The following is a 135058-nucleotide window of genomic DNA, read 5'->3' as shown; positions in this document are numbered from 1 at the left end:
GAGCAGGGAGCCTGACGCGGGGCTCGATCCAGGACTCTGAGGTTTTGACCTGAGCCGAAGGCAGACGCTTAACCCACTGAGCCACCCAGGAGCCCCTGCAGTAAATTCTCTGGGCCACAAAAGTCACAAATTTTTAACTAAACTGAAAATGTACATTCAGTTAAAAATTAAATACCAAACTTGTGTGTCTCAAGATAATTGATGATGATAAGGTGCACAAAATACATCTGGCATTGACTCTCCATGAAGAGTGTCACAGCGAAATCACCAACCACTTGGAAACCAGAAGATACAAACCCGCTTGCTGTAGAAGCATCAGCACCTATGTAATCCTAGGTGGGATTTAAAGAAGAATGTCCCACACTGAGAGATAAATCACTACTCCTCATACACACTGCACGTGCAAAAACACTGGCTGAGATGTGCCAGCGACTCTGAAGTTCAAGGGTAGGAATCTGAACTTCATTTATGATTTTCATGGACCGAGAGTCAAAGCACATCCTCCTGTGTCACACTGAACTTGGAAGGAAGTATAAATAAGATATGCCCTGTGCTGAACAAAAGCTGCTGGAATCTGGAAGACTCTTCTCCTAGCCAAGGACTGCCTTTGAGGTTCACTCCAAAGACTGAACGACCACTGGGAAGAGCTGGTCTCATCATTTTGAGTATGTAAAGCACTGCAATTCCAGTCCATGAGCACTAATGTAATTTGTAAAAACGTTACACCCGCAATCGGCATGGAACTCAAAACTTAACAAGGTCTCTTTTCTACTAGATGTATTGTTGGCTATTGCTCTCAGCCATTAGCTGGAAGAGATACAAGCGAGAAGGCTTTGGAGGTATACAGAGAACCAGGTGATTTAATTATTTCTCCCTTTTCTCTTTCCTTGGTAGTTAATTAGCAAACATTCCTTTCTCTACCTTATCTCTTTGTTGAAGTCATATCAGCAAATATCTGGTCCAATCTGTGCAAAACTATCTAATGCATCATGCTGAAGAGTTTATCAGCTTGCTTCCCTTTCCTTTCACCCAAGAATGATTAGCAATGAGAGATTTCAAACATACAGAAAAATAGGTCAATAAAATCACCTAGCTTTAACAGATGTGAACACTCCACTGTACATGCTTAATGTAATATTTTTAATAAAGCTGTTCAGTCATCACTGCCTATTTACAAGAATATTTGGCCTTTTGCTACAATGTGTCGTACGAACACAGCCTTGTGTGAAAGTCTGACATACTTCTCCGAAGTGCTTGCCTAGCTGTCAGCCCCATGGTCTTTGCTGTTCCAATATGGCCCCCTCCGCAGGGCAGGGATGAGACCAGATGGTGTAGTCGTTGCAGCATGGCTTTGGGGCCATGCAGATCTGATTTCCAATCCCGGCAACCAGCTCAGTGGTGGGCAGATGTCCTAGTTTCTCATTTATAAGATGGGAATAATACTACCTACCTTATAGAGATGTTGTGAAGTGATGTTAGTAAAGCACTGGAAGGGTACCTAGCAGAGGGTAAGTGGCTGTTACCAGCTTGTATATCTGAAATGGGGGTGCTGAGCAACCCCATTAATCTTGGGTCCATCTCTAAATGAGGCTGTATTTACCAGGAACCAGCCAACCACTATCTAGATAATTAACAATTTCTTATTTGTGGACTAATGGACACCAGTTTTCCACATGAGCCTGGATTTAGCCAGTAAAATGGTGGTCTTTTTTTTTTTTTTTTTTTAGCAGCTGGAGGTGACTTTGCCCCATGCGTCTGATCTCAAAAACATAATGGAATTTTATAGAGTTTTATAGCACTCACCTTTATATAAAGTCAAAATTAGTCCATGAAATAAGGGAGCAGTTGGTTATAACCATGAAGCAAGCCCCCTTGTGACCATGGGCATTATTTGTTATTTCTGTCAGCATCTTCCCTTCCTGTCCTTAGGTGTATCTATTATTTATCATAAAAGCAACTTGCCTTTAAAAGACCACATTGTTTAACATAATGGTTCTCAACCATGGCTGAGCCTCAAAATCATCAGTGTTATTTTTTTTAAACCTGCCCTATCTATCTATCTATCTATCTATCTATCTATCTATCTATCTATCATCTATCTATCTATCTATCTATCTATCTATCATCTATCATCTATCTATCTATCTATCTATCTATCTATCTATCTATCATCTATCTATCTATCTATCTATCTATCATCTATCTATCATCTATCTATCTATCTATCTATCTATCTATCTATCTATCATCTATCTATCTATCTATCTATCTATCTATCATCATCTATCTATCCATTCCAAGGCCCCCACCCAAGATATTGGGAGTCTCTGGGAATGAAATCTTCATCTCCTGGATGAAGTGAAAGGGATTAGTGTTCCACCCAGGTCAGGCTGTTACAGACCCAGGGTTGAGAATCACACTGGGTTAACAGCTTGAAGTGGTACCTATCTAAAGGGTAGTTGAAGATTTTGGAATTGATCAGGAAATCTTTTTTTTTTTTTTAATAATTTTGCAAGTAAGATGCTGCTATTCCAAGCCTTCTGTTGCAAATTACGTTTTCCAGAGGAACAAAGCATACACATCGTCCATCCAAGCACAATGTAAATCAAAACACATGTCCACAGCTGGAGCAAAAGTCTTAAGACTGTCTAACTGGATTCCATTGGAATGAGTCTGCGTGACACCATGTCAAAGTAATTGTGCACAATTCCCCTAAAGCAAGCTACACGAAGGATAGCCAAAACACAAAGAACAATTGGATTTAGCCCAATTTTCTAAAAAAAAAAAAAAAGTATAATGCACACACTTTTTTGCAAAGAAAAGCATACGAAATGTCAGAAAGCGACATAAGACTACATCGTTTTCCAGACTTATATTGACCACTGCTTCCAATGCTCGCCTTCCCTCCCCCCTTTTCTTTATTCCAAATAGCTGTCTGCTCTCTCAGGTAATTGGGCAGAGAAGTGCATCTGAAGATGGAGGCCATTAAGAAATCATACTTCCCTTTATTTATTAGTTTCCATGGCAAGAACAAAATAAAAGACAATTGTGTTTCAAAGCAACAACAGTAAAAGAAGCAACATCTCTCTCAGGCAGACAAACCTCAGAGGGAAAGTAAAAGTCACACTGCCCTCCATGCCTTTCCCCAAACCAAGGGGCATGACTGGTAATGGCATTGGCCGCAGGTAGACACTAAGTCCAGACACTGAAAAGCTACTCCTGGAAGGTATTAACTTCTGTATTTTCCTTGGGGATTCTGTTGCTAAGCTTCTCTTTCATTTGACTCCCAGAAATCAGACAGTGAAACCTCGGGGGCTTTCCAGGCCATCTAATTCAAAGTAATCAGGAACCTGAGTAGGGTCAGGATGCTGGACGACTTCTTTGAACAAACAGGGATCTAGAATGTGGGCTACTGAGATATTTCAGCAACTCCATCCCTCAAGAAAGAGTCAGCAGGTAAAATGCCCCAGATGGTTGGGTTTTGTAGTGCTCGAGGCAGGCAACTCCAAAGCTAGATCCCTCTCCCTCTGAGCAACCAAGGCCACCACACTCAATAACAGAGTGGTCTACTCCTGAGCTCCAGCCTCATCCTTATGGGTTTCCTCTGTCTCGAATTCAAGTGCCCGGCCCAAGGCAACTGCGGCAGTTTGGTTTCCTTTTCAAATAAAGGCTCCGGTATCAAATCATTGGTTTCCTCAACCACCCAACACAAAGACAGTATTCTCCTTGATTCGCCTCCACGGCCCTGTGTTAGAAGAGTGGGAAATTAGGCACAAGTAGAATGGTGAGAGCAGTAGTTTCTAGCCCCCTCCCCCCTCCTTTTTTTAAAGGGAGGAAATTCCCTCAGTGGATAATCCACTTAGAGCAAAAATGGTTTCTCAGCGTTGGGCTTGCCCCTACATTCATTCATGTTGGTACTTTTTATTTAAGTTTTTATAGTAGGTAGGTTCCCCTCTGTCTAAAAACCCAAGGGAAAAAACCCAATTCTTTAATTTACTCACATCCTGCTACGCTTTCTCAGGCTACTCATTTCCTTACCCAGCCTCATCTTCAGCTGCAAGGAAGCTGGAGTTGGAGGAAAGGGGGAGGCAGGTCAACTGGAGGTTGTCCTGACCTCAGAGAGAGAGGACCCTGGTCATCAACACTGGGGCTGCCCTAGGCTATTTCAAAATGTCAGCAGGCTCAATTCTAGAAGAAGACACCATTTGCTTCCCAACAGGTTGGGACTCAATGGGGCATAAAGAATAAATTAAGTAAATTAACTGACAAAATTTGGCAATTGCCAGTTCCTGGCAATTCCTGGAAATTGAGAGAGAAAGACTAAGAGGTACCCTCAACCTTCAGGGCCATGAGGAGACTATCTTGATGCAGTAAAAATAAAGGACTGATGTGCTCTGCAGATTTGGAGAGGTCCTCCTCTCTGGTCCTGGGGGTGCCCTGTGCTCCTGGCTCTAGGGGACCATCCAACCCTCAAAATCGACAGCTCCTCACAAAAGCAGCGTTGCCCTTGTCCCACTTACCACTTGGGCCTGTGGACTGCTTTAATTCTAGGGGTGATTTTAAATCCTTCTCTTCCTGCCATGGCTGCTGTCCACTGGGCCCCATCTCGATCTTTATATCCAGATTTGATTATCCGGAAATGAACTATGAGCATTGTCAAGGAGCCACAGATGGGGGAAGGAGGAAGAGGTAGTAAAGAGGGGCCAGAATGCCTCCTTTGGTTGACAAGGACAGTCATGATCTTGGGGTGGGCTGGGGGGATTTTGTGTAGACAATATGTGAGACAGGACCATATGAAAGTGCCCATGTCACTGGCTGGCTGGTGAAGCCAACTTCACTATGGTCCGGCCACACTATATGCACATGAACCACACAGGTCTTTTTTAGCCCTTGCTGGCAAATCCACTTCTAGTTCCTCCCAGGCAGCCTCCCTTGGCTGTTACTTAGCCATCAGTTACCTCCGAAGCAAATTTCCATGGCCCTTGAAGTATGGGAGCTCCGGCCACTTGTGATTTGTCATGTTGCCCCCTGAAATCTTCATGTCTCCTCCTGAGCTCACGACGCTTGGATTCTGGCATTATATTCTTCAACTATCAAGTCCTCCACATTGCGGCCATTCAGGTTTCATCAGGCAAGACTAGTTCATTTAGGAAATGGCCAATTTACTCCATGGAATTCTGTTCCTTTCATTTCCCCAGGACCTGTGGACAGCTAGCTCTCAGTCTTTCCCTAATTGCCATTTGACTTGGGGGAAAGACCTGTCTTTTCTCTGGATTTTAGTTTTCTCCTCTACAAATGAGAAGCTGGCTAGACAATATCAGTCATATTTCTTTCAGCTGTATGCTCTATGCTTCATAACTGCGAGGCTGAAGATTGGAGAATTCGTGCACTCCCAAAGGGGGTAAAGATAATAGTGCCTAACACACACTTTCCATGTATCAAGTCATTTCATTCTCTCTAGAAGCCTATGAGTAAGTATTATAATGATGACTCCTATTTGTTGGGTGAGGAATAAGGCATAAAGAGGTTGAGAAGCTTAACCTGTGTCATGAAGTAGCAGTGCAATGGGGTACAAACTCAGGTAGTCTGGCTCTCAGCTATGTTCTAGAAACTATGACAGATAAGGGTGATAGGCAGATCTGAGGACCGAGCTTCCTTGATGTGCGTGTGCTTAGGTGAGAATTAAGTTTACCCGCCAGTCAGTAGCAGTTACAAGGAGCCAAGACCAGAGCTAGCCAGCACCCTCTCCACCACTGGCTGGATTCTCCTGCATTATTTAGGGCACATGTTACCATAGACACACACAAGCACTTCGTGGCAGTGGTGTAAATTATGCGGATTCTGGCCGTAAAAGCCTAGAATCACGAAGATCAAATGACCAGCCTGGGATCTCTTTGCCCCCTACTGATCTGTCAGTATATTGGTGCCGTTTGGGTTAGAAAATATTCAGATGATCCTGGATGAGGGAACACAAGAGACCAGGCAAAGAGAGCCACTCCCAAGACTAGTTTAGGGAAAGAAGCTGTGTCTCCAGGGGTCTTGGAACACAGCCACTCTGAGGTTCTGACTGCCCTATCCTGATGTCCCAGCTGCCCTCCTCAAAAGCAAAGTGCCTTTCACTGAGGCCAGCCCTAGCCCAGGGAGATCTTTATGCAGGAAAGACAACATGCTCATTCATTTTCAAAATAGGTTCATTAAGAACCCCAAACTCAACAAGACTCTATCCACCAGGAAAGTTCTTGCCAGTTCACTACAGAAAGGTAATAATGAAAATTTATAAGGCTATCTCGATTCTAAACTCCTTGCCAGTAGGGCCCAAGGTCTTGAATTGGGCCTCTTTTCAACGCTTATTTAAACATTACTGAGTGTTGAGTGTTGTTTAGTTCTGTGCCCTTCGGGTCTTTTCCATCTTTAATCCTCCTGGAGCAGGGTGGGGCTGGGCTGGGAACTAGTATAAGTCAGGTTGCAGTCATCCTTGTGTAATCTGGCATATCCACAGGTAACACCGCCTTTGGGGGGAAACCAACACAACCATGCTGTTCAATACAGCTTTAGGCTGCTCGTGGTCACTCACAGGTCTACGGCCAACTGGGAAAGAGTTCTATACATTGACACTTTCTTCGACCTCATCTACCAAACGGCTATGTGGCATACATGCTATCATACGGAGTGAAACACCTTTCTTTCCCTGGAGCTAAAAGCTCTCTATTATAAGAAGCTATGGATTCTTTGCTGCCATGTCACTGAGTTACCCACTGTACTTTGTAACCCAGAATTATGAATCATCCTTCCTAACTTTTCAGCTAACAAAACATGTTCCTTTAGATACAATCTCTTCTTTATTTAGATTTATTTGTTCTGAATCCTGATGCATTCTTAGGGCATTATTTCTTACTGAAGGCAGCTCTCCCTGTTTGTTTAATGATAATTTTTATTTCAAGCTCTTCATGAGTGGTAGGCTTGTCCTTTCTCAAGGCTTTATATTCCTAGGACTAGCTGAGTCAGTTGTCAGATTTCTGGCATTCATCAAGTACAGGCAAAGTGGCCATATTTCCTTGCCTCTCTTTCATGGGCACTGAACATGCTAAAATTCTGAATTCCTTAGGAATACAACTTGGAGACAATGTCTTTTCTTCCCCCCATCTTATTCATTAGTTTTAATTTCTAAGTAATGCAATGATCATTTATTCATTCCAACACTAGTTGAAGAATCACCATGTGTCAGGCACTTTGCTGGGGATACAGAGATAGTCTGCTCTCAGGAAGCTCACAATACGGTGAACAAGATCAGGTCATGATTAGAAAAGCAGTATGTGCTCCAAGGTCTGCAAGACATTTGTAAGTGTGCAGATCCTAGAAAAATCCATCCAAAAGCCAAGATGCTGCTTGCCCTGAACTTTAAAGGACAAGTAGCAGCTCTTTTGGAAGAGTCCAAAGAACGGGTAGATTGATGTGGATGCACGAGAGGGACGTAATTAAGGGAGTGGCTGGAGAGTCGTGGCCAGATCACCAAGGGCTTTGTCCCTTGGGCTAAGAAATTTGAACTTTATCTTAAAAGGGAGGAACCACCAAAGCGGAGAGACAGCAGAAGTATAATATAGAACGCTATCATGTATGAAAGAATGAGAGGTCTTCTAAGTTCACAAAAGTTAGTAAGATTCTGTGTCCCCATGTGCTTCATCTGACACTGCTTTTTGGCCCCCAGATGGCATACGGAGCATGTGGAGACTAGTCCGGGCTCAGCGCCAGTTCATGGTGCCAGCCTGCCTCTCCAGGACATTTACCTTCTTCCCACTCTGAGCGAGCCGTGCGTGTTCTGTACTCGGCCCTGGACAGTGATCATGTGGGAAGCATGACCTCTTCGCAGGTCACGAAATATGGAATCCCGATGGCGGAGGGCAGTGTAAATGGCACTTGGGGACAGGAAGAGAATGGGTGTGCAGGTGCAGAGACAGTCAGCAAGCCCCACGTGTGACACCTCAGATACAAGGAGGCAGGGGAAGAGGTGGGGAAACGTGGGGAAAGGGACCAGAAGATCCTTTGGTTCTCTTCCAGGAGAGCGCTGCTGCACGGAATATAAACCCTTTTCCAAGGGGGAGAAGCTGAGGTACAAAGAGAGAGTCAACTGTCTCAGCGCAAGGGAGAAGCAGGAGCAAATGAACAAAACGAGTCACGTGGGTTTGCTTTGCTTCTTTTTCCAATCTCTGTTCTCCAGGCCCCAAGCAGTCTGCCTGTCACATCAAGTTAAACATTCTCCCTTGGAAATCATGCAGTCGCAGAGCTTAAGGAAGCTTGCAAATGGAAATGTCATTACTTAAAATAAAATAATAAAACAAAATTAAAAAAAGGCTCAAGTCCTGACCTAATCACCTTCTACTCTACTGTTGCCCCATCTGTAGCACAGCCCGCGCGAATGCACTCCGGGCTCATCAGAGGCCTTGGAAACTGCGCAGGGGAACAATTTGATGCCTAATGATCCCTGAAAAAGTCTTTTCATGTTTTTTTCTGGACACGTTCTATGTTTTCCTTGAGAAATTCTGGGTACAGCTAATTAATATACAAATCAGAGATGTGACTAGTGTGCGGCACGTAGTTTAACCTGGTTTCATGAATGCGGGCTCCCTGCTCCACTGCAAGCCGTGGTTTCTTCCTCTCACATATACGTTTCATGATGGATTTCTTAGGAATTTCAAAGAAAAGTTTAAAACTTTCACTCGAGCTGAGGTTCCTCAATTTTCATTTGTAAGTTCATTGGCCAGGATGTGTTACAGGGACAAAAGCGATTTCAAAATTGCTGGCTCAGTGACTCTCAGCCTAGCCAAGAAGAAAAAGTCTTTCGTGTTGTTACTGTCCTCAAACATAACCCTTTCTGCTCAGATGTAACCCCTAGTTCCTCTCATTTGGGCCACATTTCCTATTTCACAGCTATAAAAAGACAGGTTCTGCGTACTGTACGATGAAGGTAAGGCTCCTATGTGCAATGCAATAGGTGTACTTCTACCAAATATACATGAACAAGGATTTTGTGAGCTCCATTTAAAACTATGGGAAGGGTATTTTCTAGGGAACTTTCTGTGGATCTTCTCAAAAAACAAAAAGCCCGATGGAAAAATATCCATCTCTACTTCATGTGAATTTCAGGTTTTCATGGACTAATTTCAAAAACTGATGGAGGCCACCATTCTTTTTCCTTTATTGAGTGAACTCCACACCAACACAAGAGCCAATCATGCTTGGCTGTTAGTTAGGCTTTTCTAAACAGAGATGTTTGCACTGTGGAATACTGAAACAGAAAACTTCCCCATGAGTCAGTAGCCAACCCCAGCAAAAGACTTCATGGTTCCAACTAACCAGCCCACAACCTTTCGTATCCAGTTCTGCTTTTTCAGTGGTCTCTACAGTCGAATTTCTAGTTAGGAACTGAAAAACTGGTTTGGTTTCGACTTCCGTAGGATAGGTAGTGGTGCTAGCCATGATACCTTGGGAGTTCCAGGATCTCAAACCCATGAACGCTTCCCCACCTGAAGCCCCCACTCTAACTTGTGCCCCATGGGGTTCCAAAGGTACACCATATATGAGCAGAGAAGGCCAGGCAAGAAAGACATCTCGTTTGTGGGACTCCTGCCTCGAACCCTGGGGAGCTGGCTTGGAGTATAAGCAGTCTTGCCAAAGGAATAGTTCCTAATTCTCCTTAAGCACCTTAATCACCTGGGGAGGTCTGGGTTTTGTAGTTTCAAGTCTTACCCTAGACTGATCTCCAGGGGTAGGGCCCTGGGTTCTGTATTTTAAAAGGCATATTGGCGTATGTCTCCCCCCCCCACCCCCCGCCCCATCACATGCATTAAGGAAACGTGGGTCAGAGTTGGAGGGTGGAAAGCCAGGGGTATGCGAAAGCCGCCTTGTACCAGCTTGGGAGAGCTGAGTGGTAAAAGCAGCAGACTGTTTCAAGAGTTTTGCAAGCCCTTATTAAAAGTTAAATTATATAAGCTTACTATTAAATAATTATCAAAACCAAAAATAATACCCGCAGCGCATCACCTTCTACTCATTTACTGTTATCTATGTTCTTGAGGTTTTCGCACTATTGTATCTATACTAACGGTGGGAAATGCTCCATAATGGTGCACGGCTGCGTGCCTCTTCCCAGCTCTGCGTTCAAGGACATCACACTTGTAGTTTGCGCTCACAGCATTTATATAATAGGCAAAAGCTAGAAATCAGGGCTTGCTTTACTGTTGGTTACCTCCAGGCTTAAGAAAGTGACAGGAAAATGTAAAAAAATACAGATTAAACTTAAAAATATGTCACATGTAGGGGGTGTCTGGGTGGCACAATCGGTTAAGTGACTGACTCTTGGTTTTGGCTCAGGTCGTGATCTCAGAGTTGTGAAATCGAGCCCCTGTCCCCACTCCATGCTCAGCGGGGAGTCTGCTTCAGATTCTCTCTCCCCCTCTCTATGCACCTCCCACTAGTGCACTCTCTCTCTCTTTCGAAAATAAATAAATCTTAGAAAACAAAGGTCACATCTATAGCTGGTATATTTTGAATAGCACAAAAATTTGAGGAAATGTTCTTTCAGTATCTGAAAATGGTCCGATTTCAGTAAAGAACTGACTCTCTTCATTGACAAACAAGTGAAATTCCAACATATGTCTTTGTTGTTCTAACTTTCATCTTAGTCTTTTAAGTAAAGGAAACTATCAACCAACATTCATGCTGGGAATCATACTTATTCATCAACTGCAACCATAGTTTGGCTACAGATAAAAGAGTTCCATAAAATCAATGAACACATTCTGTGAGAATCAAAGAGCTATATAAAATTTACAATGAAGAGGAATGGGTGTTCTATTATTATTTGTGAATTGTATATTTTATGGCACTGTATTATTAAGGTATTTATACATTATTGCATTTAATAGCATTATATATTCTATTCAGTGTGCTAATTGTATATTTACTTATTTGTATCTCAGTAAAATTTTTAACAGACCTACATTTGATTATATGTAAATACACATTTTCCCTCAGAGAGCCAGTTGTTAAACATTTCCCAGCACACCACTGCCTAAGCCAAGAACAAGAACAGGTTGAACAGCTTCCTTGGCTTCTATCCTGTAGGTCCACACCCTTATCTCAGCCGTTCAGTTTACCTCTCTCTCCTGTCAAGGAAAACACCAAGAATTGTACAAGAACACAAATCAGAAGGAAAAGAGATTCTCCTGAAGACTCAAAGCAGCTAACTTAATCTGCTTAATCCAACCCTTCCTAAGGAGGCTGCCTTCCAAGGAGGGGCAGCTTTGGGCTGACCTAACCACACCTGCCACGCAGGAAAAAAGCAGCAAGAAACCTCACAGATGGCAGTTTTGGCACCATAGCCTGATAAATATCCTTCCCCTTGAAGCCACGTCACATGGCTCCTCGGGAGCAGAGGCAGGGGACTATGAAGGCGTCCAAGGAGGAAACAAGAGGAATTTGGATCTTCCTGGCAACTGTGGTCCATGTTTGGGGTACATAACCAAAGGATCAGTGAGGATTTCCACTTTTCACCAACCGGAGTACAGGTGCTCCCACGGTTTCTTCCATTTTATTGTCATTGCTTGTGATTTAAAAATGTGTTTCTAAACGTGGAATAAAACCCAGTTACCAAACCAAGATGTACAGAAATTTTAAAAATTCTGTTACTTGGGGGCACCCGGGTGGCTCAGTCAGTTGAACAGCTGACTCTTATTTCAGCTCGGGTCGTGACCTTAGGGTCATGGGATCGAGCCCCATGACTGGCTCCAAGTCAGATTCTGTGTTGGGCGTGGAGTCTGCTTGAGATTCTCTCTCTCCCTCTGCCCCTCCCCCTACCTTCATACACTCTCAAAAAATAAAAATAAAATAAAAAATTCTGTTACTTGGTAGTTTTGTTGTTTGGTAACTTTTAGGCCAATGTCAATAGCCAACACTAGCCACTAAGGAGTTTCCTTTCATGTTGGAAAAATAGATTGCAATGAAATTTTCAAGTTTTCTTTAAACTAGAATTTAAATTAAAACTTGAAATTAAAAAAAAAATGTTTTCTTAAAAAAAAAAAAAGGCCTGTCCTCTCTCTAATCAAATCAGATGACTGACAGTCCATGTTAATCCTGGTCCTTGTCTAAGTGTCTACTTAATTCCATTAATATTTTTCCATTTGTTAATCCTACCCCCATAACCTCACCTTCTTCTTAATGGTCTTTCTCTTAAAAAGCAAAAGCAGCAAAGCCCACCAAATATCTGTGTTATTATCTGAGTACCATGAGCTAGACACCTTGGCTGAAGAGCCGTCCTCCATTTAAAGAGTATAATTTTTCATTTATTAAAAAAACACAATTGCAGATAAGGAGTCTTCACGTAAGTTGCTTTTTTAAAAAATTTAAATTCAATTAGCCAACATATAGCACATCTTTAGTCTCAGATGCAGTGTTCAACAACTTATCAGTTGCTTCTGAATGTCTTATATACGGTATTGCAGATGTAAATACACAAGAGAGACCTCTCCGACCTCCAAATAGGAGAGGACTCTGCTACCAGATAGGTGTCCATCCACCGGAAAGGGAGACTGGCCTCAGAACTCATCCTCTAGCCAGCATAACGTTATGGATGAGTCTTGACAAATGTCAACATTTTTACTTCGTCAGTATGTTCTTGAAACCTAGGCACAGAACTGCTCCAGCAAGATTCCCCCGGCCCTTAAAAAAAGGAATGTGTTTGGTGAAGGTCAGACCACACATTCGGGGATTGGGAGGAGGTAAGATGTGAGAAATCCAATCAGTCAGGAATCCTACAAGATGTGAGCCTCGTGTTCCGTATTTTGAACTAATAGCCTTGCAGGTGATCACAGGAATGAGGGCTGCTGTGGTAATACTTCGAACAAAAACATATCCAAGACACTTGCAAGGCAATTGGGGGAAAACTCAAGACATTTCTACTTACCTGGTATCTGGTATCTTATCTATTATCTGCATAGAAAGAACACATACTTTCAAGTACAAAGACATTTATTATAGGTTTTTTTTTTTAAATGATAAGTTCTTTTTCTGTAACTTGTTATCTCAGAGAAAAATTAAAGAACTCTGGTCATCACTCAAAGACTTGCCCTGTAAATAAGAACATGGAGGTGTCTTCCTGTTTGACTAATTACTAACCCACCCCTGCATGAATCAGAGGATTAAAGGAACACGTCACTCATTAATATAAAAATCTAGAGGCCACTAACCGTCAGATTACTGTGGCTTTAGCCAGACTTGTGTATGATGTTCTGTAGGAGACGCTACTGAGTTCGATAAGCTGTTTTCACTATATCAACACAGAGGCATTTCCTCAACTCGTGTCTTTGTCATGTGCTCAGCTCCAGAATTTCCTAACAGATTGAGGTTTTAAAAAGAGGATTCTTTTGCAAAGCTCTGGGGCCAGACTGCCCGCCTTGCCTCCTGCCCTCACTTCTTGCTAGCTGTCTGCTCACAGACATGTTACCTAATGTGTCTTCTGTGAAGTACTAATAGGACTGATTGCTATCTCGGGCAGTTGTGAGGAATTAATGAGTTAATAATACTTTACAAAACATTTGGAAGAATGCGTGGAACACGTTAAGTTAGCTATTCCAATCATATTATATTTTCACAGTCAGCATATGTGTAGTTGGAAGAAGAGAAAAAAGGCCAGCATCTACTTAATGAGAACTAAGTAAATAACTAGAAAAATCATATTAAAATATCTGCCTGGAAAATGAAAGTCCTGTACAGGATTTCCAAGTAAAAGAATACTTTGGGCTTTATTAATATATTTTTATTTCTTTTATCAGTTTGTCCATTTTTAAAACATTTTAGGAAGCTATTCTTTCTAATATTTCCGCAAGTCATGAGGATTCCTTCAGGAAATGAGGAGATACACGTACCAAAGCCTGTCTTATCCCCCAATGAATACTGAGTTTCCACTTTGCCCAATTCATAGGCTCATACAGTTTCAGCATAAAGGAAAAATGGCTTCTGAAAAATGGCCAAATTGAAATTTTTAAAGGGAGGGTTTGAGTCTGCTTTCAGGAACAGATACATCTATAAAACTTAACATATATTTTCATTCTTCTGAAGTTATATCAAAGCATTAAAAGTATAAGAGAATACCTGGAAACTTAGTTCTGATTAGCATTTAAATTAACAGGTTGAGATAAAATACATTCTTACTAATTTACCAGTAATTAATAGATGATTTAGGGTCAAAATGAAATGCCCACAGATTGCATAATGTATTAAGTAATGAAATCAAGTTAACTGGGAGGTGGGAGAGAGGAGGCTGCATGGTGCTAGTGGGCGAATGAAATTGGCCTCAGAACCTACTAATTTGATACTTAGCATTAAAGGTACTGAATGGTAAAAATTAAACTTGATTTTCACTTGCTCCTATCGTTTTGCTCAGTTAGCTGGAGAGCCCAAAGACGATCATGATTCTCTGAAAATAAATTTAACAGATGGTCCCTTGAGATGTGAAACAAGTGAGCCTGAAGATACCTAAAGAAGTATCTGTCCTGGCCAATGACTTACCCCATTATCAGAGGGCATTTGCACATACATATTCAAAAAAGCAGAGGCTGGAGAAGAGGTAAGGGAATGGAGGTAATATTAAAATATATTTCAATTAGACAGGGCATGAGCACTTATTCCTAAACTAACCTAACTTTCTTTAGGCATGATGACCTTGGCAAGAACATTTTCTTGCAGGTAAAGTGGTGTAAAACTTTCTCTGCCCACAAACCGCCCACAGAGTAGCTTTGCTTCCAACTAAGTTTCTAAGCTCTGTCGGAATTAAAGTTACTAGAAGGATATGTGCAGGTACTGGGTCAAGGTCATACAAAATGGACTGCTGATACTTGTTAGGTGTATAAAAGGTGCTAAATATTTGGCTACTGAAATGACAAAAGTCAGAGACAAAAGGGAGGTGGGTTAAAACCAGTAAAAACCTGCTTCAAACGGTCCCTCCTCTAGGAAGTCTACCTCTCAACCCAGGCCTGATGCATATACTTGGAATAGAGAAGTGACTGAGTTGCCTATCGTTTATCTGGAGTTTAAGCTGCTTGAGGGTAAGGGCCATTAGCTGTAAATCCTCAGTGCTGAGGCACAGGAGACGCTCACGGCTACTGAATGAATATTGAATTTCACATTTTACTTCTGTCTCACACTTTAATAACTGTCTTACCTGGGAACAGGGGAATTAATTGAAACAAAGTGACGATATTTTCACTATTACCTCTCATTTAGATAGATTTTCTATCCACAAAGCAGGTCTCATATAGACTGCTATGACTGTCTTAGCTGTCCTATTACTTGGTGTAATTTCAAATAATGACCTCGCACTTTATTTCCCAGCCTTCCTGGTTTGGCTTATTGTGCCAGGTATTAATACATTGTCTCTCAGCTTCAAATTCCCCCTTCAATGCCTGCTCTGACAATAAAGGGAATTCTTTTAAGCATTTCTCCTTTTACAGCAAGAATGATGTTAGGCTTTCTCAGAAGACGCATGAAGGAACAAGCAGGTGTCTTTGCAGCTGCCGTATGTCCAGAATGGCCCGCTCACTATTTAGATCCCGTGTGCTCCAGGCCTCCCACCCACTGTGGCACTCTGACCCCCTCAGTGTACCAGCCCAGTGGCTCCGGCTCACCTGTGCCCTGAGGGCCGCTTCCTATTTCCCTAGCGAATGTGGACAGATCTGGCCTCAACAACCCAACGGCCTCTGCCAGTGAACTGCAACCAGTGGTCCCTGACTGATAAGGTCGATACATGAGATCGGACCTTGACCGAGATGGTGTCCACACACAAGTCTGGAGCCTCCAAAGGGAAAATGGGGTAACTACTTTTGCTTCTGAACTTGGACCAGATTCTAAGGTATTTATTAAAAGTGAAATGTTCTATATATCATGTTTTTATCCCCAGAGGAACTAAGCCCCTACTTTCTTAAGTTTATATTTTTCTAAGCCTTCCATTCTGAGGGAGAAGTTACAATACTTAAGTTCAGCATTTCAGGTTAATAGGAGTTGTGCATATAAAAACGAAAATCCCTCAGCACTTTCTGCACACAATTACCAGAAAGACCCCAGGAGAACTACAATGGAAAAACTGTATGGATTTCAGGGCACTCATGTAGTAAACCCATCCGTGTTAGGACGGAGCAGTGGGACCCACAGTTACTCCAAGTGGAAAGTGCTGTGTGTTAATATGCAACTATCCCAGCCACAGTACTACAACCCGCAAAGCTCTCAATGCACTGCGGCGAGCTTGAATTTGGGTGCTGCACGGCCCTGGGTTCAAATCCCAGTTATGGTACCTGAGCTGTGTGCCTCTGGCCAAATGACATCATCTCTGAGTTTGCTGCACTGCCCTGCCTCGCAAGGATGGATGTTCAAGGCGCATATATCCACCTTAGAGAATCGAGAAGATACTAAATAAGATCAGCAACTACCATGGTTAATTTTCCCTCCTGTTTCCTCATTTTCTAGGTAAGAATACTGAGGCACAGAAATGAAATTTTTACCAAGAGCACAGTAATTTATAGATAAAGCTGAAAGCAAGCTAAAATGTCCTTAATTGAAGTGTGCAAACTCGGGCAACAAAGTATTTACTAAACATCTGCAGTTCCGTTGAGGACAGTAACTTATTAAGTGCTATCTTATACTTTCCTGACAAATGCCGTTCTTTACACCAGACAGACTATGGATGAGCCACCGAAAAGAAGTATAGAATAAGTGCAATTTATGTGATTAAACATTTAACAACTCACATTTATAGAATACTCTATGCTTTATAAAGTGCTATGACTAATACTTCACCTGATCACAATGGCCTTCTCTTTAAAAGACTGATTTTAAGGGAAGCCTGGGTGGCTCAGTCAGTTAAGTGTCTGCCCTCGGCTCAGGTCATGATCTCAGGGATCCTGGGATCGAATCCCGCATCAGGCTCCCTGCTCAGCGGGGAGCCTGCTTCTTCCTCTGCCTGCTGCTCCCCCTGCCTGTGCTCTCTCTCTCTCTCTGACAAATAAATAAATAAAATCTTAAAAAAATTAAATTAAATTAAAAAAAGACCGATTTTTACTGATAAAAATTCTTTAGTAATAATTTCATAAATCAAGAAATTTCAGAAAAAATGAATTATTTTATGTGTGAATAAAGGCAAATCATGACTAATTCATGATTTTGTGAATACTTTCTCAACTTTTAATAAAAGTCCAGGTTTCCTTTAGTTGTATATGTCATATGTAGTGGAGGGTAAGTTAGAGGTTTAAAAGTATCCACTTTCCTAGGAAGAAAAGGCTGCTCAAACTTGTTGGAAAAATTCAGATGAGTGATAAAATGTGAAAGTAAGCTTTACATACAATCAAAGAAATAAAAGACTGCTACTAACAGAAGCTAATCATCATTTTTCAAAACACATCTCTATGCCTTATAATTTCATTCAATATTACAAGTCTAGACAAACCACACCTTTCCTCCAACACTGCGCCTGTCCCCATCTGCTGAAACCAATGGAAGCACTAGAAAATACAATGTAAAAAAAGTCCACAAAACTATTTAAAATTATTTTATTGGAAGACTGCTGCTTTTTCCATTTATAAAAAGTATAAATGGAGATATACTATTAGCCGTACATAACTAACCTCTTGGAGACTGGTGACACGGGCCATGGGGGACTGTGTTCTGGCCCGGGAAATTACATCATTCTTGCCACATCATACATGCCCGCCCCGTATATTCATTATACACCACAGCAAACTGACATGTACAATATTCTTCATTTTCTCCCTTCTTTAAAGTCCCCTGACCTAGTGCAGAATCTAGTCAACTCATGCTCTCATTAATGCAAAAGCTTCCAGATGGTTCCTGCTGCTTGCTGTCCTCACCCTGTTTTGACCTGCTTTGCACATTGTGACCAGACTAACCTTACAGCAATTCTGCACTGTTACTTCCTTCTTCAAAACTCAACAGAAGTCTCCCATTAATCAGGTCATATTTAAATTAATGGTTAATTCTTACCTGCAACATACTTGGTTCTTTTACTTCTTCATGTCACCGGAGACAAAGTCCATCGTGAGGCAGTGTGCAATGAGGACACATTTCCCTTGAACATGAAGATTTAAATGCCATTTTAATTTTTCTCTAACTATAATCCATTAACTCACAGCACCACCTATCTTTCAATTAAAAGGTTAGAAAACTAGCTTTACTTTTAACACAATGCTCAAAGATCTGGCCTACACAATTTAGTGTGAAATTAAGTCCAAAATGTAAAAAAGAAAAAAAAAAAAACAGTTCCATTTGATACCATATGTAAGGTACTTACTTGTTCCAGTCTGTATAAATCTTTTATACGGACTGGAATGTTTCAAACAAAAGAGTTGGGCGAGCAGTATACTGATGCCACAAAATAGTGAACAAACTCGACCAGTAAATATCAACTAGAAATTGTAATTGGAGAAGTAGGGCCATTTGATTTATAAATTCTAATTTTCACTGATATTTATTTTCATGCCTAAGTGTTAACTGAAATGTGTGTCACCTTTTCCTTAGAAGTCTTCCCGATATTTTACTCCTTTTCCCTGTTTAAATGAGAAAAAAGATGACCAAATATAAAACTTAATTTTTATATTCTCTGTGTGATAACTATCAGTACTACAAATAAATATCTATTTTATATATACACAATAAGATATATATATATTTATAAATAAATAAAAATAAATAAATAAAATGGGGGAGGGAGACTGCCCGTGCAGCGCACAGTTTGTTTTCTATGGTAACCCAAACCAAGTTTACCATACTTCTTTCTCCAATCAGTGATATGGCAATTTCCTTACATAATCAGTATAAATATTCGAGAAAATGCTTTAGTCAGAATGAAAGAGCATTTGTACCAAAAGCTGAGAGGTCAACCCATGAAAAATCAAAATGTCTTAAACGTACACGGCGTTTCTCCTATGCAGCTCACAACTCAATAGGGCAGGCTGCCGTGGGGCTCAGCGCCCATCCCACCAGTAGGGAAACAGATGTACTCCCGTCGATGCAAATGGTCCACGGAAAACAGAACTCCAAGCCAAGGCTTATTTACGGCTATCTTGTGCTCTGTTCCTCAGATATAAAAATTAGGAAAAAATACTGGGATGCCTGAGTGGCTCAGTTGGTTAAGTGTCTGATTCTTGATTCCAGCTCGGGTCATGATCTCAGGGTCGTGAGATCGAGCCCCACATCAGGTTCTGTGCTCAGCTCGGAGTCTGTTTGAGATTCTCTCTCTCCCTCTCCCTCCGCCCCGCCTTCCTGCTCATGCTCTCTAAATAAATAGATAAAATCTTTTTAAAAAATTAGGAATAGGAATAAACACAATTTCAGTTAAAACTGAAAACAATGTAACTTATAAAAGTTATTTTGAAAATAGCATTTGGTTATAATTTTCAGTGTAACTGTTACTATAACAAACGTTTTGAAGACTACTTTGGAAAAACACCTTGTTGAAATTGAGTAATTGGGTTAAGCACATTCTTAACAACTGATATGCTGGGGCTCTAATTGTTTTAGAAGCTCTTTGGTTCGGGCCTAAGTAGTGTGCTGTCATACCATACACCTTGTACCACATGGGTTTTTTTTCTGGTGATTTCTGGCAGCAGACACAAACACAGGCCTTCATGGGACTGGTTAATTAAATTACTACCTAACAGTTTATGTGCCAACTATAGCAAAGTTGTTAAAAAAGAGAAATAAGCTCTTCTAACTTTTACAATAATTAGTGAAAATGTCATACTATTGATGGAATAAAAAGGAGAGTTCTTGCCTACTTCATAAGCTTTCCCTTCCTCTCTCTTTCAAAGTTTTACATTCCATATCCTCTATTTCCCTAATGTCATGTCAAGTTTAAATTCTTTCTTTCCTCCTGTAGAACTCCTTACAAGCTGTTCCAAGCAAATCACTAACCTGCTTCAATGTTTCGCTAAACTTCTGTGTCCAAACATTTAAAATACAGTAGAAATTTTTACATGTTCTCACATTTTATTGCACAATACAAACCTGATTAAAATGCACTAAAAACCCCCAACATTTTGTGTTTAAAGTAACACTAATTTAAAATGTTTGGTAGGAAATAGCATAATTTATTTTAACATATTCTAAGTTAATATGAAGGTGAACAGTTTCAGAAAATTTAGATATTTTAATTATAGTTCATTACTGAAACACATATTTTTGGTTTCTCTCTCTTATTTTTGACTTTTTAGTTCTTCCTCTTTAGAAGTTCACAGTGTCAGAGAAGTGAAAAATAAGACGGCTAGAAACCACTCTAAGACCTATGGCTTTATATACATAAAAAAGTCAATAATGTTGCCGTAACCCCCAATACAATGTGATCCTTATTTACTTACTATTATCCAGAACAAACTGTACATATTAAATTGTTCAAGTATATCTAGAGCAGTGCTTATAAAAAGTGAGGCCCCTCTGCTTAAATCGATGGGCTTCTCTTTGAAAATCACTTCTAACGTCAACATAATCAGTTCTAACAATTTTTCAATTTTACAGTTTATCATACATTCTCAAATAGTCTAAAATGCTCAAATGAGCCAAACATTTCATTTAACTCCACTTTAGAACAGCACCAGAGGTTAAAAATAGATCTAACCAAATGTTCTCTTTTATTAGTGACAGTTTGTTATTTATTTCTACACCATTAAACCCAAACTGAAAATGAAGACAACTCGGGCCAAACTCTTCACCTTGAATAAATAACAACTCACCCCCTTCACGTTCTGTCCCTAATTGTTTTCCTCTAGTGTAGGTTCTGGTAACAGCTATACAATAAACTAAGCCAAAGACCAACTCCTTATCTTGGAGGACTAGGCCAGTCGGATAGGGTTCTCCAGGTTTGCTTTAAAATTTTCAAGAAACCTGGTAGCCAATTCATCGTCCACCACTCGGCTGTCACTGGACATCGTGACGGTTATAAGCTGGTGTGGCTGTAGCCTTGCATTCCCCTCTTCGTCCTGCTCCAGCTTCAGCACGGGTCGGAATCTCCCAACAGCCAGAATGCAGGCCTGAGGAGGGTTGATCACCGCGGCAAATTCGTCGATGCCAAACATGCCCAAGTTGGAAATACTAGGGGAAAACAAAAAGCTCTGAAAGTGGCATGTCCTCAAGGAACCCTTTCCCGGAAGCATATGTTTTTACTCTACCACAAAACTGTGACACAGAACCTTATACCAAATTATTCAACGACCAAAGACAAAGATGCCATTTACAACAGTATCAAAAAATAACACACATATCAATAGTGTATCTAATATTCATTCAGCATGAACTGGGGGTCCTTGGCAGTGGATTACGACAAGAAGAAGAAATAATAACATATAAGCAGGACTGGAAAAAAGAAATAAAATAGTCATCATTCCCAGATGAACTGGCTGTGTACACAGAAAATTTAAGACTCTACATATAAACTAGTAGGATTCATAAATAAATTTAGCTAAGTCACTAGGTAAAAAGGTTAATATAAAAAATCCATTTTTTATATACAGGTTGCTGTAGCTGGAAATGAAATTTTAGAACAATACAATTTATAGTAGTAGCAAAAGCCAAATATTAAGAAAGACATCTAATGAAACAAATATAAGACCTCTGTATAGAAGATTATTAAACAGAACTGAAAGAAACCAAAGAACTACATAAACAATGGTTTATACCATGTTTATTGCCTGGAAGACTCAATGCTGTAAAGACTGAATCCTCAAACTGATCAAAAGATTTAATGCAATCCCATCAAAACTCAAGCAAGGTTTCTTGATTTGGGCTCAGGTCATGGTCTCAGGGTCATGGGACCTCAAGCCCTATGTCCGTGCTCAGTGCAGCGTCTGCTTGAGATTCTCTCTCTCCTTCTCCCTCTGCCCCTCCCCCGACTCATGCTTGCTTGCTCTCTCCATAAATAAATAAACAAATCAAATCTTAAGGAAAAAAAAAACCACAAAAAAAAAAAAAAACAAAACTCCAGCAAGGTTTCTATGTATGTGTCTGTATATGGAAAGTGATAAGTTGATTCTGAAATTTATTTGGAAATATAAAGAGCCAGGAAAGACAATCTCGAGGGTGAACAAAATTAGAAGACTTTCCTTACGAGATATCAAAAGTTATAGCTTAGTGGTATCGAGCCAGGGATGGACAAATAGGCCAACTGAAGACAGAACACAGAACAGACCAAACACATACGCCGTCCCTTTCTCAGTGCTATGGAGTAAGCTTTTCAATCAGTGATGCTGGGTCAGTGTAATATTCATATGGGAGGAAAAAAAGAACCTTGACCTTTATCTTCACACCAACATAAAATCCAGTTTTAAATGGACTGTGATCTACATGTGAAAAGTTATAAAGCTTCTAGAAAATAACACAGAAAAATAACTTCATGATTCTGGGATAGGCAATAATTCCACATATAAAACAAAGAGTATCAGCTGTAAAAAAAAAAAAATACTAATAAACAATTTCATTAAAATTTGGAACTTGTGTTCATTAAAAACACCATGAAGAAAGTTCCAAAGGCAAGGGACAGAGTGGGAAAGGATATTTGAAATAATATGTATCCTATAACGTCTGTGTATCTGGAAATAAGAATCCCCACATATCATTTTTAAAAATGGACACAAGACATCATCAACAGGTACTTTATCTGACACATTACCAGATCTCAAAAGGCTATAAATGAAAACAGTATTCAATATCATTAGTTTGCATTTCCCTGACCACAAAGAGTACCACTACACACCCCAAGAATTGTTACAATTTAAAGCCTAACATTACTAAGTGCTGGTGAGAATATGAAGCAATGAGAATTCTCATACCCCATTACTAGAAGTATAAATTTGTATAACCATTTTGGAAAATTGTTTGGCAGTATCCATTAACGCTTTTAATTCAGGGACTGCACTTGCAGGTCTATACAACAAATATATTCACCAGAAGACACTAATAATAAGAATGTTCACGGTGCCATCATTTGTAATAGCATCAAACTGTAAACAACGATGAACACCCAGCAGTAAAAGGGATACGGGCACACTTACACAAGACACTATAAAAAAGTATATAATGCCATGATAAATAAGTAACTGCTTCACATTGCAACGTGGTTAATCTCACAAACATTAATATTGAGTAAAAGAAGTCAGACACTAAGGAATATATATTATTTATATAAAGACCAAAGGTAGCAAAACAACTACAGTGATGATTTTCAGAAGAGTGATTACTTGACAAGGGGGATACTTAGGAAGGGGTAAAGGGAAGCTTCTGGGATGCTGGTAATGGTCTATATCTTGCTTTTGGTTGGTTACACAGGTTTCTCCACTTTTGGAAACATTCAGGCTGTACTCCATATATTACACCGTGTATAAGTGACACTTTAATAGAGCTGATGATTAACTAAAGGGTCTAAGTGTTAATATTTTCCTCCAAAGTACCTTAAAATAAGAGATCACAAGTAGAAAAGCTGAGATTTATAAATGTATTGTATTTATAAACATATTTTTTTGAAGTTTCAGAACCGAGATGTCATTCTGAGAACACCTGAATGGGTTAACTAGCGAACCTAATGCGTTCCTACAAGGCCTGATAGGTCACTTCAATTAAAAAAAAGTGTTTCAAAAAATAAATGAAACATAGACTCCTAGGTCTGATACCTGTTTCACGCTACTGATAATTAAGAGTTTAAATTTTACCTAAAAGATCCTCCTTGGTATTCTTCAGGTAGCAGTTTTCCATCTCTTGCTTTCTTTGATAGAGACTGGGAAAAGAAAAACACAAATACAGCATGATAATCAACACCATGTTACAAGCTGATTTTGTCACTTAAAATTAATTGTAGAGGTTATGCGCTCATCTCTCATGGGCCTCGATTTGACATTATTTTCTCTAATACAATTAAAAAATGAACAAGTTAGAGCACAGATAGTCTGAGAAGCTAAAGATGTAAATCAAAACTCTACAAAAATTACTTCCCTTTAAAAATTCTTCAAGTACTAGAATTACCCTGTACGCCATTACTATGCAAAATGTTTCAGTGTGTTCTACAGATAAAGTGAAATTTATTTTGCCTGTAGAGTTTTTTCTTACAAGACACAGTATTAGAAGAAGCCATTTCAACCTGGTAGCTTTTAAATAATTGTTCAATGGCAACAATCTCACAACCAACATATTAGTTTTCATCTTTCAGCGTTTGCTTCTTTTCCACATATAACATATATATATATGTAACTTCAGACAGTTGTGGAAAAAAAAGTAGGATTTTATATTTCACTCTCAATATTATAAGCATCTTTTGTGTTGTTCGTCTTTATAAATGTTTTTTTAATGTCTGCTTAACATTCTAAAGACTACATCTGCCACGGTTCAGTCATATCCCCAGTGTTTTAATTTGGTTGACTGGTTTTTCAATCATTTCATATGAATTTTCAGAAGTGGAATTACAAAGCCCTAGAACATAAACATTTTCTTGGTTCTTGATTTACAGCTGAGGCATTTCCTGAATGAGCTAGTCCAATTAGCACTGCCACGAGAAATAGAAGAGTGTAGTAATTTTGTAACATGACAGGCAAAACTGATTTCTAAGAACTGACAGATCTGATCTCTAAGACCTAACAGAGGGGACGACAGATGACACTGAGAATGACATTAAGTAAATTTTCCTTCATTCGTACTTGCAATTAAGCAACTTATGTTAATTTTTATTTTTTAACGCTTCAAAAACAAAGGAACAGAGGTTGAGTCATTACATATGAAAAATTAATAATGAACTAATTTATGAGTGGAAGAGAAAAACGAAACTATAGTCATTTGGGAAGAAGAAATAAATCTGAGGCTTAATTTTCTGTACTATGCAGCTAACATAGGTACAATTACAAATCACCGTTGACAACTGTTAAATTTTAAACCAGACAGGACTTAATTTTTGAAAAATAAAACATTCTTTAAAAGTCTAAAAATGATCTCAACATATCACTGTGACTTTCTGACAGTTGAGACAACTACATGTTTATACCAGTTGGATGCAGTTATTTATAAAATTACTTGGATCCAAAATGAAAATTTGAAAAGATGAACTTAGACTTGTGTGGTCCCTGAACTATCAGAAATAGAGAGGACAATCTACAAATGTGTTTTTCTGCCTTAAGCAATGTGACTGTTCACATGATACAAACAGGCATGTATCACACGAACTTTGAAAGGCATTTCTTTAAAGGCAGATGATCTCAACAATCCTGCTGAGTTACCAGGCTAAAAACAAATAACACAGACATTCATTTAAAAAAGCGTATTGCAAGCCCACATTAAAAAAAAAAAAAAAAAAAGGAAGAAGAAAAGAGAAGAAAAGAAAAAAAAATCTCTGTAGACCCTAAACGCATCCGCCGGATATTCCTACCAATGAACTCCAAAAGCTTTGAATAGGAATAATTCTGAGGAGGATCACTGGTTTTGAAAATTCCTAATTCTCACTGGGATTTCCCAGCAATGTAAACTTAAAATCAAAGCACATGTTACCTGAAGCCTCCAGCTGAAAGGATGTAATACAAGACGACCAGCAAATATTTCTAAAATACGTCTCATTCCTTACTAATTCATTGAAACAATTTACTGAGTAAACAGAGGAAAACTTTGCCTGTTTTTTAAGACTGCTAGAATTAATGATTAAGAAAAACATAGGATCTGAGGCTTGTTACTGTATTACTTTATATTTAGGGAATACAAACCTTCACTCAGCTGAAGCACGCCTTTAGTACCACACAATGACATCTTTGAGGTTCGTGAGGGTCAAGAAGTAAAAATTTAGTGCAGGTATTCTTAACCTGGGTCCACAGACGGAATTCCAGAGACCCACAAACTCCTTGAAAAATTAATCTCAATAAAATTTTTTGTTGAAAATTTAAAAAATAAGTTCACTGAGCATCTATGATCTTCCATGTACTCTTTTAGAATTGGTTATATGGCAAGAACAAGATCCTCAATGTCAGACAAGAGGGAACAGAGAAGGATCCACAAATAAACAAGGTAACCTCAAGGTCTGTTCAACTGCATAAAGAGAGTAAAACAGGGTAATGCCAGGAAGCTACTTCAGCTATGGAAGCCACAGAAGGCCTAAGAAAGTGGCACTTGAACTGAAAAATGCCCAGATTTAAATAAATCCTCACTTCTACTGCTTTCTTGAAGTATCATCTTGGGCAAATTTCCTAAAGGCACTAAAGCTCTGTTTCCTCAATTTCGAAATGCGGAAATTAAGGTTTCAACTATAACATGGGGCTAACAGGATTAAATAAAGTGCTTAGCCTAATGGCTGGTATATCCTAAGAACAAGAGAGAATGGAGTGTTAATCATAGACAGCAGGGTGGGAGAGAGAAGCAGGGAAAATGGGAAGCACAGAGTAGCCAGAGCATAGTAAACCTTAAGGATTGCTGGGAATTAGAGGAAAGCCTTGAGGACCAACAGAGAGGGCCTGGAACATTCTGAAGGGTTAAGACTACCTTTCCCATCGCGGAAAGGGTGCTTACACTGCCTCCTTAGCAACTGAACCTAGGTTCTTCCAGGATACAAGGAACAGACTATGTATTATCATAGGAAAATTAATAAATTGCTCAAAATCAAAGGAACCTTCCTGAAATCGTTAATTTTAAAAATTTAATATAAAAAATATACACATATTTAAAATAAGAAAAATATATAAAGATTATATAAGAAATTCTAACTCTATAGTTAATGTAACCTTATTTGAATTTCACAAGAACACTAAAATACACAAATTCTCTTTGTTGTTGAAAACTTTGATGAACAAAGGCACATAACTATCTTAGTAAACCAATCTAATTACTTTGACTTTTCAATCAGTCAAATTCATAGCAAAACTCAGTTAAAAAAAAGGTTTTTTTTCTTTTTATCTATTAAATTTTTACCTATAAAAACACACTGCAAATCTTTTCAAAGAGGAATGAAGACTTAAAAATGTCTATTCCATTAAGGTTACCCTTAATTACAGCTAACTCGAAGATTCCAAGGGTGTGCTTTTAAAAGCAGATTAATTTGTGTTCATGTATTTTGGGCAAGTTTATCTACACGTGTACATACTGTCAGCTCTCCAAAGAAATCTTATCTTCTACTTTTAATTCCTCCTTATAACTTGTTCATCCACTATACATACAACTGGTCTTTGGTAAATGAAAAAAGAAAAGAATCAGTTATCTAAATGATCTGAAATTTTCAATTCTAACACTGTAAGAGCCATGATACTTCTGTCAAAAAGTACCTTTGGAAATTATAGTGGTTGTCAGAGCTGACCTACTGCCTGGGTTCCTGCCAATTCAATGGAATATTTTGGGGGAAATCAGACTCCTCCACATTGGAGCTATAAAAACTGCTTTTAAAGAAACTCAAGAAAAATTCCATACTTTTGCTTCTGGAATATTAAGTACTTTTAATAGTCTCAATTCTAGAGAGGAAATGAATAAAATCAACTCTGAAGAATAAAATACCGTGAACGGTGAGGTCTCTCCATTACCACCTTCATAGGAATATGGTTTCAGCTTTAACTTTAAAACCATCTAAAATATCATCTTTAGAGTTGAATTCTAGACTTTGGGAAATAAAGCATTCACCTGTAACTTGAATATAGTTGATCCTCATTTATCTGTATGTTTTTTCTGAACTTTTGAATGTTAAATATTCTTAAAGTGGGTCATACCTGGAAAAAAACTTGAAAACTTTCATATACAATTGAGATCACTTGGAAATATATCACAGTGTGACTAGGTCATGTCAAGACTTTACGAGAAAGTAAATACTAACATTTTGAAAGCACAGTATTTCTTAAGACATACCTTTACAGAGTCAGCAATTTCCTGTATACCCTTAGCAGCAGCATCTTTTATGATTGGTGTAATTAAACCTTTATCTGTTGCCACAGCCACTGAAATGTCAATAGAGGGCAGCTGCCTTGGGCCCTCTCCATCCCAGCTTACATTAACATCTGGCATTTGCTAGGAAACAGAACCAGAAAAAACATGTCACTCTAAAGCTTTAGACCAAAGTGGTTACAGAAAAATAGCATTATTATGCATTTCTGATAGTGAGTATAGGCAGACAGAAGCAAATAAACGAAGATTTGGTTTGAAACAATGGTTTGGATCTCCGTGTTAAATGTCTTCTATGTTCAGGAAGAATAAACATGCCATACTTTTTGAAGCAAGCTTGAGGAAACGCTGATGTACATGTTTTGATCTCTTTACAATAAACCATGGTTAAAAAAAGGTCTCCCTTTGTTAAACCTGATTGCTAAAAAGCATTTAACATTTGTTATACGTCCTGCCTCATATGCTGACCGAGACGGCCTTGAGAAGAGGGGAGGGGACGGGGTAACGATTCAACCACATTATTCCGTGGCAATGTAGGAAGCCCAATTTTCTAGTGCAGCCCTGGGAGATATCATCCGGCCCTTAATAAGTGATTTCCCTCTTTAAGAAAGATTTCCTAGGCTTCATAAACATACAACAAATGTATGAGCATGCTTGTATTTAACATACATACCACTACACGGAGGATGAAAAGAGCAGAAGAAATCAGTAAACGCCTGGAGACAGTATGTACTGAGACTGTGGCCAAATATCATAGAGAAAATGATGGTGAAAAACAGAAATCACAAACTAATTTCTCTTCTCAAAAAATTCTTTGCTTTGAGAGCAGCCTACCTAATTATACTTCTGACCACTCCCTGGAGATGCATTCGCCGCGGTACTCAGGCTTCTCATTGTCCTGCTACACTCAATGCGACTGCATAGTTGTTGTTGTTGTTGTTTTGTTTTCGAGAGAGAGCACATGCGCGAGTGGGGGGGGGGGGCGGGCAGCGAGCAAAGGGAGAAGGAGAGAAAGAGAATCTTAAGCGGACTCCACACCCAGCGCAGAGCCCGACACGGGGCTCAATCTCACAACCTGAGATCATGACCGGAGCCAAAATCAAGAGACCGACGCTCAGCTGACTGAGCCACCCGGATGCCCCTCTGTTGCACTGCTTTCGACTGCTCTTTCCACTTCTCCATCTCTCCAGGCTCAGCTCATTCATTCAAAGTAATCAAAGATTGTTTATGTCACAATAATGAACAGTGAAGTCCCAAACCCCCAGAAGATTTTAAATTCTTCATAGAGAACACTAAAGTAAAAGAGGAAAAAAAACCCTCCCAAGTGAGGAATATCTGGCAAATAAATGTAATTACAGAACTATGTAACAAAAACCTATGGGAGGTAGCCTCAGCTGTAGTCAGAGGAAAATTCATACTCTTAAGCCTTCTTATTCATATTCATAACTATAATTACACATTCACATTTCCTAACAAAATATTTTCAACCAAAGTCTAATATAATTCTAATCTATTACAATCTAAAGCTAAGGAAATAACGGAAGGAATACATGAGGCAACAATATAAATGGATTGAGAACACAAATATGCAATAATAAAAGCAAAACAGAGTTTAGAACAATGCCAGCATTGAGGATTATAATATTAAAATATTATAAAAAGCAAATTTAAATGACTCTGGGCTAGTAACTTTGGGAATCCAGATGAAATGAGTGATTTTCCTGGGAATATATGTTTCCAAAATTGATTTGAGAAAAAGCTGAAAATTAAACAGCTCAATAATTATGGAGAAAAATGAGCAAGTTGTCAAGGCTCCCTCCTCAAAACAGAACTAGGCTCAGATATTTTTACTGGTGAATCCTATAAAGCTCCAAGAAATAAAAAACCTTTATAATATTGAAATAAGCGCAGAGAAAGGGAAGGGGGGAAGTATTCAAATTCACTTTATAAAGCCACTGATTTAAAAAAAAGAAAAGCCGGACAAAACTAGCACAAAATGTAAATAACCATTATGGCTCCTGATACAAAATTATGAAATGAAATGTAATGACCACTAGAGATGCACTTAAGAACGATTCATAATTAGAAAATCACTAATATAATTCAAAATATTATTTGGTCAAAAGACAAAAGCCATATGAACACTTAGATATGAATGGCTAAGAAAATGCATGACTTTAAAATTCTCTATTACTGTATTGTTCAAGAAGTAAAAATAAATTCCTTATAAATATACATTAAATACAGCGCCTAACATGCAGTGATCCAGAAAAATAGCCTAGTCATGGAAAGAAAGGACAGAAAATGGTGCAGAGCAAGACGGCAGGAAGCCTGGGTTTCAGACCTAAATCCAACTCTAGACCCCTGCCTCAAACCTGCTCCTCTCCCACTTTCCCCATGTCAGCACGTGGAAAACTTCACTTCTCCCACTGCTTGGGCTAAAGTCCCGGTCCTTACGCTCACACCCCACATCCACTCCATCGACCAATCTTGTTGGCTCTACCTGTGAAATGTATCCTAAATCTCACCTTCACCCCAGCTTCACCACTAGCTGCCACCTTACCCCAAACCACTGTCCTCATCCACAGCCTCCCAGGAGAGCGCACTGCTGCCCCCTGGAATCCCCGCAGGCTGTGTTCCACAAACCACCAGAACAGTCTCTCCTTTCGCTCCTTATTTAAGTAGGATGTCAGTCCTCTCTCAAAACCCTACAAAGGCTTCCTTCTCCTCACAATAAAATCCCTAGTCCTTCCCATGGCCGCCAAGGCTTCACCCGCTTCAGGGACCTCGCAGCTCCTCCCTCTTTCTTCTGTTTAATCTGCTACCTTCTCTCCTCCAGAAACAGTATCCCCAGCGCCGTGTCTGAATGGCAGTGCCCCTTTCCCCAGCCTTCTGTCTGTGGTTCCCTCTGCCAGGGGCACTCTTCCACCTGATAGCTCTGTGGCTCACACCCTCTCTTCCAGGCCCTGGCTCAGTTACCACCGTGCCAGAGGGGCCTTCCTTGCCTAACTGTGTGCACCATGACACCCCTACTTACTCTGCAGTGGGGTCCGCTTTCTCTTCTCCTCAGCACTTTCACTATCTGACAAATATTGGTCTCTCCCAACTAGACTATAAGCTCCAGGAGAGCAGAAAACATGTCGGCTTTTGTTCACTACTGTTTCCCTAAATGCTTACAACCTACTCAGCACACGACAGGGGATCAGTATTTGCTGAATGAATTGTCTTTATTCTGCTATAATTAGTTGCAAGCCCCACTGATTCTCAGTTTCATCTGTAAAACTGAGGGAGGTAAGATTAAATAATATTTTTAGCAATAAAATCATATAATTTTTGTGACTTAAAAATGACAGTTCTATTTATCATATAAAAATCCCAAGACATGAGACCACTGTAGGAGCCAAAATGATTTGGGGTCTGCTACTTACTTTAAGGGTAACAGCTGCTGCCTTGATGATAAAATCATTCACCGATACTTTAATGTCATCTAAAAGAAAAACAAGCCTATCAAAATTAGCATTCATAATGAAACTTTAACATTGGCCATTATTATCAAACTTGTTCATTAACAAATTACAATGAAAAACATTATAGGTTTTTGTTGTTTGCTTAGTCAGTAAGAGTCCCCTGATTAGAAAAACTTGTTAAATGAGGTCCTGCATAAATAATATTACCCATAAATGTAAAAGATTTACTTCTGGGCCTTGATTACAATTCTTTTAAACTGCTCAGATACCATACATGAGAACTTGAAGGACACATTACAACCATAATTAGAAAGAAAAGAACCAACTCCTATGTCTCTAAAAACACAATGGTCCCTCTACAGTGATTCATTTTTTCTCTCGCCCTTTTCAAATGTCTTTATTCCGCACATGGTTTTTAATACATTGATTATACTAGAACAGTGGTAACATAGTCATTAAAAAAAAAAGATATCTCTATCGATCTATATGTCTACCTGTATCTAGAGAGAGAAATTTTTTACTAATGGAGTGTATACCAAAAAAATTTAAGACCACCAAGCTGCTTCTTCACTTAACAAAACAGGATATAGCAAAGGCCAAAGATGAAGCAATGCTGGCACAGGTCCTAGTGCGATGAACAAAATGAGGCTTTTCTGTCTAGTTTTACGGTGATTTCAAGTGAATCAATTTCCTTTCAGCATACATAATGATTTCAAGATAAAGCTAAGCCCCCCCCCCCCAGAGCTGATCATAATGAAAGCATTAGATTTACACTTTTGCTTTTCCCAGTGGGTAGGAAAGTGTTGAAAAATGTAAACTACACTTGATTCTCTATTGCAAAAGCTTCTAGAAAAAGAATTTAAGATCAAGATCTAGTCAATGGTATGTGGCAAGATACACAGATCCTGTTACTATAGTATCATGGAATTTTACGTTAACAATAGCTCATTCCAAAGGCATGCTGGGGATTTCAGAAAGACAGTAGATAAATTACCATAAATCCAAATACTGCCAAACTGTCATGGTAACCACCACCTGCTCATCCAATTCATAGCTCTTTTAATTCAGACTTCCAGATATAAATATTTTTGTTTGCTTGTTTAAAACCCCTTTAGGAATAGAAATATAAGTAGATTTTCAGTGCTTACGGAATTTTAATGATAACCACATACAAAAGACATGGTCTGCATAAATTCCAATATGTGGACATATTTGTGAACCCATTATGCTTACCTTTCATGTCTCCCTCAACCTCCTTTGCACTTTGTCTAGTATCTATAGGTATCCACAGTGAAGACTTCCCACACCACCCACCAGCTGATGACTCCCTATCTACTGCCGGCGTCCACAGGGTTCACCTAAATTCTCTGCCCTCATTGTATCCAACATTTTGTACTCTGGAGCTGATCACTTTCTTCAACGTGAAACACTTTTTTCTTACTGGCTTCTATGTCACTGTACTTTCCTGTGTTTTCTTCCACTCTTTACACTCACTCATTTTCTGTCCCTTCACCTTAATGGTGTCATCTTCCCAGGCAAGAACTTTCTGTTCCATGGTTTTGATACCACTCATATGGTGATGATTCCTTCAAATGCTACCTCTTATCCTGATGCATCAGGAGCTTCAGACTTATATGTCCAATTTCTCACATGACATTGCTAACAGGTATTGAAAATCAAAAAAGTACAAAGGAGATTTTTTTTTCAAGATCTTTTATTTTTAACTCTTTATTATGAAAATTTTCAAATATATAGTAAGGAGACTGTTGGTGACACTGAGAAGAACGGGAAATAGTTTGTGAGGGAATATTAAATATTCACTTGCATATCATTACAAAACAGTGTAAACATGCTTATAGAATGTTATGTAACTATATAAGAAAGAGGCTTGGCAATAAATAACGTGGGCTCTTTGGAGACCCCCTAGAAACTTCCTAGTTGCAAGGGCATACCAAACTTGGACCATGAAAATAAACTAAACTAATCCATCTCTCCACTGAAATAGTACTGTTTCCTGCCTTGTGAAAGGAAGAAACCAGGAAAATTACTCCCCTAATGATCTCTATATCATGACTAAGCAAGTACACCTAAAACCAAAAAGGGGAGCTTCCAGGATTAACTTTTTGAATATTGTTAATTTTCTCTGAAGTAATGTTTTCATTTATTTCCTTGAACTTTTAAAAGCTGCCAGGTTGTCTTCATATGAATTCTTCAAAGTCTGTATTTAAACTGAAATATCAGTCCTGTTGTCGCTTAACATGTAGAAAGCCACAAGAGAAGGTTTTTCCCCACTCTAGTAGGGTGGGGGAAAAAGCAGGAGATATTACAAAATCGTAACTTCTCTTGAGTCTATTAGGGAGTCAAGGTTATAAGGCAAAAAAGTGAACTGAACGTCAAGGGTGATGATTCCCCTCTAAAGAAGGACAAACACATGAAATGATTAACCACTGTCAGAGTACGGGCAAGTATGGGACAAAGTACAGGACAATGCGCATGAACAGATGGCGATTATCAGCAGAGAGATGGAAACTCTAAAAAACATTCAGATGGACAGTTAGGGGGAAAAAACATGCAATCAAAGATAAATAATTTTTTGTTAAGCTTCACAGACTAAACATAGCCGAGAAAAGAGTCAGTGACATTGAAGCTAGATCAACAAAAATTATCCAAACAGAAACACAAAGAGAATAAAAGGATGAATAAAAAAAGAATGGGGGATCTAAGAGCTTTGGACAATTCAAACAGTTGAACATTTATAATCAGAGTTCCAAAAAGAAAACACATGGAGCAGAAGATAAAGTGAAAACTAATGGCTAGGAGTTTTCCAAAATTAATGAAAGACAACCACAAATCGAAAAAGCTGAGAGAAACTCAAACACGATAAACACAGTTTGTTTATTTCTGAGAGAGAGAGAGAACACACATGCAAGCAAGTGTGCAAGGGACTGCACAAGCTGGGGGGGAAGGGCAGAGGGAGAGAGAGAATCCCAGGCAGGCTCCACGCTCAGCACAGAGCTGGACATGGGGCTCGATCTCATGACACTGAGATCATGACCCGAGCCAAAATCAAGAGTCAGACGCTCAACCTACTGAGCCACCCAGGTGCCCCTCATTTTTAAAATTCTTTAAAACACAGTTGATTTGCTAAAGCAAAAAAACATCAAACATGTATACTGGGGCTTACACCATAGGCAGAAATAAAAACATGACAGTAAGAGCACAAGGGATAGAAGGGGGAAAATGTAATGTATTGTTGTAAAGTTCTTACATTATACATGAAGAGATGTGATAACAATTTGAAGGTAGACTGTGATGAGTTGAAGAATTATATTGTAAACCTTAAGGAAACCACCACAAAAGAGACGGAGAGAAAGGTAAAATAGAAATAAAATGGAATCAAAAATTAAAAAGTAACCAATCGAAAAAAAGGCAAGAAAACAGGGGAAAAAAAGGAAGACAAAAAAAGGGACAAATAAAAATAAATGACAAAATGGTACAAAGGAAAATAGTACAAAGCAAAAAGAAAGGACAAAATTATTAAATATGAATGGTCTAAATAATTAAAGGAAGGTATAGGATTAGACAAAAAACAAAGAAAAATCACATGCTGTCTGCAAGAAGTCAGTTTAAATATAAAGACATAGATAAGTTAGGAGTAAAAAGATATAAAAACATTAATCAAAGAAAGTTGGAGTAACTGTATCACTATCAGATAAGGAAGGCTTGGGGGTAAGAAAGATTACACTAGGAGTGGACACGGACATCCCATGACAGATCTATTCACCAGGAACACATCAAAACCCTAAATGTGTTATGTGCCTAATAACAGATCTTCAAAACGATGTAAAAACTGACAGAACTCAAAGCGGAAATACATGAATCCATAATTATAACTGCGGGTTTCAACATTCTTCTTCCAAGAATTGACAGAACTCACAGGAAATCAGTAAGGATATAAAAGTCATGAACAGTACTACCAGCCAACTTCACCTGACATTTAAAGAACACTCCTCAAAAGTAGAACACACATTCTTTTCAGGGGCACCTGGGTGGCTCAGTTGGTTACGCATCAACTCAATTTCAGCTCAGGTCATGATCTCAGGGTCATGAGTTCGAGCCCCATGTTGGGCTTTGCACTCTACACAGAGTCTGCTTGAGATTCTTTCCCTCTCTTCCTCCCTACCCTTCTGCCCCTCCTCCTGCTTGTGGGCTCTCACTCTCAAAATAAATAAATAGTTTAAAAAAAAAAATAGAGGGGTGCCTGGGTGGTTCAGTTGGTTAAGAAACTGCCTTCAGCTCAGGTCATGGGGACTGGGCCCCCGCATAGGGTTCCCTGCTCAGCAGGGAGCCTGCTTCTCCCTCTCTTTCTGCCCCTCCCCTTGACTCATGTTCTCTCCTTCTCACTCTGCTCTCTCTCAAATAAATAAATAAGTAATCTTAAAAAAAAAAAGCACACACATTCTTTTCAAATACACATGAAACATTCATCGTGATAGACCGTATTACAACTATAAAATCTCAAAAAATTTAAAAAGATTTCAATCATACAAAGAATGCTCTCGAAGCACAACAGAGTTGAGCAAGAAATCATAAAAGAAAGGCTGAAAAGTCCCCAAATATCTGGAAACTATACTTATACCTCTAAATAATTCATGGATCAAAAGAGGTATCACAAGGAAAAATAGAAAACATCTTGAATTGGATGTAAAGAAAAACAAAACACATCAAATTTTGTGGAATTCATCTAAAGCACTGCCAAAAGGGGCCTTAAAAGCCTTATATGGCTCATGTTAGGAATAAGGTTTATTATATTATACTGGTCTCAGCTCAGCTTTCACCTTAAGAAACCAGAAAACAGAAGAGATTAAATTAAACCAAAAGCAAACAGAAAAAAGGAATAAAGGTTAAGAGCAGTAATCAATGAAAAGAAAATTACAGAAACAATGGAGAAAGTTAATGAAATCAAATGCAGATTATCTGAAGAGATCAATAACATTGATAAATCTCCAGCCAGATTGATCAAGAAAGTAAGAAGACACAAACTACTAATATTGAAAAGGAGGACATCACTTCAGATTATATAGATGTTAGAAGTACAATAAGGTAACACTATGAACAGCTTTATGCCAATAATGTAGACCCCCTTATTCATGGTTCTGCTTTCCACAGTTTCAATCACCTGTGGTCAACAGCAGCCCAGAAGCAGATGATCCTCTTGACTTACTATCAGATGGCCAAGAGTAGCCTAACGCTATGTCACAATGCCTACGTCACTACCTCATGTCATCTCATCGTGTAGGCATATTATCTCACAACATCATGAGAACGGTGAGTACAGTACAATATTTAGAGACAGAAAGACCACAGTCACTTAACTTTTATTACAGCATATTGTTATAACTGTTCTATTTTACTACTGTTGTTAATCTCTCACTGTGTCTAATTTTTAAACTAAAGTTTATCATAAGTATTTATGCACAGGAGAAAACACTGTATATACACAGTTTTCTACCATCAGGGGTTGCAGGCACTCACTGGGGGTCCTGGAATACATTCCTGTGGATGAGGGGGGACTACTGTAAATTTCATTACTTAGATAACATAAACAAATTGAAAGACAAAACAAAAACTTGAAAGACAAAACTACTAAAGCTCATTCAAGAAGAAACAGGTAAGTTACACTTATTTTTAAAAACTGAATTCATAAATATGGAAGTGGAAAAAACAAACTCCACAACTAAAATCTAGTCTCAGTGACTTAGCTTTTGGTAATAATTAAAGATTAATATACAAAAATTAAAAATTTAAAAATCATAGGCCTAGATAGCTTCAATGGTGAATTCTACCAAAGAATTAAAAAGGAAATAAACCAATTCTACCCAAACTCTTCCATAAATTAAAGGAGAAAGAAACATTTCCCAACTCATTCTGTGATACCTGGTAATAAACCCAGAAAAAAATATCTTCAAGAAAAGAAAACCACAGGGTTTTCTCATGTGCACAGGTATAATGATTCTTAGCAAAATTTTATTTATTTTTTTAAAAGATTTTTGTTTATTTGACAGAAAGAGAGACACAGCATAAGCAGGGGGAGCAGGAGGGGGAGAAGCAGGCTCCCCACCGAGCAGGGAGCCCAATGCAGGGCTCGATCCCAGGACCCTGGGATCATGACTTGAGCTGAAGATAGACACGAAACCGACTGGGCCACCCAGGTGCCCCAATTCTTAGCAAAATTTTAGAAAATGGGATCGAAACATAGATGAGAAAATTAATGATTAATGCGTTTTTTATGGGTAATACAAGGTTAATTCAACATCTGGAAATCAACCAAAATAACAGAGTGGAAAAGGCAAGATTATCTCAAAAGATGCAGAAAAGCATGTGATAAAATTCAACATCCATTTACGTTTAAGACTCTCAGCAAATTAGGAATATGAATTCCTCAACCTCAAATAAGGAATGTACAAAAAACCTACAACTGATACTAAAGACTGAATGTTTTTCCTAAGATCAAGACCAAGGCAAAAAGTCTGCTTTTACCATTCACCACTGACGCTCATTTTTGAACCAGAGGTCTTAGCCAGTACAATAAAGCAAGAAAATGAAATAAAAACCACACAGATCGGAAAGAAGGAAAACATCAGTTCGTGCTAAAAATTCGTATGTCTCCCAGCAACCTTAGTTTTAACTGATTGCTGGGAGGTACACTGCAAATTTCATAACCTGAAAGTTCACTCTGAAGAAGAAATTAAAAATTAAAACTTGTATAAAGCAGAGGGATATCTAAGATATATGTAAAATCTAAAACATTCTTGAATCAGTTTGGGATTTTATACTTTCTAAAACGTTAATAAGGACTGCTTTGTTCAGATATCATACCAAAAAGCATGATTTACTCAGTACTATGAAACCAGTTTGTTTCTTATAGGAAAAGTGAGCCAATTCTTTTCTCTAGCACTAAAATACACCCAGATGGTGAAATTGAAATAAAAAGCTATACAATGTACCTTTACAAGTAAAGGAGTTCACAAGTAGCACGTGTATTGTATTAAGTACATTTAACTTTACTAACCTCTGACCAGACTTTGTCTAGCTTTTAAAACAGCTCCAAGGTCACAGTCAGCAGTAGCATATGCATGCGGTACAGTACTCTTGGATTCAGTTAACCTCTTGGCAATCACTCTTCGAATATTGCTAGCAGGGATTTCAGTGAATGTGCCCTGCAAAGACATTGCAATCTGTCTATTAAACCATAAATATGGAAGCGGAAAAAACAAACTCCACAACGAAAATCTATCTCAGTGACTTAGCTTTTGGTAATAATTAAAGATTGATATAGGAAAAGTACTAGTAACAATTCTTAGTGTAAGGAGGGATATAAGAAATCCAGAGATTTAACTTTACAGTACACGACTGCAGAAGATAGTAAAATTCATGTTTTTGTTATTAATGAGTCGTCTTATGTTACTATGTTTAAGATGATCAGAAAGAAATCTCCCAAGTCATGAATAATTCTCCCATGAGTGTGTGTGTGAAACAGAGACAGAGACAGACACACACACATACCACCTGGTAAGGAGCTTCTGTTACAAATATCACTTCTTAGTAAAACTCAAAACATACAATAATTCAACAATCTACCAACAGACAATTCTTACTTATAAATGGCATGCAGTAGAAAAAGATAATTCAATATATTGGATGATCTACCAAACTATTTCTATTTTGGTTTATAATTTAAAAAGAAATGACGTATCAGATTTCCTAAAAATTCACATTATAAAGTATAGGTGAGATAATAAAATCTTCCTGTAACTCTACTGTAGCTTTTCCACGCTGTTCCTTGAACCTTTAACAAAAGTAGGATGGACCTTAAAACTACATGTAATTCCTTCCTTGTCCTTCGTTCCATTCTGGGACTAGATGACAATCACTTCAGAATAATAACTGAGCAGCTGAAAATACGCCTGATTTCTTAGGAAACTAAAGATTTTATGTTGGCAGAGTACTTGTTCAAATAGAATAAATGCTCTCTATATACCATAAAAATTTCAAAGTCAGGTTTATCTTCTTAATCTGAATAACCTACTTCTTTAAAAATATAGGATTTGATTACACATAAATGTTTTGTAAGGCAGTCATGAATCATGAATTTACACTAAAAATTTTTGTTTCCCATGAAATTTATACTGGTTGCAGCTATTTTAAAATATACTGGAATATATCTCTCCATGAGAAAGCACAGGCTAGGTTTGTGTGTTTAATTTCTAAGTGCCCATTCAGTTTTACATGAACCTGATTATCCTGCATTTCTTCTGATTGGAAGCAAATGACATGAAAGATACTAAGATAAGGCAGTAAAAAGAGGCAAAAATGGAATATTTTGACATTAAAAAAGGGCTGTCACACCACCCGTATCTGAGAAAGAATGTCTGGCAGTGCAGTCTCTCCAGTTCTTCGCAGTGAGACTATCCATTCCCGCAGTCAAAATCAAACAGCCACCGAAGGCGGCCAGTGGCAGCTACCAGTTAACAGTACCCACCCGAGAAAAGCTACATGCAAAGCCCCATAATTTCAGAGCATGCACATATGGCACTGAAGCTGGAAGCGAGCACCATACAAACAAATCGGGTTTGCACTAGGAGTCTGCAAAACAAAGCATTTGGAGTATGTTTTTCTTTATCACTTTCACCTACTACTAAAATGGATTGGTAGAATCACTTGTAAAAGAGACAGTAATGGTCCCTGTTTTCTTTCTCACTGAAAAATGAAAAAAAAAAAAAAACCAAATCTACTCAAACGGTATTACCGGTACATTAGGTTGTCCAGGAGTTGACAGCGGTGGGATCATCGGCCGTGGATAAGGTGGCGTGGGTATGGCCTGAGCGGGCAGAGGCACTGTGGGAGTGGTTGGAGGGGCTGGGGTGGGTCTGGATTCGGTAATCTTGCCTGTATCTTTCAACTGGACCAGTTTGAGAGCATCCCTGAAGATAAGAGATAGAGAACCATGATTAGCAACGAGGAACAGAACGTTTAGGAAGTGGAGATGAGGTGTGGAGGGAAGGTACTGAACTAGAGAGACGTCAAGGCTAAAATAATACAAAATGAATGTGTGAGTTAAGCAAGCAAATCTTATCTGGTCTGCTGATTCACACTATTCACCCACTACAGTATTTGGACATTTTCAAAAATTAAACAACAATTCAAATTTATCAAAGTATTGCGTGTAGGTATCTTTAAAATGGAAATTAGGTTTTTTGGGGGGGTTATCATCTGGTAGATGAACAATTCATAAATTAAACCATACTCTCATTCTTTATACTTGTCAAATAATTGTCACAGGGCATTCAGAAAATGTCAAGTTTATCACAACATTTATTAGGATATTTACTAAACTACTGGATTTTCTAGCGCAAATGACCTTGTTTATGGACAGGAAATCACACCATTTTGTATTGCTCGATATGTTGTCAGCACCATCTAATGAAATAAACCTGACCCACAGCATCATTCAGAATGAAAGATAACTAAATTAGTAATAGACTTAACTTGCATTAAAGGTATCTTTGGTTTTTAAAAGGATTTAATTAGATTACTACATATATTAAGCTTTTGATCTACACTAAGTTATAGTCGGTATGAAGTAATACATTCTCTTAAACGAAATGGCTTTTTCAAAAATTATATCTGACAATTCAAAAGAACCCTTTCCAAAAACAAAATTTTACATTTTAAAAAATGTTTCTAATCTAAAAAAATCTTAAAAGTTTTACATAATCTAAAAACAACACCATGGTGACACACATTTAAAGGCAAACTACATTCCTTAAACTTCTCAGTTAATAATTTATTATTATTTATCAAAAGAATTATGAGGGGTGAAAACCTAGCATCTGCTGGGCATATTTGAAATGACAATCATCCTCCCCTAAACAAAACCTTTTCTTAGTATCTTATGGCAACATGGTAGGCAGAATTCTGAGTTGGGTGGCTCCAATATTCTTGTATATATAGAATTATTACCTGGTGTACACATGCCACATACTCCTTTGTAAATATGGGTGGCTCTGAGTATGATGGATGGACTCCCATGATTAAGTTACATTACAAGACAAAGGTGATGAATTTTGTGGACATAATTAAGGTCCCAAATCAGCTGACATTAAGTTTATCAAAAAACAAAAGTAAAATTACCCTGTGGGATCAGACATATCAGATAAGCCCTTTAAAAGGAACCAGGAATTTCTGGAAGAAGAGATTTGGATGGAGTGAGAGTCTCCTGTTGGCACTGGAGAAGTGAGCAGGCGTTTGTGAGCGGCCTGTGGAGATGAGCATGGGACACGGACCTGAAGGAGGCCTGTGGGAGTCAGGACTCGTCCTTGGCTAAGAGCCAGCCAGGGGCCAGAGTCTGATAGACAGAGTTCTGACAGACAGAACTGAATTCTGCCAACAACCATGTGAGCCTGGAAGAGGACTCCAACCTACAGAGGAGACCCTAGCCCTGGTTGATCTCAACCTTGTGACTGGAAGCTGAGAATCCAGCCATGCTGGGCCCTGACTTCTGACCTACAGAACTGTTAGATAATAAACAGGTGCTGTTTTAAGCTGCTACGTTTGTAGTAATTTGTTATGCAGTAATAGAAAACTGACCCAGGCAGGCATGTTCCAGCCTGGGGCACATTATTAGAGGAATCCCCCCATGTGTACTGATACCGCTTTTAGGAAGGAGAGTCCATGCTTTATATCTGGTCCAAAAGGGGTGCATGGAGTTAACACTGAGTACGACTAACTTACTTGTTTCAAAATTAAAGAGCTGACGTTTAACAAGAGAGGTCAGACTGAGAACTCTTAAATGTTTTACCATCTTAGGTCCCTAATAAGCACTGAAAGTGGGAGTAAAAGTGAGAAAATGAGACTCTTAGCCTGTATTGTGCTTATGTTCATTACATAATCTTACAGCGGCCCTGTGAGGGAGGTATTATTACTCCCCATCCATCAATGAGTAAGTAGGCCCAAAGAGGTCAAATTCCAAGTCTAAGTCGGCATTTCTCAAGCACCCACTCTATTCCAGGTGTTGAGGATACAGGGTTCAACAAGACACTTTGTTCCGCAGGACAGTCTATCTGAGTTAGGCAAACAAATGACAGATAGGGATGTGCTATGAAGAAAATAAAGCAGAATAATGACAGGAGTGACAGGCGAGAGGATGGATGGTCAGGGAAGGCCTGAGGACGTGGTATTTGTGTGGAATGATGTGAAGGAGCACGCTGCAAGAAGAGCTGGGGAAAGCATGTTTCTAGGCAGGGAAAATACAGCTGCTTCTAACAACAGAAGGCAGGCCAGTGTGGAAAGAGCAGTGAATGAGGAGGAGAGGGGGAAAGATGAAGCCAGGGCTGGCATCAAACCCAGGTGTGGCCAGCTCCAGAGCCGGTGCATTTTCTACTACTTTTCTCATTCCTGTGCACACAGTATGCATATATAAACCAAGGCAGGGTCAGAATAATTTTTTTTCATGTGAACAGACTAGGATAGAATCCCGTACATCTCAGATTAACAGCAAGTCTGCGACTGAATGACAAAATGTGATCTACCTAATCGAACGCTAAATATAAGACCTGACCATGGCCTCCAACCCATCACACAAAAAGCAGCACGGGTATAACTGGAGGCAGAGCTGGTTCTCAGAGCATGTGCTACAACACGGTGATGGGAACAGAAAGAACGAGGGCGAAGAGGAGGTGTGTGGCCTAGGGAATGACCTTATATATTGTTGAGGCTTTTGACAACAAGCTTACTTCTCTTTGGAAGTTAACTTTTAATTTACTTATATTCATAACCAAAAGCACCATTTTCCAGTTAATTATGATAACATTTACATGGAAGTAAGTGGCTGCCAATATCTTTTCTGGGGATTTATGCCATGAGCCAAAGCCCTAGCCAGATAAATAAAAGTATGAGCACTGAGGGGCACCTGGGTGGCTCAGTCGGTTGAGCACCCAACTCCTGATTTCAGCTCAGGTCATAATCTCAGGGTCGTGGGCTCGAGCCCCATGTTGGGTTCCGCGTTCAGCAGAGAGTCTGCTTAAGGATTCTCTCCCTCTGCCACTCCCCCCACTTACTTGCACGCGCTCTCTCTCCAAAATAAAATAAGTAATAAAATATTTTTAAAATGTGCATTGATATATAATAAGGCCTTCTGTTGATTCAGAAAAAATGCCTTCAATAAAAGATATTTAGCTTTTAAGAGTTCTTACAAGTCACAGCCTAAATTACCGTCACTTTTCATTATATAAGGTAATTGAATACATCTAACAAAACCTATTACTAATCTGGGTTCTATATCAAAGTTTAGCATCAGAGTGACAGGTCTAAAACACATCTGTTTCTTTATACGGGGATCACCAGTTTACTCTCAGGCATCAGTTAAAAATAAACAAAAATAACGATTGACGATAAAGACTGTAATAGTAATGCCTGAATATGTCTATTTAAGATTGGTCACACTAGACTGACACATTTTTATTTCACTGTCAGCATAACTAATACTATTTTATCAAGAAATAGGCAATTTAGTTTCATTCTTGTAGTAATTAAGATTCTTGGGTAAAACGGCTCTTGGTAAAGAATAAAAGTAAGGAGAAGTCATTAATCATAACCAAGTAAACACGACATCAACTCTGGCCACTGCTTCACAGTGAACTTGTACTGCTGATTTTACACTTCCACACCTCATAAAGTATAAATGTTAATTATTGTTTAGCAACAGCCAACTATTTAGTTTCTATAATGCAGAGAATGCTTTTAATGATTTTTGTCCATGAAATAATGAAGCCAATTCTACTTGAAGAATTAGGTGGGCATTAAAAGCTCTAAAAATTAGGAGAAAACAAATATGCCACACACTTCTGCACAAAGGCAGAAGAAACCCTGGTAGTCCACTCAGGGCAGAACCTTCTCTACTAGGATCCCTTAAAGAGTAATTCATTCGGGTGGGCTATGACTTAGTCTTAAAAAGAAATACCACTGCAAACATGCTAGACACTCACCTGTCACACCTATCCGAGTTTTGATGCTGTGATATGAATACAAACATTAACTACCGCTACGATTTAAGACACAGATATACAAAAGATGTTAGGTTACAGGCAAAGAACTTCAATGTATTCTGTCTCTAACTATGGCCCCAGCACTAGCTTTCCTAAAATAGTTACATACACAGGCAAAGTCAAGTCTATATGCTTTTGCACAACATACATTCTGAGCAATATGTTTGGGCAATATGTTTGCTCTACTGCAACATTTAAAACAGCAACCCTAACAGTGAGGATTTACTTCATAAACACAATGGATCAGAGGCACTTCCTCAGCAGCTGGAACTGATTTTTCTATTCTCCTTGCATTTTTAGTTGACAATGGAAGAAGGAAGGATGTCCCTCCAAATTTCAAGACTTTGTGCTAAGGTATTTTGGGGGAAGCTGAACCTGCAATTTTTCAATGTTATCAGAAGATGACATTTCTGTGCCCACCCCCATCCCCTCTCGCAGGGGACAAGGAAACTATACCCAAACAGGGTTGCCTGAGTATGGGCGTGGCAGAATACAAACTCTTAACAACAGAGAACAAAGGGATGGTTACCAGAGAGGAGGTGGATAGAGGGATGAGTGAAATAGATGAAGCGGATTAAGAGGACACTTTTCTTGATGACCACTGAGTAATATACAGAATTACTGAATCACTCTATTGTACACCTGAAACGAATGTAACACTGTATGTTAGCTCTACTGGAATTAAAATAAATTTTTAAAAAAGAAAAAAAAAAAAAAGAAGATGACATTTCTGTAGGAGACAGCAAGTCAAGGTTTTTTTTCAAAGTCCACCTTAATATTAACCTTAAAACACAGGCATCTTTAGTAGCATACGAAGCAAAAATCTTAAATAATACGTGCCTTCATGATCGATTTTTCTCATGAAATCTTTTGTAATATGTCAGATTTTTGAAGACCAAAGGTTGACTCTCTTATGGTGCGGAGTTAAAGAATAAGGACAGAATAGAGAACCGGAAATTAGGAGGAGGAAGATGACAAAAATATTAAAAATGTAACTATTTTAATAGTGCTTCTATTCTATATTCTAACTATGCTTTAATAGTGCTTCTATTAAGACAATACCATTTCGTTTTCTTTAATAAATACTACATTACAGTTATAACTTCAATTCAGGCTTAAAAAAAGTGCTATTTGTTCATCATATGTATAGTAAGCACATATGGAAAGAGAAGGGAGAAAGGAAGAAAGGGCTATTTCATTCCTCTGCTGCCACAGCGCTGAACTGCCTTCTCTAAGTATCACCTAATAATGGACTTCGAAAGATTTTTCTCGGATCACACCTTCCTTATTTTTATCCAGCTCCTAAATATCCTCCAACACAAGAAAAGTTGCCTTCTAAAAGTGTACCTCCTGATTATCTCAATTATAACTACTGCACTACTACCTACCAAACCTCCCTCTCCAGTTCCAAACTGTCTCCTGCAAGTAACCTTCACCTCCCTGATCCTGATGCCTGCGGGCTTGTCAGCAGCACTGAAGACAGGCTTCAGAGCTAAACATCACTCACTCCACCAAGACAAACACTTTCCCAAAGCCCTTACTTGTTTATGGAGTCAAAATTTCATTATTCAGTCCAGAATCCCAAATTAATTCCTTCATTCATTGCTATCCTGGTCCCTGCTCCCCCTTCAATCCTTTATGAAAGCTACTGGATCCTGTCCTTTACAACACTGTCTCGATCAGTAATCTCCCTTCTACTTCCACCTACATTCAAGCATTTTTTATCTTTTACTTGAATTACTTTCTAAGCTTATTAATTTATCTCCTAACCTCGAGTTTTTTTCTGCTCCAAAGTATCTTCTACAAATTTGCAAAATTAATCCTTCTAAGGTACAGCTATGATTACTTTACCAAAGATTTCACCAAATCTTGATCAATGATTAATGAATTAAATATAGACTCTTGGTCCTATCCCTCAGAAACATAGGTAAATCTACTTGGCTATAAAGAAAGTTGCTTTATCCTATTTTTACGGAGAGTTTACTAAAACATAGACTGGTAGATTAATAAAATCAAGGTACATATAGTAGGATGGATGTGGGGGGAAAACTAGGCTTAACTGGCTATAAGGATACTTAATTTTGACATTTTATGGCTAAGTGAAACTTTTTAAGTCCTTTAACTAAAACTTCACAGTCTAGGATACTACTTTTCAGTCATGGGTCAGGACAGCTGATCTCCAGCTCATGTAGTATGACAGGACTCACAGTATGTGTTTAAGAGAACCACATACACATGTCTGATGAACAAACCAATAAGGCTGTAATGTAGGTAAATGAGGCTACCTAAAAATTAAACCTGGATTGCTCGCCAAAAAAGAAATGCCCCCAAATAAACCAATGCTTCATTTTTTTAAGGATTATTTATTTATTTATTTATTTATTTAAAATGAAAGAGAAGATGAGTACCAGTGGGGGGGCAGAGGAGCAGAGGGAGAGGAAGAAGCAGACTCCTCGGTGAGAAGGGAGCCGGATGCGGGACTTGATCCCAGGACCCTGGGATCATGACTTGAGCCTAAGGCAGACGCTTAACCAACTGAACCACCCAGGCGTCCTAAACCAATGCTTTAATGAAGAGTAAAATAAGCCAATGGAAAAAAAAAAAAAGAAATGTCCCTTGATCCAGCACTGTGACTTCATATTCATAACCTTTGTTCATCTCAACTTAAAAAATTTTAGCCGATATTACTGATAACTTTTTATCAACAGTAAATGGGGAATAAGCATATTGCTTTAAAATGTTAATTCAATTTGAAGAACTTATTATTACTGACAAAAGAAATGTAATACAGGGGTGCCTGGGTGGTGCAGTTGGTTAAGCACCCAACTCTTGGTTTCAGCTCAGGTCATGATCTCAGGGTCGTGAGATCCAGCGTCGCTCTGGGCTCCGTGCTCAGTGCAAAGTCTGCTTAAGACTCTCTCTCCTTCTCCCTCTGCCCCATCCCCCACCCCCGCTCGCTCTTTCTCTCTCTAAAATAACACATACCACTACAGCAATTTTACATTAGTCATATGTCTAAAGGATTAATCTTTGCCTTCCCCACTAAATTAGGTTTCAACACAGCAGGGGCCATCTGTTCTCATACACTCTTAAAAGACACAAAATGTAAACAAATGGAAAAATGTTATCAGTGTTGTAGAACAGGAAAACTCAGGATCATCAAGATATCAATTCTTCCCCAAATTAATTGTAAAATGTGATACAATCCCAATAAAAACACCATCATTCCCCTGTACCAGCAGGGCAAATGAATTGTTTAAAATTCATTCGGAAAAATAATAAAATAGGAATAAACCAAGAAAACTGGTCTACTGAAAAAGAAGAGCAAGGATAACTCTATCAAATTTTAAACCTTACTATGAAATATTTATAATTAAGAGTGTGGTACTACACAACTTAGGTGCTAACTCATGGACAGTGGAATAGAAAAGAAAATTCAAAAAGAGCCAACTGCACAGGGAAATCACTTTGATCATGTGAGTGACTGAAATCCGAACAGATAAGAATGAAAATATTTTTAAAAGTATATTTCCAGGTTTTAAAAATCTAAATGGGATTGCAAGCTTATTTAAATATAAAACAATATAAAGGTTCACCACTTTGCACTCTATAATTTTCTGCATTTATCACAATTGCTAAGGATCTGGCTTAGTTACCAAATTAGAACCGTTCTTCACTGATGCTGTAATTACTCTGGAACAACCCTTGCGTAGCATACAATTCTGCACTCACAAAAGCAATTGAAAACACAAAAGAACAGTATATGTCCTTTTAAATCTTAACACTGAATAAGCTCTTCTTCAAATACTTTCAGAAAAAGCTGATCATGATAAATAATGGAATTGGTTGTTACAAAAAGCACAACATACTCTTTAGTGAATATCCCCCGAGGGCCAGTGGCTGTGCCCTGGCTAGCATCCAGGGCGTGTTTTTCCAGAATATTACGGGCAGCTGGACTTAAACGGAACCTAAGAAGAAAACATGAAGATTAAGGAAACCAATAAACACTCATATTTGAATCAAATATACCTAAACATGAACAGTTACCAATAATCAGAGAAATAAAAATTGATAATAAAGTTAAAACGATTCCGATAGTCATATAAATTAATCTGTACTAATCTGGTTTATTTTACTACCAAAATATTTTCATATACATTTAATTAATTACTATTTCAAAACATTCTTTTAATAAGAGTAAATATTCAAAAAGAGAGAGCGTCTATTTTGACTAATAATTTTCACATGGCTCCTCATCAAACACATAAATAAGGAACTAACTATACTGTCCCTTCATTTTTTTCTGTGTGGTAAAATGTACAAAAAATTTACAATTTTAAACGTTTTTAGGCGTACAACGGAGTGGCATTAAGTACAATTACCCTGTTGTGCAACCATCGCCACCATCCGTCTCCAGAATTTTCATTCTCTCAAACTGAAACTCTGTACCCATTAAACAATAACTCCCATTCCCCGCCCCAGCCCCTGGCCCAAGCAGCTGGCATTCTACTGTCTTTACTCATTTGACTACTCCAGGTAACTCATGTAAGTGGAATCATACAGTATTTGCTCTTCTGTGATTGGCTTATTTTACTCGGCATAATGTCATCAAGGATCATCCACGTTCCGGGATGTGTGTATTTCCTTCCTTTTCAAAGCTGAGGAACATTCCATTGTATGTATATAGCACATTTTGGACACATGGGTTGTTTTCCCTTTTTGGCTACTGTGCATAATGCTGCTATACATGGCTGTACAAATATCTCCTTGAGTTCCTGTTTCAATTCTTTTGAGCATATACCCATAGGAGGAATTGCTGGGTCACACGGTAATTCTATTCTTATTTTTCTGAGGAACTGCCGTACTGTTTTCCACAGTGGCTGCACCATTTTACGTTCCCACCAACAGTGCACAAGGGTTCCGATTTCTCAGTATCCCCATCAACGTGGAAATTTACAACTCAGCGCTTCGAAAACACTGACAAGAACTGACACTGGTAAACCAAAAGAAAAAAATTTTTAAACGGTATAAGGGTCTGCATTTTTATTTAAGTTCAAAAGTGGTTCTTAAGAGGACCTTTCTCAATGAAGAACTTTTTCTTATAAAGAAAAAGTTTTGTATAATTATAGAGAATGTTAAATAATTGAACTTGTTAAAATTTTCAGAATCCACCAATTAAGGCTATGTAAGGCTGAAGTGAAATGGGGTTTACTAAGTATCTGTGTTATACGGGGACAAAACTGAGCTCCAATCAGTGTGGGACGCTCAAATGCAGTACAGTTGTAAAGGAATGCATGTTAAGATGCTAACTCCATTTTATGGAATTTATGTCAGTTATACATTTAAAACTGGAATTCGTATTACGGTAACGAGAATTCCATGGGCGGAAACATGATATGAAGTCTGGTATACTGAATCCTAAAACCTACTTCAAGTTCAACATGGACACAGACTACTTGCTTTGTTCGCCACCAGGTGAGCCGGGCTTTCCTGCTATCTGGAATGTGACACGTATTCAGTAACTGTTTGTTGAGTGAACAATGACAGTAAAAGAATCATTCCTAGGCCTCAGTCACCTAAGAGAAAAAGGGAAGATCAGCCACTCCCTACGTAAGGTGCAAAGATATTTTAAATATGATAATGACTACAATGTTCTAAAAGCTGCTGTAACTTTTTTTTTTTTTTACATCAGCATCCAAATAAACATACTCACTGCAGTTTTCCCAGTGGGTGTTCCTTTTTGACAGGAGGAGAAATTTGTGGTTCAGGTGGGGGACAAGGCACTGATGGTTTTGCAGCTGGTGATGGAGGACCTACATCTTTGGGGATTTCAACATGTTTCCAATCTTCTCCTTCTTCAACTAGCAAACCAATTAGTGAACCTAGTCGTATATTTTTAGATCCTTCTTCAACCTGCATTTTAAAAAGAAAATAATTGCAGGGATGGAAAGGCTCGTGACCATATGAAGTAGTTTAGATAATTCTGTACTGATTAGAAAGATCTCTTAATTTGAACTAAAATCTGCTTCCAAGTCAGTCTGCCTCCTTCTTCCACCCACCACCGTCCTTTCTTACCTTCCCCCATGTATACCTTCCTTCACCACTCTTTCCATCCGTTATTAACGCTACATCCTAAAAAAAAATCTAGAATTTCTCCTCTGACAGCTTTTAAATATATAAGAGCAATCATTATCATCTTCCTTTTGATGTCAATCAGTACAAATCCAGAACAGGAGACTGTGGTTTATTTCAACTCTCTCTCTTTCCCAGATAGTTTCTTGTTACAATAGCTTAGGAATTCCAAGAGCTCACAATGAATTAAGTACCCTAAATTAGTCCTATTACTAACATTAATTTGATGATTAATTTAATGTAAAATGTATTCAGTAAACTTAGTATCTGGAAAAAAAAAACTTATATCCTATCATATAAACAGAATTGGTTAACTACTCTGGTTAATGTTGGTTTCCCTATACTTAATTTTTTCAGAAGTATCTATTTACCAAAACTGAGAAATAAAATAAAACCCCATGAATTTTTATAAGTACATCAGAAACACAGTGGTGTCTCAGCTAATCAATCTTTCATAAATAATGCAAATTAAAGAGATAAATAAGATAGAAGTTTCTTTAAAAAAAAACTTTTATGTATTTCAAACACTTCAGCAGCATTAACTTATAAAGAAAGGGCTGATTTTTATTTACTCAGTAAGAGAAGTCCCAAGGGAACATTCAGATGATAATGTTTTTAAGTTCAGGACTGGAAGAAAATGTCATTCCTTTAAAATTTTTATTATTGTCTTTCAATTCCATTAAATAAAGTTCACTACAGATGTAATTTAATGAATAAGAAAATGAGAGGCTGTAGGATGTTCACTAATATAGTAATTACAAGTAAGAGCATAACTCCTAAAATGGGCTTGACATTTCTGATTAACATTAAATTTGATGATTACTTTGTGCACTATTCTAAAAATAAATTAGGCATAAATCATGGGAATTAGGAAGCTTTTTAAGTTTACAAATTACTGATGGAGAAGAACAGAAATAATGTTTCGGTGAAGCAAAATATATATATAAGAAATGAGTACAGAATATAAGGACATTTAATGAATTGCAAGCTGTGAAAAAATACTGAACAGCCCAAGAACAACTTGTTTAGCTGTTTATCACATACTGAAAAGTTTTAGTTCTGTGTACTACTTATTTTTTTACTATTATGTAAAGAAGATGAGTTAATATTATTTTAAATAAAAATTTTGTTTTAAAACAAAAAACCACACTCCACATGAATCAAGAGTGGACTCCAAAGGAGTGCTCATTGGTAAGGGCTGGAAAGTCGCCCAGCATGAGGCTGATGGGACTGGGGAGTAGACAGCAACGTGGGACAATAGGTGGGAAGCCTGCGGCGCCTATTTCTCCAAACACCCATACACGAGCTGAACTCCGTTCCGGGGCCAGACCCCTAAGACGGAGGCTCTTTCTTTACAAGAGACATTCCCATAGGCTGACATGAATCACCTGCAAATGGGCTGAGTAAAGACAGCCGCCTAAGCTCCCCAGCGTCCCTGAGGATGTGAGATGCTGAAGTTGAGAGACAAATTCTGTACAGCAGAAATTCCCAACTGAGAAATTATTTGAGGGGGTTCACTCCATTAAAGGTGCTGATAAAAACTGTGTGTAGATTGTGATGTTAAAAATAATCAGTAAGTTAAATAGTTTCTTCTGTAAAATCGAACAGTGTGAGAGCCGCTGAGCACAGAAGGAGCATGTACCACGGTGAGTGGAGAGGAGCAGAGTCACATGACTGATTGGGTTTGAAACTTAGTAAGACTTTTCCATCATGGCTTCAACCATTGAACAGTTTGAAATTGTCTGTATTCTTTAAAATAAACACTTTAACTTATACGCACAATGAACTTTGGTCTGAAAGGAGGATACATAAGAAACACTGAAGCTGAAAACAAATCAATGACAAGTTAAAAATGCAGAGGGGGAGGAAAAAACGCTCACTAAATCCTTGACTAACAGTTTGGCAGCCAAGTGCCAGGCACTGTTCTAGAACCGTGTCAATTCATTAAGTTCTTCTAACAACCTTCGGAGGTGTTGTTATTATTGAAGTATAGATAAGGAAACTGAGGCACAGAAAGGTTAAATGACTTGCTCAAGATCATAAGGCCAGTAGGTATCCGAGCCAAGATTCAAATGCAGTCTGACATTACAGATAGCACTCAACATGCCAAGTACCAAATCTGTGAACTACATTCCCAGGACCAAAATTATCATACAGCAGTTCAAAATCATGCTCCCACTTTAAAAAATAAGCTTAACAGAGAAGATAGGGACTGGATTATAATTCATTTAGCTTTTAATTCACGGGGAACACAGACTCATCTACCACTTTAATACATCATTTACCCATTTCAACATGGAAAAATTAGAACTGAGAATATCTCCCATTTAGTAGAATTTGCTCTGAGCTTTGAGGGTTATTTTCTCCATTAAAAATGTTATAGTCTACGGAGAAGAATCAATCGGAGGTCTCACAATGTCAAATTTCAACCATAACCTTTCAAACACTGAAATTCATCTTTGAAGGTGACTCAGGCAATTTAATGAAAAGTAAGGGGTGAAAGGGACCTAACAATAAAATCATATTGAAAAAATACAGTCTTAAAAAAAAAAAAGAAAGAGGAAAAAAAACACCTGTGACACAGTATTAGAGTGAGATGCAGCTAAGAAATTGAAGAACATGAACAGTACCAAAAATAATTGTTTTTTATTATTTTTTAATCTCAGGATGATCAGCAAAAGGAAGCATTTTTTCTTCTTTTTGAAGTAAGCTCTCCCAAAATGGGGCTTGAACTCAGGACCCAGAGATCAAGAGGCGCGGACTCCACCAACTCAGCTAGCCAGGTGCCCCTAAAGGAAGTATTTTTAAAGTTTTGCTTTAATATCCATGGATTTTAGTTTTCAGAAAGAATTCTACTCTTGAAAATTATTTTGAAAAATAACGGTCTGTGAATATAATAAAAATCTATCAATGAATGTTTTGCCAGTCAATAAATTAAAATGTCAAAAAAAATTATATAAGTTTAAATAATCTTAACATCCTACACCCTTTTCATTCTCACAAGTAACCTGGTTTGTAACAAATCATATAGTAACCCTAAAATGTTAGAAGCCAAACCAGACAATCTTTAATAAATTCTCCAAATAGGGGCGCCTGGGTGGCTCAGTCAGTTACGCATCTGACTCAATTTCAGCTGAGGTCATGATCTCAGGGTTGTGAGATCGAGCCCCACGTTGGGCTCCGCACTGGGTGTGGAGCCTGCGTAAGAGTCTCTCTCTCTCTCTCCCCATCTGTCCCTTCCCCTCTCCCCCTTTCTCTCCCCCCCATCTGTCCCTTCCCCTCCCCCTCCCCCCTCTCCCCCTCTAAAAAAATTAATAAATAACAAAAACTCCAAATATGTCATCCTAATATTCTACTTTATTAACATCATTTAAAATGCCTGCTGTCCAATTTGCTGAACAAATTTAAGACTAAGCTTATGAATTGATACATGTGTAAAAATTTAAGATTTTCTGTACAATTATTAGTGATTAAATAAGAACTTTCTCGTGAACTGAACTAAACTGGAAATGAATCAAAAAATTATCTACACTGGCAGCAATTATTCTTTATTAACATTATTGAAAGCTTCTAAGATCTTTTCTGGTTCTGAAATGCAATAAATATTATTTTATATAAATTGGAAATGAGATGCAAAAATTACAAATGAGAACAAAGATATGAAATTGGGCAGGGGGAGGGGAAGAATACAAAAACCTTTCAAAGACTATGCAAACAAATCTCCATGAAGACCAAAAGAGGTAAAAAATTTTTAGTGGTTTCAAAAATGTGCACAAGCTAAAAACTAGAGCTTTATATCACCACTTGCCTTTTAATAAGATCAATCTCCAACTCCTTGATTCTGAAAGTAAAGATCTCGTGTAAGTATTCTTATTAAAATCAGTTTATTATGTGTGCTTATATGAGAATTTTCCACAATGAAAGACAAAGGTGTAACCTGCACGGGGGTGAGAGAGCTGAGAGTGGAGAGGGGTGAAAGACTAAAAAACCCCAGTGATATCACCAATATCACCTTGATTTTTTTCCTCCATAAAACTGTTACATTGTGACATGAATATACTCCCATTCCTATTATTCAAAATGCATGTGGAATAATAATAAAGCCATTAAGCCCTAAAATACCCATACAATCTTTTCTTTGGCAAGGAAGTAGCCGTTTGTGCTGCTAAAGCCCTTATTAATCATATCTCCCCCTCAGCCCCCTACCTTTCCAGAGCATTAGGGGCCAGATGAATAGGCACTACTGACCTGTAACACTGTTAGCAATTTGAAATGCATTACTGAGCAGCTAAGTGGGAAAAGCTATCAATTCTGCACAACTTTCATAGTCAAACCATCCAGAGCCAGGGCCAAGAACACAGCTTGCCAAAAGCATACACAATAAAATGTAGCTGGGTTTATTACATATGGTAATTCAAACAATCTTTTCCTTTTTCAAAATGCTGTATGTATTAGTTGAAGAAACTATTTTTGGTATGAATAATTACATTTTCCTTGTTATGAAGGTATAGAAATTTTAGCTTTCCATTCAATATTTCCTCCAAGGAAGTATTTTCAACACTGGGTTTTAACATGGCTGTTATTAATGTAGATGACAAGGAAAGGAAGTTTGATAACTAGAATGTAAAAAGCAACACATAAATGATGAAAAAAGGGAAAAGGATTTTCTAGTAAGAAACACAAATGAAAAACTGTGTATAGATCTACATCTAATTAGATTATAACATTCCAAAGTGTGGTCTTTGGATAAAATGTACAAAGGAAGGTGTTGTATACATTCCCAAAACAGAGGTGAGCTGGCATCTCAGAATTTAAAACATATCAACAATGGAATACTAACAGATGTGCAGTGTCTCTGCACTAATCAAACTACAGAGGCAAGAATGGATACTTACTGTTCAGTTGCAAATAACCAATACAAATTAATTAGATAAACCTATAGATTGACATAGGGGCTAATGGTCACCAAGAGCCGAGTGAGTAATTATAATAATAATGAAAGTAGCAACATTTATTGATGCTTGGTGGGTGACAAGTCTTGTACTGAGTGTCTATGTATTATGTCAATCTCTACTACTGGCCATGGTGTAGATATTATTATTATCTCTACTTTATTATGAAGAAAAAGGTACAAAGAGGTTAAAGAATTTGCCAATCACCAGGCACCTGAGTGCTTCAGTCAGTTGAGCGTCCGACTCTTGGTTTTGGCTCAGGTCACGATCTTAGGTTCGTGAGATCGGGCCCCAGGCTGGGTTCCACGCCCACCATGGAGTCGGCTTGAGATTCTCTCTCTCTCTCCCCCTCTGCCCTTCCCCCTGCTCGTGCATTCTCTTTCTCACTCTCTCTCCCAAATAAATAAAATCTTTAAAAATAAATAAATACAATAAAAGATAATAAAAATCTATTACGTAGATACAGATAACACTATAAACACAGTGGTAAAAATAAAAGGTGACTTTAATTCAAGAAACTTCACATTTAAGAGATCTTCATCCCACTGAAGACAATCAAAATAAAAACTTACCACTATTTTGGCCAAGATGCCGTCATCACTTGCATCTAAGGTAACCACAGCTTTGTCAGTCTCTATTTCACATAAGGCATCTCCAGCACTCACAGCTTCACCTACAAAACAAGACTGGGTTTGTTTTGTTTTTTAAAATATGAATGTTAGTATGTGGGTTGGAGTGTGTGTTAAGTGCATAAAACATGAATAATGAATACCAAAATATTCAGTAGCTAGCTATGGGCTGTAGAATTACAAGTAATTTTCATTGTGTATGTGTGTGTTTGCATGCGTATATACGTGTGGTTTGTTGTATTTTCCAAAAGCTCTATAAAGGACATAAACATGTGTTATAATAAAAACAATTACAAAAGATTACTGAACAGATATTAAAAATGAAATCAAATTTTAGAAACAATAGCAATGAATGCATATTCTCTTCCAAACAAATCAATTCCAGATCCATTCCTTTCTTTTTAATATGTTTTGACTATTATTCCATGAGGGGAAAAGTTTTACAATTAATAGCACTTCCGGGTTAACATTGTAGCATAAATTCAGAAACCCTATTGGCACTGCAGAGCATAAATAAATAAAGCATATTAAACAAAAAGAGACAATGTCAAAGACACAACTGAGGTCAAATCAGAAACATTTCTGTGCAACAGAAACAATATGGAAACTCAAAAATGTTGAGCAAGACCCGAATTACTGTTTCTGGAACTAGAAGCAGGTGGTGGGGCGGGGGAGGTTAGCGGGGGAATGCAGTGGTTTCCTTTGGAATAAAGAGAACTAGAAGTGATTTGCTGCAGACAGGGATGCAAATCAGAATCTCCCCTTAAAGCTAGGGCTGGGTCAGTGCCTCTACTCATAATAGAAGGCCAATGGGGCAATCAAGACCTGTTGACTAGGACTCTGGCTTTAATCAGAACTGTAGGTCTAGGAAGGTAGGGAACAAAAATACTACCTCAATACGAGGATCTGAGCCAAGCCACTCTCTGGCTCCATTACTGCATCTACTGATATCTCCAATATCAATAGCAAAATCCCTAGACTGGGGGTGGGGAAAGGGAGAATGGAGGGCAGCTGGGAAGACACTGAAACATAAACAAAAAGCCTTTTTAAATAAATAAATAGATAGATAGATAAATATTAAAACAAACTTCCAAAACATCTGAAGAAATTTAATGCTAAGAAAGAAAACCACAAAACCTGTAATGAAAACAGAAATTTATTTCAGATGAAATTCATTTACTGCAACCTGCCAGATTTTTAAGTAAGTATTTTGAGGATGTTCAGAAATACAAATGAAGGTAAAAGATCCATCACAAGAACAAGAGATAAAAAACAATGTACAGAAATGAAACAAAATGACATCACATAGGAAAAGCCTAATTAGAAATCTTGTAAATGAAAAATACAGGCATTGAAATAAAAAGAAGCAATCACTGGGATGTATTCTAGACTGGACATACGAAAGTGGATTAGTAAATGAAAGGCAGCATTAAGGAACTACAGGCAGAGAAAAAGATTAAAAGTAGAAGAAAGCAGCAAGAGACACAGACTGAGGCTGCAGTTTGTCTAACAGATTTTCCAACGGAAGACTGGAGAGAATGGTCTGCTTAATATTCTCTCTCTCTTCCTTTGCCCTTACTCCACCCTCCCTTTCACAACACACACACACACACACAATATATATATATTAATTAATTAATATAATATATATATTAATAAAAGGATTCTTTAGACATAAAAGGCTAAGAAAATTTACCACCTATTGATGAGCTATTAAAAAATGCAGTTCACCAAGAAGAAAAATGGACATAAGTGGGGACCCATGGACTACACGAAACAAGTTACTACAGAAATCGATAGAATGGTAACTATGAATCATTTAAAAGCTAATTTCTGAAGGTTTAAAAAAATGTAAAACTCAAACTCTAAAAAAAAGTAAGCTGGATAAGGAAATGTTTAGTTGACAGTTATAGCATGCAAAGAACTTTGACATAAATAGGCAGAACAAATGCTAAATAACTCTAGATTTTATTGGCAAAATTTAATTAAATACGTATCCAAAATATTTAATGATGTACACCCCCCAAAGAAATAGAAATATAATTTACAGCATTCCACAAAGCAGAGGAAAAATTAAATAAAAACTGTCACCCAACTGAAGACAGACACATGAAAAAACAAACAAACAAACAAAAAAACAAAACTGTAGAAGTCCAAATGCATCGGTAATTGTAATAAATAAAAACGGATTAAAACAACCTACTAAAAGCAGTAGAAATAGTCAAAATGAATACAAAAAAATAAAATCTGCATAAACGTGGCTTACAAGAGACAGACCTAAAAACCAGAATACAAATACAGGTATGTAACATACAAATACACTCCCCCACACATATACCAAAAATAGCTGGTATAGCAGTATTTATAGGCACACTCAATAAAAGAACATGAAGGAAAATCTAAAACACTAAGATAAATATGCTCTGGAAGTTCACTGTATAGAAACTACTTCATTGTACGCCACGATGGTCACAGAGATGGTTATATTATCTTCAGTTAAAACAGTTTGGAACCATCAATATAAACTATTTTTAACGAAATCAACATTATCTGTTAGATGACATTTATGAAACACCTAAAAGGTGATTGTTGGCCTAACCCCAAAGAGATTTTTCTATTCAACAAATATTAAAAATGCTTTCAGGCACTGAGGATACAGCAGTGGAGGGGGGGAGTTATGATTCTAACCTCAAGAAGTTTGCTTACTACCTAGTGACACTTAATTGGAAGTTATGGTGGGATTAGGTAAAGTTAGGATGCCACAGGAACATTCAGGAGGGACATCTAATTTAGTTTTTGCAAGGTGAAGGGCTTCCTAAAAAAAGAATATATAAGAATATATATATATTTTTTCTTTTTTACAGAATTATGTATGTTATATACATAGTATTTATACATATATATAATCTGAGACTGAAAAGATGAGAAGACAATCAAGTAAAGAAGCAGTGATCCAAGCAGAAGGCACAACATACCCAAAGCCCAGGAGGCAAAAGAGAACAGGAAACTTTGGAGGAGCTGGCTAACAGTACCTGAGAGAAGCAATGAGAGATTAGGCTGGTGAGGTAAGCAGAAATCAGACCCAAAAGGAACCTTGTATGTCACATGGAGAGAGCAGATTATATCATCTTACATACTTCTTTACAATGACATATGTTTTCATAGTTAAAATAGACTGTATTTCAAAAGGAAAAAAAAAATCATACCCTTATGTTTCTGCTGTAACCATGGAAAAAAAACAATGGAACTAGGCCACCTAGCAATTAAATACTTCTAGACACCTAGAAATTCTGCCCATAAGAAAACAGTAAAATGATGTTTTATCATTTATGTTCACCTGCTGCAAATTCCAAACACCCTTTAAGAATCATAGATTAAAAAAAAAAAAGCCCCACAAAAAAACAAACCATAGATCAGCCATCAATCAATCTAGATGATTTTGTTTCTAGTCCTGATTCCTACAACACTTGTAATTAATTTGAAATGAATCACAAATTGCATTCTAAAATGTTATGTTGCTACTGTTATTTGTTTTTTTCAATTGGGTTTTCCTCTATTTACCAGGCTATGAGCTTCTTCGCAGTAGGAATCAGACACATCTTAAGTGTTTTACATTCTACCTCATTACCCTGGACTCCAGCTAGTGCTTCACACACGATGAGTTTGCGATTAAAATACTTGAGGGAAAAAAAAATACAGTAATTTCACAAATCCTCATGTCATCATAAGGTTGACATCAAACTATCACTTATATTTCGTTTGGTTCTAACAGTTGATTTGTAGCATGCTTCTAACAGTTAATCTCAGGTATCCTATCTCAGCTATCTCAGGTAGCCTATTTCCTTTTTATGGTGTTTCAATTCTATGTACCCTACTCACATAACACAGACATATATATTTGCTATATGAGAATGCCATGAGAGAGAAAATGGAAATAAACACAGAGAAGGATCGATCCATTACACAATGAACTTTCCCCAGAAACCACAGCAAAGTTTAAAACATCGCACTATTATGTAAGGGCACATTACCCCTAATTTTATGAAACTAAGGTATTAGCTATCAATAATCAAACATAATGTAAATACCAAAAGAAAACTTTTGAGACTTATAATAAGCCACGATGATTCTAAATATCCCCAGTTTTGGCCTCGATGAACAAGTTAGTGCTATAACTGAGAAAATCTGCAAAGCAGAGTAGTTACAACTCAGATACAGGTTTGATTCGAAGCTCTGACACTTGCAAGTAACCTTGACCAAATTACTTAATCTCTCTCTCAGGAAGGTTTTGAATGCACAGCTGTTAAAAAAAAAGATCACGGAACTGGAAATGTCAGGTTAACTCTTCATACACATCTTCAAACACTTCACAACATCTTTAGATAAAAACATGAGGCATGTTATTGAGAACCATTAAGAACCAGGCCTCATTCTCACTCCCTATCCCATACTGTCATTTCAAACAGATCATTCAACAATTAGTAGACACCAGTATATAAGGCATTATACTAAGCACTGGTTGCAAACACAACGAGAAGACATGGTTCTGTCCACAAAGAGTTTGTAGTCCAAAGGAGAGGGCTGAAAAGCCAGCACAGAGCATCACGGAGGGCATGAGGTGACAGATGGCTCCTCGGAGGCCATGTGGCAGGAGATGGCAGCTGTGCAGTGTCTCTGCCCCATCTCCTCGTGGCGCCTGTCAGCAGCCGAGGCGGAGCGGGCCCGGAGCGAGAGTGCGGGCCCCAGGAGGGGCCAGAGCAGAGGCCCGCCCGGGGGCCGCTCCCCAGCACCGAAGCCAGCATCATCGTCGGTTCCTTCGTCCAGACGGGTGGCTGCCGGAGCTGAGGCCTGGAGTTACAGAGGCTTCCCCTGATCTTTTTAAATTCTGGGTATGATGTATAGTCTTGATCAAACACAATGGTCATATTTATAAAATAAATAAATACATCCCGTGACTTTAACAAAATAATTCTGTCCTGCCAAAAATTAAGAATAAAAGTATTTATTTAAAAGGTGTAAAGGTATATATGGTGGTGGTGGCGGGGGGGGGGGGGGAGCTAGCTTTCATCTATAAGACCAAGTAAATCACATCTCCATGAACATGAAAGAAAAAAACCTCTTCTTAGTGCTAAGTTGAAGCATAATAACAGCTATGATTTGAGAAAAATAATTCAACTGTTTACACAACAAAAACTTACTAGTTAAGTATGTAAATGACATTGTACAAGACAGGATGGTAAAAAATAATAAAATCAGACAGACCTGCTTCAAGAAGTTCTTAATGTGACTGAAGAGTACAGACAAGCAGGCCACGGCCATCCCACCCAATCAGGGAGTACAGCAGCGTGGGAAGACAGAGGAGGGGCCCCTCGTCAGTGCTTGTCAACCCTTTTCACCTCATCACACACACACAAAATATTATTTGCATGAAAAAAGACCCCAGGCAACAGTGCTCCGGCCATCCGAGGTCCTGCCCTGAGAGCCACCGGCAGGAGTAGCAGTTTGAGAAGGAAATGGCTGGGCGAAGTTAACCTCCCTTACATCCTTCTGACCCCTTACATTTTATTATGTGGCCTATTTCAAGCGCTCAACACACACGTGGCTCGGGGTCACCCACTCTATGGGACAGGGCAGATACAGAACATTTCCATCACCACAGAAAGTTGTATTAAATAGAGCAGCAATCAGTAATTGCACTCACAATTCTAAAATCTTAACGTGATAGAAATATTAACAATAAATGTGAAAAAGCATAGATGGACTGCTGTTCAGCAATGAAAGGAAGGCACTGCTGACGGAGGCTACAACACGGATGAGCCTCAACACCACGCTACCTGGAAGAAGCCAGTCACAAAAGACAACACATTACAGGATTCTAGCCTGTGAAATGCCCGGGAAAGGCAAAATTTGAGAGCCACAAAGCAGATCACGCTAGGGATGGGAGAAAGAAGTGACTGCCGTCAGGCACCCGGGATATTCTGAGTGACAGACATGTTCTGTAACTGGATTTTGGTGATACTGCACAACTCTTTCTACTTAACTAAAAATCATGGAATTGTGCACTTAAAATCAGCAAAATCTATGCTATGTAAACTATACCTAAAGAAAGCTGCTAAAATAGTAACAGACCGAAAAAAATGGTGAAGCTACTTATGAAATGTGTGTTTCAAAACTTTTCCATTTTAGGACCACAGACATGGATACAAATCCCTAGAAATAACAGACACCGGAGCTCTTCTTCGGTAGAATGCAGAGACACCGTGTGAGCCCACAATGGTACCTTGCGATAACACTTCCAACAGCGATGAACTCCTTCAAAACAGTTTTGCTTCAGAATTGTATGCTCTACATTAATGAGATCTAAAGACTTATCCAACAGCTATTTGAGATAGTCGCAATTCCCAGTCACACGACAGAAGGAATGTCCACATAAAATGACAGTCTCTGCGGGAGAACATCAAGAACAGCGGCAGCAAACAGACTGACGAAGCACACGCTGTGTTCCAGACACCGTGACGGAGTAAGTCCTCTGCGGGACTACCTCCACCTGCTTCTCTTCCAGTGTCTCATGGTATGCTCTCCAATCTCTCAAGAGAGAAAACAGTGTTTTTCATACCCTCAAATACTCTCTCACACAAGGGGAGAACAAGAATATTTTCCTCCTTTTGTTATTTTAACAGATTTGATTTCAATTGATGAACAAATAAGCTATAACCATGTTCATTAAACTGAAAATTTCTGAAGCACATTTTTCTCACCAAATAACAAACTTGTAAAAAAGATGTGGAATTACAGTTCAGTTCACCTAGCAGGAGATTTCGACACTGTATATGTTACCTATCACTTTTGAAGTGTCTTCTCCACCAATTTTATAATGCATATTCTTTACTTAACCCCAGACTGAAGTTAAGTATTGCAATATTTGTTATAAAACTGCTTTGCTAACATTCATTAGATCAACAAAGATGGGAAAAATTTATATATTAGTGCATATTTCCGAGGCTCCAACAAAACAAAATGAAACTGAATTATCACAGACTTCTAAGACCAGGGATATACCTTAGATTTCAATTAGTTCAACTCACCCCAGGGTATTTCATGGCAGAGTGGGAACCCCAAAGGACAAACTGTGATTCCCAGGCCAGAGTTCCTTTCACTGCACCTTTATCACCTTAGCTAAAAACACACCCTCCCACACCCCCCAAGTCATTAGTAATAATAGTTGTGAATTACAGAGTCTTCGATTTTCAAGAAATCATTAAAAGTTTTTAAGAACAAACTGCTATCCATTAAAGGTTATCAGATCATTAGCCTTAAAAATAAACTAGATTTATAATTAGATATAACACTAGTGTTTTTTATGAAAAAAATTCGATCCTCTTAATGTTTGAAGGTCTAAACTCATTGTTTCAAATAACAGTGACCATGCATTAAAAAGCTCTCAAGACCAAATTTTTAAAAAAATACAGCTAATAAGACAAAGTGGTATACATAAAGTTTGATGCAAGAATTGAAACGTTTTTCATACCAAATGACTGAACCAAGATATCATAAATGTATCAAACCCCAAACATACTTAGACGTATAGTCACATGTATACTGTACATAAATGTTAATGAAAATAAGTTATGCTCAAAAGATCACAATGACATCATACACATGATGAACTTAAAGAAAGAAGACAATGAATTACTGAGGACCAAAGATTAAGATTACTCAATTACTTATAGTACATTAGTAAAGGAACACTTCTCTTCAGTTGGCAGAACACAATTTTAACAGTAACCTTCAGGGAAACATGCTCCAGGGGCATACAGCTTTTCCTGGCTTGTCCTATGTGAAAACATTGTCATCAAAAGGAAAAAAGAACAGAATGATGAGACCATATGTCTCCTGCCTCTTCATCATACTCTCCATATTCTAATGGATGTGAATAAGTTATCAGGTTGCCAGAGAGCTAGAAGTCTGAAGGATAAATGAGGGCCAAAGAATCCTTCTTATCTACTTGCCTCAAAATGTGAAAAAAATTAATCTTTTTATAATAACCCTGTTCTGTGTCTGAATCATTATGTAATGACACCAACACTCTGTCATAGTGAATATGGAAACAGCCAAAGCTCTGTAATTCATCAAGAAAAAGAAACCTAAAAATAGACTCCAACTGATTACATTATTTATAAAGGTGAAACTTTCTTAGATACTGATAATTATTTTAAAAGATAGCAGCCGTGCAGAGCCAACTGCTCAGAGTGCTTCCTAATAAAGTGCTGGCTCTTTTACTTATGTGATCTATGTCCTCCTCAAATTCTAGAAAATTCTCTGCCACTTTTGCCATGAATATTATCTTTTTCTCATTCTCTTTTTTCCCTCCTCCTAGAATTCCTGCTATTGGATGATTGGATGATTTTCATTTTATTCCTCATGCCTCAATTCTTGCTCATATTTTCTACTGCTTTCTCTCTGGGCTGCATGTAAGCTAATTTTCTCAAGTTGAACTTCTGTTCACTGATTCTTTGCTCAGTCACACTTTAACCCAACCTTCAGTTTTTCATTTTCTAATTTTACAGACAATATTTTTCATTCTTAGAAGTTCTGTTTGTCCTTTTCAAATCTGTCCAGACTTTCTGGAGAGTGTCTGTCTCTTTTCAGATCTTCAATTCCTTCTCTTACATGGTTAGTCATTTCAAACAGACATTTTTATGTATCTAGCAATTCCAATGAACTGAAGCTCTTACAGGTCTAGACCTGCTGCTTGGTATGCCTCATGACCTTTGCTCCTAAAAGACTACTTCCATGTTTTTATTAAATTTGAGATTATGAACTCTTCGTAAGTGGGACTTTATCTGGAAATCTTGTATGGCTTGGACTGGAGGCCGCATCTTTCCAGAATAATGGCTTCTGCCAGGGAACCCAGGAAGACTGTCAGCCCAGAACCACTTTACCTCTGCTTGTGGATTCCCAGAAAATGCAAGTACTATAAATGTGAACCTCAAAGCTTTATGAGGATAGGCCTATGAAAGCAAATTTTCAAGGGAGTAGGCATTCTTATTCCATACAGATCCCAAATCCAACAGATGAATCTGCTTGTTATCATATGGCATTAAATTCCATCCATACACTGACGACTCTCAAATTTCTATCTCCGAGTCAGACTTCACTCATGAACTTCAAATCCTACCACCAATCATCTATTCAACACCTTCACTTCAATGTCTAATAAGCATCTCAAATTTACCACATCAAAGCCTAAACCTAACTTCTTGATTTCCCCTCCCCTTGGTCCCCCATCAAAAACACCTGTTCCCAATCTCATTTATTCTTCTTCCGGCTCAGACCTTGTGGGGCACATGGCTCCAACTCCCACTCACCGCTGTGGATGCTGCTAGCATTTGATGATTCCCCTTTCTTGTATTTAAGTACTACTTACCATTTAAAAATTTGCTTTATAATTTTCTATCCAGTAGTGAGCAGAAGCCTTACCCCATTGTTTAGATGGTCATACTGACCAAAAGTCCTCAGGGTTGACTTCAAATGTGAGCTGGCAAAGGGAGCTACTTCAATGACTTATAGTTTGCTCTTGATGCCAGAGTGCCGTTAGGGTGTAATGCCACTAACGAGGCTCGAGAAAGCACACAGAAACCACTTCCTATATAATAACCATGAGTTGTGGCTAGGTTTTAGGATAAAGACCTTACAGACTGACAAACTGACGACTGGTATTCAAGATCCTTCCCATAACCCATCTGACCTCACACACACTATGCCCTTAATGCAGCCTACCTACCTACTATTGCCAAAATACATGTCATGACACCTCACTTCAAAGATTTTGCCAAATTGTGTACATTACCCAGGATGTCCTTTCACGGTTTTTTTGCTGTTTTTCTTTTTTAAACAAAACCCACGTATTCCACAAGAACCAGGTCAAATAGTACCTCATCTGCAAAGCTCTCTTATCCTTGTCATATTTCCTGCTTTTGGCTTCCTCTTCCCCTGCCAATATATTTACTGATCAGCCACTTACTGTGCTGCCGGGTGTGTTCCAATTACTATGCTAGTCATAAAAGGTAAAGGAGACATATCAAGACACATTCCCCACTGACGAACAGGATTAAGTAATGCTTCCAATCAGACACGGTATCTAGCACAGCAAGACCCAGTCACGGTTATCTGGATAGCCTCACTGTACCACACCTCCTAACCTCCATATTGGTCTAACCCATAGTTCCAAGTTCCTGCTGTGAGGTCCATTTTGTAATCTTCCTTGTTGCCTTCCTAGCACCCCAGTCCCCCTCAAAGAAATGAGGCATTCTCCTAAACTCTCAAGCTCATTTGGCTAAGGTTCAGAAGTCAATACTTGCAGCGTTCTTCCCAATTCCCGTATTTGTCATCACTGGCAAAAGTGTTACCATGGGGCACCTGGGTGGCTCAGTCGTTAAGCGTCTGCCTTTGGCCCAGGGCATGACCCCAGGGTCCTGGGATTGAGCCCCACATCGGGTTCCCTGCTCTGCTGGAAGCCTGCTTCTTCCTCTCCCACTCCCCCTGCTTGTGTTCCCTCTCTCGCTGGCTGTCTCTCTGTCAAATAAATAAATAAAATCTTTAAAAAAAAAAAAAAAAGTGATACCATGAATGGCTCTATCTTCTGGAATCCCAGTGTAACTGTCAGACTGAATTCTTGCCCACTGTCGAAACTGTCTCAATGTTATTTTACAAGCACTAGACTGGACCACTCAATACCAGCATGTGCCTGGATGATATCTGTGTCCGCTGAGTCACACACATGTCCTTGCCAGGGCTCGTCTCTGGTATTAGATATGGCATCCCAAGCCATGTCATCCATAAGCTCCCTTCTTTCTGTTTTTAACACTTGGTTCACCATTTTTCAAGCTGAAGCATAAATATGGCTACGGGAAATTCATCGGGTCCATTTCTCTGTGTATCTTGTCTAGCAATTTCTAATAGGGACTGGAGATTCATCCTCTTTCCTCCACAAAGGTTTAACATGTTGCAGAATGAGTAAAGCATGGGGAAATGTTACTCTATTGCCACACGTGGCAATGACCCGGGGTGGGGGGGAGGAAAAGAGAGCAGCCACCAGAAATATAAAGTCTCCTTCTCCAGATCCCTTCACATTAATTGTTCCTTCGTTCCTCTGTATGATGGAGGCATAATAATACATTTCACTATCTAGTAGGACTAGAATCCTTCTCTACTGCTCTTCCTTGGAGAGTTTTCTCTATTATTCTTACTTATTTGTTCTTGCCAATGAAATTTAAAATCGACTTGCTCAGCTTCAGGAAACACACACACACATACACAGACAGCATCATCATAAAACCAAATTAACTTACGGGGATCAACAAATTTATGATGTAGACACTAAAAGCTAAGTATAAAAAGTAAAACTAAGAGAAAAACGTCTCAAAATATTTTGAGTCTCAAAATATATTTCTCTGCTCGTGAAAAGATACAGGCTGAACCCAGAAAACCTTTGCTACATTACACATTACCATGGGAAAAGTTTATTTAAACAAACTTAGATTAACTAGCGGAGGATGTGATTTATTTTATGTGTTGTGTAATACAGCTGATTGGAAAAGAACCCAAAACGATGAACTAACGCAAGGCATTAATAGTGTACTCGCTCACCTTCCTTTTTCAGCCATTTCACAATGTTTCCTTCTTCCATTGTAGGAGACAGCGATGGCATCAGTATCTTAATGGGATCAGCTGAAAATGAAAAAAGGAAAGATTAGCCACAAAAAAACAATGCACCTCATGATGCATCAATAAGAAGCCCAAACACATTAAAATCAAATTCAGTTTGAGAAAGAAAATATTCCAAAATCTAAAAGACTCTCAAGTGGTCAAACTAAGGGTCCAGTAAATAGTATGGAAACGTAAAATTCTCATTTTTTAAAAAAAATTAAACTCTTTTTGGAATACTTTCCTTTTTCATAGCTCCCCAGTCACGTGTATTTTCAATCCAGATGCTTACAAGATTAAAAAAAAAAAAAAAGTTGATTTATGTTTCCCCTCCTTCTTCACGTCTGTTACAGCAAAAAAATATTTACAAGTAAAATGACCAAAGGAAAAGACAAATAAGGAAAAAAAAAAAAAAAACTAGGGTTCTGATAACCTACAACAAAGTAATCAAAATTAGACTTTAAGAAATTGATTGTATTTTTTATTTTCCTCTACTATTACACTATTTAAGAATCAAAGGTTCTTGCTGCTAAGTATGAAAGGAGAAGATCTGCCTTGTCAAAGAGGACAAGGCAAGCGAACCTGCATGGTTAAATTAATCTCAGATTGTGTTCCATACAACATTTCAATTAGGAATCCAAAAAGGTAGACTCAAACCAGCGTGACCCCTCAGTGAAACGCTGCTACCTTCTCCTTGGATATCAAAAAAGGACATACTCTCTATAATGTGCTTGCCCAATAATCATCCCGTGTCCAGGACCACACTCATTCAAAGAGCACACAGCTGGTACATTAAATTCATATACAGTTTATACTAATAAAGCAGTTAATAGCATATACCAGCTCCTAGCAGTAGCCGTAGCAAGAAATGACATTCCCTGAAACCTTCCACAGAACCTATTCTCTCCTCAGATTATTCAACTCTCTGACCCAAAAAAAGCAAAACACTATAAAGCACATCTAATATATTTCAAATGTGGAAGTGCACATGACATTTCCACTGACATTTAGGGTTAAAAGCAAGGGAACTGAACACTAATGTTAAAGGAGGTTAAGTATTTCCTTTGGGAAACAGAACTAATTTACTGTGACTTCAAGCAGAGAGTTCCTACAGCTTCATGGTAAAGGAGTGCTATCTCCGAAGCATTTGGAGAGAAGCTTCTGTCCTCTCTCCACCAAGCACACAGACCTGCCTCAGCCTCTTCCTCATTTTCTCTTAAGAATTGCCAGCCTCGGGGCACCTGGGTGGCCCAGTCAGTTAAGTCTCTGCCTTCAGCTCAGATCATGATCCCTGAGTCCTGGGAATTCCTGCTCAGTGGGGAGTCTGCTTCTCCCTCTGCTGCTGCCCCCCACCCCAGATTTGGGCATGAGCATGGCCCTCTCTCTCTCTCTCTTTCTAGCTTGCTCTCTCTCTCTCTCTCAAGTAAATAAATAAACTCTTAAAAAAGGAAAAAAAGAAAAAAAAAAGGAAAGTACCGCCTGCCTTAGGGAACTTGCATTTTCCTCTCAGCTGTTCCATGTGCAAGGCCTAAGTGGACCTGCCTTTCAAAGGCAGCTAGCAGGCCTACCTCTGTTCCTGCCATCAGGGCCCACTGTGTGTGAGGAAGCAATTCAGGTATGTGTGTTTGCTTTATATACATGAACTCTCCTCAAACAAAAGCCCAAAGTCTAAATATGGGGTTAGAGTGGGAAGCCAAACGGTAGAAGGCCACAGACCTAAGTCACATCCTCTAATCCAACAAAGCGACCACATTGAAACTGTGATCTCCATCTGACTTTCTTTGCCTCTCTATGGGTACCAAACTCTAAGAAGGACAGAAAAGTCGAATTTTCATTCCTAATACCCCAACAGTGGTAGAGCCCAAACCAAACTCTTAAGTCAACACACCCATTTCATCAATGAGACAACTACAAGCCACTGATTAAGGGATTTGGATTCCTCCTGCCTATCTCGCAAGGTTATACTCTACTACACTGCACAGATACTTCTCATCATTAATTGATGATCCTTATAAATACAGATCATCAATTTAACACTGGTTATTCAGAGCCTACCCACCCAGAAATTCGAAACACGGCAAAGCAGAATTCTCAAACCCATGTGAACGTATCTTCAGTAAAATTTCCCAATAAGCCCTTTCCCTACCTTGGGCTTAAAAACATTCCTGTATCAAGAAACCACTTTTATGGGGCGCCTGGGTGGCTCAGTCATTAAGTGTCTGCCTTTGGCTCAGGGTGTGATCCCAGAGTCCTGGGATCAAGCCCCGCAGGGCTCCCTGCTCGGCTGGGAGCCTGCTTCTTCCTCTCCCACTCCCCTGTTTGTGTTCCCTCTCTCACTGGCTGTCTCTCTCTGTCAAGTGAATAAATAAAATCTTACAAAAAAAAAAAAAGAAAGAAACCACTTTTACTACTAACAATAATGTAGAAGAAAGCAGGGTGATCATTAAGCACATCCACAATGACTTTCCTAATTCCTGATAAATCCTTCTTTATTATTTATTAATAATTAATGTATTATTAACAAGCCATGTATTTATTATTAAAATCTGATTTATTGTTAAAACACAGTTATCGTAGGAGAGACTAGCAAACATGGGCCATCAAATCCTGTGCATTATGTCTCTCGAAAACTTTCACCTCACAGTTTCATTTAATTTCCCAGCTACGTCTAGTTGAAATTCAAACCATGACCGTAATACGGCTTAAAAATATCTTCGCATTTTTTTCTTTAGTAAAATAAGTCCCCATGGACTAAAACAGGCACATTAAGATACTGAATGGGGAGAAAAGAATGCAAACTACTACGCATGCCCTCAGTGCAGTGCCATCTATAGAACACCAGAGTACAAGATTCTTAAGGGAACTAGAATTCAGGTTGTGCATTTAGGGAAAACACAACACACACAGGCAAACTTAACATTAGTGATGCATCTCCAAATCTGAACTGTAACAAGCCTATACTTAATTCCGAGAATTCATTAAAAGTGCTCAAAGCCTGATAAACTGACCCCATTTAGAAACAATAAAATAAGCTTTCTTATCCCCTACATTACATTGCATGTGCCTCTTTCATTTTCTCATGGCTTAATGTAGAAAACAAATAAAAACATTTGCCTTCAAAATGTTTTGTGAGTTCAAGCCTACGCACTTAATTTTTTAAAGCTCATACTGACAAATGGGGTTTAAAAAAAATACAAATAAAAAATTTACCTTCTAATAGCACCATGATAAGAGGTCAGCCTCTTCTTGAAAAACACAGTTTCAAAAAAAGGCCCAATATATTGCTTCCCTCAAAAAGTTCAAGGCTGGTATGAGATAGAATATTTCATAATCACATACATATGAAATTTATATCAAATGGAGTTCCACTTCAAAGCAACAAAATAAATGGACTTCAATAATTCTATGTCCAGATTCTAATTTATGACAGACACTAAATCAAGTCTTCCAAAACAAAACCTCGCTTCAGTATTTTTATACATTGGTTCCAGTTGCCAAGATACAATTCATATTTATTTTATGATTCTATCTCTTATTATAATCTCTCACCTATGAGACCTTTGCATTTCCATTATTCCTGACATTAAGGACTATATTATGAAACTTTTGTATTTATTAAGTATTATTTTCCAAATGACCGCATCAAGAACTCAAAAATTTTCATATTTTAAGAATAAAAAGAACATAATCATTCCTCATACAGCCACCCTTCAAGGATGAATTGAAATTGTTTCTCTAAATAATGACAATAAAATATAAAAATTCTGTAATAGATCACTATCCGTACTCTGAAATGAAGGTGACAAAACCAAAGAAAGACATTTTGGACATCTCTCTTATTTGGTACTATCTCTTGATGGATTACACTAGCTTACTAAAGAAAGTAAACTGTGCAGTGTATTTTCTGATTAATCTAGCCAATCTACCCTTGGATTCCCATGCCAGAAAATCACTTCAAAACATAAACATTAATTTACTAAAAATGGTACATATTTCATTCTAGTATATTCTCTTTTGACTGGAACATTATATATATCTTTTCCAAATGTATTTTTCCAGTGGGAAAGTTAAGTATGCAATCATATCAGCTTTGAATGACAGGCTGCACATTATTAATATCTGCCCTTTATGACTGTTGTCAATTCTATTCAGGCGTATGGATTTTTTTTCTAGACTTCTTGGAATTTTGGCCTATTCCTAATATTTTAAATTTCATTACAGAAATTAAATATAGCTTCCCTTTCCACTCCAGTAAGCAGTACGTCCTACTACTTTCCTCCCGTCAAGTTGAGGAGGCCTTGAAATGAGCACCAATTATATTTCCTACTAATAACTGGGCACAACTATGAATAAGAATAAAGGAAATGTGTTTTATTCTCCACGGGTCATACCAGTTATTTCAATTAATACTCAAAAATACACCCAAATTTTAGTTAGCGTTTAAGTCTCTGGTAGTGATTTTAGTGTTAGCTTTTTATTCCTTCCTAGCTAACTAACAAATAATACCTAATGGTTTATAAAGTCCTTCTGTTCTTCTGTAGTTAAAAACATATATAAAAATTTTAAGATGAATACAGCAACGTACATTTCCAGTTTATATTTAAAACAATGATTTTTAAAAGTAGAGTCCCCAAAATTACTACAACTGACTGTCCTAATCTTTTTTCTTCAACAGAGAGACACAATAAATTCAATTTTTTTGCTTAGTGTATTGCTGCTTAAGCAATCTACCAATCACTGAATTTTAAAAGTTTCTCTAAGCAATTCCTACATTTCTTCAAATCTGCTCTTCTAAGAATAATTCTGTTTTCAACTTCAAATATGGTATACTAATCTAATTCTTCTTCTCATTCCCTAAAGAACTTCTTTTATCCTAAGAACAAAACACTCAAACTTCAGTAAAATCAATATCAAACCTTTAAATTGATGTTTTATACATCAATCCTAAAAGATCTCCAGATTAAAAACAACAATATAAGCAAACTCTTAAAATATAAAAGCAGAACAAATTGCTTAGTGGTGAATACGAAGCAGATCTAAGTTCCATTACTGTGACAAAGAAATTAAGGAAATTCTGCAGTCTATATACGATACCACTTGAGCACCAGGCTCTAGTCCATTTATAGGGCTATTATCCATACACAAAAAATCATGTAGACTAAGTGAAGAAGTAAATTATCCAATACTTTCTTTGTGTGCCTCCCTGTTCTTCACATTAATTTGCTTCTTCTCTAAGTAGGGAGAGATGGTGCTCATTTAATCACCTCTCTTTCCAATGCAAGAACTCATTAAATATAATTAACCTTTAAAACATCTGTTAAAAATAAAACAATTCTGCCATCTGCAGGCTGGATGAAACAAAGCACAATGAAGTTCAGGTAATTTAAAAATCAACACGAGGGCACAAAATAATACTAACACTTAACTTTGAATACAAGCGGCCACAGCAAATTTTTTTAAAATTGAGTGCTTGTTATCTTCTTTATTCAAGCAGTGATTTTGGCGTACTACCAGTGTAAGAATAAACTGAAAATGTCAGAGGGCAACAGAAAATGCATGCACCATGGTTTGTAAAAAGAGCATTTACAGGTCTTGCCACGGTTAAAGACGGCCCACAAACACCATATATGGCATCATCCATTTCCTACCTGCTTAGCTTGTACGCCACACAGAAGGAAAGGATATACTCCAAAACGGCAGAAGGGGTTCTCTGGCTGGTGATCTCATGTAAGAGCCTTTTATTTCTTTTGTTTCTTATAATCCGCATTTTAGTGGTTTTCTCCAGTAAGTTTATCCAATTTTACTCCCTGCCCAAAACTTATCTAACAAGAAGTAAAAAAAAGAAAAAAGGGGCGCCTGGGTGGCTCAGTCCTTAAGCGTCTGCCTTCGGCTCAGGGCGTGATCCAGGTGTTCCGGGACCGAGCCCCACATCAGGCTTCTCCGCTGGGAGCCTGCTTCTTCCTCTCCCACTCCCCCTGCTTGTGTTCCCTCTCTCGCTGGCTGTCTCTCTCTCTGTCAAATAAATAAAATCTTTAAAAAAAAATTTAAAAAATAAAAATATTTTTTAAAAAAAGGGTAGTTTTGTTTTTGTTATTTTTAGACACAAACCCACAAGGACAGGGAGAGAGGAAGGAATAATAGCACACAAATTTGGTAGTAGAAAAGTAAGCAGTAAATAGATGAGTAATAATTGACTGAAGAGATTCTAGAAAGCTGAATCCTAAGCCAGCAGCGGGGAAAGCCAGGATAATCACCTGGTCATACAACAGAATTCCCCAAAGGCCCAGGAACTGGCAGTCCTGAGGATCTCTGGAAATGGGGAATGGGGGTGGGCGTTTGGGTGAATGCTAGCTGAGATGCAGTCAGATACGTGGATCCCCTCCTGCAGTCCAGTATTGGGTAACAACCCACCCTCATTCAACAGAAGACTGGGACACTGGAGATTGTTTCTCTGGAGAAGGTAAAAGACCTTTACGATGGAGGTTCTCTAAACCTTTAGAATGGAGGTTCAACTTACACATCTGGAGGTATGCAGAAACTGCAAAAAATAAATTGAGAAATGATCTGATGTGACTGACAGTACAGAAAGTTGTGATGAGAAGTTATTAGATGGTGTGGGATGAATCAGCAATAGTTACAGAGGAAACTAGAGAAAACATTTAAAAGGCAACAATGTCAGGAAAAGCAAAAAAGTAAGAGTGGTAACAATCAATTTGGGACAATATATGACAATGCCGAGTTGTGTATGATGTTTGTGGAGTGTAAATACTAATATGGATTTAACCAAGAACAACAAAATAACTACGCTGGGCAACAAGAGAGGGAGAACCCAGGGCATGGCACGTCCAGCACTCATCCACAGCTAATATGTAGCACAGAAATAGGGAGATGAGCAAATGCTGGAACAAAACTAAGAGACAAAATTTGTTGCTTGTAAGAAAGAAGACTGGGGAAGTAGAGATAGACCCACTGTATTGTTATACGCCTTTTAGTACTATTTGCCTATTTAAACTATCTGCATGTATTCCTGTGTTAAGTATTTTATTACTCAATAAAATGGTTAGTTAATTTTATAAAAAATCTTAAGAAGCAGCAGCATACCCTGGTGATTCAGTGAACAGGCACTGGAACCAAACTGCCTAGGTTCCAATTATCCACCACTTACAAAGATCCACCACTTACAAGTCACTCAATCATTCCGTGCCTCAGTTGCCTCTTCCGTAAAATAGAGAGTTTATAAGGATTAAAGAAGGTTAACACATGCAAAGTCTTTACAGTGGGGCCTGGCAAAAAGTCAGTCAGTCTCAAAAGCATTAGCTATTTATTACTGATAGGAGGTATGGAATCAGTTAAGAGGGTGGATCTGCAGACATCCAGAGATGGCTAGATGTATCCCAGTATCGTGCTTTACAACTCCTGCCTCGAGAAATGGAAGATGGAATCACACAGTTCCTTTCACATCCCCATTCTCAAGATGAAGGTTTCATTTCTACTGTCTCCTTTACCTAATCCGGCCTTGTTCTCACAGCTATGTACACTAACTCTTGACCTCTATTTTAACCATAGTGCACATTTGAAAACCAAATTCTCATTAAAATCATCAGCAAATATTTTATCTTCAGTGGTGCTGTCATAACATTCTCTACCACAGCTAACAAGCCAATGAGGCCCTTAGTAAATGCCTCCTGAGCTCTTGTTATCCTAGCCCTAGACCAACACAAGACCAAAATCTTGACCTCAAAAGGATTATGGTTTAAATGGGCAGTCAAGAGATATATAAATATAAATATAAATATAAATATAAATATAAATATAAATATACACACACACATGTACTAGAGAGCAGTAGATAAAAATGCCATAAGAACACTGCGGGGCAATGAGAGCTGAGATTCTAGCTGATCAAGAAAGGGGGAAAAAATTGTGCTAGTACCACTTCACTTCGTACGCATTAGAATGGCTATTATCAAAAACCCAGAAAACAAGTGTTGGCAAGATGTGGAGAAATTGGAATCCTTGCTTGTTGTTGGTGGGAAAGTAAAATGGAGTGGCTGCTATGGAAAACAATATAATTCCCCCCAAAATTAAACACACTATTACCATTTTATCCAGGCCTCCTATGTCTGGGTATACACCCAAAAGAACTGACAGCGGGAGCTTGAACAGATATCTGTACACCCATGTTCACAGTAGCATTATTCGCCACAGCCAACAGGCAGAAGCAACCCCAGTGTCCAACAAGAGATGAATGGATAAACAAAATGCGGTAGAGACATACGATGAAACATGATTCACCCTTAAAAAGGAAGGAAATTCAAATAACTGCAACAAAACAGATGAAACCCGAGCCATTATGCTAAGTGAAATAAGCTAAACACAGAAAGACCAATGCGGTTGGGCTCCGCCCTTGGGAGGTACTCAGAGGAGGCAAATTCACAGGGACAGAAAGTAGAATGGTGGTCACCTGGGGCTAGGAAGACAGGGGAAAGGAGATGCATTAAGGGACACAGGGTTTCAGTTTGGGATGATGAAAAAGCTCTAGATGGTGGTGATGGCTGCACAACAATGCAGATGTTACTCACTACCATGGAACTGAATGCATAACAGTAATTAAAATGGTGCATTTTATGTGTATTTACCACACACAGTGTGCTAGGCAAGAAAACAAGGTGAGGGAATAAGCAGGTATTTCAGATGAGGGGAACATCATTTGCAAAGAAGGAGGTGGGAATTGCAGCTTAGTTTGGCTGGTGTGTAGAATATAACGAAAATAAAAAGTGAGCATGTAAATTAAAAAAGTATGTTGGGACTATTACATTATAGTACTCTATAGTACCTTATAGTACTATCATAACTTAAGTTTAATACCTCATTAATGGGTTTGATGTTATTTAAACAGCAATGGAAAACCATGAAAAAAATTTTGAGCAAGAGAAATAACCACAGTTAAAAACTGAACTTGTGTGCAGTTCCACATAAATGGCTTATGTTCACAAACCTATAATTTACAGAAAAAAATAAAACTGCACATGCTTTGAGATGGTCACAACTATAAACTTTGCAGAAAAATTAAAATAATAGGATTTTAAGTACAAGATGAAGCTATCCATGAATTTGTTACCTATTCTCCTTTATCCACATAGACCATTTGACATGAGAGACTGAAAAGGCACCTAGGATCTTCCATTAGATCTTCCAAATGTTTGGCCTTCATTCTACCAGTGGTAGAGAGAAATGAGAGGCACTTCTGGAACATGGGGCCTTGTACACCACAGTCAGGACTTCAGATCTCATTCTGAGTTTAATGAGAAGTCTTGGAGATTTTCAGCAGAGAACTGACATGATCTGATTTATAATTTAAAAGAAGCAATCTGGGGGCGCCTGGGTGGCTCGGTCGGTTAAGCATCCAACTCTTGATCTCAGCTCAGGTTTTGAACTCAGGGTCATAAGTTGGTCCAGTGTGAAGCCTACTTTAAAAAAGGGGGGGTGCTGGGTGGCTCAGTCGGTTAAGCATATGCCTTCAGCTCAGATCATGATCCTGGGGTCCCGGGATCGAGTCCCACATTGGGCTCCCTGCTCAGTGGGAAGCCTGCTTCTCCCACACTCTCTGCAGCTCCCCCTGCTTATTCTCTCTCTCTCTGTCAAATAAATAAATAAAATCTCTTAAAGAAAAAAAAAAAAGGAAGAAAAGAAAAGAAGCAACACTCAAAGCTGCATGGGGAACAGACTGTACTGGGCCAAGGGTGATGGTAGGGATATGTCCCGGGACACTCCTGCAATAATCTAGAGTAGAGGTAGTGGTAGCCCGGACCAGGCTAACTGGTGAGGAGTGGTCAGATTACATTTAAAAGCTAGAGCCAACAGGAATTTCCAATAGACTGAATAAGCCATATGAAAGTCAGGAGTCAGGGATGACTCTACCCATGAGTACAACTGAAATAACAAAAATCAAAATCAGATGCTGCAGCTCCAAAAAGAAAATCTTTCTTCCTATAAAAAAGTGCCCAAAGAGCCTTATAAACTCTATAGACTCGATTTCTATTCAGCTGTTCAAATGCCTACAGAAAAATTCCATTAAACAACAGGTCAGTTATATAGATCCTGTGCTTACCCTTGTGCCCAGCCCTCAGGCCACAATCCAGGGAAACTACACTTGCTTCTTCCAAGTATAAAATATTTTATATATATTATACTTGCTCCTTTCCCCCCCTCTTAGCATGAGAACCACCATATTTATAAACAATACAGTACCTGGTTGTTTCAGTGCTCAACGGAAGTATAAAGTCTAAGGACTGACAGGTGTGAGTCAGGAGGGTAGGGGAGAGATCCCCCATTTGCCCTTCTAGAGCTACTCCTCAGCTTTCCCCATACCACTGCACGTGCTTCAACAACAGGCTTCCTTGAGCTCACGCTTCTGCCTGGGTTCAGCCAATGGGCAGCATTAAGCAGGAGATGAAGGGAGAAAGGAGAGCAAGGTCAGGGTATTTATTTCCCCAGCTCCCTCCCTGTGGGGACACCTGGGCTGGTTGGATCCTTTAACTGAAGGACACACCTCCACCACTGGTCCTCCCCTCAGGCTCGGTCCTTTCTAGCTCTGGCAACTGCTCCCTTCCCCTGCCTCTTCACAAGGAGTGGGGACAGCATCTGCTCTACATAGCCCCTTAGTACAGTACCATCTCCACACCCAAATTCACAGAAATTAGTCACTTAGTAAACGCTCCTCAAATTACCCATTTTTAGAGGGCCATCTATTCCCTGCCAGGATCCTACAGAAAGATTTAGGAGGGTAGTACTTAAGTAATGAGAAAAATTTCAAACCACAGGGAAGGTCACTCCATTTGAAGAAATAGCATGAATCAACATTTCCAAATTACCGGTTTTATATAAATGTATTTCTCTAGCCATTTGTTTATAATGGGAACCCCTATAAAAAAAATACGTTTCTTGTTCTCAGATATGGTAAATATCCTTGCAAAGTAGCACTATTTTCTACAGGAAATGACAGAAATGTTTATGGAAATAGGCTGGAGACTAGGCAGTGTTTATAGATAACCTACATGGAGATGCACGAGTTTCCTGGAATCACATAGAATATTTTGCATGCATACAGTTTTCTCAAAAAGTGGTAGAGCTTTTATCAGTTTTCAAATAGATCTGTGCCCCTCTAAAAACCAGCACTAGTAGATTCCCAAGGAAGCTCTCCTGAATTATATATAAGCCAACTTAATTCTCCGCTAAAACTTTTCAAGTAAGAAAGCCCTTGACTGCAGCAAAGTATCGAGTAGATCACTAGCTACAGGTAATGTACTGCCTACCAAGTACAAAAATAAAATAAAATACAATACAATAAAACAAAACAAAATAAAATCACCATTCTCTCCATTTTGTTTAAGGAATTTGCTGATTCTTTCATACACATAGTATCCAATGGTGCATCTGTAAGGAAGCTGGCCAGACCCGTAGGTAGTCTATGGCTGCAGAAGTACTTCCTCTGAGTGGGAGAAACCAAACACTACACGAGAGTTTCAGCCTGCAATACTGGCCTTCCCACTACTAAATTATAAAATTAAAATTCTACCTGTATCCATTTATTTTGCAATCTTGGAACAGGACAAAAAGAAATCACCACTCAAGAGTCCAACAAAAAAATGGACACGTGCATGTTTGGGGATTTACACATTTTGCTCTAAGAGGCAAACGAAATGAAGCTCAAGACAATGAAGCTTGCTGTTCCCCAACACAAAGCTCAAGCTCAAGACAAAAGAGTACAGGTGACCCTCGAACATGAGTTTGAACCCTGCAGGCCCATTTATATGCAGGTTTTTAAAAACTAAATGTACTGGGAAATTTTGGGGAGATTTGCAACAATTTGAAAAAACTCACAGATAAACCATGTAGCCTAGAAATACCAAAACATTTAAGAAAAAGTTAAGTATATAAGAATATGGTATATGATCCATATAACACACGAAATATGTGTTCGTTGACTATGTTATCAGTAAGGCTTCTGGTCAACAGTGGGCTATTCAGACTTAAGTTCTGGGGCAGTCAAAAATTATACGTGGATTTTCAATAGCGTGGGGGGGTCAACACCTCTAATCCCCATGTTGTCAACTGTATATCAATGATCAATTAGAAACTTACAGATGGGAGGACATTAACATACACACTCTCTATTAAATGGTTACACTTTAACTCTCTTAAATGGTCCGGCTACCCTTTATACACAGTCTAGAATTGTAACTGTTATGATTATCAGGACTATTGCTGAAATACTATTTCACAATGTAGCTATTACTAAAAAATGTCTCACTGCAATAAAAAAAAAAAAAACAGAGATGTTCACACAGTATATACACATGGTGAACAAAGCTTCAGCGCGCTGGCACTGTTCTGCTGATGGCTAAGGCCAAACCACCACAGACACTGAGGTTGACTGTGGTTAAGGAAATAGGCTTTGGTGTGAGAGAGAGCTGGGCTAGAATTGTTCTATCCCCAGAGCACAGCATTAGGTGCTGTGAGGACCAAATGAGTTAAGTCATGTAAGGTGCTGAGAAGGGTGTACGGTACACAGTAAGCGATCAGTGCTACTTGTTATACTCAAACCCACTCCCCCAACTTTTTTCTTGCTGGAAGAGACCAAATTTTGTTCAATTGTATGCCTTTCTTTTGATCATGTCCTCTGAGCCCTCTGAGTCCACTGCCCAGTGTCTTAGTCCCTTAAGACTGCTGTAACAAAATACCTGGGACTGGTGGCCTATAAGTAACCTTTATTTCTCACAGTCCTGGAGGCTGGGAAGGGCAAGATCATGATGCTGGCAGATGGGGTGTGATGGCTGATGAGGGTCCACTTCCTAATGCATAGACGGTGCTAAGCATGGGGCATAGGTCATTACTCATAAAAATACTGTCAACAAACACCATTTAAGGAAACCAGAATTCCGAGGGTGATTTCCATGGACAGATTTTAAGATCCTGGATGGATGTATAAATGTGGAAATTATTCAGTAAGTGTACTTAGTTCATACAGTCTACCGATTACCAAATAGTTGCTTCGTTTTATGAAACTACAGTCTCTACCAAGCTCAGTGAAAAATGAGCCAACCCCATGTAATTCATGCTTTGTAAAAGAAATAGTTTGAGGACTGCCATGTGCATTCACCATGGCAAAACACTGAGCTTTTACTGGTTCATGATTTTCTAAGGTAGTGAAGCCCATCAAACACCAACACAAAACATCAAAACTCACCAAAGGTTGTTTGTAAAATGAAGATGGCTGAGCTCCACCCCACATGGGAGTATCTGGGAGCTACAGGAAAGTTCAATATCTAACAAAATGGGAAAAGGGAAACAAGGAATTCTATACACAGTTAAAGAACTACTGCTCCAAAAGGTATTTTATGAAATATTAAGCTGAAGAAACTGAAATAAATTGTTCTCGTTACCAAATCTTAAAATCTCAGTGCACTCATCTTACCGTGTGATTCTCTGTAACTTTTTTTTCTGAGCCTCATGTAGCTCAGAATATTTCAACAATACCCACTTCACCTAATTTTTTATATTAAAATTCATATTGTGGAGTGCCAGAATGATTGGCAGGTAATATATCACATACACAAAGTGTTAGCCTTATCCCCCCACCCTCATGTAAAGAAAACTAATGCCCGGCATACTATATATATTGCATCCTGTTAAATACTAAAAGAATTGTGTTAACAGTGTTAATGTCATTACTTAATGCCAATTACCTATAATAACTTCTTGGTATGATTCCCCTCCTAAATCGCCACTTTTTTAAGCACATATTTTGTTAAAATATCCTTCTGGACCTATGTTTGTGATGCCATAGGCATTTACAAATCAAGTCTTTTGAGAGTCGTCGCGCGGGGCAACCCGAGAGGCCTGGAAGAAAAGATCTCCCCGTAAAGACGCCCAGAGAATGCATAAGAACTGCTACCAGTGGCTTTTGAATTTCAGCAACCTTGGGCAGCTTGACAGCTCTAGCGGGACCTGAGATGTGACAGGGAAATGGCCTAAAGGAAAAGCGTTTAGGACCTGTCACAAATAACCCAAATTCCGACACAAGGTCACAGAGAAGCCATAATAACCAGGGGCCCAGGAACGGAGTCAAGTTCTCCCAGCTCCCAAGAAAACCCTTCGCGTTAGGCACTAGGCCAAGTCAGAGGACCCCTCCCCAAAAACGGGCCTCAGGAACAGGGAGCCCCGGGCGCCTCCGCACCCAGATGGGCCCTGAATCAAAAAGCCCCTGACCCAGGCCCATTACTCAGCTACATAGAGAAGCTAGGCGACCCCGAGCACTCACCCCGCAGCCGCTGCGTGCTGTGAAGCCATCTCCAACTAGCTCCGCGGCCGACAGACCATCCGGAAGCGCCCTTCACCAGCCCCAGTCTTCGGCACCCGCCGAAGCCCAAGAGATAGCGCAGCACCCGAGGGTCACAACCAACCCTCCACGAGGCCGCCATCTTCCCGGCCTTGTCACGGGCTGCCCGCAGCACAGCCTGATCGCCCAGTCATCAAGACCCTCCCGGGCCCCGCCTCCTGTCATGTTGGCCACGCCTCCGGATTCCAGCCGTGCATGTGAGTCTCCAAGGCGAGAGGCCCTCCTTAATCCCGCCTCCAACCTTGCACGCCCACCTCCCGGCCAGGCGGCTGCGCCTCCCGATCCCCAGTCCGCGAGGCCCTCCGAGACCCGCCTTCCGCCTTGTCCGCCCCGCCCCCGGGCTGCCCTCAGCGCCGCCCGATTGCAGTTGTGGCCTCACCATAGACGGGTCTTAGCCCAGGCTGAGTGCCGGTCCCGAAGCGGCGCCAAAACAGGAGGCCGTGCGTTCCCCTCGTCCGGGCCATGTCGGGCTGTCACGCTCCGGAGGGAGACTGCGGCTCGCGGCGCAGCGGCGCGCAGGTAGGGGCGGGGCCGCGGCTGCCTGGTTCGCGGGGAGGTGAGGCGCTGGTGGCACGCGGCGGCGGGGCGCGGACCCGCGGGGCCTGGGACCGTGCGGACGCGACCCCCGACAGCCCTGTCGCGGTCCCTGCTCCCGGGGCTGGGCGCCAGACACTTTAACGGGAAAATAACGGAGGAGAGCGCCGGGCATCTTGAGTGCGTTTTGAAGCAATTTTGGGGGCGTACAGGCCAAACAAGGCAACGGAAAGCACTAGAGTGGAAATGAAGCTAAGACTGTTTGCTCTCGAGTTTATTTTCTGCGCCCTTGGCGACCAGCCCGACGTTTGGCAGGCAGTAGGCGCTCTGGAAACGGTGGCCAAATCAGGGTTAGTGCTCCAGTAGGCAGCGCTTTCCCTCTCTGCCTGCCTCAGTTTAGAGTGATTATGCGATGATCGTAGAAGCTTTCTTCCTTGAGCAGAAGTCAAAGGAAAATCCACCCTCGGGCTGCATCTGCTTTTCTTCACTGGGTATACTCACCAACAGTTTTATGGAACACCTACGTGCTCAGGGATACAACAGTGATTAAGACAAATGGCCTGGGGTCTGGAGGAACACTAGACGAATGAACAATTACAATACAGTGTGAGAAGCCCTGCTTAAAAGGCAGGGAAAGCCCCCCCCCCCCCGCCAAAATTAGCCCCTTTATTGCCCCTGTTATTCTTTCTTAGGACTGAAGGTCCCAATTAAAAAGTAATAACACGTGGGAGATTTTATTGCGCAATACTTGTCAATCTCGTGTGAATAGCTAACTCCCCAGATAAGCAAAGACGGCTGTGAGGATGGAATCCTGGTCAGGAAAAATTGGATGGGAAGGGGGAAGACGTTGGATACACGACAGATAGCTAGGCAGGTGTGTGTGGAAAGTGAGGAAAGCAAACAGTGGAATCGTTGCTAATAGCCCATGTGTTAATGCCCCCAGTAAATAACTCCTGGTGAAATATAACCTAAATGAGCATCAAAGAGAGCCTTTATCAAGGGATCTGAAAATAAACGAGAATTCTCAAACCAAATACAGCCGACAGACAGTTGGGTGAGCAGGCACGTTTAGTTCACTCATTGTTGATAAAAAATTTGAGCCAACCTTTCAAAATGGAGAACACTTCAGACTTCTCTTAAAACTAGAACATCTGATGTCATTGGGCTCATATTCCTTCATGGGGTCTAGAGCGAGCTGACCAGTGAGTACTTGTCAGGTTACCACAGCTCCACGACTCACAACAGATTTGTATATGCACTTAAATAAACCACTTCCTGTAAGCTTGGTTCAGTCCATGGGCCACCAGTTTGTAACCTGTTGATACAGGACTTTTCTTAATGTAGATGTGATCTTAATTCAATCAGTGTTTATTTAGCAAAGCAGTGTGGTAGGTATAGCAATATATCAAAAGCACATTCCCTACCCTTCAGAGAGCTATACTTAGCTAGGAAATAAACCAAGACTGCTTCTATTTTTAAATTATACTTTACCTATCACAGTGTCCTATAGGTGTTCACCCTGAATAATAACTATTTGTTCTTTGATATTACGATAACACAAGGTCTTCCAGTACCCTTCCCTCTGTTTTCCTTGACCTCATCAGATCTCCACCCTCCCCTCCACTCTAGCAACCCATTCCCATGGCCATATCCTTCCCTGCCCAACCACTGCTCCTTCACCCCGCACTTTTTTGGTGAAGGATTTTTCTTTTTTACTCATACAGGTCTCTCTGCGTGGCCTCTATCATAAGATCCTCCATCCTGTATTACAAATAATTGCCTTTACTGAAATGCCTCCCACTCAGAACCCCCAAGGGATGGAGGGGTGTCACTCAACTATATACATTTGTGTCTCTACAAATATTATTATGTCCTACTGCAACTTGCTCCTGAGCACCTCATGGCAGCCCCTGAGGAGCTTCCCTTCACATTACCTTAAGTGACTGTCCCAAAACCTCACCATCACACCTCATCCTCTCTTCCAAGCCTGCTTTGAAGATGACTTCCTCCAAAATCACAGAGAAAATGAAGCTATTAGGTGTGAACTTCTTAACTTCAATTTCTTCCTATTCCCACTTACGTTATAATGAATGTAAAGGTTAAAAACAAGACATCTAGAATCTGACGGGCTGTGCAAATCTTGGTTCTGCCAGTTGCCATCCAAGTGGTCTTGGACACATTGATCTTTCTTAGCATAATACAGTTGTTATAAGAATTAAGTTGTGCATACAAAGTCTTTAGTATGTGGTATAAAATAAGTATTCACTAAATGGTAACTATTTTGTTATTAATTATATTATTACATATTTTCCTGCATCTTTCTTCTTCCTCCTGTCTGAAGTAAATACCTCCCTGGTCTAATTCCAGCTGCTCTGTCTTGACAAAGATTGACCTATTAAGTTAGGCTTTTGCTTTCCTATGTCATTAATCTCTCCCCTTCCCTAATTTTATCTTGTAGCATGTAAAGAAAATTCTGTATTAACCAGTTTCTGTTTCCCTATACAGCCTTTCACAGCAACACTCTTGAAAGAGTCCTTAGAATTCTCTGCCTCCAAGTTTTACTCACTTCCTCACCCACTGAGATCTGACTTCTACATCCGGTCTAATGGAAACAACTCTTACTTAAGGTCACGGTTGACCTAATTTACAAATACAGTTGGCCTGGCAAAACCCCAACCCAAGATGAATCCTACTAACTACGGTCTTTGTGCTTGCACTGAGCTGCATTCCTAGAGAAAACTGCACAACTACACTGACTGGCCTCTCTTCATCTTCAACATTTCAGCCTCAGATTGGCACTTAACGCTGCCCAACAGCCATCCTGGGTTTCCCCAGTACTTTACTGTCCCACTCCCCGAGATGACGAGTTTATACCTTTTATTATCTTTTCAAGCCTCCCATACCCTATTCTCACATTGTTACTCAGCAGATGACTTTGTTTATACTTAAGAAAACAGAAGACATTGGATAAGAAGTTACCTTCCTACCACAAAACCTACCGATCTGCCTAAACATGAACCCATCTTCTTGGTTCTCAAGATGGAAGAATCCCAATCCCTCCACTTGTGCTCAGGATCTTCCTCCCCTCTCACATCCAGAAGTTGTTTCTCTCCCTCTTCCTGTCTCTCCTACCATGAATCCATTCCCTCTCAGCAAGACCGTTCTCATCAGCATGACTTCCAAACCGCTGCGTGATGTGGCCCCTGCAAACTCATCTGCACTTTCCTTGTCAGTATCTGCTCTGGCCACCTGGCCTTTGTTCTATTCCTTAAACACGTCAAGCACTGTCTCACTCCAGGGCCTTTACATCTACTGCGTTCCTGGCCTGGAGTGCTTGCTGTTCCCCAACACAAAGCCTTGCATGTGAGGGGTGCCTGGGTGGCTCAGTCGGTTAAGCATCTGCCTTCTGCTCAGGTCATGATCTCTGAGTCCTGGGATTGAGCCCCGCTCAGTGGGGAGTTTGCTTCTCCCTCTCCCTCCATCCCTCCCGCTGCTTCTGTTTGCGCTCTCTCACTCTCTCTCTCAAATAAATAGAACCTTAAAAAAAAAAAAAAAAAAAAGCCTTGTGTGTGCAAACACACTCATCATACACTGGTTTTTTCACACGCTGTAAGCTTTAGATCATCACATGCTCAGAGAGGCTATCCTTAACCACCTTAATCTAGTTAATCTCTGCTATGTTTCTCTAAGTTCCTAGTTTATTTCCTTCTTCCTACTTATTATAATTTATTCTTCTCTTTGCTTTTTCAGGACTACCCTCCAGAATGTAAATTTCTTTAGGGCAGGGACTTTGTCCCTGAATTGCCAGGAAATGCTTGGCATACTCCCACTGTGCTTCGTTAAGACTTAGCTCAGCCATCCCCTCCTCTGTGAAGCTTTTCCCAACCCCTGCGCTCTCCCACCACTAGACCCCCCCACCTCCTACCAGTGGCTTCCTTGGACTGTCTTATGTTATGTATTGCTTTGTCCTTTCGTGACTTCTTTACTAGATTGTGAGCTTCTCAAGAGTAAGGATTTTATCTTACTCATTTTCATTTCTTCAGGGCTTGCAGTAAAAGTTTGCTGAATGAATGAATGAGAAGGCTCTATAATACCAAAGGAGAGGTACATAGAGCCAATGCCGTGGCACAGGATTAGAGGAGGGAGTGATCACTCCCTGCTGGGATCACAAGAGAAGGAATCCCCGGTGAAGTGGGTAGGGAGTGTAGTATAAAGGCCAACAAGCAAGAGTCTGACAGAGTTGGGATAATTGAAAATCCAACATGGGCCATAACCGTACAAAGAAAAAAGATGCGCTTGGTTAGCAAGAAAATATGTCTTAGTTAACTAGTGCTCCATAACAAATACCCCAAAACTTGGGCTTAAAACACAAGCACTTACTGAGGATTAGGAATCCAAGAGCATTTGGCTCAAGGTTCTGGTTCGGGGTTTCTCGTAAGGTGGCAAACAGTCTGCTGGAGCTACTGTCCTCTCAAGGCCTGACTGCAGCTGGAGGGTCCACTTCCAAGCTTGTTCACGTTGTTGTTGGCAGGCCTCCAGTCCTCACTGATTTTTGTCCATACACCTCTTCACCACGTGGCCTTCTGCGTAGGCCGAGTACCCTTACCACGGCAACTGGCTCGCTCCCTCAGACCAAGTGAGCCAAGAGACAGCATGCAAGACAGAGGCTGCAGTGCTTAATAAGCTAATGTCAGAAGTGACCTACTATCACTTCTGCTGTACTGCCGCAGTCTGTTGGTCCCACGGCCCCACCCCGTCCACTGCGAGAAGGACTGCACACCAGGGTGTGACTGCCAGGAGGCAAGGACCATTGAGAGCCATCCCGGAGGCTGACTTCCACAACCAGGTTGAACGGAACTGAGAGATTTATATGAACATAAGCTGAAGTAGAAAATATTTGCAAAGGTAAATTGGGGCAAGAAAGCAGAAGGACTTAAGTAACAGAGCAAGGATGTGGCATTTGAGCATTCTGTGACTGGAGGAATGGGGTCCAGTGATCCAAGTAGTATATTCTTTTCAGCACTAACAGAAGAGTGGAGGGTAAGCTAGAGAGGAAGGAGAGGAAGGAGAAGTTGTAGACGAGGAGACCAAAAAGAAAAAATAACCCAATTCCTCCCCAAATATGAGTCCCTGAAAGAGTTTTTACTCAACTGTTGCAAAATAGAAAAATCCGGATAATGAAAAAGTGAATTTCACAGAATGAATGCATTCACTTTAAAGGACTACCTTTTATTCTGAAATGATCCTACTTTATTTATGCTGAAAAGGCACCTTCTTTTTTGAAGAAGGTGATAATAGATGGTTAAATGTAATAAATGTTATAGCTTGGCAACCTTATGACGGTCTCTAAAATTTAAACAGCAACAACAACAAACTGCTGGTCTATCTAGGGAAGTCTGGGGATCACAGATTCAGGTTAATAGCGTAAAGCAGCCGATATCCAGAAAGGGTCACTGACTTGCCTTGGGGGCACTCAGCTAGTGGAGGGTCAAAGCTGAAGCCAGGCTTCAGGTCTTCTCATTTCTTCTAGTCAGTGCTTAGCTGATGTGAAGAAGAGTTTGTAAGCGTGGTGAAGGCAGAAAGAAGAAATAGGGCTCTGAATGGAGGTGAAGTTGCAAAGAAAACCAGTATGCACAGAGAGGAGAATGAGACAGAGAGAAGCAAAGCCCAGAGATGGAGAAGATGCTGACAACGTGACTGTGCCTGCATCCAGTTCCTGCCTCGGGCCAGTGTCAAGAATTTTGAAAGACTGAAATGAGCAAAAAAAGAGCACTAGGTATCTCAGGGCGCTCTTAGGGCTATTGTGCAGCTCTGTAAACTGTAGAATGCCGCCCATAGTGCAGATGCTCATTGATCAGGGGCGCCTGGGCGGCACAGTCGTTAAGCGTCTGCCTTCGGCTCAGGGCGTGATCCTGGCATTATGGGATCGAGCCCCACATCAGGCTCCTCCGCTATGAGCCTGCTTCTTCCTCTCCCACTCCCCCTGCTTGTGTTCCCTCTCTCGCTGGCTCTGTCTCTGTCAAATAAAGAAATAAAATCTTTAAAAAAAAAAAAAAAGATGCTCATTGATCATAGAAATGCGAGCTGTATTCTGGACATTCAATTTGTTGCTGCTTGGAGGATATTGTCCAGTTTTTCCTTGTTGGTAAATCCAGGATTCCTGATTACTTTATAGGGATGTGTGTTTTGCATGCTTTTTGGACACACTTGTATCATCTTTCTGGTGCTGTCATTAGTTGTTGGGTTAAATAATGTCTTTGACACATTTATTTTTTAGTTGTGTGAGAGTCCCGCAAGAAAACCTCTGTCCGAGCAGTAAGTGTCTCTCTGATGCTTAAATTGAAAGAAAAGGTGGGGGAGGGGATTAGAGTCATTGTTGGCTGTGAGCAGGTATGTCAGTGACAGTAGAGCTGATTTCCTGAAAACAACTGGATTGAAAAATAGGAAAAATAAAGTATCGATTCAACTATTTTTTAGGCTTTAATGTTTTTAATATACACAAAATACTGTTAAATGTTCCTCCCTAACAGTATTGGACCTCTACTGTAAGAAATTGATTGTAATCCATCTTTAGGTATGTCTTTCAACATTCTTACCCTAACTGAAAACCAGACATAACAGTAACAGTCAAGTCATATTATTAACATTCAGGGGAGAAGTAAATGTTAACCTTTTTCCTTCTTGTCTGTTCTTATTGAAATATACGTTCTGATATTGACTTCCTTACCATTCTGAACAATCTAGATGACTGCATTTTACCCAATATATTTGTTAGTTCCCACTGCTCAGTGATTATTTTCCTTGAAATTGTAATTTTGTGGGTATGAACAGTTGAATGAAACTCTATTAACAACAGCTGCCTTATCATTGTTATTCCTGTAGCACGAAGCAGGCTAATTGCTATAATAACTCAGTACTGGAAAAGACAAAAGGAAAAGGGGAGAGACCCGTAATAACAGACCATTTTCTATCATGTTTGCAGCTTGCTATGCAAATTGATGGTTTTAAGGATTGGAAGACTGCAGGAGTCTTCTCATTAGCTGTACTTTAATATATAATTAAAATATCATTTATATCACTAAAAAAGGAAATAGCAAATTACACAGGGCATGGATAATCCTGGCTAGATTTTGTAAGGACAGATATAAGAAAGCCACACAGTGTTATTATTTTTAATTCAAGAATTTTTAGCACATAAGAATGGGAAGGAAGGTAAAACTTCCAGTTATAAAGTAAGTCACAGGGATGGAAAGTACTACATAGGGAATATAGTCAATAATATTGTAATAACATTATATGGTAACAATGGCAACTATATTGTGGTGAGCATTGAATAATACATAGAATTGTCAAATACAGTCTATTGTACACCTAAACTAATATAACACTGAAAAAAAATGGAAGGGAAACTAACATTGACTATGTCACATACTGTCCTGGATGCTTCATCTTCATTATTTTCTCTTTTTAAAAAAAATCTTATTTATCTCATTTTAACCCTCATAATGTTTCATTTTATGGATTAGTAAACTGAAACCCGAAGTCATATAAGCACTTAATGGTGTAATGTAGGTTTGACTTTCTGTCCATTAACTCCTAAGCCTGTGTTGGCTCAGAACTTTAAAAAATTTTAACATTCGCATGTTCTTAATTTCCTATTTTGAAGTCTACTCCATCAAATTATCATTTATAATAAAATACAAATATATGTAAAATATTAACAGTGAATTTTGCGAAACACCATAATTTCCAAAAGCCAATTAAATAGCTGATAATTTGGTCTGTTCAATGATCATCCTCTTTGGACTGAAAGGTGTTTTTCCCCTTTACTCAGTGCCAAGATTTAGCTAAGCAAGCTTCCTTGCTGTGCTTTTGTGCCCAGAGTGTCCATGTTTTGTTCACCCTTACCTGGAGGGTATAGCCCCTTGTCTGGTCTCAAGCGGATGGAGGGATCTTCTATCAGGTACCCCATTTTGAGCACATCCTAGGTCTTATCTCGTGTTTCTAGCGGCTTGCATAGCTATCAAAATTGAAGCTTAAGCTCATCAGAGTTCTGCAAATACCTTCAGGGAAATTATGACTTCAGAGCTTCCCTCCCAGGTAGACTCACCATGGTTTCTTTCATGGCTACTTTGAAACCTTACTTTCTTGCCAGCTCAGCGATTTAATTTGAAATGTTTTAAAAAAAACGTATTTAGCATTTTTAGTTGTTTTCAAGTTAAGAGTTGTATTTCATGGGGCGCCTGGGTGGCGCAGTCGTTAAGCGTCTGCCTCTGACTCAGGGCGTGATCCCGGCGTTCTGGGATCGAGCCCCATGTCAGGCTCTTCCGCTGGGAGCCTGCTTCTTCCTCTCCTACTCCCCCTGCTTGTGTTCCCTCTCTCGCTGGCTGTCTCTCTCTGTCGAATGAATAAATAAAATCTTAAAAAAAAAAAAATGAAAGAGTTGTATTTCATACTGCCAAAAATAGAATTCATTATTATTCCTTTATTATTGTTTTTGTTAATTAAAATTAATTTTAATTTTTAATAATGGGGGAAACAATTTCTTTTTCCTAAAGAAGTAATCATTAGACTTAATAAAAATAAGCTCTTATTTTAACTAGACTTATTGTGCTGATCGTTTCACAATTATCACAAATATCTACTCTTTATGTTATCCACTAATATAATGCCAAATGTCAATTCAATAAAATAAATTCAACTTCAATAAAAATACATAAAGCTCGACATTTATCCCAACATGCATACATTCGTTCACACACACTTTCATCGAAATGGGCCTAGAAAGTATTCATTGTGATTGCTTCTGAGTGAGTCCTTTCCATGTTATTTTCTGGACTTTATATTCCATAGCGAGTAGATACTGCTTTTGTAATAAGAGAAAACAATGTAATCACTGGAAAAAAGATTTTAGAATAAAAATAAAATTGAGCCAACACAGAATATGAACACATGGCTGTCGTATGTATATCATGACTTAACTGAATAAGATGTTTTGTGTGAAGAAATTCGCTGGAGAGACGGAAGCATGTTCCTTTCAGCACTAGGTTCTGTTTTATTTCAGCCATTGTAGTAGACACATGTACCGGGCATTTCCCCGCCTTGTTCTTGCAGCCTATCCCATAGTGTTAGACTAAATGCCCCTATTCAGAATAATTACAGGTTGCCAAATAACATATAGATCCACCTTCTAAAGAGTAAAAACAAAGTATGTTTTGTAATAGTTTTCTCCCTCACGGTATCTTCTCTGTAGTATATTTTCTTAAACTTCCTTACATCGGCATTTTTCTTAAAAGATTTTATTTATCTATTTGAGGGAGAGAGCAGGAGTGGGGGGTGGGCGGAGGGGCAGAGGGAGAGAGAGAAAGAGAGAGAGAGAGAGGAGCAGACTTCCTGCTGAGCAGGGGCAGGGGAGGCCCACCGATGTGGGACTCAATCAATCCAAAGACCCTGGGATCGTGACCTGTGTCAAAGGCAGACGCTTAACCAATTGAGCCACCCGGTGCCGCCTTACATCAGCTTCTTAACAGAGATGTCAGCTAGAAAAGTCACTTGAGGGGCGCCTAGGTAGCGCAGTTGTTAAAGCGTCTGCCTTCGGCTCAGGGCGTGATCCTGGCGTTCCGGGATCGAGCCCCACATCAGGCTCCTCCGCTATGAGCCTGCTTCTTCCTCTCCCACTCCCCCTGCTGTGTTCCCTCTCTCGCTGGCTGTCTCTCTGTCACATAAGTAAATAAAATCTTAAAAAAAAAAAAAAAAGACACTTGATAATATAATGTCAATTGGAAAAATCATTGTCTTCTTTTTAAGGACAAGGAACATCCAAGATACCTGATCCCAGAGCTTTGCAAACAGTTTTACCATTTGGGTTGGGTCACTGGGACTGGAGGAGGAATTAGCTTGAAACATGGGTAAGTTTGGGGCTGGTTTCACTTCTGGGAATTGTCCATATAGATAGCCCATGAAGAGCCTAATATGTGTTATGTCCAAAGGACACCTGGTGCCCAGTTTTATGTGATACTGAAAATATTTAGTTTCTAAATAGAGAAATGAATATTTGCATAACTGAATAATAAGTGTGCAGAAGTTATAGATACAAAAAATACCTAAGGATTTAAGAACCACAATTTCTAATCAGAATAATTTGGTCCTCAGTCTTTGGAGTACCAAAGTTAAATAACATACTGGCAAGTATGTTTATATGGCTGGAATTAGAAAAGGTCCCCTCTAGGTGGACAGGATTTATTTGAAAGGTTCAGATACATATTTTAAAAGTCACTTAAATACAGATGACGAGCCATCAAAAATACTAAAAAATACATTTTATTAAGTCAAAAGACAGGCAATATGCCTTTCTAAATGCATCACGTGTCATCATTCATGGACAGCACCTGCTGGTCTTTGTTGCTCAGAGGACAAAACAAAGAGGCAGTGGCTGAAACAGAAGGAATGAATATTATTTAATTGTTCATGAGATTTATTCAGCATCTTTCCTCTAAGAAGATGAAGTAGTACAGAACCTACTAAATGAAGATACGGGTTGTGGAATCTCATTTTTCCAGTGTTTCTGGAAGAGGATGAATTTTTTTTCTCCTGAAATGTTTTAGGAATAGTATTGTCTGGAGTCTGAATGTTAAACTGAGTAATATGTTTTATTTCTTTATCCTAATTCACTTTCTTTAACAAAATTGAGTTACTGTAACACTCATATAATATAGGAGGCTGCATTTCCTAGAAAGGAATGGAACATAAAATGTAATCAGAACATCTAGAACAAAAGGGGTTTTTCAGCATACCACAAGATGATGCCAGTGAAATTTCACCTGCTTCAATTACCAAGTAACTCACGGAATATTAATTGAACTGTAGGCAACACTGGTAGGGGCTTAACTGTGTAGGGATGAGCTCTGTTTGGGTCATGTTCCTCGTGGGACATCGTACATTCTCTGTGCCTCCTCTCGCACCATCACCCTGTGCACCTGTGTCAGTTCAGCACTTTGCAGGTTTTCAGGTGATTTTGCCAAAACTTCCAAGTTGGCCTGTTCAGAGCAAAGCCCTAATTTTGTTTTTGTTTATCCACTTAGTGAGTTCCCAGTAATTTGGTTTCTCAGCTGTATTTATGATAGATCATACTCTAAACATTGCCTTTAGTTAACTGCTTTTTATTCACATATGCAGAAAGTTTATGTATGGACAAAATAGAGCTTTCTACCCGACTGAGTTACAATAACGTTTTTCTAAGTGGCTCTTTTAAAAAACGGCCACATTTTTTATCATAAAGACATAAAAGACTGTGTTCTTTCTAGAAGAATTTTGTTAACCCATGCACTGAAATTGTGGGTGGTCACTCTAAAACACTCACTGGCACCTTTTAAAATTAAATGGTTTTTACAGCACTACAGTCAATATATTGGGACATTGCATCATAAGCATAAAATGCTTTGCCCTTAGTTAGATTCTTAATGGGTGAGGAGCTCCTCCTGGAGGTCATGGGTGGAAACAACCACAATTTTATGGCATTGTTTGAAATCTTACTGAATTTGTGCTTTACAAAGTAAGATGGGTAATCTGTAATAAAACATCCATTTTTCCCCCAATATTTAAATGACTTCATAAACCCCCATCACTAACTTTATCCACTGTTATTTTCATGTTGTTAGTGAAACTTTGCTTTTCTTTGTCTGAAGCTTAAAGCAAATAAATGTGGAATGAAGGATAAACCCAATAGATTGTGTTTGGAAGTATAAAATTATTTACTGATTCCAAGGGTTGGCCGATACCATTCTAGATTATGCTACTTGTGTGTAGTCCCAAAAGATGTATATAAAAGACAGCTTAAGATTCGTATGAGCGTTAAATCAGAAGGAGGAAATGGAAGACCAAGAAAATGACAGTAATCGTAAGCAATTCCAGGGTGCGCAGCAGCCACTGTGTTTAGGCTTGGTCACGGTCATTCACATTTAGCATTTCCTGTTTCCATGGTATGACACTGTCATGTGTCAGAGACACTAATCCTGTGGCATGCTATTAGAATTAAAATTAAGCAGCCCATACTGTAGACAAGATAACTGAGGTGTTTAGTAAGATTTAAATTTTTTAAAATAACTGGACAGTAAATAAAAATGGAAGCAACTGAACACAGATATATTATGAACTCTTGAGTTTTGTCCCCCCCCTTACCAAATAGTGAAAGAGCAGGGAGTATGGAGAAATAAATCCCAAACTTAATGCCTTCAAATTCAAAATGCTTTTTGTTTGCAGCTTACAGCACCAAGTAAAGACTTCACTTTTAGTCTTTGGCATGTTTCCCTCCTAAAATAGAGGCCCTAGCATCTTCTGATTTTTATCCAGATAGTTTCTTCTTTGTAGGTGTAAATATATTTTTTCCATAACCTATTTAGCTAATCTTTTAATTACCCAAAGTTGATCGGTCTAAACTGATAACTGTTTTCAGAAAGGCAGCAATAAAAACAGAGTTAGGTGACCACATCATTTGAATAAACAGAATACCCTGGATTTTTCCACTTTGTAGACAGATTTTATTTACCAACAGGCTTTTTTTTTTTTTTCACTTTATTTGGGTCTGTTCCCAGGATTGCATAAATTTCTCCCCACACAAGATGACTTACCCTACAAGTCCACTGACTTCCTACCACACATGATTCTCGACTGCTTCCATGTTACCCAGGGACAAAAGATTTGGATGCCTGGTATTTGCAAAGTGCCCTTTTTAACAGTATAATCCCTACCAATTCCACTGATTCCAGAGGAATGCCACTTCGTGTTTTCTTATGCAACAAAGCCGTAAAGCGAGCTACAGTCGTGAAAACAAATGATTGAATATAGCTTGCTGTGCTTTGGATTTCTCGCCCGTTTTCAAGCATTTATTCTGTAGACCTTAGTTTACAAGTGGACCCTTCAAGGAATTTTCATTTTTGTCAGTTACAAGTCTATAGGTTTATTAACAGCCCCAACTGGATTGATAGCTTGATTCAATATAGGGCATCATCCTTATCTTCACTAGGAAACAGTTAATATTTAGTGTCCCTCTGTCTGTGGCTCGGTGGCAGGCATGCAGGTGCTGGGATCTCCTTCATTTGCGTGCATGTGGCAGCTCTTTAATACCCTCTGGCAGCAAATGAAACTGATAAAGGAGCCAGAGGCCAGAGAGAATTTAGAGAAGATTTTCAAATTAATTTCTTTTTTTTTTTAATAATAATTTTTATTATATTATGTTAGTCACCATACAGTACATCCCCGGTTTTCGATGTAAGGCTCGATGATTCATTAGTTGTGTATAACACCCAGTGCACCATGCACTAATTTCTAAATCAAATTTGGAATTTCTGATAAGTGTTATATTCTCCCCTAGCATAACATTCTGTAACAGAAAGATCTCCAGATGTAAGCATGCCTTTTCCATTTTTAACTTTCCACTGTTGTTTTAGCTTTATTACCAAGTATCTTCATAAGAAAGATGTGCTTTTCAAATAGGAAGCGTATATTCCACCCAAAAAGTAGCTGTGTTAATGCTGTTAATTTAATAAACTGTCCAGCAGGGGTCCCCGAACTTCATGTTTTATAAGAGCATTTCAAGCAATAAAATGAAACTTGATCCCTTGTAAGACAGAGATCTACTCCTCATGAGCATATTTTCTTCTGATTGGATTTTATAATAACTATTCCATGTATAATAAGATAAATTGCTTACTCGTGCTTATAGATGCTAAAGACTTGTGTTTTCAGAGTTGTATTTCCCCTAACCAGATAATTCTGATTACCATTGATTTTTGCACTCTAAAAAGAAATAAAGAAATATATAGGAAAACTATCAACATTTTACTGTGTCACCGGCATTAGAAAGACATTACGATAATTTGGTATTCTTTCTATACAGCATAAACCATTAATCAAATCAAACAGCTTTCTGTGTGATTTGATTTGTAAAGAATATTGGTGATTGAACTGCAAGAATACACTTGTCTTTGGTCCAAAGCAGAACAGTAGAGTTTAATAAATGCCAATTTCTATATTTTGTGTTACCAGCAATGAAATCTACATTGCCCCTTCAGGAGTGCAGAAGGAACGGATTCAGGTATGTTAAAGGGATCCTTTTTAACACTAAATGCCTTCTCTTCTCTACTTGATTATTGTTTTGTGAAATGGAATTAATTTTAAAAGAAGTTTTGAGGGGGTATTATTGTTATAATTTAAATAATCAATAAACATTTGTTAAGTAACTATTAACCATTTTGTTAAGGTGATTAAGTAATCTCCATGCAACTAATATGTTTTGAATTCTCCTTCGACCTCTAGAGGGCACAAGCGAATAGCACAGTCCTTACAAAGTGATTATAATTTTGCAGCATTCTGGCATCATCTTTATCAGGCTAGTAGGGTAATCGCGTTGATAGTCTCCAATGGACCAAACTGGCTCACATTTAACCATAGCAAAGCTATTCCAATCTAAAGTTACAAAACTTTATTTCAAATTGTTGAGAAGTCTCATTCCATATTAATGCTTAGAAGACTCAAAATCTAGTTAAAACAAACATATAACACTTAACTTCTAGCTAAAGCATAATGCTTCATTAATAAAACATTTAGATTGTAGTTTGGAATAAACCCTGGCGAGTGAAAGTCACAAGTCGGAAATATGCATGCACTACTAGGAAAAATCTGCGCATCTGCTTACCTGCTTGAGCTTTAAAATAATATACGTTATTGAGGTGAACATAGTTCCGAGTACCAGTGAGGTTTCTCAAGAGATTAGAAATTCTACTATTTTTCCTCATATCATGAAATATGAGAAACTGTAGCACCCATCAAGAAGTGATTTCTTTGTATAGCTTCTCTGAAATATAGTTGTGAAATTGCAGGGAAAATCTAAGAAGATACGTTAATGAAGTAACAGAAATATCATTACATACATATGAAATTTTCCATATCAATTGTTTCTTCAAATTCTGAAGGAAGAATTTTAACTCTCAAGAATATTTTTATCAGTAGAAACATTTTTTAAAATATTTTATTTATTTATTTGTTTGACAGAGAGACAGCCAGTGAGAGAGGGAACACAAGCAGGGGGGAGTGGGAGAGGAAGAAGCAGGCTCCCAGCAGAGCAGGGAGCCCGATGCAGGGCTTGATCCCAGGACTCTGGGATCCCCCCCCTTAGCCAAAGGCAGACGCTTAAAGACTGAGCCACCCAGGCGCCCCAGTAGAAACATTTTTTCTCAAAATAGCTTAAACATTTTCAAAGAGAAGCTATATATGGATATGTAAATTGAATTAAATATGCGTGCATAGATATATTAGCACACACAAGAGAGGGAACACTTGTAACTGACACTATATAAGCCTTTTTTTCCTTTTCCCCACCTCTGAAAACAGCCTGAAGACATGTTTGTTTGTGACATCAATGAACAGGACATAAGTGGACCTCCGCCATGTAAGAATCTTAAAAAAAGCCAGTGTACTCCTCTTTTCATGAATGCTTACACAATGAGAGGTGAGCAGAAAATGGATTGAATATAAAGAATATTTGCTACAGAGTAGATTCCCTAAATAATTGTAATTATTGTTATAGTTAACATTTCTAGAATACCTAGTATGTGTAAGAACTTTATGTTTGGGCGCCTGGGTGGCTCAGTTGGTTAAGTGTCTGCCTTCAACTCAGGTCATGATCCCAGGGATCGAGCCCCCACGTTGGGCTCCTTGCTCAGCGCGTGCTCTCTCTCTCTCTCAAGTGAATAAAAATTCTTTTTAAAAAATGTACTGTACAATAAAAGTAGGAGTCTTATTTTAATTCCCAGAATTTGTAGTAGAAAATCAGTCTGGAAAGGTTGAACTAGAGGACAGGGTGAAAATAGAAAATTATAACTGGCTCAACCATAGCAATAAAGTCATTAGAACCATGCTTTAATGCAGCCACTGAATGAAATCAGGATTGAGTCTGTGCTCATGCTATGTTCTATTGCTGGACTTTGTCAGCTGCTCCTGAGAGGGTAAAACCTCAGGAACAGAGTCTAACAGCATGAAGCCCCTTTCCCAGCAAAAAGCTAAATAAACTTCCAATTCTAAAAATAGCCATTACTGAATTTTATAGCATACAAATCCTGTTTAGGTAAATCCATTACAATTATACCTTAAAATCCTTACCGCCCCTTATGCTACCAAGACATGGCCTGCACTATGAAGCCTAACTCGATGATTATGGGTCACACTGACCCTGAGGTCAAATCCAAGTGCTTCCGCTGCTATCTGTGACCATAGACAAGGTATTTCACATCTCCAAGCGCCCACTTCCTTGACCATCAAGTCGGGGAGATAGAATTTACGTCTCCGGTGGTCGTGATGACTCAAGAAGCAGGAGGTAACATAAAGGGGACTTGTCCAGTGCCTGGCACAGAGGAACCCCTAGTTAAATGGTACCATTTTGGCTATGATCTCCATGATCATTACAGCTGTACTTCAGACCATCCAAAATTATTTTTTGAACGCGTGTAAAGTATTGTGCATTGTCCTGATGAGGATAAAACTTAAATGCCTTTTGCTTTCTAGCTCCTCTATTACTATTTCTCTCTTCCTCCCTCCTTACCCTCCTGTCTACTGCTAACTTATGATTCCATGCCAAGAAAAACAAGTACAAGTTAAAAATCATATACAAATAAATGTATGTGTTATATATATACATATATATATTTTTTTTTTTCTTTAAAAGGTAACATTTCGTTTTCACTGGCATATGACTTTTTTCTTCCTCCTCCAGGAGCAGGTGCAGTGATTCATACCCACTCAAAAGCTGCTGTCATGGCCACCCTTCTCTTTCCAGGACGAGAGTTTAAAATTACCCATCAAGAGATGATCAAAGGAATAAGGAAATGTACTTCGGGAGGGTATTATAGGTATTTTTTTCTATTTTTGCTTAAGTAATTTGAAAATTATTTTTCTGTCTCTTGATAAAGAGGCTACTGATCTTTTTATGCCTTTAATGAGATGTTATGGGATCTATGTTACATAATAGCCCACTTACTATTATACTATCATACAGATCTCTTCTCAGTGACACAAATCAGATGCCTCCCCTCCTCCTCCCCTACCCCAACCTTGGTAAATTATTAGCAACATGAATAATGAAACATTTGTCATAGTAAAGTGAAAAATCCTTGGCTGAGCTTTCTATAGAGATGGAAAGATTATGTTCCGTATAGAATCACCCAGAGAGCAAGATCCCCTCACCTTCACTTGGTCTCCAGGAATCTTCAGCCCTTACTGAAGTTTCTACTTCATCTTGATTTAATTTAGTCTTTCTAGAACATTTTCATATTTATAAAAGTTGTACAATTATTTCAGTTAAGTAGATCTCTGTGTTTTTATAATTTTTCAGTATGGAAAGTGGCATAGATGGTATAGAACCTTCTAGATAAAATCAAATAAATCCACCAGCCCACCAAAATGTAGTGATTATTTGCCAATCTAGAATACAGGGACGGGAAGAAACGTGTTCTCAGTGCTCGGGTACAAGCTAAGCATTTCATTTGAATGTAATCGCATTCTTATTTCTGAGCTTATTAATTTGCTAAAGGCCCTGATTCTGCCTTATCTTGCTTAGAGAAAACGGGTGCCAGTTTTTCTAAAGTGCTCTGACAGCAGTATCTTATTGTTACTTCACGTCATAGAATGTCCAAGTTTACACTAGTGGGCAGAGAACTTACGATGATTTGATTTTAGTTAATATTTATTGTATGCCTACAGCATTCCTTAGCACCGTGGAATACCTACTGACCAAAGTTAAATGTTTAAATTATGAAAGTGCACATTCTAAAGAAAGTCTAGCCCCACATTGCCCTTTCCATTCTGGGTCTCGAAGGAGAGGCATTGTGTGTGCTATTAATTTCCTCGGCATTTGATTGCTTTGGTGAAGAAATAAAATAGGTCGGAAGGAGGGGCGAAAGGGTGGTTGGAGGAAGGCACAGAGTTCCACAGCCTTTGGAATCCTGTGGGGAAAGAATGTCATGAATGAAAAGATGCCGTCTCTTATGCACCATAACATACACATTTCATATATTAAATGTTTTAGAACTTAAAGAACACAAAATTTTTTGCAATGCCCTTTGCAATTCTATTTGAGCCTGGCTGGGAAATCAGTAACAGGGCCATTATCACCATTCAGGGGACAGAGAAATGTCTTTTTTTTTTTAAGTCCATCTTGAAAAACAAAAACTTTCAAATGTATACCTAATTCTCCTCAGGGAAGGTTCCCATATGTGAGTGTAATTGTCCTCTCTTCTGGCAGCAACACGCCTGTGGTAGAGTGAAAAGAACACTGTTTAATGATCAGAGGACCATCCTGTCTCATTTGACTCAGAAGGATTAGTGTTCTGTCTGTAAAGTGGGTGGTTTGGATTGAGTTTCAGGTCTTATTTTGCTATGATATCATTTTACCCCAAAAAAGATGTCTAACTATTTGGTATAGGCTCGAGGAAGATATATGTTTGTGATTCTCTTGGCCAATATTAGGAAAGATCTGAGATTAGCAGTTCAGTCCTTCCATATTTAAGAGTATTTTTTAAGTACGTCTATTTTACTTAAATGAAATAATAAACATCTCCATACATGACAGCTACTTATCCTATGCCTGTCCTAAAGTTGCAACTTTTGATAAACGTATACCTAGAACTTTTTTATTGTTGTTAAGTTTGGCCATTACAGAGGTAGTGAAAAAGCAGATATTACATTAACAAGGCAAGAGAAATTCACGTAAAAGGGAAAATATGTCCCAGTTCGACTGGATATAAAGAACCTCCGAGATAGACTTAATTTTACCAGTAACTAAGTTACTCGCTTAAATAGTATTACACGAACAGAAAGGAAACACACAGGCCGATTTTATCACATGTATTTCCTGAAAACAAAATGGAAGCAAAAGAAGTTCTAATCCCACAGACTTGAGAGTGTTCTGAAAATATTATCACACCGTTAAAGAGTTATTTCCAGAAGGTTCTTGCTATCCTGGTACACAAACCACACCTGTATTTGCCTGAGACACTTTGGGGTCTTGCAGAGATAAAAGAAAAGGATTTTGTATCTTTGGAAAACTAATACTTAATAAGTAGTTAAATTGTTAATCCTTTCTATGCTTCTGGTTATCCGATCTATCATTTCCCATCTCCTGTTGAAAATGTTATGATTGTCTCTGCTTCAAGGAAATACTTGTATGATCTTGATCATTTCTTTGTTAGGTTTTGGTATCCTGTACAAATGTCTGCCACTTATACTTAGAATAATACCTGCCAAATTCCCAAGGCGTCTTTTGATACAGCTGTTTATGCAAGATATACGGAATAACATGCAACATCTTGTCCAAAATTTGGAGTGCTTTCAGATACAAAGAGAATGTTTAACTGGTTATGTGAAAAAAAATTACAAACTTTACATATGAATACCTTTTTGTTTTAATGGGGAAAAAATGGCTTGTTTTGTCCGATAGGTATGATGATATGTTAGTGGTACCCATTATTGAGAACACACCCGAGGAGAAAGACCTCAAAGAACGAATGGCTCGTGTGATAAATGAATACCCAGACTCCTGTGCGGTCCTAGTCAGGCGTCATGGCGTGTATGTCTGGGGAGAAACCTGGGAGAAGGCTAAAACCATGTAAGTATCAATCACAGGACATTTGGGACAAGTCACCACACTCTAAATGTGAAAGGGAATAGAGTATGTTTTATGATTGGAAAGAAAGTGTGAGTGTGTGTGTGTGTGTGTGTGTGTGTGTGTTATTGGTCGAATTGATTTAAATTTAAGTAGCTTACTATTTCTAGATATTTCATTTGTATTATGTATTCATTTGTTAAGAAGTATTTATTGGACAAGCTATTATTTGGCAAGGCACTATGCACTTGACAAAGAAGGAAACACAGATCTCATTCTCCAAGTTTAAGGCTAGATGGAAGAATAAAGCTAACCCAAGTTATATAATGATTTGCTACACTGATTTCAAAAAGTGACACATGGTAAAAAACTTAAATTTATGTAAGTAGTACATTTTAAACTCCCTTTATTTCCTGAGAAGCATGTAATATGATTGCATGATTCAATAGGATTCCTTTCTATGTTTTAATAATGCTGGGGGCAAAATGAGAAAAATTTGGCCTGGAATTGAGAAAAAAAAACTGCACGAGGATTGGGGTTGGCTTGATGGAGAGGAGAAATGTGATTGGTAGGATTGGGGAACTCTGTTTCACTAAGACCTTCAGATCTTTGCTTTTTCTTTTATAGGTGTGAGTGTTACGACTATTTGTTTGATATTGCTGTGTCAATGAAGAAAGTCGGGCTGGATCCTACGCAGCTTCCAGTTGGAGAAAATGGAATCATATAAGCCAAGTGAAAGTTTAATGATATGCACAAAGTTTATCTTAATTATGACTCAAATGAAACTCGGCTATTCTTTTTAATGAAGTGAACATTTCCGTGATACTGTTAATTTGTCACTGAGTACTGACAATGACCACCCTGAATCTCTTCTGACACTGGACGATATTTGCTTATATTCTTGTAATTTTAAATGACAATGCAATGGAATAAAATACTTCATAATGAATGTTTTTTTTCCCATTTACTTCTAAATCCTTAACAGCAAAATATTCTTCTTTAAATTAATTCCTTTTTTACGTACACTCCCAGAGAATTCCTCTTATTCTTTAAAGTTACTGATAATGTAGACTTCATGAGAAAATTTCCATTCGTTATGAAATGAGCATTTTCTTATTTTAGTATTGGCATCGTAACATTTGTATGAAAAGTTAAAGCCAAATGTATCTCTCAATATTGATGTCAAAGCAATTTATAGATTTCCCCTACATGCTGTAGTGCTTCTCTGTGATAAAACGTAAGGCACTCATTTTATATCGGAATCGACTGTGAAGTTCCCATTAACGCCCACTCTCCTGGCCAAAGCCTGACCAAACCAGTGACATAATCAGAAAGTGCTTTCTTTAGGGTAGCCAAAAGCAACATCACCTTATCATAAAGGTTTCCCTTGGTGAAAACTTTTTTCAGTTGAGGGAGAAAAATCCCTAACGCACCGTCTCCACAGTCTGAATCTCATACACCCCCTCTCAGTTTCCCGTCCTCTACCCTTTGAGTTCACTTACCCCAGTTCTTTCAGTCCAGCCCCTGGATCATACCCTTTGTCATTATCCAGGACCCCATTCCTGTCCTTGCTGCCTCCCTTACGAAGCCTAGATGGCAGCCCCCTATGTGCACCACTTCACGGCAAACATCCTAACCCCCTTGTACCGCGCTCCCTCCATCACACTCACCCGGACAGCTCTCAGTCCTCATGAAGCCGCTCACTTGGCACTTGCACCCACGCAGCAAGGCCTGATGGGGAAAAATTACACAACTCTGTTGACTGATTTCACTTCAGATTTAGGACCACAAATCTCAGGTGGGCACTTGATCCTGCCAAACAAACTTCCTAAAATTCCTTAGTAAATTCATTTTCCCAACCTCGTGACTGTTTCTCCTCACCCTTGTCTTTCATCAGGTCAACATTCTCCCCGCCACCAGAGGACAACCTCTCATACTTGAGGAGGTAAAATCGATTCATTCCAAAGAGAACTAAGTAACCTTTCCAGCTCATGTTTCCATCAGCCTTCCTGCTTACAGCCTTCTTTGCCACTTTCCTGGTACAGAGTTGGTTCTAAGGCCAATTCTTCCACTTATGCCTTGAACACAATGCCCTCTGACCTTCTCAAGGGCTTCGCTTCTGCAAGGATCCCCGCACGTATGCCATTTTTCTCTTGTATCGGCAATTTTTTACCCTCGTCACTGGATCTTTTCTATTGGTATAAAAATATACTAAAATATCATCTATCTTAAAACACACACACATGCACACACACACACACACACACACACACAATTTGCCTTCAACCTTCAGCTCATCCAGCACCTTCACAGCAAAAATTTTTTAAAGAGTTGTCCACTTTTCGGTCAACTGTTCTCTCACTTGTTCCTTGACCCACTCCCTCCAGTTAGGCCACACCACTCCACTGAAACAGATTTGCCAAGAGTAACAACCACCCCCACACACACATCCTCAGCCTCCTTGAGTGCTTCCTTTACTTCTTTGCCGTGAATGAAACCTGTCTCTCCCCAAGACGCAGTTTCCCCTGGGGCTCTCCTCTCAAGTGCTGGTAGTTCTCACTTCCTCTACCCTGGGCACAGGGTGAGTGAATTCCTTGAACATTGAATGTCTTTCCCCTGCTCTCATTCCACTGTGCTCAGCAAACCTTGGTCACCGCTAACTCCAGCTCGTCTGACTCCATCCCTGCATCTGTGTGCCTAAAGGTGGCTGAAGGAAAACACAGAACCATGTTAAGGTCATTAAGGTTGAGTGGGCTTTGAATGCTGTCTGGGGGATTTTACTACCCTCATCCAAAATTCTACTTTACTACCCTCATACCCCACTCTCCTTGATAAGTGTCTCTTCAAACTTCAAACACCTCCTCCCTGCATATTCACTCTTGGCTGATGACCTTGAGTGTTATTTCATCGAAAAACTGGAGGCCATCATGAAAGAGCAAAGCATAATGGGTAGAGTTATCGAATCACTATGTTGTACACCTGAAACTAATGTAACATTTGGTGTCAACTATACTTCAATTTTTAAAAAAATTAATAAAAAAATTAAGAGAGCTTGCGCGGGCTTGGCCCTCTCAGCTGGGACTCACGATGAGCTGTTCATGCTTCCCACGGAGGCTAGCCTCTTCACGTAAAGCAATCTCCACCCCTTTCTCATGTAAGGACAATAACCATGACAGAATTTCCAATTTCCTGAAGTCCTCCCCAACGCGGGTTAATGGTAACACCATCCTTCCAGTGGCTTTGCCTCATAATCTTGCTACCATGTTTGGTGGTTTCTTTGACAGGCTATACATACAACTAATCAGTAAATCCTATCTGCTTTCAATTCCAAGTGTATCCAGAATCTCTCAACTTTTCACTCGGTTCACTATTAAGCACCTGGCCCAAGGGACACCGTTTCTTACCTAAACTGTTGCAGTTGCCTCTTAACCAACTTCCCTACTTCATTCAGCCTTTACTCAGCAGCCCTCTCCTGTCCCCAATAGTCTATTCTCAACACAGCAGCCTGCACAATCCTGTCAACATGGAAGTCAGCCAGTGTCACTCCTCTGCTTAAACCCCGGCTTCCAGTCTCACAGCGAAGGTCCACACAGCACCCCCCCCCACCCCCATTGCCTCATTCAATTTCCCTCCTCCTCACTTACTCTGCTCCGGCCACACTGGTACCCTAGTGAGACTTTAAACTTTCCAGGCAATTTCTTTGGCAGGTGTTCTTTCCCCCTTAAATGCCCTTCCTCCAGATACCTGCATAGCTCATTCAGGCCCTCTGCTCATTCCGGTCTTCAAATGTCACCTGTGTGGTTTTCCCTGACCACCCTATTTTAATTTTAACCTGCCCTACCCCCCTCATCCAGAACTCTCTTCTTCCTTGCTTTCGTTTTAGTTGTAAAGCACTTATAACCTCCTAGCATGCTGTTGGGAAAATTAGTAAGGGGGAACCTCACTAAAATAAAGTCAGGAGGTTTCCACACAGGTAGCGATCACACCTACCGCTCAGTAGTCAATTGCAAACCCAACAGGAAGAGATGGACTTGACCTTGCACGTAGGTACTTCTCTACTGCTCCAGCTGGAGGAGGACAAGCTTTCCTTATCCCCCTAGCAACAGCTCAGCCAATGAGAAGCCACCACCCTTCGAACTCCCAGTTTACTCCAGTGGACTTTTAGTTCCTCACAGCCTTTCCAAATTACCCCTTTTCTCCTTAAACAGGCGTGCCTCTCCGTTGTTCCCCCTCCCCACGTGTCTAGGGTTTTCCTGCAGCTTGTTTGTCCCAGACTGCAATTCCTTTTTATTCCCCCCAAAAACCTATCTTTTGCAGATAAAATAATTGGCAGTCTTTACTTTTATGGTTAACACGGTGATTTAATTGTTCACCTTTCTCCCCTCACCCGAATGTGAACCCCAGGAGGACAGGGATTTTCGTCTGTTTTGTTCACTGGTCCCTTGAGCTTATCTACTCCGGAGTTGGCACTAAATAAATATTTGTTGAATGAAAAAGCAACTTTTTGCCAAAACTAGTGATTAGCTCTCTGTATTTTGCATGACTTCACAGTAGAATTCCTAGTAATTATTCCCTCCTTGAAACGTTTTTCTCTAGGCTTCCATGACCCCAGACTCACGCCATTTCCTACTCACCTCACTGGCCATGTCTGCGGTTCTTTTCTCGAGTATTTTTCCTCTATCGGACCACAATGTTGGAGGGCCCCAGGGCTGTCCTTAACCTTGTCTCCATCTTTACTTTTTTCCCTGGGAAATCTCATTCAGTGCCACAGCTTTAAATATTATCTACATGCTGATGACTCAGTGCTCTATCTCCAGCCCAGACCTCTCCTTTACATTCCAGACTTGTCTCCACCTCCTACTCCTCAGCCCTTGGATGTCTAACAGGCATCGAAACCCATCATGGCCCAAAACGGTGCAATTGATTTTCCTTCCCTATGAGCCATCACCCTCCTCTTTCCAAACACCCAAACATTTTTTGGAGGCTTATGCTAAAGATGTCTTTGAGACAGACCTGTCTTGCTCACTACAACCAAGAAAAATGCCTGACACACTTTAAGCACCCAGTAACTATTTGTTTTCTGGGTTCTAGGTTCTATAGGTTGGGTTTCTTCGGCTTAATTTCATTCTCTTCATTTTTAAAATGAAGCCAATGAATGAGATAAAGTACGTAAAAGGACAAACCACAGTGCTTCACCTTTAGTCGGTATTCAACTCTTCCATAAATACTAATTACCCTTTCTATAAGTCCCATTGAATTCTCATAAGAGCATTTTGGTAGGTATTGTCCCATTTTTTGTGGGGGGATGAGGAAATTGAAGCCCATATAGGAATAATAAATATGTAGAAGGTAAGAAAAAGTATGTAAACATCTTACCACCGTGTCTTACCACCCAAGGCATTCTCTCCAACTATAAAATTTCTCTCCTGAACAGCCCTCACTCAGCTATCCTCGAGGTAATTGTAATGCCAGGAAGTCATTGACTTCCTGCTGCGCTGTAACACCTCTCCCATTGTGTTTCTTACCGCTGGAAATGCAGAAAAGATTTGCAAAACCTGATTTAGAGGTGGAGAAATGGCTGCTGGAAGTCTGTATCACCCGGTTAATTTTTTTTTTTTTTAAGATCCCTACAATGTGGATTGCTAGGAGCTGAGGTCCAGAAGTGAATACAAATAGAGCTGTGGGAAGGCCTATTCTCAGCGTCTGACACATGGGTGTTGAGTGAATATTTGTGCAGGGGGACAACAGTCATTCTTCAAATGCCCTTGTGACTGTTGTTCTCTCAATTATTCCTACTTCTTTAAATAAGGAGGGGGAAGGCTGGTTGCAAATGAAGGATTAAACTGGTAAGAGATCTAGATCAAACACTTTTATCTCCTTAAGAGCAGGACATGCCATTCACTCCCGGATTGAATAAGGGATTAACATATTTTAGTCAAGAGTATGTCGTCTGTTTCTCAACTGATTTGAGAGCGGTTCTGTCCCACCCAGCTCTCTTTTGTGAGAAGTACCTCAAAATAATATAGTTCCCCAGAGAACGTCCCATACAAGTAGAAAGGTAAAGTCATAACCTAAAGGAGCGTTTCATCTTGTATTTCAATTTGCTCAAATACTTCCTCTTGGATGAAGAAAATGGGTATCTCATCAGCAATTCTAGTCAAGGTGGTCACATATGGGAGTCATAATGGGGAGCACTTTTCAAGAAGCAATTAGAATTCTCCCTCCAAGTTTCTTTAAGACAGAAAGAGAATTTGGCTTTATTTCATTGATGTATAATCTATAATCATCGAATCATCACATTTTGGGTGATAATCACTGAAACAAGTAACCTCTTATGTGGTTTTAAGTTACAAGCAGTGTTCATCTCTTGCTCTGTCACCATTCCTTTTTTTTTTTTTTTTTAGGTTTTTATTTATTTATTTAGCAGAGAGAGTGAGAGAGCACAAGCAGGGGGAGCAGCAGCAGAGGGAGAGGGAGAAGCAGGCACCCCGCTGAGCAAGGAACCCAACCCTGAGCTGGATCCCAGGACCCTGGGATCATGGCCTGAGCCAAAGCGGACACTTAACTGACGGAGCCACCCGGGTGCCCTGTCACAGCTCTAATTGTGTAATGTTGTTGGAAAGTATGTTTTCTGAAAATTAAATAAATTTGACTTAAAATAGAAATAGGTATTGTTTTCCTCCATTTACTACTGTTAAATTACAAAAATTCAACCAAGGAAATTTTAAAGATCTAACTAACTAACTAACTAACTAACTAACTAACTTAATACCCATTGCCCATCTGACCACTCCCACCCACCTTCTTCTTTCAAGCCTCAGTTTGTTCTTTAAGAGTTTCTTATGGTTTATTTTCTCTCTCTCTGTCTCTTTTTTTTCTCCTTCCCCTATGTTCATCTGTTTTGTTTCTTAAATTCCACACATGAGTGAAATTACATGGTATTTGTCTTTCTCTGACTTATTTCACTTTGCTTTATACTCTCCAGCATCATCCACATCGTTGCAAATGGCATGACTTCTTCCTTTCTGACGGCCAAGTAATATTCCAGTGTGTGTGTATATCACATCTTCTTTATCCATTCATGAATCAATGAACATTTGGGCTCTTTCCATTGTTTGGTTATTGTCAATAATGCTGCTATAAACATTGGGGTACATGTGCCCCTTTGAATCACTATTTTTGTATCCTTTGGATAAATACCTAGTAGTACAATTGCTGGGTCATAGGGTAGCTCTATTTTTAATTTTTTGAGGAACCTCTACACTGTTTCCCAGAGTGGCTGCACCAGCTTGCATTCCCACCAACAGTGTAAGAGGCTTCCTCTTTCTCCACATCCTCACCAACATCTGTTGTTTCCTGCGTTGTTAAGTTTAGCCATTCTGATAGGTATGAAATGGTATCTCATCGTAGTTTTGATTTGTATTTCCTTGATGATTAGTAATACTGAGCATCTTTTCATGTGCCTGTTAGCCATCTGGATGTCTTCTTTAGAAAAATGTTTACTCATATCTTCTGCCCATTTTTTAACTGGATTATTTGTTTTTCAAGTATTGAGTTTGATAAGGTCTTTAAAGATTTTGGATACTATCCCTTTATCGCATATGTCATTTGCAAATATCTTCTCCCATTCTGTAGGTTGCCTTTTAGTTTTATGGATTGTTTATGGATAAAAAGCAGAAGCTTTTTATCTTGATGAAATCCAAATAGTTCATTTTTGCTTTTGTTTCCCTTTCCTCTGGTGATGTGTCTGGTAAGAAGTTGCTGCGGCGGAAGTCAAACAGGTTTCTGCCTGTGTTCTCCTCTGTGGCGTTTTGTCTCACATTTAGGTCTTTCATCCATTTTGAATTTGTTTTTGTGTATGGAAGAAAGTGGTCCAGTCTCATTCTTCTATATGTTGCTGTTCAGTTTTCCCAACACCATTTGTTAAAGAGAATGTCTTTTTGCCATTGGATATTCTTTCCTGCTTTGTCAAAGAAGATTAGTTACCATATAGTTATGGATCCATTTCTGGGTTCTCTATTCTGTTCCATTGATCAATGTGTCTGTTTTGGTGCCAGTACCATATTGTGTTGATGACTATAGCTTTGTAATATAGCTTGAAGTCTGGAATCATGATGCCTCCAGCATTGTTTTCCTTTGTCAGGACTGCTTTGGCTATTCAGGGTCTTTTGTGTGTCCACACAAATTTTAGGATTATTCGTTCTAGCTCTGTGAAAAATGATGGTGGTATTTTGATAGGGATTGCATTAAATGTGTAGATTGCTTTGGGTAATATAGACATTTTAACAATGCTTGTTCTTTCAAACCATGAGTATGGAATGTCTTTCCATTTCTTTGTGCCCTCTTCAATTTCTTTCATAAATGTTCTATAGTTTTCAGAATACAGATCCTTTACCTCTTTGGATAGGCTCATTCCTAGGTATCTTACTGTTTTTGGTGCAGTTGTAAGTGTGATTGATACCTTGATTTCTCTTTCTGCTTTTTCCTTATGATGTATTGAAATGCAACAGATTTCTGTACATTGATTTTTATACCCTGCAACTTTTCTAAATTCGTGTATGAGTTCTAGCAATTTTTTGGTAGAGTCTTCTGGGTTTTCTACATCGAGTATCATGTCGTCTGCAAATCATGTAAGTTTGACTTCTTTCTTGATGACTTGGATGCCTTTTATTTCTGTTGTCTGATTGCTGAAGCTAAGACTTCCAGTACTATGTTAAATAGTAATGATGAGAGTTGATATTTTTGTCATGTTCCTGACCCTAGTAGAGGAAAAGCTCCGTTTTTCCCCACTGAGGATGATATTAGCTATGGGTCTTTTGTATATGGCCTTTATGATGTTGAGGTATGTTCCATCTACTCCTACTTTGTGGAGGGTTTTTTTTTTTTTAATCAAGAATGAATACTGTGTTTTGTCAATGCTTTTTCTGCATCTATTGAGAGGATCATACGGTTCTTATCCTTTCTTTTACATGTATCACGTTGATTGATTTGCAAATATTGAACCACTCCTGCAGCCAAGGAATAAATCCCACTTGATCATACTGAATAATTCTTTTAATGTACTGTTGGATTTGATTTGCTAGTATCTTGTTGAGAATTTCTGCATCCATGTTCATAAGGGATATTGGCCTGTAATTCTCCTTTTTTAGTGGGGTCTTTGGTTTTGGAATCAAGGTAATGCTGGCCTTGTAGAATGAATTTGGACATTTCCTTCCATTTTTATTTTTTGAAACAGTTTGAGGAGAATAGGTATTAACTCTTCTTTAAATGTCTGGGAGAGGGGTGCCTGGGTGGCTCAGTCAGTTAAGTGTCTGACTCTTGATTTCGGCCCAGTTCATGATCTCAGGGTTGTGGGATCAAGCCCCACATCAGGCTTTGAGCCCCAGGTTGGACTCCATGCCCCACACAGAGTCTGCTCAAGATTCTATCTCTCCCTCTCCCTCTGCCCCTCCCCTTCCTCTCTCTTTCTCTCAAATAAATTAAAAAATATATAAACATCTGACAGAATTCCCCTGGGAAGCCATCTGGCCCTGGACTTTTGTTTGTTGAGGATTTTTGATTACTGATTCAATTTCCTTGCTGGTTATGGGTCTGTTCAACTGTTCTATTTCTTTCTGTTCCAGATGTGGTAGTTTTTATGTTTCTAAGAATTTGTCCATTTTCTTCCAGATTGCCCAGTTTGTTGGCATATATGGTAAGGACCTTTACATACATTTTATCCAGTTTTTGTAATAACTCTTGAAGGTATTATTACCCCTAATTTTACAGATGAAGAAAATAAAATTCAGAGGTTAAATTACCCAGATAAAAAATTTAGCAAGCTCATTCAGTAAACCCTCTGCACTTTCCACATTAACTAACTTTATCCTCTCAATATCTTACGGGTATAAAAAGAGTTCGCTTCTTAACTCATATATGGCTTCTGAGATAGGCTTTAGGGACTTAGGAATCTAAGAACTTTTAATATGTTCACAAAGAAGCATCTTTGGCTTTACTGACTTAATACTGTCCAAAATTTCTTTGGGGACAATTTATTGATGATGCATTAAGCTTCCATTTCTTATTCAACTGTATGATTAATTTTTTCCCTTTAAATATAAATATAGTATTCTATTCTTTCTATTAGTTTACTTATACTTTTACTAAGTACATTTTATTTTCCTATTTGATGTCATTTTTATCCCAAGAAGGGCCACATCTTTGCAAACAAAACTAAGGAATCATTTTCTTGATGTACAGTCGGAACTACATCTTAGGTTTGAAAGTTAATGAATAAAGTGGAAATTTCCAATAGTCAAAATTACCTTAACAATTCTTTCAATCACCCATAAAGTATAATATTATATATGTAATTTGTGAATTTAGCCTAGTTTTTTTTTCATTCTTTCAATAGTAAGTCTTTACGTATGGCCCTCAATCATACCTATTTCCCACCTTGAGGATATGGACAAAGTCATCACCAACCATTTATCTACCATTTGAATAATGCGTTTTAAAACCACTCAAAAATTTTTTCCATTGGTTTCACAAATGTTCATTGTTGGTTTCAAGTTTCATTGCATCCATCACTTTTTTTTTTTTAAAGATTTTATTTATTTATTCGACAGAGATAGAGACAGCCAGGGAGAGAGGGAACACAAGCAGGGGGAGTGGGAGAGGAAGAAGCAGGCTCATAGCGGAGGAGCCTGATGTGGGGCTCGATCCCATAACACCGGGATCACGCCCTGAGCCGAAGGCAGACGCTTAACCGCTGTGCCACCCAGGAGCCCCTGCATCCATCACTTTTAATATAAGAAAAAAGAGCTATTGCCCTGGGATACAACCCCTTTAAGTTAACTTGAACGTGATATAATAGCACGGTAACTGGAATTCACTAGCTAGCTAAGATTCCTTCTCTTTCCTCAGGTATGAATGAACTATTCAATTAATAAATTTTCTTTCCCACACTCTAAATATAAAAAGGTGTGTGTGTGTGTGTGTGTGTTGTGTGTATGTATGTACAATCTTATGCTCATTTTGGCTTCCATTATTTTATAAAAACTGGGTAAAAAGCAAAGTATCCTATCCCAAGGAAATACAATATATTAGTGTAATAAGTTCTCTCTGGAAGCAGGCAGTTCTGTTGGTGTCCAGTGTAAGGCTCTCCCAGTTGAAGCACTGATGGCCATCTGTCAGCTTATCTGTTTGATTTAAATGAACTAAAAGACACCACCAGAAGGATACAGCAAAGGGATGAAATAGATAGACATCCCTAGGGCACTGAAGGTTCCTGACCAACACTGGGTGGGAAATCTTGATCCTTCAAATGATATGCTGCAAACCTAGGATAGTAAATAGATGTCAATAGAAGCTGAATGAATGACTCTCGCCATCCCCCCATAAATATTAAAGCATATGGGAATTAGGAATAAAATCAAGTGTCTGCCTCACCTCTTCCTCCCAATTCCATTAGAGGAGAAATGAGCCTAGGAAGAATGAATGCCATATTAGCTTTTTATTTTATTTTATTTTATTTTATTTTATTTTATTTTATTTTATTATTTCATTTCATTTATTTAACAGAGAGAGACACAGCAAGAGAGGGAACACAAGTGTGGCAGGGGGAGCTGGAGAGGGAGAAGCAGTCTCCCCATAAGAAGCCTAATCCAGGGCTCAATCCCAGGACGCTGGGATCATGACCTGAGCCGAAGGCAGACGCTTAACCGACTGAGCCAGCCAGGCGCCCCCCATATATTATGGACATAATTGGTTATGCTAGTTAATGGAGTAGGACTGGGAAAGTCTTAAATCTCTGCTTGGGACAGCACTGGAAGGGGGAGTTATAGGTAAACAAATCAGTCATATATTACATCACAAAAGAGATTAGAAAGAATAGGATTCTAAAATCTTGAGGCAATAAAGCTTATCTAATATCTCTTTATTGAAATGTCTTTAATTTTTATGAGTCTTCCAATTAGCAAACTATGAGTCACTTTATTCATTAACTATGTTTAATAACAATAATTGCATAAAATCTTGTCGTTTAGCAAACACTTCCACTCTCCTAGTCATCTTCTTAACAGCCCTGTGATTGTGCTGTTATCACCATCCGCCCACACATAGAAGCTTCTGGGGAACTAGCACCCTGTCCTACTGATTCCCATTGCCTTGTGCCCACACATAGCAGACAATCAAAAAGGCTTTTTAAAAAAAATAAAAAAAGATTTATTTATTTGTTTTAGAGATTGAGAGAGAGAGAGCGGGGGGAGGGGCAGAGGGAGAGAGTAGAATCCTCAAACGAGCCCAGTGCTGGGCTGGATCCCAAGACCCCAGAGATCATGACCTGAGCCAAAGCCAAAAGTCAGCCGCTCAACTGACTGAGCCACCCAGGAGCCCCAAAAAGGTTTGTTTTTTAATGTAAACCTCAATATTTCAAATGAAAACATAGGTTTCAAAAGGTTAACTTGCCCAATACCTGTGAACAGCAGGGGTGAGAATTTGTCCTAAGCCTTTTTAAATTGCTCAAGACTTAAAATGCACATAGGGACATTTTTAGGTTGACATCTGTTTTTGTTCCTTGTATAAATTTCAGGTATATTCTTTCTGACATTTTAGTAAAACTGCATGCATATTTTAACAATACTCATAGAGGTGATTAACATCACAATTATTAGAATATTAGGATCTTATTAAAGAAACAATTATATTCCTTTCTCTACAATTCCTAATAATGAACTTACGCTAACTTATAAGTCTGCACTTCCGCCCTTCCTACTTTGTTCCAGTATTTTTCATGGATATGAGGATCCTGATAACCTCTGTCTCGCGTAACTTAGAAATGTGTTGATTCTGTTTTAAATTCAAACTTCTAAGGGCTCTGCACCTAAGGGACACTTTCCAATGGCACTTTCAAAGCCATTCATTTTACAGGATGTCAGATTGAATTCTGCCCTTTAAATTCTCTTTACAGCAATTATTGCAGTTAATTTAATCGCATGGCATCTCTAACTGGTGATCTTATCACACAATGGAATGAATGAACTCATGCCAATCTACATTCATCAATGTCACAGCAGCAATCGCTGTGTGCTTTTTATAGAAATTCTCTGAAAAAGACTTCTTTCCTCCATTCTCCTAAATTTCAGAACCCCCTGTAATCTTCTCCTTTGCCTCTTTTTATCCAGAAAGCAAAATTGAACTCTTACATCGAATTGCTGATTTCCCTTCCCAGCCAAGAAGGACTGTGAAAAGCCTCACTCTGTTGTGAAAGCTGGCTGCTGTGAAAGATATTACTTTTGCCCCGGGTGACTTCCTAAGAGTTACCTTTTCGCATTTACAATGATTCTGACTCACCACACTTTCAAATAAGCGTGATTTTTAACCCAGGCCTTAACTACTTCTAGCTGTTAATCTTCAATCATTCAATGCCATTCACATATTCTTCAGGCATTTTTCCTATTTACTTAAGAAACTACTAGGTATTTACCCCAAAGATACAGATGTAGTGACAAGAAGGGCCATATGCACCCCAATGTTCATAGCAGCAACATCCACAATAGCCAAACTGTGGAAGGAGCCAAGGTGACCTTCAGTAGATGAATGGATGGAGAAGATGTGGTCCATATATACAAAGAAATATTATTCAGCCATCAGAAACGATGAATAACCACCATTTGCATTGACATGGATGGAACTGGAGGGGAATATGCTAAGTGAAGTAAGTCAAGCAGAGAAAGACAATTATCATATAGTTGCACTCATACGTGGAACATAAGGAATAGCACGGAGGACCATAGGGGAAGGGAGGGAAATCCAAAGGGGGAGAAATCAGAGAGGAAGATGAACCATGAGAGACTATGGACCCCGGGGAAACAATCTGAGGGTTTCGGAGGGGAGGGGGGCTGAGGGAAGGGAGTAACAGGGTGATGGGTATTGAGGAGGGCACGTGGTGTGATGAGCACTGGGTGTTATACTTAACTAATGAATCACTGAACACTACATCAAAAACTAATTATGTATCATACAGTGGCTAACTAAACATAATAAAAAACATTAAAATAAAAAAATTTAAAAAAAGAAACAAACCACCACCTGCAGTCCCAATATGAAATGAAAACTTGACCCTTACACCAAGTCCACAATATACGAAAGTACGTATTATCACCTCGAATCTTTCGTAATGCTTTCACACCCTGAGAATGAGGCTTTCCTGCATGTTCTTCTCTTTAATTTCTTCTGCCCACCCATTATCAATAAAAAAGATTGTATCTGTTGCTTTATTCCCCCCCCCATACACTTTTCTGGGGGTGTTTTTCTTGTTTCTCTTCTTTTTTTCTCGTTGAACATGTATCTTTTATTCTATTCCTTTCATCTTCTGTCTTGACTTCTGCTTTCTTTCCTGACACTTATATTCTCAGCATAAGTGCTAGCTAGAGCTTTTTCAATATTTTACATTGACCTTGAGCAGAATCACTTCCCTTTCTTTCCTTGTTTGGCTGACATTTGCCTAAGAATCTTCTAACTTCAGCTACTCTTCTCTTACACTCCGTCCTTCCTCAGTACTCAGGTCTTGGTTTGCAGAGAGTGGTACGCTGTTGTTAGAGTCTGCCCTGTTCTCCTCCTTCATTGGTCCCACGTCCACCCTGCCTGCTCCCCCATGGAGTCTAGAACAACTGTCAGTCCCCAAGTCCTACCTGCCCGCTGGCTGCAGGCGTCAGCCCCTGACCCAGGCTTGGCTGGTCATGGCACACCATTCCTCTGCCCACAGGGAGCGTTCCAAGTTTGAGCTTCTTGACTCAAGGAGAGCTGCTGCAAAGACCAGCTTTCCTGCCATACAGAGGAAATCTATCTCTGGTTGAAGAGAATGAAACTAATACACAAAGAGAAGCATAAACAGCAGACATGAGGTCTAACAGCGAACTACCTACTGAAATAGTAGGTTTTAGTACCTGGATTGAGCAGAGCCTCTGGATTTACCTTCAGCCTCTTGAGTCAAAAGGGAGGAACAAATTTGTCGTTGTTTTTAAACTGCGGTTGTCTCGAGGTGGCTTCTTTCATAACAGAATCTCAACGGATGCCATGTCTGACTACATGAAGCTACGCAGTAGTGTGAGATCAAAGGCTAACTCCCATGCATGTGGAGGAGACGCAGGCTCCGGTGAGCATGACGTCACAGAGAATCGGCAAACAGAGAACTGGGTTGGTATCCCGGTGTGGCTCCGAAGCTGGGTTGGTTCATGCACAATTTTTCTCCACACGTTGTGTTAAAGCAGCCAGGGCAAGCTCTCACGGCTAATGAGAATGTTTTAGAAATACATGAAAACCTTGGGGAAAAGCTGAAAATCCGCAGAAGGTCATTCTTGAATGCAAAGGAAAAGAGGTGGTGGGGTGGGGGGGCTGGTTCGAGCGGGGCTGATTTAATGATCTCACAAGCTGTCAGTGTTTTCACTTCGTGGAGTTGGCCGGGGCAGGTGTACGTGAAGACGCAAGAGATCTTCCCTGGCGTAAGCCGATGGATTCAGGAGGAAGGCTTCGGGTGGGATCACTTTCGATGAAAATACGGTCTTTAGAAGCAAATGCCTCATAAGAATTACATCTTAAAGGAATTCCAAGGAAATAAATGATTATTAACGGTGATGCTCAGTGCAAACCCTGAAGCAATCTAACCTTGCTAGCAGATTTATTAGTGAGATTATTATTTTTATTGGTGGTCTGGAGTCAGGGTCCCATAACATGGCAACATGTTTGGTGGACTGCCTCAGCCCTGTCGATCCCATAGGCTATGTATATATCTACCTACCTTCGCTCGTTCTGAAAAAGATTGAGGACCATATAAAAATTTACGTAATAAGATGATTTGTGGGAAAAGGAAGAAATAGAAATATTAACATTGAAGAGTCAAGTTAAGGCTAAAACAAAATGAATGTTTAAAGCCCAGTGTTGGTGGATAGGCAGTTCCGTAACAACTCAGTTTCTATTAATATTACCATTCATCTCATGCTGCCCAGCTGGCTATACTGGTTTAGATTGAAAAATAAGAACATACGCTTGGTAGAATTTAAATATTTTTACCCATTTGGTTATCAAGAGGTGTGGTAGACTTTTAGATCCACAGGTACGGAGGTCTTATCTAGTTTTCCCCTTTGGAGCTTGAGGACCTGGGTACATAATAGATGCTCAATAAATATTTGTGAAATGAGTGTGTTTTTAAAAAGACATTATATATCCTTAAGTCTTGAATTATTAACTTATTTCCATGTTTGTTTGTTTATTCAGTAGATTCTTCAACTTAAATTCGTGTTTGCAAGGTACCTATACATTTAACATGATAAAAATATTCAAAAATTGCAAAGGCACATATAGGTACTTAACCTTGGAGTATTTCTTCCTCCTGCTCTTTTCTCCTGGTTGTCTACTTCCCTCTTTGGGGGCAACCAGTTACCAAGGTCTTGTGCATCCCTCCGCAGACAGGTATGTAAATATAAGACTATGTCTACATACATTTGTGTTGGACACAGGGGTGTAGCACCATCACTTTCCATGGAAGGACTTGTTGCCCCAGCTCCTAGGAGAGCTGTCCCCAGATAGCCTTTAGCTGTCAGCCCCATTCAGAAGTTGTCTCTGCTATAGAGCTGCTCACCCAAGGCCATGACCTTCCCAGGCCAGCCCCCATCTAATGACTGAGAGAGAAGGCCATTTCAGCCTGTTACTGGAGATTTCTGATGGGTCAATTTAATTCCAGAATTTTTTCTCCATGGGGTCAGCTGAGGCCATGAGGCCTGCATTACAGCTTGACTCTGTTCAACCCCAATTCTGCACCCCCACCTTCCACAGGTAGGATTGCTAATAGTCCTGGTTTTCCAAGAATGCAGGGGGTTTCCAGGATGCTGGATTTCCAGTGCTACAGTCAATATGTCCCAGGAAAACCAGGATAGATTAGTCATCCTCTCCATATGTGTTGAGCCCAAGGACACAACCAAATAAACATCCCGTACACTAAACTCGGTCTCCAGGTCTGCTTCCTGGGCTACTCAGCCCATGACAGCAGCAAAAGTGGTCTGAGAAAGCAGGTGTACAATAAAAATGGGGGGCTGAATCTCATCATCAAGCTGGTATCAGCATCGGGGACCCGATCTAGCAGTAAGTGGAGCCAACAGTCCCTGGCACAAGGGGCTGGTCCAACTGTGAAAACCTTCACCGATGGTAGAGTGGATAATATACCAAGGAGGAGAAAACACGAGTACACACAGTTTTTCAGGCTCTTGAAAACAATGGATGTAGTAGTCACTAGAAGGACACTGGGATTGGATGGCTCCTGTGACCACGGCTCTGGTAAAAGATAACAGAAGGCTGACAGCGGTTAACAGACAACTGGAAGCCAAGCGTGAAAGATAGAAGCCCCCTTGGCAGCCAAGAGACCCTCATCTCCTGCAGTAGAAGCGCCAAGAAAGCTGAAGAATAGGTTCAGGTTTTCATTATCAGAGTATCCAAGATGCAAATCGTATTCAACTCCCAACTCAGGCCAGTCTGCCACCACAAGGTCAAGGTTCTTGTCCGGAAAGAACAGGCCTGGGCATATTGGATAGGAAATCAGCATTGAAATCAGCATTGATGTCCCTGAAAATCTTTAATTCCCAGATTCCCTGAACTTTCTGAGCCTGCAAAAGTCAACTCTACTTCCTATTAAGAGATAGCACTCCTGCTTGCCTCTCCTTCTCAAGACAGTGTCCCCCAAGGTCTGCTCCCATCTCCCCTCCTGGCCAGGAGGTACATAACTAAGATTAAGTTGTAGAATAATCCAGCCAAGTTTGTACTAGGCCCCGTAAAAGAGGAAAGGGATCCTCAGGGAGCCACAACACCCAGCTACAGGCACAGGCGGGAGCCAGGGGAGTGCTGTGGGAGTGAATTCTAAGGATGTAAGGCTGAAACATAAAGCTGGTTACAGGAGAGTCAGTTATTTTCCTTGGCAAAAGGGGATATATCCAAGCCCTCAATGACTGTTAACACAGGGTCTGAGGTGACATCAAAGTGTCATCATGACCCTCTGTTAGAGTAATGTCAGAGGAAGCCAAGTTATAAATGGACTGTTGGCCAATTCTGGTTCACTGAGGGCGCATAGGGTCCGTGGACGCACCTACTGGTTATTTCCAAATGTGTGACTGGAATAGCTGTCATGGATAGTTTATGGCAAGTCTCATTGCGAGAGTCACAATGCAAGTCCTGGGCTTCTGCAGTGGAAAATTATTTGCCTTTTGAAAAACTTTAGTGTGCCCCTGGGCCTTTGTAGAGATGTAGGGCTTGTCCATGGAACACCAATGGTGGTTGTTAATTGTATGTGTCCACTTGGCCAGGCTGTGGTGCCCAGATGTCTGGTCAAACATCAGTCTAGATGTTTCTCTGAAGGTATTTCTTTCAGATGTGATTAGCATTTAAATCAGTAGACTTTGAGTAAAGCAGATTACCTTCCATAATATGAGTGGGCCTCATCCAATCCATCCAAAGCTTTAAAGGAAAAATTGTGGTGCTCTGAGGAGGAAAAACTACTGCCTCCAGATTGCTTTTAGTCTCAAGATGGCAAAGTTAATATTTCCTTGTTTCTCCAGGCTGCTGGCCCACTTTGCAGATTTTGAACTTTCCAGGCCCACAGTCATATGAACCGGGTTCCTTAACATAAATCTCCCTCTCCATATGTGTGTGTGTGTGTGTGTGTGTGTGTGTGTGTGTGTATAACACATGCAATTAAAACCACTGTTTCTCTCCTATTGGTACTGTTTCTCTGGAGAACCCTGATTGGTACATCACATGACCATGCATCCAAAATACCCATCATCCATTGTCGTGCTGGGTTTTTCAGACCCCCCAAGTTGTAGTGCGGACAGGCCCAGCCACAATTCACAAGGTGGCAGTGGAACACCTGGGGTCAAGCATGGCCTAGGCCAAGGTCACAAGAAAGCTGCAGATATCTCGGGTTTTCATGCCAGATATTACTGTCACATGAGCACTTCTGCCTTAGCTCACACCTATGGTCACGTGGTGAATTTCTTACAACCAACTGACAGGCAAGGAAAAAGCCTGGGCTTGTTTTATCCATGGGTCAACTCAGTATATGGATATATGCCAAGAATGACAAGCAGCTGCACTTTATTCCCACCCAGGAGTGGCCTTGAAAGACAGTGGTGAGGCAGAAATTCTTCCAATTGGCAGAGAATCCAAGTGATGAATTTGTCACCCACTTTGTAGGGACAAAAGAAGTGGCCCAGCATTAAAATATATCCAGACTCATTGGCAATGGCAAGTGGCCCAACTGGCTGATCAGGCACATGGAGGAAGGAAGATGGGAAAATTGTGATCAAATTATTCTGGGTTGGAAGCATGAGGATAAATGCATGATAGCAGGCACGAAGTGTGCAGATTTTGGGGTCATATGTTAATGCCCACCAGAAGCACGTAATACAGAAGAGGCATGAAACAAGTGGACAGCGTGACTCAGCCAGTAGATGTCATCCAGCCTCTAAGTCTCTCTCTCTGATGATACCTCCCACAAATTGTTTGATTAATTATTTAAGAATGAACAAATCCTCCGTGGACCACACCCCCTAGTAACTAGGGCCAGCCACCAACTTTGGCACTCACAGCCAAATTTTATGGGAATATTTGAAGACTCACAGCAGGAAGAGGTAACCAAGGAACAAATCTGGAGGCTCTGATAGGATCATGATTCTTTATGGCTATGAGCTCATTATTCTTCCATGCCTAGACTTGACCTGGACTTAAGTCTTTCTGGGCATTCAGTACTAGGATGCATTTACCCAATGAGTGTGGTGATATTGTCACCTTCAAATGAACTACTAGTTTCTTCGGATCCAGTGATCCTTCTTCATCCATGCCTACTTATCAAGGACTCCACCCAGTACTGCACTGACATCCTCCCAAAGGAGCTCAAACGCACATGGTTGGAAGGAACCAACTTTCTACTCTCCCCTACAGAAAGTCTATATAGCTGCCTTCAATGGGAAAACATGAGAGAGTCCAACTGGTGTGGCTGCCCCAGCAAATTGTCAATTACTCTACTAAACTCTTACTACCATTTCATAGCAATGGCAGGGCACTATGGTAAATATCCAAAAGGTAGCTGGAAATATGGGTCTAGACTTTGGAAAAAGAGTATCTGAAAGATATCAGCAGATCAGTGACTCACCCATTCATTCATTCATTCATTCATTCATTTCACAATACTTATTGAACACCTACGATATGTCAGGCACTCTGCAAGATGCTTGAGATTTTCCGTAAATAGGACAGATCTGGTCTTTATTGTCCTGGTACTCAGAATCTGGTGAGATCATAGAAGGTATAATTGAAGCCAAGAGTATAGATGATCTTTCCAAAGGGGAGGAGATAGACTGAGCTTTGGGGGCACATTCTAGAGTCTAAAAGAGAGAAAATAAACCACCAAAGGAAACAGAAAAAGAAGAAGTTGGTGGAAACCAGAAGAGCATAGCATTTAGTTTAAAATGTGAGTTTCAAAAGGAAAAGAGAAGGCAAAATATCATCTGCTACAGAAAAATCAAGAGTAAGACTGAGAAAAAGATAAACAGCATGATGTTAAGAACATGGACTTAACTTCAGAAAAATTAACTTTGAGTCCATTTGCTGTGGATGGGACTTTGGTGGGGATTAAAATGCCTCCTTTAAGGGCTATATAAGTGAGATCATTATGCAAAGTGTCCATGCTGCTTAATAAATAGAGGTTTGGTTTTTTACTTTACTTTTTTTTTTTGACACCTTTGAATTTGGCAAAAAGGAAAATCAGTGCGTTCCAAAAAATTTACCTGAAGTCCTTAAACTTTAAAATCCAACAGATTCTTCATAAAACTTCCCAGTGTCTGTGTGTCTCAGACCAACAGTCCTCCAATACACACCCCTCTGATAAGATGTAGGAAGAAGGGCAATACAGAGGACATTTGTGATAATAATTTAGGGCCACCATTTGGTACCCAGATGCCTCAACCTTTTACCTTAGAGGATATGGACAGTCACACAGCTGGAAATTGAGGCAAAGTCTATATCCAGCCTCTCACAACTCAGAACTAGGGGCTGAATTGGACTCTGTCTCGCACAGCCAGTGTAGCAAATGAATAAATCCAGCATGAGAGTCACCCCAAGTTAGAAGGCTACAGAATATTTTTCTCTTACCTTTACTTGGACCTTGTAGGCAGGGATAGTATTAGAGAACCATTAAAAGAAACAGCGGGGCAACTATGGAAAGCACTGACAAACACAGATCCAAAAGGGGAGATGGTCCAGCTTGGGGAAGACTGAAAAGTGAAACCCTGGTGTTGGAGGGTTAAGGAGAAGACCTTGAGAAGCATGCGTAGAACACTCGGAGAAATTCGGCAATGCAAAAACAGACACTGGGAGTCCTGGCTGTGCTGCTGTCAACTTCAGCCCCAGCTTAGACCAATTACTTAAGTCCTGTTTGATGAGCTGATTTCTCAAATAAGCAATTTGTCTCAGCTATTTCCCAGGACCTGACTTTCTCATGTTCCATCAGCGGAGAGGATCATAACCCCTATTGAGATGTCAGTGGACAAGACTCTACCTTCCAGTATGCCCACTCTCTAGATAATGATCTTGCTCAGAAGATTGCCAGTAAGAACAGTTATGGTGCCAGATCACACTGTCCTTATTCCAACTGTGGAAGGACCATTCTTTCTATGCCTTCCCTTAGGCAAATTAAACAATTGCTAAAAGTCCCATTCTCTACAGTGACCCCAGGTTTCATGTCAGCTTCCACTCTGGAATGCAGGTAGAACAGCGTCTAGGTAATCTCCAGATCTGGCTTTTCCAATTCGCTGATGGGCTATGGGTTAACGCTAGGGTGAGATCATTTTCTCAAAGAAGACCTGGTCAGTGATGGAGGATGAAGACTATAGTTTGGCTCAAAATTCCTAAGACCTCCCCCCAATTCCAAATCTATTCCAGAGCATCTTCGACCGTGTTCCAGTTGGTCCCAACTCTGACCCTAATGAACTGGGGGAGACTAGACCTTCCATTTCTGTCCTCATTTGCTGACGTGCCTCTACCAGCCCACGTTCACATGGCTAGATTTACCACCGGGCCTACTTTGACCTGCTGTGTGTGCATCTGTGCCAGTCAGGGCAGTGGGGTGGGGGGGGGATTTCCAGAACGTTCACCCCAATAGTTAGAAAGTATGAGGAACAAGTGTTTATCGTGATGTATGGCTGGGAGATTTTAAAGCCCCCTAAAGCTTAAGGTCCAAATTTTATGTTAATCTACATATTAACCTCATGGCCATACAAAGAAATTTCAAGGAAAGTCCTTGCCAGGGCTGCCTTCTAAGTACGTTGATAGTTGGTATAGGTCATTGGCTGACATGGGACAGTCCAGCCTATCACAGTGATAAAATGGGATGTTTCTACAGACTTCCATCATCGGATTTAAATACAAATAAAAAATTTTGACATGAGGTTGCTGGATGGTGAGGACAGGAATAAAACAAAGCATTACATTTTAATTTTTGTTCATTCATTCATTCAACGCATATTTGTTGAGCATTTGCTATAGGCTGGATATGGTGCCAAGTGCTGGAGAGGCAGTGTGAGCAGCACCAGTCGGGTTCCTGCCCTCAGAGAGTGGGAAGAAATGCGCCAAATCATCTTACAAGTAAACAGAAGAGTTTAATGCTACAAAAGAGAGCTCTGGAGTGTATGAGAATGTATGAGAATGAAGTCTGATGGTTTTGGTGGGAATGATGGTGGAGTTAAGGCATATCTTAAAATCTGATTGCCAAGAACACAGAGACCATTAATAGCTCATCCCACTTGGTAGCCTTGGGAAAGTCTTAGTTATGGCATCCTTCCTCTCTCTTCTCAGGCTGCTCCATGTTTCTTTCTGGGTGGAATGAGAAGACTATAAAGTACCCACACAGGTTTAGGGGGTACCTTTGGATAAAGAAGCCATCCAATTAAAGAACATGATTCCTTGATTTACTAAATTCAAGGCCGACTATGCTAGTTGCTGTTTTCTTTTTTTTTTTTTAAACCAACTTTTTTTTTTTTTTAAGATTTTATTTATTTATTTGACAGAGAGAGAGACAGCCAGACAGAGAGGGAACACAAGCAGGGGGAGTGGGAGAGGAAGAAGCAGGCTCATAGCGGAGGAGCCTGATGTGGGGCTCGATCCCACAACACCGGGATCACGCCCTGAGCCGAAGGCAGAAGTTTAACGACTGAGCCACCCAGGCGCCCCAACTAGTTGCTACTTTCTAAATGAAAACCTATCAGGTAGAATGACAAGACATCTAGTATATTCAGTCTTTGTGAGACATAACTGCAGGAAATTCATATAGTTTGGACTAACTGTATAAAGCCTTCAGATAAAGAACTTTGAAGTGCTGACATTAAAGAACGGGGCTGACCTTAAATCACACAGTGACGAATGGTGCCCAATGGTATTTTTACAATACAAGGTTCAGGGAAACTCCGCAGTAACAAAAAGGTGTAAAAGACCACTAGACTGGGTCAGGAGACTTTGGTTCTAACTGAAGTAAGGCCACAGTATTTCCTCTGCAACTCTGCTTCAGTTGCTTTCTGTCTCTGAAGCAATAGTTCACTCTCTGTGAAATTAGGGGTTTGATCTATAATGTTTAAGGTTCCATCTTTCAAGACTCTCTTCTATTCCTACTTGCTACTATAAGACAGCAAGACTTACAGTAATAAGTTTTTCGAATCCCCAGCTCCGAATACAACTGTCTCTCCCTTCCCATGCCTCCCTCTATGGACAGGTGCAGACAAACGGCAGTACAGCCCATATCTGTCTGTCCATCACATGTGCTCCATGTGGGCCAAGATAGGAATGGATTCACCTTTCTTGATCAGATGATTTGTGAGTTAAGAACTCAGATTTGGACCCAAGTTAGCTCGTCATAGCCTTTGACTAGCTGTGTAACCTGGGTAGCTTATTTTAGCTCTCAAAGACTCTATTTGCCCATCTGTAAGATGGGGATGACAACCATCGTGTCTCAGAATTTTCACGTGTCTGGAACATAATTAATGGAGGTAGATCACTTTGTGGGTATGTGCTAAAATGCTGGACTCCTCCACCTGGATTTGAATCCCACATCTACCACTCATCAGCCCTGTGTCCTTGGTCAGATTACGTAACTTGCCTGAATTTCACTTCCCAATCTGTAAAATGGACGTGAGAATCACAGCAGCGTGCATCAGAAGAAATAACCCACGTAAGCACATAGAACAGTACCTGGCTCTTGTTAGAACTCAGGAAAAGTTAGCGATTATTATTGATAGGTGCTAGATAATCACTTTTTCTATCAGAGTACACATTATACATCAAAACGCCAACACTGAGCAGGAAACCATTCTTGAGAACATTATCCAAGGAGTCAGAAAGATAATTGACCTAACTACTAGCTAAAGCAAACACAAAGTCATTACCGAGCAGTTTGCTTTTCACCCTTGATGAGCACAGAGACACTATTGCTCAGCCCTCCGAAGCTAAATCCGGAGGAATCGGACGGGAAATGCTTTCTGAAGCCCAGCCGGGCCAGTGGCACCCATCATGTCCACTCTGCTAACTGGCATGACCATGTGCCGGCAGGCAAACCCTCGTATCTCCCAGCAGAAGGGCGAATGGTAACCCCATAGGACTTAGGCCTGCCGCGAGTGAGGTCATGATTCAGGGCTTTGAGTCTGTCAAACAGTGCTGACAAAGACACAGTGTTTTCCCTGACAGTACAGGTCGTGTTACCGCACACACAAGTGCCTCGCACCTGGGGAAGATGAAATTACACTGAGCTTAATCCTCCGAAACCAGCTCGACAAGAAGTCACTTAGACATTTAGGTTGGGAGTTGTCTCCTGGCAGAGAACATATTGCCAGGCCACTGGGCAGTTTTCACTAATTAGAAGGGCCTGGCTTTGTCAGTTGAAATAATCTTTGATCCTTTATTCTCTTTATTAATTATACCTTGAGAGGTCTAAACACAGTCTGTTTTCAATGGACACCTGGGTCTTCTGCACTCACCCTTATTAAGGGAAGAAATCAGTCCTTCGGTGGTTACATAAACCTAGGAAAGCAGAGCATATCGATACTGGGTATTTCACTGAAAACAGATACATAAATTCATCCCTTTTGGCAAAACCGAGCTTTGCTTTGATTAGGGCCAGTGACATTTATGTTCATGCTGGAAAGCGTTCGTGAATATAAACCCACGGTTGTAACCCAAACTGTGGCTAGGCGGAAGTTTCACAGTCTTTATCTCTGGGTTTAAGTCACAGAAAGCCAACATCTGGAAGGGTATTTAAATAGAAGTCTTCCAACGAGCTCTGCTGCACACCTTCGCCCAGACACACGCTCTCTCCCACCTGCCTGTCCTGCAGGAAGGCTGATGACCTGGCGTCAACGAGAAGAGGTGGACCAATGTGGTCTCCTCCCCAGGCCACCTTCAGTCTGCAGCTCCAGCTCATGGTGGTGACCACACTCCTTCCTCTTTGCCCTCCTATGGGAAGATAATTGAGTTTGGAGCTTTACGGAAAATTAAATCCATGGGACACCTATCAGTTGATCTTCCTACCAAAAGCAAAACAATGCAATGGTGTGTGAGTGGGGGGGTGGTCAACCAACATTTTAAAACTTAACAATTAAGAATCAGATAATACAAGGCAAAACAAAAAGATAAAAAATAAGAAACACATGGAAAAAGCTCAGGACACCAAATTTATACAATAAAAAATAGATCTTTATAATCCCTCTCTCCCCAGCTGCCCCATTTCCTTCCCAAGAGTACCCAGGGCTACCGGCTTCTTTCGATTCTTCCAGAAGTGTTTGACGCATATTCAAGTCTATATGTACTCATTTTCTGAAACATACATGTACATACAAATGGCAAACAGCTAACCCAATATTCTGTACCCTGCGTTTTCCACTACATCTGGGACATTTTGCCACATCAGTACGTATAGGACAGACTTGCTCATTTTAAAGACAGCAAAGAGTTCTACGGAATGGTTGAGCCATAATGGGCTTAACCAGTTTCTTAGCCAAAAGATTTAGTGTTTCCCCCAATCTTCCGCTATCACAAACAATGTTGTAACAGACATGTCCTGTATGCACGACACCATACCCATGCGTGAGTATGCTTGCCGAATAAATTCCTAGGAGTGGAATTGTCAAGTGAAAAGATCTGTACATGTGTAGTTTTGAGAGACACTGCCCAATTACCCTCATAAAAGTTGTGCCAATTTATCCTCCTACCAACAATGTATGAAAGTGGCTGTTTCCCAAACCCTGGCCGGGCCAGTGTGTTACCAAACCTTTTGATCTTTGCCAAATCAACAGTGACAATTATATCTTACTCCTGTTTGCCTTTGCATTTCTCTTTTAAGAAGACAGAGTGCCTTTACAAATGTTTAGACACCTTTGCTTTAAACTGTGTGTTCATGTCCTTTGTCTCTTGATTCGTTGGTCTTTTTTCCCCCTGGTTTTTAATTTTTAAATTTTTTTTTATTTTTAAGATTATTTTTTATAATAATTTTCATTATGTTATATTAGTCACCATACAGTACATCCCTAGCTTTTGATGTAAAGTTCCATGATTCATTACTTGCGTATAAGATTATTATTTATTTTTTATTTTTAAGTAATGTCCACACCCAACGTGGGGCTCGAACCTACATCCCTGAGATCAAGAGTCACATGCTCCACTGACTGAGTCGGCCAGGCGCCCCTTCCTTTATTTTTTTAAATCGACATAAAATATTGCATTAGTTTCAGGTGTACAACGTAACGATCTGATATGTGTATAGATTGCGAAATGGTCACCACAGTAAGTCTAGGTAACAGCCGCCACCACACAGAGGTCCCTTACTGATTTGTAAACACATTCGTACGTGGAGCTGAAGGACTGTGCTATGCAATGCAAATATTTCCTCCTCGTGTGTTATTTGACTTTGGCCTCAGTGTCATTTCCTTCGATGCACATTAAAAATTTTTGTTCTTGTATTATTGAGTGTATCAAGCTATTCTTCTGTGGGTTGGGGGTGGTGGAAGTGAGGCAAGGCCACCATCATTCAACCGACCAAAGTCAAAACTGACCAAAAGCCAAACTCCTCAAACTGACCCATACATTTATGTTTTTCCTGTTTCCCTTTCAAGTTCCATCTCTAAAAATTCTCCCCGGCACATTACCTTCCAGCCCTATAAACTATCTGCATCTCCCCAAACAAATCATCTGATCAGCTTGTTTGTTTTACATGTACGGATGATGACACAGGCTTTTCTTTCTACTTAGGAATATATTTCTTAATCCTGTACTCTGAAGTTATCTGTTGGGCAAATTCCTGTTTGATACAAAGCAATTCAAATATCATCTCGTTTGTGAGATGTCTGTTTCATCTTACCTGTGCATAATTGTTATGTAGCATTTTCTATGAACCCCTCTGGTTCTGATCATACGGTTCAGTTCAGATCTTAAACACACCAGGAGTGTGGGCTCTCGAGCTAGGCTGCCTGGGTTCAGATATTGCCTCTACTATTACCTTGAGCAAATTCCTTATCTGTAAAGTGGGGCTGAGAAGAATACCTCATAGGATTACTTTGGGAATTAAATGGGTTAATATTTGCAAAACTGTTAAATAGCGCCTGTGTATAGAACAGTCCCTGAAGCACAGAAAATGCTTATTAAATAAATAAAAACATCTTGAACCCATTGCCTGTCTAAGCAACAGACAATAAGACTGCAGAAGCCAACTGTGCTCTAATTTATCTGCTTTCCTGTCTATCTTCCTCTCTCGACTGTGACCATCTTGAAGGAAAGGGCCGGATACTATGTTTTACTTGACAAAGTCCTTCCAGGCACAATTGCAATGGGAACAGGTGAGGAGACAAGTGGAGTAGAACTAAGCAACGTCCTTGGGAACGTTTCCTGTAAAGGTTGAAGTCCGTGGAAGAATATGGACTGTAGATACAATTCAAAAGACTCCCAGGAAGGCAAAACGACCCCCACAAAGGGCCACGTGAGCCTTGCAAGTCCAAGGCATCCCTCAACAAACATATTAATATATACCCACATCGATCACAATTTAGGGGCAAAAACATTTGAAAGGCATTTTCTAATTTGGCTTTCAAGATTCTTTTCTAAGGGTAACTTCTTTGATTCACACTCATTATGACTTCTCAGCAATTGTTGGGTAACCAGGAGAAACTCGAAGTCAGAAAATCCAATCTACACATTGTTTTTCATTGTAACGAGATCCTTACAAATATCAAATTTAATAGTCAATAAGTTGACATATGCTGTGATTTGCAGCGATGTCAGTAAACATTTTAAGATTCTGATTTCACAATTTCCAGAGTTTGGAAGCATACCATTTCTTTCTTTTTTCCCCAGGTCTCTGATATTTTAATTGGCTCTCGAAATGTTCTTGCGGCTAGCCTAGGCACCATGTCGATAAAGCCTAATGTGCAGAGCAGCCCGGCTCGCTCAAAGTCCTAGAGGCAAGTGCAATCAAGCTTTATGCTGAATATGGCAAATTTATTTTCCCTGTTGAAGCCAAGTATTTATGTGGAGGATTAGTTGGTTCCCTTCCTAAGGGAACCAGATGTTTTTATAAGTAAATGCCTGTTGCAGAAAGAACAAAAAAAACCTATTTCGATTGGGAGGTGGGGCAGGAGGGGAGACATCGCTCCTCTCATCCGCCAGGGACGCCATATGCCCTCATTTCAGCTCCATGTCTATTAACGCTCAACACCAGATACCAGATCCAAGATCAAAACTACTATTTTCTGTTGCAAGCCAGTTCTCACACCTTTTCCAGAACAAATGTCCCAGCCTCTTTGGCACATACCTTAGACCCTTTTCTTTTTCACCCCCAGGTCTCTCTTGTGCCAGATGGCACGTATCACCACCCTTTGGACAGGCTGAAAGGTCTTATCTTTGAATGATGAACAGGAAAAGGTAAAAATAGACCGAGTTGAAAAACATCACTTAACCTGAACCAGGTGTTGGGAAAAGAATGCTAGAAGGGACTATCCCGCTGGATATGGACATCACTTTTCGCAGCCAGTTATACGAACGGCCCCATTAGAAAGGAAGAAGGATTGGTGTTTTGCATAACTCTTGGGGGGTAACATTCACATGTGGAGTTGTGCAATCTTGTGGGCCTGAGAGCAGTGATTACATGCCTCTCATTTCCAGGGAAGTGAGAAGCAAAATGGTCCAGGAGAAGAGAGAGAATATCCCACCAACTTGCCCGTATGCTACAAGCATTCCAAAACTGCCAATTGATTTCATGCCCAACTCTTGCTACACCTAAGATTTGCATAACCTGGTCCTGGGGAGGTTTGGGGGGAAAACCAAGATTCCACCCCTGAACCCACGCCAAGCCTTCAATGACTGGAGACTGGGAAAACGGCCTTTTTTTTTTTTTTTTCCAATTTTAATCTAGTTTCTCTTTCCCAATAGCATTTAGAGGACAAACATGTTCTGTTCTGCAGCCCTGGAACTCACTCTTCATGGGTAAGTCATTACCTGTGAGGACTTTATAAGGGTTATTGGAAGCTGAGCTTTACAGTAAGTGCAGTGTAATTTACACAATAAAATGCAGTCCCTTTGCTTAATTACTTACCTCACCTATTGGGAGTTTTAACTTGTTTCTCAGGTCAAGGTTTTTACTCAGGGCCATAACTATGGCGTTGACATGGCTATGAAATACTTTTGAACCCCTCCGAATAAGACTTCTTGACTACATCTAAAGAGTAACTCGCCAAAAACAATGCATGGTGTTTCACAATCCGAGTGGGTGTACTTCATCGAACTAACGTGTAAACAAAGGAGTGGTGAGTTAACAGCTCGGGACTGGGGGCGGGGGGCGGGGGGGCTTGCGAGCAAGCTCAGCTGCTGGAAACTAAGGGCAGCTTCGCTCAAATCCTGTGACAGTGCAGGACGTCGGCACAGCGAGGTGGCTGGGTCTGGACCAAGGGGAGGACAAAAGCCTCCTTTCTCTCTCCGGAGCTCACGCATGTCCATTAGCATGAGATGCCAAGAGGTGGGACTCCAGAGCCGATTCTGAATCCTCCCGTGTAGTTTTTATCCCAGACTTTTTGGTGTGTTGCTTTCTGTTTCAAACCACCGGAGAATGACAGGAAGTCCCAGGGAGGAAAGGGCCAATGCTGCTCTTTGATCTTGCCCTCTGGTTAATGTCAGGGTGAGAGCCCAGGAGGCCAGCATGACTTCAGAGAGCAGAACCACCCAGGCCCAACCAGACAAAGGAAAACAGAAACCTTGGAAGAAGAAAAATCATATTTGAAGGTACTAATAGGAATCACTGTAACAAGAGCGATTCACACGTCTGCAGCTCGCGCTTGCCCACACTTGTTTAAACAGGGACCTCAGAGCCTAGCAAATGCTGCCCACTTTCCGAGGTGTTCCGGGAGTCCCCAGCTGATGTTCCTTAGGCATTTGTTTTCTGTTTCAGCCTCTGTGTTGATGATGTCCAGTTCCCAAGATTCCCTCCACGGTCTCCGTGACAGTCCCGGTGTCTGGGCTAAGGCTGTCCCATGCTGCAGCCAGAGCCACTAATCTGAAAGGGGCCAACCTGGGACCATCTTTTCACCTGGGCCTGAAAGTATCCCAGGTCTTCTGGAGCCCCTTCGTGAAAATACCTCCTTCTCCTTCTCCTGCATTCTTCTCTCTCAAAGAATTCAGACAAGACCCCCAAGGGGTCACACTGGTTCCTGTGGGAACTGGTATCTCAGACAGACGTGATTCTTTTCTCTGCCTTTCTTACCCCTTCTTCTCCCCCAGCCCTCCCTCCACTCATTTCAATATATCAGAGTGAACTCCCATAATCTGAATTTTAATGAGTCCCCACAGAGGCCAGAGACGACCTTCTGAGAGACAACACTTGTGTTCACGAAAAGGCTGGTTAGCCTGGTGGGTCAAGATGAGTCGGTCATACCTAGATCTGAATGCAGGCTCTACTACCCACTACGGCCTTCAGCAAGTGACTTAATCTCTTCGTGACCCAGTCTCCTCAGTTATCAAATGGAGCTAATAATAGGACTTAGCTCATAGGGTTGTGGTTAGAATTCCACGAGATCTTTCATTTATGTATTCCTTGTATAAATACTTTATTGAGGGCCTGTCTTGTTCTAAGCACTGTTCTAGATACTAAGAATACAGCACAGGAAAAAAACAAAATCCCAAACCTCTGTACTCATGGAGCTTAAATGCTAGTTGGGGGCACAAAGAGTAAGCAGAAAAATAAATTCTATAAAAGCATAGAGCCTGACTGGGGTATGGAGAGTGACGGGGGCTGTCTGAGATAGTGTGGTCAGAAAAGGCCTCTCTGAGGAGGTAGCCTACGGACAAAGATTGCAATGTAAACTATTTAGCATAGGTCAAGCATAGAGGACTCAATCAATGAGACCATTCACAGTATAACTGTCCAGGTTCTTATCCTTGAGAAGCTCATGGACTATGTGCCTGGAAATATGGCACATAATTTATTTTTAAAACTCCATCTCTAAACAACATTAAAAATGTGTCAGCTCATTTCACGAACACAGCCACTCATATTTTAATTATTCTATCTCATTAATTCTTAGTCTCCCACCCCCGGTCACCTTTCTACTGGGCACCAGAGCAAGGCCCAGAGCTGGATATCTTGACCACTGGTCCGCATGACCCCACAAAAGTCTGTCAGTGCCTGAGAGGGGTAGCAGTACATTTTCCAGAACAGAGCCACTGTTGGCTCTTGTGGAATCTAGACTGAAGATGAGGAAAGAAGGGATGGGAAAGGGAGGGAAGGACATTTAGGAGACAGCTCTGTCTATCACTGAGGAATGAAATTCTGTTGGTGGTGGGAAAGTCAGTGTGGATGCTGTCACTGTGGTATTATCTCAAATTTCTCAGGAACCTTTGAAACCTCGTATCGCAGACTTTTCCAAAGTGTGTTCCTGGAAACGTTTGTTCTATGGGGTTCCATGTTCAAAATCTTTGGTAAAACTGCAGACTAAATTTCTCTCCTGGAGATTCACAAGGCATAGTAACAGAGTAGACTAAAGGACTGGAGAAGGTCTGTGGTAAATCTTTTTTTTTTTTTTTTTTTTTTTAGGTTTTTACTTATTTATTTGACACAGAAAGCGAGAGAGAGCACAAGCCAGGGCTGGGGCAGCAGCCGAAGGAGAGGAAGAAGCAGGCTCCCCACTGAGCAGGGAACCCAACATGCGGCTCAATCCCAGGACGTGGGGATCATGACCTGAGCCGAAGGCAGACGCTCAACGAACTGAGCCATCCAGGTGCCCCTGTGGTAAAGAAATTTTAACTGACCTAAAATTCTCTGGCCACAGAACCGCTTTCTTTCTCATTAACCTGCACTTTTTATAACACTAATATAAAGTAAGGGCAGTAAATTTTAAACAACTTCTCCCAACTTACCCTTCTAAAGTCTTAGAAATAGCGCCAGAGTAGGCAATCAGTAAATATGGGGTGAGTGATTCCATATACAGGGGTCATGATAGGCGAGGCTGC

General features: G+C 39.6%; 2 protein-coding genes across 2 annotated transcripts; one reads left to right on the top strand and one right to left on the bottom strand.

Annotated features, from left to right (window-relative positions):
• Positions 1-20026: 20026 nt before the first annotated feature.
• On the bottom strand, positions 20027-82598 carry PDHX (pyruvate dehydrogenase complex component X). The gene is made up of 11 exons (XM_026512129.4): positions 82246-82598; positions 67866-67946; positions 56160-56260; positions 50217-50416; positions 48373-48471; positions 40207-40381; positions 38470-38617; positions 31359-31417; positions 27898-28056; positions 23754-23818; positions 20027-21144 (listed from the first exon to the last, which is right to left on the bottom strand). The coding sequence occupies exons 1-11, from the start codon at positions 82403-82405 to the stop codon at positions 20886-20888; spliced, it is 1506 nt and encodes a 501-aa protein (XP_026367914.3). The 5' UTR covers positions 82406-82598; the 3' UTR covers positions 20027-20885.
• Positions 82599-82650: 52 nt separating this feature from the next.
• Positions 82651-103457, top strand: APIP (APAF1 interacting protein). The gene is made up of 7 exons (XM_026512130.4): positions 82651-82842; positions 92665-92765; positions 96901-96949; positions 98245-98362; positions 99623-99758; positions 102344-102511; positions 103136-103457. Exons 1-7 carry the CDS (start codon positions 82786-82788, stop codon positions 103233-103235), a joined length of 729 nt encoding a protein of 242 aa, XP_026367915.2. The 5' UTR covers positions 82651-82785; the 3' UTR covers positions 103236-103457.
• Positions 103458-135058: the final 31601 nt, after the last annotated feature.

Source organism: Ursus arctos, unplaced genomic scaffold (genome assembly GCF_023065955.2).
Source record: "Ursus arctos isolate Adak ecotype North America unplaced genomic scaffold, UrsArc2.0 scaffold_23, whole genome shotgun sequence".
Taxonomy (NCBI): Eukaryota; Metazoa; Chordata; class Mammalia; order Carnivora; family Ursidae; genus Ursus; species Ursus arctos.
The sequence above is the reverse complement of the archived record's forward strand: the minus strand, read 5'-3'. Positions and strand labels throughout refer to the sequence as shown.

Bases quoted from the DNA above. Each gene is read 5' to 3' on its own strand.
- PDHX (XM_026512129.4), bottom strand. From the start codon at position 82,405: ATGGCGGCCTCGTGGAGGGTTGGTTGTGACCCTCGGGTGCTGCGCTAT. The intron at 67,947-82,245 runs GTGAGTGCTCGG...TTTCATTTTCAG, and splicing joins CAGCACGCAGCGGCTGCGGG to CTGATCCCATTAAGATACTG. The intron at 31,418-38,469 runs GTTAGTAAAGTT...TTTTTCTTTTAG, and splicing joins TAGACAAAGTCTGGTCAGAG to ATGACATTAAAGTATCGGTG.
- APIP (XM_026512130.4), top strand. From the start codon at position 82,786: ATGTCGGGCTGTCACGCTCCGGAGGGAGACTGCGGCTCGCGGCGCAGC. The intron at 96,950-98,244 runs GTATGTTAAAGG...CTCTGAAAACAG, and splicing joins TGCAGAAGGAACGGATTCAG to CCTGAAGACATGTTTGTTTG. The intron at 102,512-103,135 runs GTAAGTATCAAT...TTTCTTTTATAG, and splicing joins TGGGAGAAGGCTAAAACCAT to GTGTGAGTGTTACGACTATT.